The 144,179-nt window shown below is 31.6% G+C and overlaps 8 protein-coding genes, 4 long non-coding RNA genes and 2 pseudogenes across 18 annotated transcripts in view; 9 read left to right on the plus strand and 5 right to left on the minus strand.

Annotated features, from left to right (window-relative positions):
- The first annotated feature begins 10,940 nt into the window (after positions 1-10,940).
- On the plus strand, positions 10,941-14,266 carry LOC114758985 (putative disease resistance RPP13-like protein 1). Its single transcript, XM_028948080.1, has 2 exons — positions 10,941-14,146; positions 14,214-14,266. Exons 1-2 carry the CDS (start codon positions 11,104-11,106, stop codon positions 14,264-14,266), a joined length of 3,096 nt encoding a protein of 1,031 aa, XP_028803913.1. The 5' UTR covers positions 10,941-11,103.
- Positions 14,267-16,150: 1,884 nt separating this feature from the next.
- Positions 16,151-17,119, plus strand: LOC114759001 (uncharacterized). Its single transcript, XR_003741871.1, has 4 exons — positions 16,151-16,218; positions 16,361-16,481; positions 16,677-16,747; positions 16,933-17,119. It is a non-coding gene; the product is annotated as an uncharacterized LOC114759001 (long non-coding RNA).
- An 11,659-nt stretch (positions 17,120-28,778) lies between these two features.
- Positions 28,779-32,513, plus strand: LOC114758987 (putative disease resistance RPP13-like protein 1). The gene has a single exon (XM_028948081.1). The coding sequence runs from the start codon at positions 28,779-28,781 to the stop codon at positions 32,511-32,513; it is 3,735 nt and encodes a 1,244-aa protein (XP_028803914.1).
- A 15,968-nt stretch (positions 32,514-48,481) lies between these two features.
- Positions 48,482-53,957, minus strand: LOC114758995 (uncharacterized). Its single transcript, XR_003741868.1, has 3 exons — positions 53,944-53,957; positions 53,856-53,859; positions 48,482-48,553 (listed from the first exon to the last, which is right to left on the minus strand). It is a non-coding gene; the product is annotated as an uncharacterized LOC114758995 (long non-coding RNA).
- A 146-nt stretch (positions 53,958-54,103) lies between these two features.
- On the plus strand, positions 54,104-57,219 carry LOC114758988 (putative disease resistance RPP13-like protein 1). Its single transcript, XM_028948082.1, has one exon. It carries the CDS (start codon positions 54,106-54,108, stop codon positions 57,217-57,219), a length of 3,114 nt encoding a protein of 1,037 aa, XP_028803915.1. The 5' UTR covers positions 54,104-54,105.
- A 546-nt stretch (positions 57,220-57,765) lies between these two features.
- Positions 57,766-58,812, plus strand: LOC114758991 (uncharacterized). The gene is made up of 3 exons (XR_003741867.1): positions 57,766-57,846; positions 58,291-58,353; positions 58,742-58,812. It is a non-coding gene; the product is annotated as an uncharacterized LOC114758991 (long non-coding RNA).
- Positions 58,813-72,509: 13,697 nt separating this feature from the next.
- LOC114758971 (F-box protein At2g26850-like) lies at positions 72,510-77,281 on the plus strand. The gene is made up of 5 exons (XM_028948066.1): positions 72,510-73,332; positions 73,722-73,801; positions 73,936-74,114; positions 74,853-74,927; positions 76,748-77,281. Exons 1-5 carry the CDS (start codon positions 72,643-72,645, stop codon positions 76,933-76,935), a joined length of 1,212 nt encoding a protein of 403 aa, XP_028803899.1. The 5' UTR covers positions 72,510-72,642; the 3' UTR covers positions 76,936-77,281.
- Positions 77,282-81,682: 4,401 nt separating this feature from the next.
- Positions 81,683-85,395, plus strand: LOC114759002 (phosphoribosylformylglycinamidine cyclo-ligase, chloroplastic/mitochondrial-like). The gene is made up of 9 exons (XM_028948100.1): positions 81,683-81,891; positions 83,046-83,393; positions 83,473-83,567; positions 83,655-83,756; positions 83,896-83,955; positions 84,282-84,454; positions 84,549-84,651; positions 84,749-84,907; positions 84,996-85,395. Exons 2-9 carry the CDS (start codon positions 83,048-83,050, stop codon positions 85,164-85,166), a joined length of 1,209 nt encoding a protein of 402 aa, XP_028803933.1. The 5' UTR covers positions 81,683-81,891; positions 83,046-83,047; the 3' UTR covers positions 85,167-85,395.
- Positions 85,396-87,594: 2,199 nt separating this feature from the next.
- On the plus strand, positions 87,595-91,787 carry LOC114758990 (phosphopantothenate--cysteine ligase 2-like). Of its 3 annotated transcripts, none has more exons than XM_028948086.1 (10): positions 87,595-87,656; positions 88,074-88,228; positions 88,305-88,425; positions 88,521-88,565; positions 88,685-88,770; positions 89,697-89,749; positions 89,887-89,946; positions 90,218-90,319; positions 90,774-90,893; positions 91,424-91,787. In XM_028948086.1, the coding sequence occupies exons 2-10, from the start codon at positions 88,081-88,083 to the stop codon at positions 91,661-91,663; spliced, it is 975 nt and encodes a 324-aa protein (XP_028803919.1). In that variant the 5' UTR covers positions 87,595-87,656; positions 88,074-88,080; the 3' UTR covers positions 91,664-91,787. The 3 variants fall into 3 exon arrangements, with proteins under 3 accessions (XP_028803919.1, XP_028803917.1, XP_028803918.1); XM_028948084.1 differs by lacking the exon at positions 87,595-87,656 and adding an exon at positions 87,776-87,931; XM_028948085.1 differs by lacking the exon at positions 87,595-87,656 and having other exon boundaries at positions 88,037-88,228.
- A 5,747-nt stretch (positions 91,788-97,534) lies between these two features.
- LOC114758997 (hydroxymethylglutaryl-CoA lyase, mitochondrial) lies at positions 97,535-104,747 on the minus strand. Of its 2 annotated transcripts, none has more exons than XM_028948095.1 (9): positions 104,573-104,733; positions 103,155-103,346; positions 102,743-102,953; positions 102,438-102,617; positions 100,458-100,538; positions 100,225-100,388; positions 99,595-99,731; positions 99,058-99,173; positions 97,535-97,986 (listed from the first exon to the last, which is right to left on the minus strand). In XM_028948095.1, the coding sequence occupies exons 2-9, from the start codon at positions 103,319-103,321 to the stop codon at positions 97,738-97,740; spliced, it is 1,305 nt and encodes a 434-aa protein (XP_028803928.1). In that variant the 5' UTR covers positions 103,322-103,346; positions 104,573-104,733; the 3' UTR covers positions 97,535-97,737. The 2 variants fall into 2 exon arrangements, with proteins under 2 accessions (XP_028803928.1, XP_028803929.1); XM_028948096.1 differs by lacking the exon at positions 97,535-97,986 and adding an exon at positions 98,169-98,624 and having other exon boundaries at positions 104,573-104,747.
- A 12,148-nt stretch (positions 104,748-116,895) lies between these two features.
- On the plus strand, positions 116,896-121,940 carry LOC114758998 (phosphopantothenate--cysteine ligase 2-like; annotated as a pseudogene).
- Positions 121,941-125,120: 3,180 nt separating this feature from the next.
- LOC114759004 (serine carboxypeptidase-like 18) lies at positions 125,121-129,091 on the minus strand (annotated as a pseudogene).
- A 4-nt stretch (positions 129,092-129,095) lies between these two features.
- LOC114759005 (uncharacterized) lies at positions 129,096-130,676 on the minus strand. The gene is made up of 3 exons (XR_003741872.1): positions 130,366-130,676; positions 129,619-129,762; positions 129,096-129,110 (listed from the first exon to the last, which is right to left on the minus strand). It is a non-coding gene; the product is annotated as an uncharacterized LOC114759005 (long non-coding RNA).
- An 11,069-nt stretch (positions 130,677-141,745) lies between these two features.
- The window catches only part of LOC114758993 (uncharacterized), a 4,843-nt gene continuing 2,409 nt past the window's right edge, over positions 141,746-144,179 (minus strand). For all 4 annotated transcript variants that reach the window (XM_028948093.1, XM_028948091.1, XM_028948092.1 and 1 more), the window contains exons 4-6: positions 143,523-143,563; positions 142,638-142,697; positions 141,746-142,241 (exon numbers count right to left, since the gene is read on the minus strand). In XM_028948093.1, the coding sequence (XP_028803926.1) occupies positions 142,191-142,241; positions 142,638-142,697; positions 143,523-143,563 (152 nt within the window). In that variant the 3' untranslated portion in view covers positions 141,746-142,190. The remainder of the gene's footprint in view (positions 142,242-142,637; positions 142,698-143,522; positions 143,564-144,179) is intronic.

Consider the following 144,179-nt stretch of genomic DNA (forward strand, 5'->3'; position numbering starts at 1 on the left):
CAACAAAAGATTTTTTTTTTCTTTAAAAAAAAAAGAACAAAAGAAAAACCTTATAAAAGCATCTTTGGGAGATGATTCGTAAGTGGCTCCGAACTTATATCTTAATTGATTTTCTCTATTAGAGGCTAAGGCTTGAATTATTTCATAATCATCCCACTTTCTGTAATACTACCATGATTTGGATCCCCCAAAACCCAAAGTACCTTTTTTCTTTTTCCTAAAACGAAAGAAAAACATATATTCCACTTATGTAGACTCGTAACTTCGTATATGAAAACGTAGGATGCAATAGGATATGGATTAATTTGACATCTTAAACGATTATATATTACTCTTTTTAGTTTTAAAGGCAGGAGCTAATTAACTAAATTTAAATATTAAAAAATTTATTAAGATAGCTATTTATAAAAATAAATATATATTTATTTTTCTACTATGTTTATTCATTATACCATTGATATAGAAACACATTTTAACACATGTAATTAATGCGGATGATTTGAAAAAGAATTATAAATTTAAGAAGTAAATGTTAACTTTTGTATCATTGGACTTTGATTACCCTCCCACCTCTTGAACAAAAGGCAGAAGGTGACGAAAAAAGTAAGGCCGTCTAATCTCTGTTTTGACTAATGAATTTCAATTATCATTCAAAAAGTATATTAAAATCTCAGATGTAGGATCAAACCATACAATTTAAGTAGTTCTTGTATTTAATATTAGACTTGGGGGCGTCACAATGTATCGGCTCATATTGCATAAGTTCATATATAGGTCATGGGCCGGAGCCCAAATGCTTTTTGGTAAAGGGGCCGATAATGTGAATGGAGCTAGAAGCCCAGCCAATAAATAAGTGAAAGGAGCCCAGCCAAAGTGGCCCAATCACACTTTTCATTGCTTCCCAAACTGTTTTTTTTTTTTTTTTGGGCTAAAACATATGTATACTTTTATTAGAGATAATCATATTCAAGATACTGTCAGGCACTAAATATGAGCATCTCTTCTGGCATGGATTCGAACCTTGGTTCATCACATTACGAGGGATTAATCCCCTTCGTTAGACTCTATCACTATTGGTTCCCAAACTCTTTTTTAATCGCCTTGAAGGTTCACGGACCTCCCCAAAAAAAAAAAACCCAAAGTAAAACAAAAGTCATAGAAATTATTCTTTTTTTCACCAGACCTGAAAATATATTATTAATTAGTGTTTGGAAACATGGTAAAGGATAGAGTAGAATGAAGTGAAATGACTTCAAAAAAGAAAAATTGGGTCATTGAAAATTTTGCTGAGACTTCAATAGGACCACAAGGGTTTAAGATTTTTCCACCCACCTCACGCGTCTATGATCATATGACTTGCGATTTATATAAAATATAAAAATATTTATAATTCATGTTATCTAAATATCCCTTGTTGATGAATTCATTTTATAAGAGTAATTGGGAAATTTAATTGAGTCTTACTAGTCAGTAGTCCCATGCTACAATAAAAATATAGGAAACAAACAATGATTAATTTATTTTAGCATAATCATGGAACTTGAAAATGCGCAAGGATTTTTAAATAACAACTTTAATCTTTTTAATAAATATTGTTCTTTTAATATTAAAAACAAATTGCGATGAAAAATACTTTGTTCTCCTTTCGTTTTGCCGGGAAATCGTGGTAGATAATTAATACTACTTTAGGTTCTTAATATAAAAGCTAGCTGATTAGTTTGAGTAGATCAAAAAAGTTTGTTTAGTTAGTTATCTGTAATAAACATGTATTGTCTTTTCTAAAATATTCTTGCTAATCAAATGTATTGCTTAAAACTATTATTATTACAATGACTATCTTAGAAATAACTAAATAAATATGAGAGACAAAGCGAGTTAGGCTCTTATATTTAGAATCAAAATAAAAATTAAATAAGTTATTAAGCACCAAGGGTAGTAAAATGAATGGGTGTTTGGGTAGTCCCTTTCATGAAAGAACGAGGAAGTTATTGCGGGTGGCCTACCATATTGAAGAATGCATGTACTTTTTATCTTCTTCTGCATTGCGTTTATCCTCTTGCGCTTTTGATTGTTTGATCCCTCTCTTTCCACACCCCAAAACAGTTCAATATCAACCAAGCATCTCCTTGTCAAGATTATCGCTTGATATTTTATTTACAAATGCATTAAAGTATACTTGCTTCGTCGATCCAAATGTTGATCAAAACTATTAAAAACAGTAAATGTGTAAGCAGTGTAATTTTTTTACCCCAAATATACTATTGCTTATGAAGATGAGTGAGAGAAAAAAATGAATACACAGAGACCAGAGAAAATGAAGAGAAATAATGAAAGAAACATGCAATTAATTGGGGATAAAAACTTAAAAAAAGAAAGTGTGTTAAATTTTTAGGCAAAAACAAAGTATTGCTTAATGCTTATACAAAGGACTAACCATACAAGAGAGAATGTTATTTATGTATAGAACTGGACAGAGTGTTATATTATATAAGACCATTATCTAACATTTAGCCCAAAAAAAATAGAATTCTAATTTATAGGAAATTATTTTATAATTTTGAAATTAAATACTCATTTCAATGCTAAATATATAAATTAGTTGAGAAATTTGCTCTAATACTAAATGTAAAATTCCAAATCATTTTATGTTTGAAAATTTATAATTTTCTTTTAGAATCTTCCTATTGATTTTACGTACCAAATTTAAATAGCCCCCTCAGTTTGAATAAACTCAAAACTCAAACCAACAGCTAATGCCTTGAAAAGAATTAACCCAAATAGGTGGATGGATTGTTGTGAATGATTGGATGTGTCTTACAGCCGGTCCATGAAATTAACAAGAGCAGCTTTGCAGCTGATCAATACCCATGTCAAGATTATCGTCTTAATAATCAGATCAGGCAAATTCCCCCACTTCCTGCTATATGATTGGACTATTACTTTTAGTCTCATATCAAGAGAAACCAATTGTTGTGCCAATTCTTTAGCTAGTCCAAGTTATCATCATAATTGTTCCTCCTACGAAGCATAAAGATACTCCCTTAAAAAATTTCAATTATAAAACTTTTTTTAACTAGTTATTCTGTATGCATTTTCTTACGTTCTTTTATTTTTTTATTTAAAAAAAACACTAATCGAGGAGCCAAATTTGGTGGATAGACATTAAGATTTAAGAGAAGTGGAGAGAGATTGAACTGCTTAGTCAAAGGCATAATGAATAATTGAATGCATGTGAACGAACATGAGCACATGGGTGGGGACGATTCTGAAAAGTGACAATGAGACAAAGGCAGGGAAAAGTGAAAGGAGGAAAAGGCACGCTGCAATTATAAAGATGTTGCAGCGCATGAACCACCATATTTAAAAAGAAAAGAAGGGAGGAAAAAAATCCCAAAAAAAAGGACTGAAATTCAAAATTTTAAATTAAGAATTATTAAAAAATATGTTGTTATTTGTTTTTTGAGTATAATTATTTTCTTTACTAATATAGTGACCAATAGTGATTTAAAATTTTAAAATTTAACGGTTATTTTTTGGGAGATTTTTCCAAACAAAAATAAGCAGGGTAGAAAAGCTAAAAAGAAAATGAGAAATGAAATTCGCCCAATTCTCTCCCTAACCTTTTTCTTTCTATATGAAAAAAGGAAGAAGGACAAAACTCATTTTCTGTTGTATCCTTCATCTTTCATTTTTTTAATATTATAATTTTAATATTTATTAATAACAGTGAATAAATAAGAGGTAGGAGCCCAGCCAAAGTGACCCAGTCACATTTTTCATTGTTTCCCTGACTTTTTTTTTAAAGCATCGGTATCCTTTTACTAAAAATAATCCTATTCGAGACATTGTCAGGTACTAAATATAGACACTTTTCTCAGCATAGATTCAAATCTCAATTTGTCACATTATAAGAGACCCCCAAACTGTTTTTTAATCACCTTGAAAGTTCATGGACCTCCCAAAAAAAAAAAAACAAAAGTCATAGAAATTATTCTTTTTTCACCATACCTGAAAATATATTAGTAATTAGTGTTTGGAAAGATGGCAAAGGATGGAGTAGAATGAAGTGAAATGACTTCAGGAAAAAAAAAATTGGGTCATTGAAAATTTTGCCAAGACTTCAATAGGACCACAAGGGTTTAAGATTTTTCCACCAAACTCACGCGTCTATGATCATATGACTTACAATTTATGTCAAATATAAAAATATTTATAATTCATGTTATCTAAAGATCCCTTGTTGATGAATTCATTTTATAAGGGTAATTGGGAAATTTAATTGAGTCTTACTAGTTCCATGCTGTAATAACCCTAAATATTTGGAACGACAATGAAAATATATGAAGCAAAACAATGATTAATTTAGTTTACCATAATCATGAAACTTGAAAATGCGCAAGGATTTTTAACAACTTTAAGCTTTTAATAAATATTATTCTTTTAATATTAAAAACAAATTGCGATGAAAAATAGTAAAATACTTTGTTCTTCTTTTGTTATTTTCCGGTATAGCGCGGTAGGTCATTAATACTTAGTCCGATCTTTAATATAAAAGATAGTTAAATAATTTGAGTAGATCAAGGAAACTTGTTTAGTTAGTTATTTGTAATAAATAAGTGTTATTTTTCTTAAAATATTCTTACTAATTAAATGTATTGGCTAAAATTTTTTTCTATGAATTGTATTGGTTAGAATTATTATTATTAAGAGAATTATCTTAAAATATAAAATAAATTGAGATTTTATATTTAGGATCAAAATAAAAATAAAAAGTAAAATGAATGGCAAGTTGGGTAGTCTCTCCCATGACAGAACAAGAAAGTTATTGCGTGGCTAGCCATATTGAGGAATACATTACTTTTTATCTTCCTTTGCATTGCGTCTACCTTTTGTGCTTTCGACATATAAAATCCTTCTTCTGGATTTTTTATTTTAATTTTAGTACAATATTTTTCCAATTCAATCTTTTTGCATTTATCCTTTGTGCTTTTGATTGTTTGGTCTCTCTCTTTCCACAGCCCAAAACAGTTCAAGATCAACAAAGCATCTCCTTATCAAGATTATCACTTGATATTTTATTTACAAATGCATTAAAATATACTTGCTTCGTGGATCAAAACGTTGATCAAAACTAGTTAAAAAAAATGTGTAAGCAATGTAATTTTCCCCCAAAATATATTAGGAAAAATCATTAAAAAAACTGCTGAAATAGAAAAATTATACACAGGACTCGTTTATAAAATTTGTTATCAAAACTCATACTATTATTATCAAAATCCATAATAATATTGTTATAGGTCTCATTTTGTAATTTTTTTATTTCGGTGGTTTTTTAACTATTTTTCTAATATACTATTGCTTATTGTAATATCCTAAATTTTATTTTAGGATTTAGTAAAATAAATAAATAAAAAAATTTAAAAAATAAAATAATAATATTTTATTATTATAATAAGATAATAATATATTAATATTTAAAAATAAAAAAGAGGGCATAGCTTTCCACCGTTTTCGGTGGAAAGCTGATGCCTTAGAATGGGAAGAATTTTGGGGCGGGAGTATTTAATGAAGGAAGAAAATTGAGAAAAGTAGTTAGGAAAATAAAGGATAAAAAAGATAGTAGAAGGCAGGAGATGATGGTGCGTGAGAGAGAGTAAAAGAGAGAAAGAGTGCGGGAGAGAACAAGCAGAGCTACAGTCATTTTAAAAAAAGGACAAATTTTAAAGATAATTTAGATAAACAAATATATTTTCTTTTAACAAACTTTCTTTATGAATATTTCCTATATATTTTAAGCTTCCTATTGACATTATTACTGTAGTAATTAGAAAATTTTTTGAGACTTATATATGGGATAAGTTTTGAGTTTTGATAAAAGATAACTATAAGAATTTAGAGGTAAATAAGCTGTTAATTTTAATTGGTTTAGATTTGTCCATTTGTTAGTTTTAATATTTAAATTAATTTGTTTAGTTGGAAAATCTGTTATATATGACACATCATATTTTTACCGATTAAATCTAGGTTAAATAATTTATTTGAGTTGTTTGACATATTACTGAAATTTTAATCAGTTTAGTTTTATTTATTGCATGACTAAAGGTTTTAAAATAATTATTTTAGCTAAAAAAATTTATTATTTATGAGAAAATATATATCTCTATGGTAGTTATACTATTAAAATTTTGATTAGATTATTTATTCATAAATATTTGAGGTGCTATTAAATTTTTGATGGTTTGATTTTGAGGTTTAACTCTAAATGGGATTTTTAGAATTTAGAATATAATAATTTCGTATTTGAAAATTTTGAAAGATCCTTTTTACTAAAGTAAATAAATTGGAGGATGTAAATAAATAATTTGGCTTGTTAGAAAATTATAAGTTATTTCTAAAATACTTAATTTTGGGTTATGAGAGTTGTGAGAATTTAGAATAAAAATTAAATTAAATTAGGAATTTAACTAATATATAAGATTAATTAATAATTAATTAGCTTATATTAATTTGTGGTTATATTAATTGTATAGATTAATTATTGGTTGAGCAAAAGGTTGACCTTGTAGCAATCCTTTTTATTACTTTGGCGAGAGGTAACCACTTTCCAATTTTTATGTGTGCTAATATGTTGTTTGTGAGTATTTTGCTATTTTAAAATAATGATGTGTTATTTGAAACTCAAGTAGATATGTTATACCTTTTAAGTTATGAAAATTGTCTTATGGGATTTTTGGAATTGTGTTTGAGAAGTTTGAAAAAACATATGATTTATATCTTATGGATTATATTGAGAAAAGATTGAGACATTTTTTGTTATATTGTGAATAATTGGTTGTTATTTGGATTTTAGATTGGACTCTATCCTACCACGCGGTAAGGTTACCATTAGTGCATATTGATTGGCTTTCTTCGTCTCCCATAGTGAGGGATAGACTTTTATGGCTTCCTATTCGTTCCCTAGAGTTAGGAATAGGCTTATATGTCTGATTGGTCTCCCATAGTGAGGGATATACCTATGTGGCTTGTGTGTTAGTTCCCGTAGTGAGAGTTTGGATGATTAAAATTATATTTATATGAATATATCTATATTTCTCGAGAATTAATAACTGTTGTACTTAACACTTCACGAGCACATGTTAGTAGGTATGATGAGTTGGAAAGTTGGTTACTGAGGTGTTTGTTTCACCTCGTGGTTTCTACTATCTTCAAGTGATAGTTCAGGCAGTGGCCCATCAGGAAAGGCTTTGGAGGCATAGTGCGCTGCTATAACTTGCATAGCCTCCCGACTTTTGTTCTATGTACTGACTTGTTATATATTGTCACATAGGGCTCATCTACTCTAATGTTATAAATTAATACTTTTAATTACTACTATCTGATATGAGAGGGCTGTTAGAAGGCCAGATACTGTAAGACTCTGCATGTGACACTTTTTTAAAGTGTTGACTTTTGATTAATGGATTTCATAGCGTATATTAAAATGATTTATTAGTTGGTATGTTTGAAAATATGAGTTAGGTTTGGGCTAATGGTTGAATGATATTTCTGAACTTTAGAAGTCTAAGACTCAAGTTGATGATCGACATTGCTTGTGATATAAGTTTATTTCTTTTAACCATGATAGTGATTTTAAAATTTTAAGGTTTCTTCTTTTCTATCATGACTAATCTTTCAAATAAATTATTTGATTTAATTTAAATAGGTTTTGAAAGAACGGTGACACTTATGAAGACAAGTGAGAGACAAAATGAATAGACAAACAGACCAGAGAAAATGAGTAGAACGAATGAAACAAACATGCAATTAAGTGGGGATAAAAACTTAAAAAAAGAAAAGGGGTTAAATGTTTAGACAAACACAAAATATTGCTTAATGCTTAGACAGAGGACTAACCATACACGAGAGAATGTTATTTATGTATAGAACTGGACGGAGTGTTATATTATATAAGACCATTATCTAACATTTAGCCCCAAAAAAAAAAAAGAATTCTAATTTATAGGAAATTATTTTAGAATTATGAAATCCTCCATGATAAATAATTAAATACCCATTGCAACGCTCAATATATAAATTAGTCGAGAAGTTTGCTCTAATATTAAATGTAAAATTCCAAATCATTTTATTTTTCAAATCTATAATTTTCTTTTAAAATGTTCCTATTGGTTTCACGTGCCAAACTTAAATACGCCCTTAATAACTCAAAATTCAAACCAGTGGCTAATGCTTTGAAAAGAATTAACCCAGATTGGTGGATGGATTGTTGTGAATGATTGGATGTTCTTGTAGCTGGTCCATGGATTATCGTCTTAATCGTCAGATCAGGCAAATTCCCCTACTTCCTGATATATGATTGGACTATTACTTTTAATCTCATATCAAAAGAAACCAATCGTTGTGTCAATTCTTTAGCTCGTCAAGGTTATCATCATAATTGTTCCTCCTACGAAGTATAAAGGTACTCTCTTTAAAAAATTTTCAATTATAAAATTATTTTGAGTTAGTTATTCTGTATGCATTTTCTTACATTCTTTTTTTGGGGGGGGGGGGGGGACTCTAATCGAGTGGCCAAATTAGGTGTATAGGCATTAAGATTTAAGTAGGGAGAGGTTGGACTGCCTAGTCAAAGTCATAATGAAAAATTGAATAGATGTGAACGAACACGAGCACATGGGTGAGGGACAATTCTGAAAAGTGACAATGAGACACAGGCAGGGCAAAGTAAAAGGAGGAAAAGGTACACTGCAAATCTGCAATTATAGAGATGATGCGGCGCATTGCGTACTGTGTTTAAAAAGAAGGCGAGAGAGAATTTACTTGGGTTGCTGAGAGAAGATCTGGAAGGAATTGGCCTTAGAAGAATAGGCTAACTGTTTTATTTTGTTTTGGGTTTGGTTCCTTTTTTTCACAAAAAAAAAAAACAAGAAGAAGACGAGAGAGGAAACAAAAATCTCGAAAGAATAACTGAATTTTAAAATTTTAAATCAGAAAGTATTATAAAAATGAGGACAAAACTCATTTTTTCCAAACAAAAATGAACAGATGAGTGGAAAAGCTGGAAAGAGAATGAGAAATTCTCTCCCTATTCTTTTATATATATATATATATATATATATATATATATATAAAGAGAGGACAAAACTCATTTTCTGTCGGATCCGTCATCTTTAATTTTTTTTATATTACAATAAAATTATTCACTTTTTTATTTTATAATGAAAAGCAATATTTTTCTCTAAATTATCTGGTTTTAAAATAAAGTAATACGAAAATATATCTTTATAAAATAATGTGATTTTAAATTATTTGATGATACTAATGTTAATACTACATTCGTCCTTAATATAAGACCTAGTTAATTAATTTAATTTAATTAAGAAAATTATTTAAGTTAGCTATTTGTAATAAATAAGTGTTGTCGTTTCTAAATTATCCTTACCAATTAAGTGTATCCGTTAGAACTGCCATTACTACAAAAACTATTTTAGAAAAAAATAGATAAATATGAGAAATAAAGTGGATTAGGGTTTTATATTTAGGATCAAAATAAAAATCAAACTAGCTCTTACATTAAGAACCAGAAGTAGGATAATTTTTTCATTGTAGTATTTAAATTAATTTTAAACATGATATATTTTTACATAAAAAAGATATTTTGGTCATTCAAATATTTATTCATTTTCTTTTTTTTTGTCTTTCATCCAAATGTGATAACATTTTTTAAATTTTTTTCTTTTTCCATTATTTTTCCTCTCATTTTCTTTCCCATCGGAATGGAGCATAAAATTGCTCTAGCATTTTAAAATATTCTTTCAAGCGTGTCAATATTTTAAATTATTTTTTTCAATAGCATTCAGCACTTTAAAAATAATTTGTGATGCAATTATATTCTTAAAGTAATAATTTCTTAAGAAAAATTATACCTTTAAACTATTTTTCAGGAGTAATTTTAATACATAGATAAAATATTTTAGAATTTTTTTCAATATTTTTCAGGACATTAAAATTAAAAGCACATGAAAAATATTTTAGAGGGATCACTTTGGCATGGGGCACGGTGCAATGGCACATATTACATGGACGGTGGCGTTGGATGCCAGCTGTCACAGAAATGAGGCGTAGAAAGTTGTTCAACGGTCAATAGAAAAGCAAAGATGTATACGAATGACGATAAAAAGGATTTTTATTTTACCTTTACTCCCAGACATTTTAATATACATAGTTCACTTATTTATAATTTGTATATAGGATAGAAGGGAGTATCGACAAAAAATTCAATGAAATAACTACTATAATGTTAATATTAATTAGGTTATGCAAAGTCAGCTTTTTTATTTAGAAAAGAGTGAAACGTATTATAGTGGGTGTTGTGTTTTTATTTCTTCCTAATTTTAAGAGGAAAACTTTAAATATTTATTATATAATTTTTTAAATAAAAACAGCTAATAAATTATAATAAAATAAAGAGGTTTCTTGTATCTATTTAAAATTCATTTCATATATATATATTCATTATTTCATTTAAAACCATTAATATTAATGTAAAGTTTAAATATATTAATTTTTATTTAATCAGTGTGTGCTGTGTTCCTTTCTTCTTCTTCTTTTCCCTTTACCTTGTATTGCAAGTTTCCACATTCCCTGTACCAAAACAATCATGAAATTTGATATTTGAGACAATCTACGGCACATAAATAATTTAGGACATCAAAATTTGAAAATAACAACTGAAAATAAAGGTCACAGGAAAATGGGTGATTGTTTTGCGTAGACTCTTCCACGGAGGAACAGAGATGTTGTTGTGCATGGCCCACCAAATTGAGAATACGCGTCCTTCTTGTCTTCCTTGCAATTACCATCGTTTGTCGTTTTTCAAGGAATATATGGGATTCAAGGCATTAATCATATCTCTTCTTGCATACTTCCCAGAATCTTCCGAGGCACAGAGAAAGCAAATGTCAGCTAACTTCCTCTTTTAAGTGTTCCCTCGATCGATCTAAACTAGCTTCACTCTATTATCGCTTGCTATCAAACTCTTTTCTCTCTCAATCGTCTCGTCCATCATCTAAAGTAATACCTTTGAGTTACCAGACAAAGGAAGGCATGGAGTTCGCTGCCAAGGTGGGGGAAGCACTTCTCTCTGCTTCTGTGCAGACCTTACTCGACCTGATTTCCTCAAGGGAGTTTCGAGATTTCGTGAAAAATAGAAAGCTCAACGTCTCTCTCTTGGATGAGCTGAAGATTACTCTGCTGATGCTAGGTGCTGTCCTTAATGATGCAGAGGAGAAACAGATCACCCGTCCTGAGGTTAAGGAATGGCTTGAAGAGTTGAAAGATGCTATCTATGATGCAGAGGATTTGCTAGATGAGATCAACACTGAGTCTCTGAGATGCAAGGTGGAGCAAGATTCACAAAATGCGGCTAACAAGGTGCGATCCTTCCTTTCTTCTTCTTTTGGTCAATTTTACCGGGGGTTGAACTCCAAGCTAGAAGCAACATCTCGAAGGCTTGAACACTTTGTCAAACGAAAGGATATCCTTGGTTTGCAAAGTGTTAGCTTCAAAGCGCATAAAACACCCACAACATCATTGGTAAATGAATCTGTTGTGGTTGGTAGAGAGGATGATAAGGAGAAACTATTGAAAATGCTTCTGTGTGATGGAGATCCAAATCCAACTGATGTAGGAGTGGTCACTATCTGGGGTATGGGTGGCCTGGGTAAAACTACCCTCGCTCAACTCCTCTATAATGATAAGAAGGTCCAGGAGCATTTTGATTTGAAGGCTTGGGCTTGTGTTTCGGATGATTTTAATATTCTGGAGGTGACCAAGAATCTTTTTGAGTCCATCACTAAAAAAGTCTACAATGGTAAAAATCTAGACCTTCTTCGTGTTGAATTAAGAAATGGCCTGAGTAATAGAAGGTTTTTGATTGTGTTGGACGACTTATGGAATGAAAACTACAATGATTGGGTTGATCTCATATCTCCTTTTTGTAAAGGAAGAACGGGAAGCAAAATCATTGTGACAACTCGTGAACAAAGAGTTGCTCAAATGACACATACATTTCCCGTACTTGAATTGAGTCTTCTCTCAAATGATAATTGTTGGTTTTTACTCTCCAAGCATGCATTTGCAAATGAAGATCCAAACAAATATCCAGAGCTAGAAGCGATTGGAAGGAAAATTGCGAGAAAATGTGGTGGTCTCCCACTTGCTGCTAAAACAATAGGAGGTCTTTTGCGTTCAAAAGTGGACGCAAAGGAATGGAATAAAATTCTGAATAGCAAGCAGTGGGAGATATCAATTGCTAATGTTCTTCCTGCTTTGCGTTTGAGTTATCTCTATCTTCCATCACATTTGAAAAAATGTTTTGCTTATTGCTCCATTTTTCCAAAAGATCTTGTGTTGGAGAAAAAGAAATTGGTATTGTTATGGATGGCTGAAGGTGTTGTGCAACAATTCCATGGGGAGGAGACATTAGAGGCAGAAGTAGAAGATTACTTCAATGAATTACTATCACGGTCATTCTTTCAACAGTATGGTAGTAATCCAAAAAAGTTTGTCATGCACGATCTCATCAACGATTTAGCCAAATTTGTAGCTGGCAAGAATTATGTTCAATTTGAGGGAAATGATGTCCCACAATCTGCACGACATTTATTGTTTTCCCTAAAAGAATATAACAGGTATAGAGAATTTGAGAGCTTTTGCCGTCTAAACTATTTGAGGACTCTTTTGACACAAAATGAATTTAGAGACGGGCACATATTTTGTGTTTTGCCCAAAAAGTTGCTCCCTGATTTGTTGACAAAACTAAAATGCCTAAGAGCATTGTCCTTATCAGGGTACAGAAATGTCATTGAGGTACCAAATTCAATTGGCAATGTGCTACATCTACGATATCTCAACCTTTCCTATACTTCAATTAGAAGTTTGCCTGATGCAGTCTTTACCCTTTACAACCTGCAGACATTGCTTTTATCAAGTTGTGTGAATTTTAATGAAATTCCAGAAAAGATAGAAAACCTTGTCAATTTACGTCATCTGGACATTAGCGGAACTGCTTTGAATGAGATGCCCACTCAAATTACAAAACTACAGAATCTTCAAACCTTGAGTACCTTTTTGGTTGGAAAACAGCCAGGTGGATTGGGAATTAAAGAGTTGAAAAGGCTTCCTCATCTACAAGGTAAACTTTCTATTTTGAAGCTGCAAAATGTTGTTGATTCTATGGATGCTTTGGATTCAAACTTGCAGAGGAGAGAGAAGATTGAGGAGTTAGTGTTGGAATGGGATTGTGATGTTGAAGATTCACAAACTGTGAAAGATGTACTTAACATGTTGCGGCCTTCAACAAATTTAAAGAGATTGACCATCAAGCATTATGGAGGTACTAGCTTTCCTGTTTGGGTGGGGAATTCATTGTTTATAAATATTACCTATTTATCGGTGAGTGATTGCAGAAATTGTTTTTCACTCCCACCGTTTGGAGAACTACCTTCTCTCAAAGAGCTCTTGATTGGTGGAATGGGATTAGTGCATACTGTTGGACATGAATTCTATTGTAGCAAGCCCGGGTACTCTTCATTTCAGCCATTTCCATCTTTGGAGATTCTCATATTTGAATATATGTATAATTGGGAGGAATGGATGTTGTTTGATGGTGAAGGTGTCAAATTTCCTTTCCCTCGACTCAAAAGTTTGAGTTTGCATTATTGTCCCCTGCTGCGGGGAGACATGCCCCACAACCTTCCATCATTGACAAATATTTCTATATCATACTGCAAACAACTGAAGGCAAAATCAGCAACTTTGCAGTGGATTACATCTATTCAAGAATTAAACATTAAGCGAGGTGAACAGGGGTTATTGAGAGCACTTGATGATTTATCTGTGGACTCTTTGGAATCTCTAACAATTAAGGAGTGTGATAGCTTGCGGTCTTTGCCAAGAATGATAATGGGTGGTCGTTGTCTTCAAAAGTTGTCTCTCGTAAATATCCCATCCATCATGTCCTTCCCAGTTGATGGTTTGCCCACGTCTCTACAACAACTTCGAATTGACAGTTGTGAGAAATTAGAGTTCCTTCCTCAGGATTCTTGGCAAAACTACACATCACTTGAACGCTTGACAATTCGGAATGGTTGTCCTTCCTTGAAATCTTTTCCATTAGGTTGTTTTCCCAAGCTTAAACGGCTTGACATTTGCAGATGTCATAATTTGGAGACCTTTACACATGTTGGGGGATCTGCTCTTGCCTTAGAATCATTTTGGGTTCAAAATTGTGACAAACTTAGATCAATGTCAGAAGTACACGTTGATTCCCTTGCCAACCTTCGAGACTTTCTCCTAAATTGTGTTTCGAAGTTGGAATCATTGCCTGAAGGCGGTTTGCCTTCTAACTTGCGATCATTTACTATTGGGGGCTATAATGGACTATCTTCTATACCAATCCAAGACTGGGGGTTTCAACGCCTGACTTCTCTCTCGTCGTTTCATGTTTCGAATGATGGAAGTGAAAGTATTCTCCATAATTTACTAAAGAATCAATTACTACCCACTTCTCTTGTGTGGATTTTCATCGAGTATGTGTCCAATCTTAAATTGTTAGAAGGAAAAGGGCTTCAACACCTTACTTCTCTTAAAGAGCTCTACATCTGGAACTGTGAGAACCTTGAATTCTTGCCAGAAGATGCGCTGCCATCCTCTCTTTTGTTGTTGAAAATCGATGGCTGTCCAAAATTAGAAGAGAGATATGATTATGAGAGAGGGAAACACTTGTCCAAGATCGCTCATATTCCCACCATACAAATCAATGGAGAATACTACGATCCATGAGATGGTGCATTATATTGCTTCAAAAGGTGAGCTCTCAAATTTCACAACATTTCATCATTTTAGTATCTATTAATATGTATACTTTTTTTCCTTTTTCTTTTTCACAACCCACATATGATATATTCCCTTCGTGATCATCGAATAGATACCAACATTTTATGGGTACATCTTGCCTATGCCCCACGCGCGCGCGCACATTCAAAAATTTGCTTACACGGGAGCATCATATTAATGATGCTTCTGCAATATTTAGTTTGAAAGGGAGGGGGGGAGGGGACTGAGTCTTGTAAAACATTCTATTCAATTTTTCTTTTCTTACAAAGACACACTATTTTTTTTATAAAAAAAAAAAAGAAGAAGAAGAAGAGTTTGTTACTTCTCATGTTCGGCAAAATATTATTAATATCGCATCAAATTTTTAATAAATAAAATTGAAAACATATATTTTTCCATTACCACATATGAGCATATGTTCGGTTACGAATTGATTTCCATTTTCGTGTTACTTCTTCACATTGCAGATTCTGAAGCTTTGTGGCAGAATTGAAACTCCAAAGTTACCAAAAGCTTTTGAAGACCATCAAGGCAAAGTGCCTTCAAAATAATCCTCTGCTTCAAATTCTCTATTTTCCTGTCATCAAAAGCCATCATCTCTGGGAATTTTTTTCTGTTTTTGGCTCAAACTGGGAGTTGATTCATCACGAGAAGCTCATGTGAGTATCAACTTTTTTTTTTTTTTGCCTTAAACAATCGCCATTTTGAAATATAATGTAATTTTGTTAAGGTGATGGTTCTCCATTTTTTTGTGTTAAATATTTGTTAAGCCTTCTTGTAATTTGTCCTTGAGGGTTTTATGGCATCACCGTCTCAAGATTGGTATTCCAAGGTATAGGATTAGATAGCCTGGTCTGTATGAGGCTCATTGCTTGTTAGAGAAATTTGCTAACTTCAATGTTTTTAATTTAATATGGTCCTCATATGAAGCTTTGAGTGACAGAAAATATCTTATTTTTATATTCACAAATGACTCGAAAAGCACAAAACTAAAATTTGACTGACAATTTTTCCTTGGATGTTGCTTTTTCTTTTTCCTTTTCTTTTCAATGACTTGATCTACAATTGCATAAGCAGGAACTTATTGGCTTTCAATAAGCAGAGCAATGGCCAGATGTTTCTTGAAGATGGCAAATCTTAGGTAATGCATTTTGGTTAAACTAACTACTTTTTAATTATTGAGATTGAAAGCATATTCATATGCTGTAGAATTTAATCTAATAGTAGTATTTTGTTTTAATGAATCATGTCGAAATAGGTGAGGGAACTAGGTGAATTGCTCTGTTTTGAAGAAAACAGTTATATGAGAAGTAAGGAAGGCAGGTAATTCAAGAGTTAAGGGAAAAAATTATCAATGGTCCCGATTTCTATGTGTTACCAAAAAAGAGGGCATTGCTTTGTTTCTCATTTCAATCATTTTATAAGTTGGATGCAAAATTTGATTTCTGGCGTTGTGCTTCTCCAGGTTTCAACATTAACGGCATTGTGGGTATTACGCAATTGACAATTGGCATGGGGCAGAATTGAATTTCCTCCTCAATTCCTATTTTACTTCAGCAATAATAAGGACAATGCAACAACTCAAGGTGTGATATCTAGATTTGGTATTAGTAGATACTTAGCTCAATTTGTTGAGATTAGCGTCTTAATTCACACTCTTTGATTTACCTGGACATCACTTTTTGTTGAATAACTAGCCACTTGCAGTATTTTTTTTGCTCATTTTAGTATATTACGATAGTTTCTTAAAATTAATATGATATTTTGTTTGCATAAATCAGGTCAGAAAATGGATGTGCAGTGATTATGTTGAATATTTTTGACAAACACCTTCCAATTTTGGAATTTGAAGGTAAATGATCAGATTTGGACCACACGAGTCTCATTGTTTAGTTTACTAATTTCAATGTGTTAAGAATCAAATCTTTGACTGCTAGCCAATCAATTATTAGTTTTGATAATAATAAATACTCTTCAAATTATTTCAAATGGAATTGATAAAATGGATCCTGATTGATCCACATGTCTTTATTGCAGAATCAAGGAGCAAAGAATAACTGATAGTGGTCAAAGAGGAACTTAGTCATTGGACTAATAAATAAAAGAAATGCAGAAGAAGGAGCCTCATCAATGTCCATTGAAGATTGATTGTATACTTCTTGAATAGTATTGTTGAAATTTGAGTATTGGAGTGCAATTTATGCAATAAAATACTTTTTCCATATGTTTTATTAGTATGGGGTCTGGATACTAATTATGAGCAAGCTGTGTAAAAATTTTAGAGTTGTGACTTGTAAGAATTTTAGGTGAACTTGTTGTATAAGTTATTGGGACTGTAATTGGACTTTCATAGTGGGAAAATCTCTTGAGCGTTTCTCAAGAGGACTGGATGTAGGTCAGGGGACCGAACCAGGATAATTCTTATGGTGTCCAAATCTCTCTTCCTTTATCTCTAATTTATTAGCGACTTATGTTTAGTTACTTGTTCATCTCGCATATAAACACTATCATAGTGTTTTAAATTTAATCAAAATATTATGTGAAACTTCAAGTAAATAGAAATATTACTTACTAGCCAAAAAAGATAGAAATATTACTTATAAAGAAGTAAAGAACCTATGTTATTTCAACCAATAATTTTTTTGGTAGATTGCAGACTAAAAATTCATAAAAAATGAATTTAAATTTTATATTTAGATTCAAAGAGAGTATAAGGTATTTAGTCTTATTGCATAAGTTCATATGGGCTTGGGTCCAAATTTTTGAAAGGAGCTAGCAGAATGCCAGCCTACAAGAGGCACAAACCCAACCAAAGTGACCCAACCACATTTTTCAATGTCTCCCACACTGCTTTTTTCTTTTTTTTAATCACCCTGAAAGTTCAGGAAACTCAAGGAAATCTGCAGAACAAGAACTCCAAGGCCAAATTACACATTGCATTATCATCACCTCATATAAAGTACATGCACAATCCAAATAGTCAAATAACTATTTCCTAAAGTTGTATGATAAAGACAACTAAGTACTAAGGGTACAAATATCTAAATTTTTTATATTTAGATACTTTAAGAAAACATACAAGATTCGTAACCATAAAAAGGATAATGATAACCTTACCATTAACTACTTCATTTATGAATTTCATTGGAATAGAATAGTCCCTTATAAAGTAATGAATCAATGTTCAAGATTTCGTTGGAAGATGTGCTTATATTTAATACCTAATAGTATTTTGAACAAAATTTCCTTAGAAAAAAAAAAAGATATATGTACTCAGCAAAACAAATATTCACAAAGAGATTTTTTAAAAATTACTTTAAGAGTTCAAATAAGCCACACCAACACATCATATGTTATAACCTCCGAAGGAATAATTGTCTCATCCCCTAACATAAACAACAGAAAATAATCGTCCTAATTAGTATTATATATATCATAGACCAAAATAATTAATAGCATCTCACTTAATAACATTTACTATAATCCGCATAGACTAATCATCCCAGTGATATATATGATCATCCTGATCTCTATTTTCAATCAAATATCTACTCTGTTGCTTGTGATATTTTGATACGTGGTGTAAATGTACTATATACAGATATGTCCATATAGTACAGAGAGAGACAGAAATTCAGATAAAGAAAGGAAAAAAAAAAATAGATGAGAGGAAGGAAGGTGGGGGAGGAGAAAAAAAGAAAGGAATAAAGCGGTGGGGTAGGTGAATCAAAAGAATATGGATGAAATGTTGAATCTTTAGGGGACAAAGCACCAACACGTTATGTGCCTTAGTGGAACTCTCCCATACTTACCAAAGAGGATATGCCTTATTAAATCCTTTTGCCCTTTTTTCCCATTATCAACATGCACCAATCAATAAATGAATGAGCAAATCAACTTATTAAAATTTATAAAACTTAAAAAGAAGAAAATAATTTAAAAACTTTATACTTACCCATAGTATTAGAACTCAACCCAGGTCAAACGATCAAACCAATAAATTAATGAACTAGTCCTCTAATCAATTTGATCAAGAATTTTGACTAGGTCAACCGATTTAAATTTTATATTTTTTTCCATCTTTTTTAGACCTGAAACAACATTGTTATGATGAGTTAAAAAAATTGTCCATATAATTTATGCTTTGATAACTACTTTATTGGATTATATGTGATATATAAAATTATAAAATAAATAGTGCAAAGATTACTTAAATATAAAATAAATATTTAATAATGCTCAAATAAAAATAAAAATTAAATTTGACCGTTAAATAAATTACCCAGATAAGCACTTGCTTTCATAAAGATGGTGATTTTTTTTTAACCAAAAAAACTTGTTACATTTGTTTGTCAACTTTTCCACACGATGAAAACAAAAAAATTAAAGAAATCATCAGCGTCAATCACGGGCAATTAAGAAGCTGATTAATTTAATCATGGTCTTCAACTTAATATTTGTTTAATGAGCACTATCGGGTATTGGATGTCTCCATCGCATGATGGGGACAGTTCACAGTAGGACGAGACGATCAAGGAGGTAGCGTGACTTCAATAATAATAACAGGTTGAATACAATTGTTAATCCTTTTATTTTATTCTCATTTTAATTTTAGTCTTTTAGATTTTAAATTATAAGTTTTATTCTCTCAAATTTTTTTATTTAAAATATTAATCTATATAATTTAATAAAAATTTGGATATTTTATCTTTTGAGAGACCAAAACCTATTAATTTAAAACTTAAAGAACTAAAATAAAAACAAGCACAAACTTAAGGGATAAAAAATCATATTAATCCTAATAGAAATTATTAAAGTATGTGAACTTGATTAGAACGTGTCCCTTAAATTCTCATGAATAATCTTTAAAGTAAAATGCTCTAATCCCCATCGTATTCTGTCATAATTACACATTATCTATCTTAAAAACATGTAATTGAATCTAAATTTACAAGTCTTCTATTTTAAAAACATGCACTTAAATTTAAATAGTTAACTCTTATAGATATTCTAAAAATATGCATTCGAAATATGTATTTTGACCATTTAAAAAATTAATTTAATAAATTTCAATGAATGTAAGGAAAATTTACAATTAGAAAATTTTATGATATAATTAAAATTTGCAAATTTTACAACGTATTAAAAAATTTGAAAATATGTACAAATTTTTTGTTGCATAAAAAATTACTTTTAGCAAATATACATTTTTAAATAATTCTTATATTAAAGAAGGAATTTTAGTCAAAATGAAAATTTAAAAGTTGAAGTTAATAATCAATTAATAGTTGGGTAAATAGAAAAAAAATGTTAAATACATAAAGGATGATTATGTAACATGCATTTTCAGGTGTTCGGGTTTAGTGCTTTTCTACAAATCAAGATAAACTCCTCTACATATTTACTTTGTATATCATAAAACACTTTTAAAAACCATGGTTTTGATTTCATCCAATTACTCCTTTTAACACAAACCAAAGTTTATATGCATTTCCAAAATAAATTAAAAAATTTATAATTTAAATAAAATAGAAATTAGTGTATTTTACCCTAATTTTTATATGCATCCAACAAGGACTTCAGATATTTTTCCAAATTTGACCTTGTAATCTGGTTGCTCTTTTAATTTAAATTTAATCGTCTAAGAAAATGAGAGTTAACATTAATATCAACGGGCCAGTACCAGGAGCACATAATTGATGAAAATTCTCCCATAAAAGATTTTATATTTTTATTAGCAAGAAGCCAGGAAAGACCTAAATCAGACCAAAAATAAATTTGTTTGATCAAAATTGCTCATGTGCAGTCACATGGCATTCACAACCCTCCGCGCCATCGCGAATATTTTTTTTAAAAAAACTGCATTAAACATTAATTAATAGTGCATCTTATCTAAAAAACTTATAAAAGTTAAATTTTGACCGTTAAATAAATTTGTTTGATCAAAATTGCTCATGTGGAGTCACATGGCATTCACCATTTTCTGCCTAACCTCGTCGTCAATAAAAAACAATTGTGTTCTCGAATCAAGAAAATATTCTCGTCTCCTTTGCTAGTAGTATAACAGTATGCACATTCACTTTCGAAGAAAAGAGATAGAAACAAAATGAAGTATCATCTCCAAAAGACTAAAAGATAGTGGGACTTTGAATTTTGCTATAACACCGTAATTTATTTTGTCTTTTAAATTTATAATTTATTTACTAAAGTATTATTATTGATTACACGTATTAAGAAATTTTTATCTAATAATAATCATGATTAAAAAAGAAATTTTTTGAAAATCAACCTATATTTATTATAAATACCTAACTTAACTAATTTTTTTAATATATTTAAATTAGTTAAATAGTTCTTAGATTAAAGATCAGAAATAATATATTTATATATACACGCCCAGCTTCCTTGCAATTACCCGTTTTTGTATATGGGATTCATATAATTAATCATTTCTCTTCGGGGATAGTGTTTCCCACGTTATTATTCCGAGGGGCGCAAAGTAATCAAAAGTCAAGCTTTTTCTTTTAAGAAGGTGTTTGGATGAAACTAAATTATGGTTTAGAGAATAGCTTCTGAATAATAGATTATGGGAAGAATAGATTTTGTGAAGAATAAATTTTGTAAAAAAATGATTTTGAGAAGTGAGAGCATTTGGATAGTTGTTACCAGAAGTACTTTTTATATGTGCAAATTACTAAAAAAAGTATAAGTTAATATGATAACTATATAGGGGACAAATTTTATAATATATTTTGATTTGAATAAATAAAATTGTTAATAAAATAATTTTTACTAACATAATTAATGATATATAAGATGATATAATTAACAAATAATTAATAGAAAAATGATTTTTTTTTCGCTAGGTAATGGGTGAAATAATTGATATTTGTGACCGGTGGGTGATTGCGAGTTGGTGAAATAATGGGTGAAATAATTGGGTTGTTTTTGGTCAAATATGCGGTTGGCCCTCTTGTTCATTATCACTCTAATGATTCAAATTTCAGTCTTCAAAAAGGACAAATTTTCACTTCTAGGCAACCTATGGTTTTACGGCATCAAATCAAGGTTTCTGAACAAACCAAGGTTCTGAAAAAATTGATACTGTTTGGGTTATATCCCATCCAAATTATAGTTTTGTCTTTCAAACCATGATTTTGGAGGTATCCAAGCAGGCCCGAAGTGTTCTATCCTTGAATAATTGAATCCCTGTGAACACGAGCACAAAGGGCAAAGGGAATTAAATGCGCCAGAATTAAAGGCACCTTGATTACCCAAGTAAAATAAGACAGCATGAAAGGCCGGCAAGCCTTGACGTTTTGTGTTTGGTGAGCGAACCTATCAAAGCTTAATAATATACTCCTCCGGTCCTTAATATAGGACCTAATTTTTGAGTTGGTTTTGGTTTTAAATATAAGACCCATTTATTATATTTATCAATTTTCTTTAAATTACCTCTATAGATATTCCTTCAACCATAATCAAATAGAAGAGGGAGAAGAGGTATTAAAAAAGATGATTATAGTGTTTTAAGAAAAATGTGTTACTTTTCTTATAATTAACTAACTTACCTAACTTCCTTAATCTAATCAAATTAGTTAAATGGGTCTTATATTAAGGACCGAAGGAGTATTTTGTTAGGCTTGATATTATAATGGGTTAAGGTATATCCACCATTCCAAAATATTTTTTCAAGTATTTTCAACAGTCTAAAATATTTTTGTGATATATATAGCACTCTAAAATATTTTTTTCAAATACATCCAATATCTTAAAATATTTTTTATGCATCTAGTACCTTAAAATTTTTTTTTAGGTGCGTACCAAATATAGTGTAAAAGACTGAGGATTGAAGAAGCAAAGTTTACTCCATATGGCTGTTTATCCACATCCAAATTAATTAATTAAGTAGTCATTTGAAAAAATTACTGCAAGGTCTCATGAGAAGTATATAATTACTAAAATATCTCAATAACAAGTTAACAGTTAGAAATTAGAATGTGCTATTATTTTTTGCACCAAAACTTGTCATTACAACTTGATCAATTATTATGATATTTTTTAGTAAATATATTTATTAGTTAAGACCTTATAATCATTCTTCTTAATAATTTTAGGTGGTTGGTTGCATGGCAAAGTTGATTTATGAAAATGTTAAAATAGAAACCAAATCATAATTTTAAAAATAATTTTGACAGTAAACAAAGTAAGTATGAGGAGAGTTTTTTTTCAATTTATGTAAAAATATTTTTAGGTTGAACCAAACCCCTTATAATTCAGTATTGCTATTTTTTTAATACGACTAATTTTATTTGCTAAACAAATTGTTCATGTGCAGTCACACGGCATTCTCAATTTTCCACCTAACCGCCTCGTGAATAATAAACAATTGTGTCCTCCAATGAAGAAAATAATATTGTCTAGTCTACTATTGGAGTCTTCTCATTCAACTTTTGACGAAATGATGCTGAAACAACATGTGGGTTTTAATTAATTAAAAATGACTTATATTTAAAATCAAATGGAATAAGGTTTTTGGCTAATCGATCACTTAACAAGTTGATTTGAATCTAGCATTTCTTATTGTTCACGATATCTTCATCTTTAAATTTTTTTAGGGAGTAATAAGTATTCCAAATTAATAAATAGTGCAAATATTACTTAAATATAAAATAAATATTTAATAATGCTCAAATAAAAATAAAAATTAAATTTGACGTTTAAATAAATTACCCAGATAAGCACTTGCTTTCATAAAGACGGTGATTTTTTTTTTAACCAAAAAGACTTATTACATTTGTTTGTCAACTTTTCCACACGATGAAAACAAAAAATTAAAGAAATCATCAGCGTCAATCACGGGCAATTCAGAAGCTGATTAATTTAATCATGGTCGTCAACTTAATATTTGTTTAATGAGCACTATGATGGGGACAGTACACAGTAGGAATAAAGACGAGAGGATCCAGGAGGTAGTATGGCTTCAATAATAATAAAAGGTTTAATACAATTATTAACCCCTTAACTTTATTTATATTTTAATTTTAGTCTATTAAGTTTCAAATTATAAATTTTCTTCTCTCAAATTTTCTATTTAAAATATTGATCTATATAATTTAATAAAAACTAAGATCATTTTACTTCTTGAGAGATCAAAACTCCTTATTTGAAACTTAAAAAACTAAAATCAAAAGAAACACAAACTTAAGGGACAAAAAATCATATTAATCCTAATAGAAATTATTAAACTATGTGAACTTGATTAGTACGTGTTCCTTAAATTCTCATGGATAATCTTTAAAGTAAAATGCTCTAATCCCCATCGTATTCTGTCTTAATTACACATCATCTATCTTAAAAACATGTAATTAAATCTAAATTTACACGTCTTCGATTTTAAAAATATGTACTTAAATTTAAATAGTTAACTCTCATGAATATTCTAAAAATATGCATTCAAAATATGTATTTTAAACATTTAAAAATTTAATTTAATAAATTTCAGTAAATGTGAGGAAATTTTGCAATTAGAAAATTTTATGATATAATTAAACTTTTCAAATTTTACAACGTATTAAAAAATTTGAAAATATATGCAAATTTTTTGTTGCAAAAGAAAATACTTTTAGCAAATATAAATTTTTAAATAATTCTTATATCAAAGAGGGCATTTTAGTGGAAATAAAAATTTAAAAGTTGAACTTAATAATTAATTAATAGTTGGATAAACACAAAAAAATCTTAAATATATAAAAAATGATTATGTAACATGCATTTTGTGGGTGTTTAGGTTGAGTGAAATGTGTTTTTTAAAAGTACTTTTTCATAAATCAAGATAAATTCTTTTAAATATTTACTTCGTATACCGTAAAAACACTTTTAAAATCATGATTTTGATTCCAAACTTATTTGGATTGACTTATAAATAGCTTTTCAAACGTGATTTACAAAATATGAGGTAATTATATAAAAAGAGTTTTGTCTCGATTTACGTAAATTTGTTTAAAAATCTGTTTTGAGCAGAGCTCCAAACAAATCCTCCATCTAAATACTTTTAACAGGCACCAAAGTTTTATATGCATTTCCAAAATAAATAAAAAATCTCATAATTTAAATAAAATAGAGAGATAATTATTGTATTTTATCTAATTTTTATATGCATCCAACATGGACTTTCGATATTTTCTCCAAATCTGACCTTGTCATCTATGGCGCTCTTTTAATTTAAATTTAATCTTTCAAGAAAATGAGATTTAATATTAACATCCTTCAAGAAAACAGGCCGATGAAAATTCTGCCATAAAAGATTTTATATTTTTATTAGCAAGAAGCCAAGAAAGACCTAAATCAAACCTAAAATAAATTTGTTTGATCAAAATTGCTCATGTGCAGTCACATGGCATTCACAATTTTCCACCTAACCTCGTCGTCAATAAAAAACAATTGTGTTCTCGAATCAAGAAAATATTCTTGTCAACTTGGCAGGCATGCACATTCAACTTTTGAAGAAAAGAGAGAGAAACAAAATGAAGTATCATCTCCAAAAGACTAAAAGATAGTGGGAATTCGAATTTTGTTATAACGCCGTAATTTATTTTGTTTTTTAAATTTATAATTTATTTACTAAAGTATCATTATTGATTACACATATTAAAAAAAATTTATCTAATAATAATTATGATTAAAAAAGAAATTTTTTGAAAATCAACTCATATTTATTATAAATACCTAACTTAACTAATTTTTTTAATATACTCAAATTAGTTAAATAGTTTTTAGATTAAATATTTACATGCCTTGGCTTCCTTGCAATTACCCGTTTTTGTCCTTTTTTCGAGATATATATGGGATTCATATAATTAATCATTCTCTTCCGGGATAGTGTTTCCCCCCGTTATCCGAGGGGCACAAAGTAATCAAAAGTCACGCTTCCTCTTTTAAGTGTTCTATCCATGAATATTGAATCCCTGTGAACATGAGCACAAAGGGGAAAGAGAATTAAATGCGCCAGCCTTCCCCCCCTTCTCACTTAACATTTTAAAGTATTTTATAATACAATTTTATTTTTAAAATATGAATTTTTTTCAAAAGCACTTGTGCCTTTAAAGTGTCTTTTTAGGAGTTATTTTAAATTCATAGTCAAAAAGTTTGTTAAATTAATGTATATAAAACACTTAAAAAATATTTTTAACGATACTGGATGCATATGAATAATATTTTAAGATGTTAAATAAATTATAAAATAATTTAAAATGTTAGATAGCCTTAAAAAAATACTTCAAAATGCTTAAAATTTTATTGTCATTCATACACATCTTTGTTTTTGTATTGACCGTTGAGTGATTTTCTAGGCCTCGTTTATGTGATAGCTGGCATCTTTTTTACCGTCACCCTCTGCGCACGGATGCGAAAATGACACTCGTTTTTTTTAAGAGTTATTTTTCATACGCATCCTATTCTAAATATAAGATTCTTATACTGTATATAAATGTATAAAAATCTTATATTTAAGACCAGATGAGTATTTATTAATTTTTTTCAATAATAATCAAATGAAAGAAGGAGGAAAGAAATTAGAAAGATACTTAAAGGGTTTTAAAAAAAAACATAAATTTAATTAATATTTTTAATCTACTCAAATTAATTAATTAGATCTTACACTCAGGACGGGATGAGTATAAGCTATGAATTGATACTTTTTATAATACATATTTTGGACAAAACTCATATAATTTTAATATTTATTAATAACATTTAATAATGTATAATTTATTTATTTTCTTCTGTTATATCTAACTTTAAAATGTTATTCACTTTTTTATTTTACAATTAAAAGCAATATTTTTCTCCAAATTATCTGGTTTTAAAATAAAGTAATATGAAAATATACCTTTATAAAATAATTTGATTTTAAATTATTTGATAATACTAATGTTAACACTACCTTCAGTCATTAATATAAGATTTAGTTGATTGATTTGAATAAATTAAAAAAAACTAGTTAAGTTAGTTATTTGTAATAAATAGATATTATTTTTTCTAAATTATCCTTGCTAATCAAGTCTATTAGTTAGAACCATTATTATGACAAAGACTACCTTAAAAAAAATATATATAAAAGACAAAACAGATTGGAGTGTAATATTTATAATCAAAATAAAAGTCAACTAGTTCTTATATTAAGGACAGAAATAGTATAATTTTTTCATTGTAATATTTAAATTAATTTTAAACATGATATATTTTTGCATAAAAAAATATTTTGGTCATTCAAATATTTATCATTTTCTTTTTTTCTATTTTTTCTTGTTCATCCAACGTGATAACATTTTTTAATTTTTTCTTTTTTCATTATTGTGCTGTCATTTTCTTTCCCATCCAAATCGAGCATAAAACTGATCTAGCATTTTAAAATATTCTTTGAAGCGTGTCCATATCTTAGATTATTTTTTTTCAATAGCATTCAACAGTTTAAAAAAAATTGTGATGCAATTATATTCTTAAAGTATTAATCTTTTAAGAACAATTATACCTTTAAACTATTTTTCAGGAGTAATTTTAATTTCCTCATCTTCTCATAAAGTCCATTAAATAAATATAAATAAAATATCTGAAAATATTTTTTAACATTTTTCAGGACAAAAAGTACTTTCCAGTGGTCACTTTCGCGTCCGTGCATCGTGCATATTGCATAGACGGTGGCGGTGGACGCCAGCTATAACAGAAATGAGGCCTGGAAAGCTGTTCAACGGTCAATAGGAAAACAAAGATGCATATGAATGACAATTAAAAAAAGATTTTTATTTCACCATGACTCCCTCTGATCTCTTCCATAAGTTATGAATTGGTCCTTTTTATAATATATATATATATATATATTTGGTACTTGTTTAAAAATTTAATTCACTTTTTTTCTTCATTTTTTTTTTGGCCAATTCTTCATTTGTACTCTCAAATACTGATCTGTTTCTCCGGTCCTTTTTTTTTTCTCCAATCATTTTCTTTATTTGGGGGAAAAAGAACGTTTCTTGCAAATTTATTATTCTTAACAAACATTTTAATCTACATAGTTCACTTATTTATAATTTGTATATAGTATAGAAGGGAGTATTGACAAAAAATTCAATGAAATAATTACTATAATGTTAATATTAATTAGGCTATGCAAAGTTAGCTTTTTGATTTAGAAAAGAGTGAAACGTATTATATGGGATTTTGAGTTTTTATTTCTTCCTAACTTTAAGAGGAAAATTTTAAATATTTATTATATAATTTTTTCTAAATAAAAACATAGCTAATAAATTATAATAAAATAAAAAGGTTTCTTGTATCTATTTAAAATTCATTTCATATATGTATTCATTATTTCATTTAAAACTATTAATATTAATGTAAAATATATTAATTTTATTAATTTTACCAAAACAACTAGGAAATTTGATATTTAGGACAATCTAAGGCACGTAAACAATGTTAAGACATCAAAATGTGAAAATAATGAAAAATGAAGATTATAGGAAAACGAGTGATTGTTTTGGGCAGACTCTTCCACGAAAGAACAGGGATGTTGCTGTGCATGGCCTACCATATGGACAATAGTACAATACGCGTTCTTCTTGTCTTCCTAGCAATTACCCTCGTTTGTCTTTTTTGGAGAAATATATGGGATTCAAATTATTAATCATATCTCTTCCTGCATATTTCTCAGAATCTTCCGAGGCACAAAGAAACCAAATGTCAACCAACTTCCTCTTTTAAGTGTTATCTCAAATCAATCTAAACCAGCTCCACTCTATTATCGCTTCCTATCAGACTCTTTTCATTCTCAATCGTCTCGTCCATCATCTAAAGTAATACCTTTGAGTTACTAGACAGAACAAGGCATGGAGTTCGCTGCCAAGGTGGGAGAAGCACTGATCTCTGCTTCTGTGCAGACCTTACTCGACCGGATCTCCTCAAGCGAGTTTCGAGATTTCATGAAAAGTAGAAAGCTCGATGTATCTCTCTTGGATCAGCTGGAGACAACTCTGTTGATGCTTGGTGCTGTGCTCAATGATGCGGAAGAGAAGCAGATCACGAACGATGCAGTCAAGAAATGGCTCGAAAAGTTGAAAGATGCTGTCTATGATGCAGAGGATTTACTCGATGAAATCAACACCGAGTCTCTCAGATGCAAGGCGGATAAAGATTCTCAAAGTTTTGTTAACAAGGTGCACTCTTTCCTTTCTTCTTCTTTTGGCCAATTTAACCGAGAGATGAACTCCAAGCTAGAAACAACATCCCGAAGGCTTGAACACTTTGCCAAACAAAAGGATATTCTTGATTTGCAAAGTGTTAGCTTGAAAGCGCATAAAACAGCTTCGACATCATTGGTAAATGAATCTGTTGTGGTTGGTAGAGAGGATGATAAGGAGAAACTATTGAAAATGCTTCTGTGTGATGAAGATCCAAAAGGTAACGCTATAGGAGTGATCACTATCTGGGGTATGGGTGGCCTGGGCAAAACCACCCTTGCCCAACTCCTTTACAATGACAAGAAGGTGCAAGAGCATTTTGATTTGAAGGCTTGGGCATGCGTTTCAGATGATTTTAATGTTTTTGAGGTGACTAAGAATCTAGTTGAGTCTGTCACTAAAAAAGTCTACGATGGTAAAAATCTAGATTTCCTTCGTGTTGAATTAAGAAACAATTTGAGTAATAAGAAGTTTTTGATTGTGTTAGACGACTTATGGAATGAAAACTACAGTGATTGGGATGATCTCATAACTCCTTTTCATAGCGGAAGAACAGGAAGCAAAATCATTGTGACAACTCGTGAACCAAGAGTTGTTCAAATCACACATACATTTCCCGTACATGAATTGAGTTGTCTCTCAGATGATAATTGTTGGTTTTTGCTCTCCAAACATGCATTTGCAAATGAAGATCCAAACAAACATCCAGAGCTAGAAGCAATTGGAAGGCAAATTGCAAGAAGATGTGGTGGTCTCCCAATTGCTGCTAAAACAGTAGGAGGTCTTTTGCGTTCAAAAGTGGATGCAAAGGAATGGAATAAAATTCTGAATAACAAGCAGTGGGAGATACTAAATGCTAATGTTCTTCCTGCTTTGCGTTTGAGTTATCTTTATCTTCCATCACATTTGAAGAAATGTTTTGCTTATTGCTCAATTTTTCCAAAAGATCTTGTGTTGGAGAAAAAGAAATTGGTATTGTTATGGATGGCTGAAGGTGTTGTGCAGCAATTCCATGGGGAGGAGACATTAGAGGCAGAAGTAGAAGATTATTTCAATGAATTACTGTCACGGTCATTCTTTCAACAATATGGTAGTAATCCAAAAAAGTTTGTCATGCATGATCTCATCAATGATTTGGCCAAATTTGTAGCTGGCAAGAATTATGTTCAATTTGAGGGAAATGATGTCCCAAAATCTGCACGACATTTATTGTTTTCCCAAAAAATATATACCACCTATAAAGAATGTGAGAGCTTTTGCCATCTAAACTATTTGAGGACTCTTTTGACACAAAATGAATTTAGAAATGGGAAAACATTTTGTATTTTGTCCAAAAAGTTGCTCCATGATTTGTTGACAAAACTAAAATGCCTAAGAGCATTGTCCTTATCAGGGTACAGAAATGTCATTGAGGTACCAAATTCAATTGGCAATGTGCTACATCTACGATATCTCAACCTTTCCTATACTTTAATTAGAAGTTTGCCTGATGCAGTCTTTACCCTTTACAACCTGCAGACATTGCTTTTATCAAATTGTGTGAATTTTAATGAAATTCCAGAAAAGATAGAAAACCTTGTCAATTTACGTCATCTGGACATTAGCGGAACTGCTTTGAATGAGATGCCCACTCAAATTACAAAACTACAGAATCTTCAAACCTTGAGTACCTTTTTGGTTGGAAAACAGCCAGGTGGATTGGGAATTAAAGAGTTGAAAAGGCTTCCTCATCTGCAAGGTAAACTTTCCATTTCAAATCTACAAAATGTTGTTGATTCTACGGATGCTTTGGAGGCAAACTTGAAGAATAGAGAAAAGATTGCGGAGTTAGTGTTGGAATGGGATTGCGATGCTTTAGATTCACAAACTGTGAAAAATGTACTTAACATGTTGCAACCTTCTACAAATTTAAAAAAATTGACCATCAACCATTATGGAGGCACCAGCTTCCCTGGTTGGATGGGAGATTCATCGTTTATAAATATCACCAATTTATATGTGAGTGATTGCAGTAATTGTGTTTTGCTCCCACAATTTGGAGAACTACCTTCTCTCAAAGAGCTCTCGATTCATGGAATGGGATCAGTGCATACTGTTGGACATGAATTCTATTGTAGCAAGCCCGAGTATTCTTCATTTCAGCCATTTCCATCCTTGGAGATTCTCATATTTGAAAATATGCCTATTTGGGAGGAATGGATGTTGTTTGATGGTGAAGGTGTCAAATTTCCTTTCCCTCGGCTCAAAAGTTTGAGTTTGCATGATTGTCCTATGCTGAGGGGAGACATGCCCGACAACCTTCCATCATTGACAAATGTTTCTATATCAAACTGCAAACAATTGAAGGCAAAATCAGCAACTTTGCAGTGGATTACATCTATTCAAGAATTAAACATTAAGCGAGGTGAACAGGGGTTATTGAGAGTACTTGATGATTTATCTGCGAACTTTTTGGAATCTCTAAGAATTAATAAGTGTGATAGCTTGCGGTCTTTGCCAAGAATGATAATGGGTAGTCGTTGTCTTCAAATGCTGTCTCTTGCAGATATCCCATCCATCACGTCCTTCCCAATTGATGGTTTGCCCACTTCTTTGCGAGGTCTTAACATTAGCAATTGTGAGAAATTAGAGTTCCTTCCCCAGGATTCTTGGCAAAACTACACATCACTTCAAGACTTGAGCATTGGTAATAGTTGTCATTCCTTGAAATCTTTTCCATTAGGTTGTTTTCCCAAGCTTAGGAACCTTTGCATTGACAGATGTCATAATTTGGAGACCTTTACACATGTTGGGGGATCTGCTCTTGCCTTAACATCATTTTGGGTTCGAAATTGTGACAAACTTAGATCAATGTCAGAAGTACACGTTGATTCCCTTGCCAACCTTCAAGACTTTCTCCTAAGTTGTGTTTCGAAGTTGGAATCACTGCCTGAAGGTGGTTTGCCTTCTAAGTTGCAATCATTTACTATTGGGGGCTATAATGAACTATCTTCTATACCAATCCAAGACTGGGGGTTTCAACGCCTGACTTCTCTCTCGTGGTTTGATGTTTCGAATGATGGAAGTGAAAGTATTCTCCATAATTTGCTAAAGAATCAATTACTACCCACTTCTCTTGTGCGTATTTACATCAAATCTGTGTCCAATCTTAAATTGTTAGAAGGAAAAGGGCTTCAACACCTTACTTCTCTTGAACGGCTCGTCATCAGAGACTGCAAGAATCTTGAATCCTTGCCAGAAGATGCGCTGCCATCCTCTCTTTCACTGCTGGAGATCTGGCGGTGTCCAAAATTAGAAGAGAGATATGATTATGAGAGAGGGAAACACTTGTCCAAGATCACCCATATTCCCACCATACGAATCAATGGAGAATTCTATGATTAAGGTGAGCTCTCAAATTTCACAACATTTCATCATTTTAGTATCTATTAATATACACACTTTTTTTCCTTTTTCTTTTTCACAACCCACATATGATATATTCCCTTCGTGATCATCAAATAGATGCCAACATTTTATGGGTACATCTTGCCTATGCCCCACACGCGCGCGCACATTCAATTTTTCTTTTCCTACAAAGACATACTGTTTTTCTTATTAAAAAAAAAGAGTTTGTTACTTCTCATGTTCGGCAAAATATTATTAATATCGCATCAGATTTTTAATAAATAAAATTGAAAACATATATTTTTCCATTACCACATATGAGCATATGTTCGGTTACGAATTGATTTCCATTTTCGTGTTACTTCTTCACACTGCGGATTCTGAAGCTTTGTGGTAGAATTGAAACTCCAAAGTTACCAAAAGATTTTGAAGACCATCAAGGCAAAGTGCCTTCAAAATAATCCTCTGCTTCAAATTCTCTATTTTCCTGTCATCAAAAGCCATCATCTCTGGGAATTTTTTTTCTTTTTTTGGCTCAAACTGGGAGTTGATTCATCATGAGAAGCTCATGTGAGTATCAACTTTTTTTTTTTTTTGCCTTAAACAATTGCCATTTTGAAATATGATGTAATTTTGTTAAGGTGATGGTTCTCCATTTTTTTGTGTGTTAAATATTCGTTAAGCCTTCTTGTAATTTGTCCTTGAGGGTTTTATGGCATCACCGTCTCAAGATTGGTATTCCAAGGTATAGGATTAGATAGCCTGGTTGTATGAGGCTCATTGCTTGTTAGAGAAATTTGCTAACTTCAATGTTTTTAATTTAATATGGTCCTCATATGAAGCTTTGAGTGACAGAAAATATCTTATTTTTATATTCACAAATGACTCGAAAAGCACAAAACTAAATTTGACTGACAGTTTTTTCCTTGGATGTTGCTTTTTCTTTTTCCTTTTCTTTTCTTTTCAGTGACTTGATCTACAATTGCATAAGCAGAAACTTATTGGCTTTCAATAAGCAGAGCAATGGCCAGATGTTTGTTGAAGATGGCAAATCTTAGGTAATGCATTTTGGTTAAACTAACTACTTTTTAATTATTGAGATAGAAAGCATATTCATGTGCTGTAGAATTTAATCTAATAGTAGTATTTTGTTTTAATGAATCATGTCGAAATAGGTGAGGGAACTCTGTTTTGAAGAAAACAGTTATATGAGAAGTAAGGAAGGCAGGTAATTCAAGAGTTAAAGGAAAAAATTATCAATGGTCCTGATTTCTATGTGTTACCAAAAAAGAGGGCATTGCTTTGTTTCTCATTTCAATCATTTTATAAGTTGGGTGCAAAATTTGATTTCTGGGTTGTGCTTCTCCAGGTTTCAACATTAAGGGCATTGTGGGTATTATGCAATTGACAATTGGCATGGGGCGAATTGAATTTCCTCCTCAATTCCTATTTTACTTCAGCAATAATAAGGACAACAAATCAAGGTGTGATATCTAGATTTGGTATTACATGCTTAGCTCAATTTGTTGAGATTAGCGTTTTAATTCACGCTCTTTGATTTACCTGGACATCACTTTTTGTTGAATAACTAGCCACTTGCAATTTTTTTTTATACTCATTTTAGTATATTACGATAGTTTCTTAAAATTAATATGATATTTTTTTTGCATAAATCAGGTCAGAAAATGGATGTGCAGTGATTATGTTGAATATTTTTGACAAACACCTTCCAATTTTGGAATTTGAAGGTAAATGATCAGATTTGGACTACATGAGTCTCATTGTTTAGTTTACTAATTTCAATGTGTTAAGAATCAAATCTTTGACTGCTAGCCAATCAATTATTAGTTTTGATAATAACAAATACTCTTCAAATTATTTCAAATGGAATTGATAAAATGGATCCTGATTGATCCATATGTCTTTATTGCAGAATCAAGGAGCAAAGAATAACTGATAGTGGTCAAAGAGGAACTTAGTCATTGGACTAATAAATAAAAGAAATGCAGAAGAAGGGGCCTCATCAATGTCCATTGAAGATTGATTGTATACTTCTTGAATACTTATTGTTGAAATTTGAGTATTTGAGTGCAATTTATGCAATAAAACGCTTTTTCCATATGTTTGATTAGTTTGGGGTCTAGATACTAATTATGAGCAAGCTATGTAAAAATTTTAGAATTGTGACTTGTAAGAATCGTAGGTGAGCTTGTTGTATAAGTTATTGGGACTGTAATTGACTTTTATAATGGGAAAATCTTTTGAGTGTTTCTCAAGAGGACTAGATTAGTGTCTAAATATCTCTTTCTTTATCTCTAATTTATTAGCTGCCTATGTTTAGTTATTTGTTCATCTCGCACCAAACACTGTCACAGTGTTTTAATTTAATCAAAATATGATGTGAAACTTTAAGTAAATAGAAATGTTACTTACTAGCCAAAAAAAAAGAGAAGAATTACTTACAAAGAACCTATGTTATTTTAACCAATAATTTTTTTGGTAGATTGCAGACTAAAAATTCATAAAAAATGAATTTAAATTTTATATTTAGATTCAAAGGGAGTATAAGGTATTTGGTCTTATTGTATAAGTTCATATCAAGATGGGTTGGGCCAAATTCTTGAAAGGAGCTAGCAGAATGCCAGCCTACAAGAGGCACAAACCCAACCAACCTTACCCCATTTTTTAAATGTTTTCCAAACTTCTCTTGTTTTTTTTTTTTTCTCCTTTTAATCACCGTGAAAGTTCAGGACGCGCTCAATCCAAATAGCTCATAACTGTTTTCTAAAATTGTATGACAAAGACAACTAACGGGATTGGTCCAGGAACTAGTCCTTTATAAATGATAAATCAATATTCAAGATCTCATTGAGGGAGCGCCTACATTTAATACTTAATAGTATTTTGAATAGAATTATCTTAAAAAAAGATACATGTACCTAGCAAAACAAATATTCACAAAGAAATTTTAAAAAAAAAATATTTTAAGAGTTCAAATAAGCCATATCAACACATCATATATTATAACTTCCGAAAGAATAATTGTCTCATCCCCTAACATAAACAACAAAAAATAATCGTCTTAATTAGTATCATATATATATAATATAGACCAGGATAATTAATAGCATCTCACTTAATAACATTTACTAAATCCGCATAGAAGACTAATCATCCCAGTGATATATATGATCATCCTGATCTCTATTTTCAATCAAATATCCACTCTGTTGCTTGTGATATTTTGATACGTGGTGTAAATGTACTATATACAGATATGTCCATATAGTACAGAGAGAGACAGAAATTCAGATAAAGAAAGGAAAAAAAAAATAGATGAGAGGAAGGAAGGTGGGGGAGGAGAAAAAATGAAAGGAATAAAGCGGTGGGGTAGGTGAATCAAAAGAATATGGATGAAATGTTGAATCTTTAGGGGACAAAGCGCCAACACGTTATGTGCCTTAGTGGAACTCTCCCATACTTACCAAAGAGGATATGCCTTATTAAATCCTTTTGCCTTTTTTTTCCCATTATCAACATGCACCAATCAATAAATGAATGAGCAAATCAACTTATTAAAATTTATAAACCTTGAAAAGAAGAAAATAATTTAAAAACTTTATACTTACCCATAGTATTAGAACTCAACCCAGGTCAAACAATCAAACCAATAAATTAATGAACTAGTCCTTTAATCAATTTGATCAAGAATTTTGACTAGGTCAACCGATTTAAATTTTATATTTTTTTCCATCTTTTTTAGACCTGAAACAACATTGTTATGATGAGTTTAAAAAATTGTCCATATAATTTATGCTTTGATAACTACTTTATTGGATTATATGGGGTATATAAAATTATATTTTATTTACCTATAAATTAATACGTTTTTAATTAAACAATACTCTTACAATTATGTAGATGGATGTTTTTATATATTTGAATCAAAGTTATATTATTTTAATCTTACTTAGGCTGATTCAGACTTCAACCACAATTAAATCGCCAATCCCTCAATTACTATCTTTTAATGATCGAATGACTTTGTGTCAATTTGAAGTTTTGTGCAACACTTTGTTTAACATTTGGCTATAAAAGATTCCCTTGTTGCTTCATTTATATAATCAATCTCATTAATTATGATGCTCAAATGGCAACACCGCCAACCCCAAATCTTATCCTTGTCTGACAAAAAAACAAAAGCTTGTTGTGATCCATTATTGTTGTGTTTTTTTAACCATCATCATCCATTTTGTGCATTTAATGTTAAATTATAATAACTATAAAAGTTCATATCATAATCATACTTTTTGGGGTTTTTGGTTGAATCATATTGGAAATATTTCAATCGTTTATCTCCATCTGTTGATCTTGTTGAAGTGATGTGATGGATCAAAGTAGATAGCACAAATATTTTTTGTAGGATTAAGCATAGATGTCATGGCGTGCATTGGATTATATATAAATAAATTTTCACTTCTAACAAGAAATTACGAGTATAATATTTATTTTTTCCCTTAACTTCCCATTAAAAAATATCATCCAATATATTTTACGCATAGATTTTTATACCAAGATATCATACACTGAGAGTCCGTATTAAGGTACTTCAAACAAATTATTAAACTAATCAAGATAATAGTTTAAAAGTCAATAATCTAACTACAATTGAACCGGCATCAATTCAATCATAATTAAAATGTTCTACTTTAATTGAAATATACGCAAATATTAACATATAATCCTGGGGGCCAAACTGAAAAGAGGAGTATTTAAATGAGAAGACATTGATCTATAAGTAAATGAAACATTCATATATAAACCACATAATCCAACAAAACAAAGTTGTTGAAGTATGAATGTGATGAGTTATTATTTTTTTAATTCAAGATGGCATTGTTTTAGACATTGCAATGACAAAAAAAATCCTTTATAATCTTATTTATAAATCACTTCTAATATGTTTCACACAAACCAAGAAAAACTTTAAATTTCATTAACTTTCATGTAAAACTAAACAAATTTTCAACTTTATCCCTATTTAATATACTTTATGTAAATAAAATCAACATAATAATACATGAAGGGTAAAATTATATATCCATATGAAAAATTTCTCTCAGTATCCTATAAATAAGATCAAAAAATTTTTTCTCTCTCTCCTCTATGAATAAGACTAGAGGAGGATTAAGTTTAACCCACTTGACTCGTTTAATACTCTTAATCAGATTGGTCAAAGGACGAAAGCAACTTGGATTTTTCTCACCAAGATATGCTAGTCAATATTGGATGCTTTGTTACCAATACACGCATATGTAATTTAATTATTCTATTTGTTATGTTTTTAGTTATTTATGGATTGATCCCTGAAAGGATTATCATATCATTAACCATTAATCTTGTGTGTCACTGGCATATAATGGAACCCAAAATGGTGGGTAGGGCGGTGAGAGAGTGATTTGATGGCCCATTTGGGGGGACTACTTTTTCATCCTCTCACTATGAGCCACGTCGCCCACTTTGATGCAAAAGAAAATCGATTACTTTCTCAATTTGAAAGCTTTTTTCGCGTTTGATATTGACAGTGTAATAAAATTATTAAATATTTTTAAAAAAATAAATGACAATAATCACCGCATGTCTTATATCACAAGTCATAATTGGTTACATGAACAATAACCAAATTTTTGAATAAATTTTTAATCAAAATATTTCCCTCAATAATTTTAATAAACGATTTTTTTTTTAAATTTCCTTCATCAACGAGTGAGTTTAAGAAAAAAAGTTTATAAATATAAGAGGTAAAACATATTAAAGTTTTATATTTATGATGAAACAAATCTCTATATTAATTCTTATATGCAATATTGGAGTGAATATTAGTCTAGTTCGATTGATTACTAAGTTAATCTAGTTCTTAAGTGATGGGCCAAACAAAAAAAACCGACTCAAGATCAAGCCATGGTCTAATTGATCGGTTCATTGGTTGAGTTGAACAAATTAAGTTGTTAAACTAATTATCTAAATCATGTAAATACTTTTAAATTGTCAAAAACTAGTATTATCTTTAGACAACACGCCATCTTACTCTATTATTTGCCTTTTGAGATCTGGCAATGAACAAATTGTTTGACTATTTGGGCATGCACTAATAGAGCCACCAAAAATTTTTAATTTTAAAAAGCAATTTAATCTTGTCAATTTCATTTTGGTAAACCATAAACATCATATATACGAATAACATTGTCAAAGACTCTTGGACTTGGTGGCACAACTGTGTTACCCATATCAATACATGCAACAATATTTTTTTTTTGGTTGGAATACATGCAACAATATTTATATCAAGTTACTTATATTATTTATGTTAACTTCTCCAATCATATATGTGTATGTATATACATACATAACACTTCAAGCTTTCAAATAAAAAACGTATTTATTATTCACCAAAAAAACTTCATTTATTTAGTGGTTAAAACTATCACATATTCATTTTGGTGAGCTTATGGACATTGTGAAGAAAAAGATAAATGGAGAAACAGATAGGGAGATAGGTTTTTGCTTCTATACATCCACTGTGTTGCTTTGAATTTTGACATTGGGCCAATTGAAATAGCATTTAAAAGTATTTATAAGCACATTATACGTAAATTAAGACAAAACTCTTCCGATGTACTTGCCTCGTATTTTATAAATCATAATTAAAAAGTTACTTACAATTTATCCAAAATAGGCTATTATAATGTTGGAGATTAAAAAAAGATCTTACTATGTTTATATTAAGGTGATGCTTTTTTCAGTATGACAAATTTTTGCATTTGTGAAGAAAGAATAAATCTTTTATTTTTTGTTTATGTTTGGCCAAAGAAAAATTTGTAATTTATGAATTTTTATGCATTTAATTTTTTAATATCTCTGCCATATAATTTTTAGAGTATTTAATGCTCATAATTTTCAATGGATTACTGGTAATTACTCTCTCTCTCTCTCTCTCACACACACATATAACTATGTGTGTATCTTCTATACATACTCTGAAATTCTAAAAACCATTAACCTAATTTTTCTTAGAAAAGTTGGTAAAAAAATTCCTATTTAAAAATTTAATTGACTAAAAGGATTTGAATGTAAGCAGGTGCATAATGCAACATATCTTTTACTGTATGCAAATAACTTCCGTATTGATGATTGTTGCACATGATTGATGATATGTTGCACACGATAGAAGATATGTTACACTCACGGATCATAGTTGTACTCACTCAAATTTATGTCCTTTTAGCCAAGTAAATTTTTAAACAAGGATTTTTTTTAATCAATTTTTTCATTTTTCTTTATATTTAAAAAAATCAATATATCATAAAAGTAAAACTTAAAGGGTAATTTTATTTTCAAACAATATTTCCATAAGAACCAAGTCTTCTAAATCAATCATTAAGTGGTATAATGTTTTCCTCAACCTGTCAAAATATTATACCAATATATTGGTCTGGTATTTAATGTAGGAACTAATTTAATAATTAGTATTGGTCCTATATATAAGACTTATTTCATATGTTTATAGTTTTTTTAAAATTGACCCTATTGATATTCTCTCAACAATAATCAAGCAGGAAAGAGAGGAAAAAAATTAAGGAAGATAATAAGGTGTTTTAGAAAAATAATATCATATTAACTAATTTAACTAACATCCTTAATCTATTTAGATTTAATTAATTAGGTTTTATATTGAGGTTAGAAAAAGTACTTTTGAACAAATGAGTGATACTTAACTACCCTCCTAAAAAAATAGTTTAAAGGTTCAAATATTCTTTAACCTAAAAGCTATACTACTAGTATTTTAAATGTCCTGGTCAAAAAAACAAAAAAAAAGTATTTTAAATGTACAAGATTAATATATCCTCTATAGTTGACTCTTGCTTTTTTTTGTTAAGATGCTATTATATCGATACTTTTCTATTGTACAATAAACTACATAATTTGGTCATTTTTTTTCTAATTATTGAATACGAATCCTGTGATATGTAGGGGACATATCTGCTTTTCGTTAAAAGTGAACATTCCTTCTAAATCACTAGTAATATCTTTCTTTCTTTTTTGCCTTCTCTTTTGGTGAAAGCAACATCTAATAATTATTCAAAGACAGAATTACCTTTGTGTGTTGTTCCTGTGATGGGAAAAAAACATATCCCTCCAAAAGTAAGCACTTTGAGCAGCTTTATGAATAATAAAAATAATCTTTTATTTACTATTATTACTATTTTTTAGATCATATAGTAAGGCTGTAGCTAACTTGCTGTCAATTCCTCAATGGAGATGTAAATATTATATGAAGAAGAAATTTTATATGTTATCCTATGACCACAAATAAAATATTAATGATCATTTAAAAAACTATGAAAATATTGAATTATATATTTCTCTTCATCGTTTATTCCCTCTACTTCTAAGCACTTACATATAGGAATATTATGACAAAAGAGTCCATTTGATTAAGAAGTCAGGTTATAATGGGATTAACCAATTTATGAATAATTAGGCGAGGTATGAGGAGAGACAAATATGGATAATCTTTGGGCCTTTTTGCACCTGTTTCTAATAAATGCTTATATATATTTGGGCAAAATAAATAGTTTGGTCTTTATAGTTTTAATACATTTGTAACTCAGTAACTTAGTTGTAATTCAGTTCCCAAAATTTGACTCGCTGCAACTCGACCCCTATATTTTTAACCATTTTATAATCTAGTTTTTCATTGCAACTCGATCCTTATATGTTACAGTGAGTCAAACTTTAGGGACCGAGCTACAACCGAGTCAAAGCTATAAAGACTAATTTATATCGGGTCAAAATATAAAGACTGAGTTACAAATGAGTAAAACATATAAAGACCAAAAGATTAATTTTTTCTAAATATTTTTACATAAATTAAGATAAAACTTTCATCATATATTTACATTGTATTTTGTAAATCATGCCTTTGTCCTTGTAAGATGCTGTTTCTTGCGATAAGGTGACTATATTATTATTTTTATTTTTTTCAAAGGTTGAATTGCAAAAAATAAGGAATATCCTAGGATCCAAATCCAAGAGATCCAATAGAGGCCTTGATATAATAACGTGGGGGGAGCCATTGGAGAATTAAACGAGGGGGTGATGCTAAAATCATAGCCATGCCTATACCTATGCATTAGGCATTAATAAATATGCCTCTTGCATTAAACTATTCTTCTTTTCTCTTTCACATATTTATATTTATTTTTTTTGACCAGATATTTATATTTATTTTCTTGTCCCCATCATCTCATCCCATTCATGATGAATATTTTCATTTGGCTTATTCCAATTTTTTATTTTATAAACACGTTATTTTGTAGCAGCAGAAATTATATTTATATTAAATTAATACTACATTCAGTCCTCAAAATAACATCTAATATAAATTATACTATAAACTAAATATTATAGTTTGGATCGGATGGAATATTAAAGTGGTTATTGCGTGGCTAGGCTTTACCGGATGAAGGTCCGCTATTTCAGTCTATTCCCTGTTCTAAAAATAAATATTACTCATTTGATCCTTAATATAAGAACTATTTAATTAATTTGGTTATATTGAGAAAGTTGGGTAAGTTAGTTAATTATAAGAAATATGACATGTTTTTTCTAAAATACTATAATCATCTTTCTTAATATCCTCCCTCCCTCTTCTACTTGATTATAGTTGAGAGAGTATCCATAAGGATAATTTAGAAAAAATTAATAAATATGAGAAATATGTCTTATATTTAGAATAAAAATTAATTTAATAATTAGATCCTGTATTAAGAATCTGAAGAATACTACATACTTATGATTTAGATTTAGTCTAAAAGATGCAATTCACTCTAGAGAGAGAGAGGGGAGGGCGAATATGCATGCACCCCTTCCCATTCGTCTTATAAGACAATTCCTAGTAAAAAATTTCCTAGTCTAAATTTAAAAGGTGGCTTATACTTGCTTGTCAAATTTATTCTTATAATTAGTATTTAAATGTAGCCATTCACTTTTCCCCCCTCCCCTTTAAAACCTATTAATCGAGATAATGCTTGTCAAATTTAGGAAAGACAACATTTATTTATTACAAATAACTAACTTAACTTCCTTCTTTAATTTCCTTAAATTAGTTAACTAGTTTTTATAAATAGAATTAGAGGTAGTAATTCACAATATACTCACCATTCAGATTCCCACAATCCCACCCATTCCTCCTCCATTATTAGTTTCTCTGTCGGTTATTAATATAAAAACTAATTAATTAATTTGAGCAGATTAATTATCTTAGTTAAATTAGTTAATAAAATACACACACACATATATATATTTAAAACACCCTAAGCTCCTATTTGGTACGAGGCATTGAAAATGAAGAATAGGAGCTATGATTACAATCAAGAAAAATTATTAAAAAAAAGTATTTAGCATGAGTAATTATATGTTATATGGGATTAGACAAACATATAGAGGTGAGATTGGAGGGTACTATCTCCTCCCATGGTATTTCCCAATCCTACGTACATAGGTTTGTCTCTAATCCCATGTAATAAGCAATCTCTCATGCTAAACACTTTTTTAATAGATTTTGTTAATCCCAATCCTAATTCTTATACTCATTTTCAATGCTTTATATTAAATAGGATTTAAACATCTTTCTTAATTCCCTCCCTCCCTCTCCTACCTGATTATTATTGAGGTGATATCAATACAATTAATTTGAAAAAGGATTAATAAATATGTAAAATAGGTTTTACATATAAGACTAATATTAATTTCCCAATTAAGTCATATATTAAAAATTGGAAGTGTTACTACTGTATTACAATTACTAACTACAAATGCTGATTAAGGAAATTGTTTCATTTTTTTGTCGAACAATGTTAATGACGAGTATTTAAGGGAAAATGAAATTAATGATTTAAAAAATTAAAAAAATTACTTATATCTTGAATCAATAAAACTAAGAAAGAAATCCAGGGAGATCAAGTCACTAAAATACGTATATGATTAAAGACAAATTATGCCATCAAATAACAATATAATAAACATATGACAAAATTCAATCAAACAAAGGATCAAGTAATGATAATGAAAGCATGGACTTAGGAATTCTTTCTTGAATAGGTTCAGTTAGAACATCTAGAACAATGTTGAACAAGTACAGACTCAGAGAGGATTCCTGATGTAGGCCAATCTTAATAGGGAAGTCCTTTGTCTCCTCCCAGGCGTCCTTACACTGGTAGTTACTGCCTCATACATATCTTATATGGCTTTGGTATAAGCAACCCGTGTTAGATACGATTAGTTTTGATGATGTCAAATAATAGAGCAAAAATTTTACATAAATTATTTATCTCATATTTTGACTAACTATCATACTTACTATCTTGTGTAGTTTCCTCAAGAAAAGAAAGGAATTTTATGTTGCACTTTGAGTTATGGAGAATGATGAAGAGGAGGAAGAAGAAGAGAAATTGAGAAAAGAAGAACTTGCAAGATCAAATGAAAATATCAAGATTCAAGTTCATAGATTTGATGTTAAATATTGCTATACTCAATCAGAAGTTTGAATGGGTCAGTCGGAAGCTAAAATATACAACCGGGAAGTTATACCATCATATATTGAGTCACCCTTCATATAAACATAGAAAATAAGCTTCAGAGGTGATTTTCATGGGCAATTATCGATCACTTGATCGATCATCCATTTATCGATCAAGTTATCGATAAAATATATCCTCTGTTATGCTCTGTTCTTCGTTCAGCTCTAACATAGGTTCGGTATTTCTTCAATATCTCTCAAATCACAAATCCGTTTGAGGTGAAACTTGATTCCTATGAAACTAGACTCAGAACATGGTTCATGGACACCGAATTCACCTTCAAAGAGTTTCATATGAGGGAGATATGTTGTTCGAAAGATTGCAGTAAGGATTAACGCCTTTATTCCAACCTTTAGTCATTGTGATGAATATAACTTTGCAACCACGACGAATTTTGGGTTGATTCTTGTTGCATTAGAAAGTAGACTCAAAGAGCTTTCTGGGGATAGGTCATTTGCAAAATTTGGAGCTGAATTGAAAGATTTATGATCACTCAAAATTGACCTTCGTTTTGCTGGAATCAGACTTCGAATTTATTGAGGCAAAGACCAGAAATTCTACACTTAACAATTAACTTCTCAAGCAACATGCTACTCAAACATGTTATTGAGTAAAAGCTCTAGAAGAGATGAAGAAATGAAAAGCCATTATCATATGTTACTCGAGCCTGATCAAGCGACTACAAACTCATCGAGTTACTGGTACTATCTCCTCAATTCTTCTCTTTTATCTTCATACATATTATTAAGGTTTTATCAGTAACATGTTGGATAAATGATTTTTGGATAACGTTATAGATGAATATCTTTATCGATCACTTGATCGATAACTATCAAGTCTTATCGATCACGTGATAGATAATTTAGTCTGCTCAATAACTTGCTAGATTGATCGATCAACTAATCGATCATTGGTATAGCTGCTTAATATAAGATGTTGCAGGAAATAATCGATCACTTAATCAATCAGACCTTTATCGATAACTTGTTTGAATATTATATGTCTTCTTACTCGATATAGTGCTCTGTCAAAACCATTCGTTCAAAATCTTTTATCGATCAATTGATCGATCAAACATTTATCGATCAAATGATCGATTATTATCTTCACTGCATTAACTTATGTTGAATCATTTTTTCGATCACTTAATCGATCATTGATTTATCGATAAAATGATCGATCATTCAATTTCCTGAAACTCCTGTTTTCACATAACGTGATCGATAATCAGTTTCTTTACCTTACAGGATTAAATCTCTGTTTTTCATTTTATCGATCACTTGATCGAATATTCATTGATCGATCACCTGTTCGATTAATCCACATAGTCTGTGTTTTTCGCTAAATATATTGTTACTCATTGTTTATCGATAACCTTATCCATCATCCATTTATCGATAATGCGTTCGATCATCAATGACTGAAGTTTCATTTCTGTAACACTTGGATTATCGATAATCTGTTCGATCAACAAGTGTTCGATCACTTGTTCGATCATGGAACGTTTTCCGTTTAAACATCAGTCGACTATGATGATTCTTAAAATCAATGATCTATTTTCTTTCAAGCTTTTCTTTTTTACACATAACTCTCTATTAAAAGGATACGAAGGCAAACGTAACTTGAAAAGGTTCATTCTTGCATAAATCATTTTTGGGTCACTGTATTCATGCTTCATCATTTATCGATCATTTGTTCGATCATCATATGATCCATAATCTATTCGATAATTGCATCTATCTGCTATATCTTTTCTTCATGTAATTAATCGATAATATAATCGATCAAAGCTTTATCGATCAAGACATCAATCAAATACTTATCACTTGATCTGAAGAAGATTATTTCAGATAAAGAGCCACAACGAATTAATGATGTGAAGAATCAACGTTCGTCAGAAGCTTCCAACGGCTAGTTTCAACGGTCATATTCTTCAAGCCAAACGGGAAGAAAAAGCTCAACGGTCAACTACCCAACATCATCTATAAATAGAAGAGCATTCAAAACAAGAAAAAAAATAGAAGAGCCTGAGCTTACAACATCAAATGCTAAAATGCTAAATCAACATATTCTCATTTAGAGGTCCGAGAGAAAACTCCCTGTCTCTGTACTTCATAGACTAAAACATATGTATTCGTGAGATAGAGAGGAGAGTTTCCCAAACGTGCTTAAGATTCATCTATCACTTCTTTGAGAGAAGAAATATTCAATCTTCATTATCCTTATCAGATTGTATCCTTACGGTGAGTAAAGGGGAGTATTTACCTCGGTGTGAGGTTACTGCTGAATAGACTGGTTAGTGTAAGAATTGTAAGTGGTGTCACAAGTGCCCGGATCAAACTTGTGATTGTAGTGGTTCTCAAGTACCCGTGTTAAACTTGAGGGAGATAGTCGATTGAAAATCTCAAGGGGAGCCTAGGGACTGGACGTAGGTCAGTGAGGACCGAACCAGGATAAATCTCTGTTTGCATCTTCTCTTCCCTTACCTCTTTATATTTCCAGCTAAACTATTTTACTACTGTGATTATGCTTATCTCGATTCATTGTTTTTTATACTCAGAATTTCTTATGAATTTCATTACATTGCGAAAAGATTTTTAATTTTAATCAACACCCAATTCACCCCCTCTTGGGTGTTCAGCCATTCCAACAACCCGTACACCTTTCTTTTCCAAAGCCTTCCATAACACTTCTCTTGACACACGATCATAAGCCTTTTCCAGGTCAATAAAAACCATATGTAAATATCTTCTTTTACTTCTATATCTTTCCATTAACCCCCTTAGTAAATAGATTGCTTCCGATGTGAATCTCCCTGGCATAAATCCAAATTGGTTTTCCGAAATAGAAGTCTCCAACCTTAACCTATATTCCATCACTTTTTCCCACAACTTCATTGTATGACTCATAAGTTTTTTCCCTCTGTAGCTTGCACAGTTTTGAATGTGTCATTTATTCTTGTAAATAGGAACTAAAATGCTTCTCTTCCAATCATCCGGCATATTCTTAAAGTGTAGAATTTCATTAAAAAGCTTGGTTAGCCACACCTCACCCTCATCGCCCAAACATTTCCAAACTTTAATAGGGATACCATCAGGCCCAACGGCTTTTTCATTGTCCATTTTCTTGAGAGCTGCCTTAACCTCTCCGATACATATCCTGCAGTAGAAAGCCAAATTTCAATCATCTTTGTTAATTAGCAAGTCCTGCAAGTCCTGAGTCGCATGATTGCTTCCCTCATTAAACAACTTGTAAAAGTAAGCCTCCCATCTGTCTTTAATATCACCATCAGTAACTAACACTTTACCATCTTCGTCCTTTATACACTTTACTTGGTCCAGATCTCTCTTTTTCCTCTCCCTTTGTTTTGCAATCTTGTAGATATTTCTTTCTCCCGTCTTTGTTCCTAACTCCTAATAAAACCCTTTATAAGCTTTAGTACGTGCTTTGCTCACTGCTCTCTTTGTCTCTTTTTTAGCCAATTGATACTTTTTCCGGTTTTCTACACTATTGCACAAGTGTATGGCCTTAAAACAATCTTTTTTCTGTTTGACTTTCTCTTGCACACTCTTATTCCACCACCAAGTCTCCTTATCTCTTTGACCAGGACCTTTGGATTCTCCCAAAATTGCTTTAACTACCAAACGAACCCTTGTAGCTATCTCTTCCCACATCATGTTTGCATTTCCCTGCAACTCCCAAATCCCTTCCTTCAAAAGAGTCCTTTTGAATAACTCCCGCTTTTCACCTTTTAACTGTCACCACTTAATCCTGGGTTTTATCACTTGATGGTACTTTTGCCTGGTACTCTTAAAACGTACATCAAGGATAAGTACTCTAAGTTGGGCAGTCACCCCGTCTCCTGGAATCACGTTGCAATTAGTACACAATCTTCTGTCCAGATTCTTAACTAAAAAGAAATCAATCTGTGATTTTGATACCCCATTTTTGTACGTGATTAAATGCTCCTCTCACTTCTTAAAACAAGTGTTGACAATCTTAAGATCGTATGCAAGAGAGAAATCAAGAATAGATTGTCCTCCACTATTAAGCTTCCCAAAACCAAAACCACCATAGGCCTCGCTGAATTGTCTTGCTTCCTTACCAACATGTCCATTAAGGTCCCCACTGATAAAAAATTTTTTTTCGAGTGGTATGCTTTGAACCAACCCCTCCATATCTTCCCAAATCTTATTTTTAAGGTGTGTCTCTGCTCCAACCTGAGGTGCATAGGCACTAATGATATTGATAGTATCCTTTCCAACAATTACTCTTAACGATATTATTTTATCCTCAAACCTTTTAACCTCTACCATGTTTTTTTTTCCATGTTCCATCAATGATGATACCAACCCCATTCCTTGCGCTCACCTTTCCTGTGTACCAAAGTTTATACTCTCCAAGTTCCTTGGAAGCTTCTCCAGTCCATTTGGTTTCTTGGAGGCATAAAATATTAATCCTTTTGTCCCTCATAACCCTTGCTACTTCCATAGATTTCTCATTTAACGTCCTAATATTCCAAGTGCCAAATCTAATCTCAGTCTCATGAACTAACTTCTTTAGCCGCCTCCGTCCAAGAGAGTGCGGTAACCCTCGCTCATTTAACACTACATCCGGACAACGATGCAGCGGCTCTAGCTCATTTCTCACTGTACTCGAGCCATACAGCGCGTCACTTCTGGGCAACAACCTAACATTAGCATAAATACTTCGTTAATCCATGTTCATGAGATTCGACAGTTTTTTACGTTGACTGTTGAGGGCCTAACACAACCCTCATCCTTTATCCGGGCTTGGGACTAGCTATACAATATAGGTGGAGTTGATCATATGACTTGTACAATTTATATAAAATATAAAAGTCTTTATAATTCATGTTATCTAAAGATCCCTTTTTGATGAATTCATTTTATAAGAGTAACTGGGAAATTCAATTGAGTCTTAATAGTCCCATGTCGTAATAACCCAAAACATTTAGAGCGACAATAAAAATATAGGGAACAAACAATGATTAACTGGGAAATTAGGAGGCGTTTGAATGAAAGCTTTTGGAGAATAGATTTTGTGAAGAGGTGATTATGATAAAATAAGAGTGTTTGAATAGTTATTATCAGAAACACTTTTTATATATACAAATTATTAAAAAGAGCATAAATTAACATGATAAGATAGATTTTATAATATATTTTAATTTAAAGGAATAAAATTGTTAATAATATATTTTTTATGAATATAATTGATAATATATAAGATAATGTAATTAATAAATAATTAATATGCATATATATATTTATAAAATATAAGATTAAATATGTTTATAAAAAAATAATTGAGGGGTGTTAAAGTTATATTACCGTTGGGATTTATTTTGACAGGCACAACGATACTTTCCAATTTGAACTAGAAGCATAATGGATTCACTTCTTCTAAAACCATGATTTTAAGCCCAAAATCATGATTTTAACTCAAAACTGTAGTTTGTCTATTTGTCCTCCTATTTAGCAAATTTCTAACCCAAATCATGGTTTGGGCATTTTGCCAAACAGGCCCTAATTTATTTTAGCATAACCATGGAACTTGAAAATGCGCAACGATTTTTAAATAACAACTTTAAGTTTTTAATAAATATTGCTCCTTTAATATTAAAAACAAATTGCGATGAAAAAATACTTTGTTCTGCTTTCGTTATTTTCCGGGAAAGCATGGTAGATAATTAATACTATTTTTAATTCTTAATACTTTTTCCAATTTTAAATATAAAACTTTTTTGTAGTGTAATTTACATTAAAAAAGAGTACTATATTCAGGACTGGAGGAGTATAACAATTAGTTGAATAATTTAAGTAGATTAAGAAAGTTTATTTAGTTAGTTATTTATAATAAATATATATCATCTTTCCTAAAATATCTTTACTAATCAAATATATTAGTTAGAAATATTATTATTATAAAAATTATTTTAAAAAATAAATAAATATATAAATTAAAATCTTATATTTAAAATAAAAATAAAAATCACACGAACATAAAATTATTGGTTGGTTGGTTAGTCTCTTTCGTGAAAGGACGAGGAAGTTAGTGCGAGTGGCCCACCATATTGAAGAATACATCTACTTTTTATCTTCCTTTGCGTTGTGTTTATCCTTTTGTGCTTTTAATTGTTTGGTCTCTCTCTTTCCACACCCCAAAACACTTCCAGATACCAAACATCTCCTTATCAAGGTTATGACTTGATATTTTGTTTACGAATGCATTAAAGTATACTTGCTCCATCGACCAAAACGTTGATTAAAACTAGTTAAAAACAATAAATATTTAAGCAATGTAAAATGAGTAGAAAGAATAAAAGAAACATTCCATTAATTGGGGATAAAAACTTTTTTTTTAAAAAAAAGTGTGTTAAATTTTTAGACAAACACGAAATATTACTTAATGCTTGTACATAGGACTATCCATACAAAGAATTGAAATGAGTATTGCATTATATAAGACCATTATCTAACATTTTGCCCCAAAAAAACATAGAATTCTAATTTATAGGAAATTAGTTTAGAATTTTGAAATCCTCCATGATAAATACTCATTTCAATGCTAAATATATGAATTAGTTGAGAAGTTTGCTCTAATATTTTTTTTATGAAAAGAAGTTTGCTCTAATATTAAATGTAAAACTCCAAATCATTTTACTTTTCAAAATTTATAATTCTTCCTATTGATTTTACGTACCAAATTGCAGCTGATCAATGCCCATGTCAAGATGATCCTCTTAATAGTCAGATCAGGCAAATTCCCCCACTTCTTGGCATATGATTCGACTATTACTTTTAGGGTATTTGGGTAACATTAAAAAGAATTTAAAAAATATTTTTTTATAAATCGAGATAAATTCTTTCACATATTTACGTCATATGTTATAAAAATATTTTTAAAATTATCCTTCTGAACACCCTTTTAATCTCATATCAAAAGAAACCAATCGTTGTGCCAATTCTTTAGCTTCGTCCTACGAAGTATAAAGGCACGTCCTTAAAAAATTTCAATTATAAAACTTTTTTCAGTTAGTTCTGTGTACATTTTCTTACTTTTTTTTTTAATAAAAAAGAATACACTACTCGAGTGGCCAAATTAGGTGGATAGATATTAAAGGTGTTTGCCTAACTCTAAAAATATTTTTGAAAATCACTTTTTCACAAATCAAAATAAATTTCTCTACAGATTTATTTTATATATTATAAAAATATTTTTAAACTTATAATTTTATATTTACCCAAACACTTTTAAGATTTGAAAAAAAAGAGGGAGAGATTGGACTGCCTAGTTAAAGGCACAATGAATAATTGAATACATGTGAACGAACAGGTGCACATGGGTGAGGGACAATTCTGAGAAGTGACAATGAGACAGGGCAAAGTAAAAGCAGGAAAAGGTGCACTGCAATTATAAAGATGCTGCAGTGCATGAACCACCATATTCAAAAAGAAAACGAATAGAGGAAAAAAAAATCTAAAAAAATGACTGAATTTTAAAATTTTAAATAAAAAAATTATTATAAAAATATATTTTCTAATGTAGTGATCAATATTTAAAATTTTAAAATTCAACGCTTATTTTTTTAAGGATTTTCCCAAACAAAAATAAGCATCGGAGTAGAAATGGTGGAAGGAGAATGAGAATGAAATTCGCCGAATTCTCACGCTAACTTTTATCTTTATATATGGGAAAAAAAAAGAGAAAACAAAACTCATTTTCCTTCATCTTTCATTTTTTTATATTATAATTTTAATATTTATTGATAACATTGAATAATATATAATTTATTTATTTTCTTCTGTTATATCTACCTTTAAAAAATTATTCACTTTTTTATTTTACAATGAAAAGTAATATTTTTCTCTAAATTATCTGGTAATAGGAAAATATATCTTTATAAAATAATTTGATTTTAAATTATTTAATGATACTAATATTAATATAAGATTTAGTTGACTAATTTGAATAAATTAAAAAAATTAGTTAAGTTACTTATTTGTAATAAATAACTGTTGTGTTATTTTTGCTAAATTATCCTTACCGATTAAGTGTATTAATTAGAACTATAATTACTACAAGGACTACCTTAAAAAAATAGATAAATATAAAAAATAAAATAGATTGAGACTTTATATTTAAATCAAAATTAAAATTAAAAAAACTCTTATATTAAGGATTGGAGGTAATATAATTTTTCCATTGTGGTATTTAAATTAATTTTAAACATGATATATTTTTACATAAAAAAATTATTTTGATCATTCAAATATTTATTCATTTCTTTTTTCCTATATTTTCTTGTCCATCCAAATATGATAACATTTTTTTAAAATTTTTTCTTCATTCCATTATCTGTCCTCTTATTTTCTTTTTCATCCAAATGGAACATAAAATTGATCTAGCATTTTAAAATATTCTTTCAAGTGTGTCAATGTCTTAAATTATTTTTTCAATAGCATTCAACACTTTAAAAATAATTTGTGATGTAATTATATTCTTAAAGTACTAATTTTTTAAGAACAATTATACCTTTAAACTATTTTTTAGGAGTAATTTTAATGTCCTCATCTTCTCATAAAGTCCATTAAATAAATATAAATAAAATATCTGAAAATATTTTTAAATATTTTTCAGGACAAAAAGGTACTCTCGAGCGGTCGCTTTCGGGTACGTGCATGGTGCATTTTACATAGACCGGGCGGTGGATGCCAGCTATCACAGAAATGAGGCCTGGAAAGTTGTTCAACGGTCAATAGAAAACCAAAGATGTACATGAATGACAATAAAAAAATATTTTTATTTTACCTTTATTCCCTCTGATCTCTTATACAAGTTATGAATTGGTCCTTTTTATAATATAAATATATATATTTGGTACTTGTTTAAAAAATTAATTCACTATTTTTCTTCATTTGTACTCTCAAATACTGGTATGTTTCTCCGGTGCTTTTTTTTCCCAATCATTTTCTTTATTTGGGGGAAAAAGAACATTTCTTGCAAATTTATTATTCTTAACAAACATTTTAATCTACATAGTTCGCTTATTTATAATTTGTATATGGTATAGAAGGGAGTATTGACAAAAAATTCAATGAAATAATTACTATAATGGTAATATTGATTAGGTTATGCAAAGTTAGCTTTTTGGCTTAGAAAAAAGTTAAACGTATTATATTGGCTTTTGTGCTTTTATTTCTTCCTAATTTTAAGAGGAAAACTTTAAATACTTATTATATAATTTTTTTTAAAATAAAAAAACAGCTAATAAATTATAATAAAATAAAAAGGTTTCTTGTATCTATTTAAAATTCATTTCATATATATTCATTATTTCATTTAAAACTATTAATATTAATGTAAAATATAAATATATTAATTTTTATTTAATCAGTTTGTGCTGTGTTCCTCCCCCCCGGGGGGGCGGGTATTTCAAGTTTTCACATTCCCTGTACCAAAACAACTGGGAAATTTGATATTTAGGACAATCTAAGGCACGTAAACAATGTTAAGACATCAAAATGTGAAAATAATGAAAAATGAAGATTATAGGAAAACGAGTGATTGTTTTGGGCAGACTCTTCCACGAAAGAACAGAGATGTTGCTGTGCATGGCCTACCATATTGGCAATAGTACAATACGCGTTCTTCTTGTCTTCCTAGCAATTACCCTCCTTTATCTTTTTTCAAGAAATATATGGGATTCAAATTATTAATCATATCTCTTCCTGCATATTTCTCTGAATCTTCCGAGGCACAAAGAAACCAAATGTCAACCAGCTTCCTCTTTTAAGTGTTATCTCGAATCAATCTAAACCAGCTCCACTCTGTATTATCGCTTCCTATCAAACTCTTTTCATTCTCAATCGTCTCGTCCATCATCTACAGTAATACCTTTGAGTTACCAGACAGAACAAGACATGGAGTTCGCCGCCAAGGTGGGAGAAGCACTGATCTCTGCTTCTGTGCAGACCTTACTCGACCGGATCTCCTCAAGCGAGTTTCGAGAGTTCATGAAAAGTAGAAAGCTCGATGTCTCTCTCTTGGATCAGCTGGAGACAACTCTGTTGATGCTTGGTGCTGTGCTCAATGATGCGGAAGAGAAGCAGATCACGAATGATGCAGTCAAGAAATGGCTCGAAAAGTTGAAAGATGCTGTCTATGATGCAGAGGATTTACTCGATGAAATCAACACCGAGTCTCTCAGATGCAAGGTGGAGAAAGATTCTCAAAATTTTGTTAACAAGGTGCACTCTTTCCTTTCTTCTTCTTTTGGTCAATTTAACCGAGAGATGAACTCCAAGCTAGAAACAACATCCCGAAGGCTTGAACACTTTGCCAAACAAAAGGATATCCTTGATTTGCAAAGTGTTAGCTTGAAAGCGCATAAAACAGCTTCGACATCATTGGTAAATGAATCTGTTGTGGTTGGTAGAGAGGATGATAAGGAGAAACTATTGAAAATGCTTCTGTGTGATGAAGATCCAAAAGGTAACGCTATAGGAGTGATCACTATCTGGGGTATGGGTGGCCTCGGTAAAACCACCCTTGCTCAACTCCTTTACAATGACAAGAAGGTGCAAGAGCATTTTGATTTGAAAGCTTGGGCATGTGTTTCAGATGATTTTAATGCTGTCGCGGTGACTAAGAATCTCGTTGAGTCCGTCACTAAAAAAGTCTACGATGGTAAAAATCTAGATGTCCTTCGTGTTGAATTAAGAAACAGTTTGAGCAATAACAAGTTTTTGATTGTGTTGGACGACTTATGGAATGAAAAATACAGTGATTGGGATGATCTCATAACTCCTTTTCATAGCGGAAGAACAGGAAGCAAAATCATTGTGACAACTCGTGAACCAAGAGTTGTTCAAATCACACATACATTTCCCGTACATGAATTGAGTCGTCTTTCAGATGATAACTGTTGGTTTTTACTCTCCAAGCATGCATTTGGAAATGAAGATCCAAACAAACATCCAGAGCTAGAAACAATTGGAAGGCAAATTGCGAGAAAATGTGGTGGTCTCCCAATTGCTGCTAAAACAATAGGAGGTCTTTTGCGTTCAAAAGTGGATGCAAAGGAATGGAATAAAATTCTGAATAGCAAGCAGTGGGAGATACTAAATGCTAATGTTCTTCCTGCTCTGCGGTTGAGTTATCTCTATCTTCCATCACATTTGAAAAAATGTTTTGCTTATTGCTCCATTTTTCCAAAAGATCTTGTGTTGGAGAAAAAGAAATTGGTATTGTTATGGATGGCTGAAGGTGTTGTGCAACAATTCCATGGGGAGGAGACATTAGAGGCAGAAGTAGAAGATTATTTCAATGAATTACTATCACGGTCATTCTTTCAACAGTATGGTAGTAATCCAAAAAAGTTTGTCATGCACGATCTCATCAATGATTTAGCCAAATTTGTAGCTGGCAAGAATTATGTTCAATTTGAGGAAAATGATGTCCCAAAATCTGCACGACATCTATTGTTTTCCCAAAAAACATATAACAGCTATAAAGAATGTGAGAGCTTTTGCCATCTAAACTATTTGAGGACTCTTTTGACACAAGATGAATTTAGAGATTGGCATCTATCATGTGTTTTGTCCAAAAAGTTGCTCAATGGTTTGTTGACAAAACTAAAATGCCTAAGAGCATTGTCCTTATCAGGGTACGTAAATGTCGTTGAGGTACCAATTTCAATTGGTAATTTGCAACTTCTGAGGTATCTCAACCTTTCCTATACTTCAATCAAAAGGTTGCCTGATGCAGTCTTTACCCTTTACAATTTGCAGACGTTGCTTTTATCAAATTGTCAGTATTTTAATGAATTACCAGAGAAGGTAGAAAAGCTTGTTAATTTACGTCATCTAGACATTAGTGCAACTGCTTTAAAAGAGATGCCCACACAAGTTGCAAAACTACAAAATCTTCAAAATTTGAGTACCTTTATCGTGGGCAAGCAGCCGGATGGATTGACAATTAAAGAGTTGAAAAGGCTACCTCATCTGCAAGGTAAACTTTCCATTTCAAATCTACAAAATGTTGTTGATTCTACGGATGCTTTGGAGGCAAACTTGAAGAATAGAGAAAAGATTGCGGAGTTAGTGTTGGAATGGGATTGCGATGCTTCAGATTCACAAACTGTGAAAAATGTACTCAACATGTTGCAACCTTCTACAAATTTAAAGATATTGACCATCAACCATTATGGAGGCACTAGCTTCCCTGGTTGGATGGGAGATTCATCATTTATAAATATCACCAATTTATGTGTGAGTGATTGCAGTAATTGTGTTTTGCTCCCACAATTTGGAGAACTACCTTCTCTCAAAGAGCTCTCGATTGGTGGAATGGGATCAGTGCATACTGTTGGACATGAATTCTATTGTAGCAAGCCCGAGTACTCTTCATTTCAGCCATTTCCATCCTTGGATATTCTCATATTTGAAAATATGCCTATTTGGGAGGAATGGATGTTGTTTGACGGTGAAGGTGCCAAATTTCCTTTCCCTCGACTCAAAAGTTTGAGTTTGCATGATTGTCCCATGCTACGAGGAGACATGCCCCACAACCTTCCATCATTGACAAATATTTATATATCAAACTGCAAACAATTGAAGGCAAAATCAGCAACTTTGCAGTGGATTACATCTATTCAAAAATTAAACATTGTGCGAGGTGAACGGGGGTTATTGAGAGCACTTGATGATTTATCTGCGGACTCTTTGGAATCTCTAACAATTGAGAAGTGTGATAGCTTGCGGTCTTTGCCAAGAATGATAATGGGTGGTCGTTGTCTTCAAAAGTTGTTTCTCGTAAATATCCCATCGACATGTCCTTCCCAGTTGATGGTTTGCCCACATCTCTACGACATCTTGAAATTGAATTGTGAGAAATTAGAGTTCCTTCCTCAGGATTCTTGGCAAAACTACACATCACTTGAAGACTTGAGAATTGATAATAGTTGTCCTTCCTTGAAATCTTTTCCATTAGGTTGTTTTCCCAAGCTTAAAGGCTTGACATTGCAGATGTCATAATTTGGAGACCTTTACACATGTTGGGGGGTCTGCTCTTGCCTTAGAATCATTTGGGTCCTAACTGTGACAAACTTATATCAATGTCAGAAGTACACGTTGATTCCCTTGCCAACCTTCAATACTTTGTCTAAGTTGGTTCCAAGTTGGAATCATTGCCTGAAGGTGGTTTGCCTTCTAACTTGCGATCATTTACTATTGGGGGCTATAATGAACTATCTTCTATACCAATCCAAGACTGGGGGTTTCAACGCCTGACTTCTCTCTCATGTTTCAGTTTCGGGTGATGGAAGTGAAAGTATTCTCCATAATTTACTAAAGAATCAATTACTACCACTTCTCTTGTGAGTATCACATCAACTCTTTCCAATCTTAAATTGTTAGAAGGAAAGGGCTTCAACACCTTACTTCTCTTGAAGAGCTCTCCATCTATGGCTGTGAGAACCTTGAATCATTGCCAGAAGATGCGCTACCATCCTCTCTTTTGTTGCGGAATCTGACTGTCCAAAATTAGAAGAAGATATGATTATGAGAGAGGGAACACTTGTCCAAGATCGCTCATATTCCCACCATACGAATCAATGGAGAATACTATGATCCATGAGATGGTGCATTATATTGCTTCAAAAGGTGAGCTCTCAAATTTCACAACATTTCATCATTTTAGTATCTATTAATATGTATACTTTTTTTCCTTTTTCTTTTCACAACCCACATATGATATATTCCCTTCGTGATCATCGAATAGATACCAACATTTTATGGGTACATCTTGCCTATGCCCCACGTGCGCGCGCACATTCAATTTTTCTTTTCTGAAATATTTGTTTGAAAGGGGGGAGGGGACTGAGTCTTGTAAAACATTCTATTCAATTTTTCTTTTTCGTACAAAGAACATAATATTTTTATAACCAAAAAAAAGAGTTTGTTACTCTCAATTTCGGCAAAATATATTAATATCGCATCAGATTTTTAATAAATAAAATTGAAACAATATTTTTCCATTACCACATATGAGCATATGTTCGGTTACGAATTGATTTCCATTTCGTGTTACTTCTTCACATTTGCCAGATTCTGAAGCTTTTGGCAGAGTTGAAACTCCAACTGGGAGTTGATTCATCATGAGAAGTTCATGTGAGTATCAACTTTTTTTTTTTTGCCTTAAACAATCGCCATTTTGAAATATAATGTAATTTTGTTAAGGTGATGGTTCTCATTTTTTTGTGTTAAATATTCGTTAAGCCTTCTTGTAATTTGTCCTTGAGGGTTTTATGGCATCACCGTCTCAAGATTGGTATTCCAAGGTATAGGATTAGATAGCCTGGTCTGTATGAGGCTCATTGCCTGTTAGAGAAATTTGCTAACTTCAATGATTTTAATTTAATATGGTCCTCATATGAAGCTTTGAGTGACAGAAAATATCTTATTTTTATATTCACAAATGACTCGAAAAGCACAAAACTAAAATTTGACTGACATTTTTTCCTTGGATGTTGCTTTTTCTTTTTCCTTTTCTTTCCAGTGACTTGATCTACAATTGCATAAGCAGAAACTTATTGGCTTTCAATAAGCAGAGCAATGGCCAGATGTTTCTTGAAGATGGCAAATCTTAGGTAATGCATTTTGTTAAACTAACTACTTTTTAATTATTGAGATTGAAAGCATATTCATATGCTGTAGAATTTAATCTAATAGTAGTATTTTGTTTTAATGAATCATGTCGAAATAGGTGAGGGAACTAGGTGAATTGCTCTGTTTTGAAGAAAACAGTTATATGAGAAGTAAGGAAGGCAGGTAATTCAAGAGTTAAAGGAAAAAATTATCAATGGTCCCGATTTCTATGTGTTACCCAAAAAAAAAAAAAAAAAGCATTTCTTTGTTTCTCATTTCAATCATTTTATAAGTTGGACACAAATTTGATTTCTGGTGCAGTGCTTCTCCAGGTTTCAACATTAGGGGAAGAATTGAATTTCCTCCTCAATTGCTATTTTACTTCAGCAATAATAGGACAACAAATCAAGGTGTGATATCTAGATTTGGTATTAGTAGATACTTAGCTCAATTTGTTGAGATTAGCGTCTTAATTCACACTCTTTGATTTACCTGGACATCACTTTTGTTGAATAACTAGCCACTTGCAGTTTTTTTTTTGCTCATTTTAGTATATTACGATAGTTTCTTAAAATTAATATGATATTTTGTTTGCATAAATCAGGTCAGAAAATGGATGTGCAGTGATTATGTTGAATATTTTTGACAAACACCTTCCAATTTTGGAATTTGAAGGTAAATGATCAGATTTGGACTACATGAGTCTCATTGTTTAGTTTACTAATTTCAATGTGTTAAGAATCAAATCTTTGACTGCTAGCCAATCAATTATTAGTTTTGATAATAAAAAATACTCTTCAAATTATTTCAAATGGAATTGATAAAATGGATCCTGATTGATCCATATGTCTTTATTGCATAATCAAGGAGCAAAGAATAACTGATAGTGGTCAAAGAGGAACTTAGTCATTGGACTAATAAATAAAAGAAATGCAGAAGAAGGAGCCTCATCAATGTCCATTGAAGATTGATTGTATACTTCTTGAATATTATTGTTGAAATTTGAGTATTTGAGTGCAGTTTATGCAATAAAATACTTTTTCCATATGTTTTATTAGTCTGGGGTCTGGATACTAATTATGAGCAAGCTATGTAAAAATTTTAGAGTTGTGACTTGTAAGAATTTTAGGTGAGCTTGTTGTATAAGTTATTGGGACTGTAATTGGACTTTCATAGTGGGAAAATCTCTTGAGCGTTTCTCAAGAGGACTGGACGTAGGTCAGGGGACCGAACCAGGATAATTTTTATGGTGTCCAAATCTCTCTTCCTTTGTCTCTAATTTATTAGCGACCTATGTTTAGTTACTTGTTCATCTCGCATATAAACACTATCATAGTGTTTTAAATTTAATCAAAATATTATGTGAAACTTCAAGTAAATAGAAATATTACTTACTAGCCAAAAAAGATAGAAATATTACTTATAAAGAACCTATGTTATTTCAACCAATAATTTTTTTGGTAGATTGCAGACTAAAAATTCATAAAAAATGAATTTAAATTTTATATTTAGATTCAAAGAGAGTATAAGGTATTTAGTCTTATTGCATAAGTTCATATGGGCTTGGGTCCAAATTTTTGAAAGGAGCTAGCAGAATGCCAGCCTACAAGAGGCACAAACCCAACCAAAGTGACCCAACCACATTTTTCAATGTTTCCCACACTGCTTTTTTTTTTTTTTTTTAATCACCCTGAAAGTTCAGGAAATTCAAGGAAATCTGCAGAACAAGAACTCCAAGGCCTAATTACACATTGCATTATCATCACCTCATATAAAGTACATGCCCAATCCAAATAGTCAAATAACTATTTCCTAAAGTTGTATGATAAAGACAACTAAGTACTAAGGGTACAAATATCTAAATTTTTTATATTTAGATACTTTAGGAACACATACAAGATTCGTAACCATAAAAAGGATAATGATAACCTTACCATTAACTACTTCATTTATGAATTTCATAGGAATAGAATAGTCCCTTATAAAGTAATGAATCAATGTTCAAGATTTCGTTGAAAGATATGCTTATATTTAATACCTAATAGTATTTTGAACAAAATTTCCTTAGGAAAAAAAGATATATGTACTTAGCAAAACAAATATTCACAAAGAGATTAAGAGTTCAAATAAGCCACACCAACACATCATATGTTATAACTTCCGAAGGAATAAGTGTCTCATCCCCTAACATAAACAACAGAAAATAATCGTCCTAATTAGTATAATATATATATATATATCATAGACCAAAATAATTAATAGCATCTCACTTAATAACATTTACTATAATCCGCATAGACTAATCATCCCAGTGATATATATGATCATCCTGATCTCTATTTTCAATCAAATATCTACTCTGTTGCTTGTGATATTTTGATACGTGGTGTAAATGTACTATATACAGATATGTCCATACAGTACAGAGAGAGACAGAAATTCAGATAAAGAAAGGAAAAAAAAAAAATAGATGAGAGGAAGGAAGGTGGGGGAGGAGAAAAAAAGAAAGGAATAAAGCGGTGGGGTAGGTGAATCAAAAGAATATGGATGAAATGTTGAATCTTTAGGGGACAAAGCACCAACACGTTATGTGCCTTAGTGGAACTCTCCCATACTTACCAAAGAGGATATGCCTTATTAAATCCTTTTGCCTTTTTTCTCATTATCAACATGCACCAATCAATAAATGAATGAGCAAATCAACTTATTAAAATTTATAAACCTTAAAAAGAAGAAAATAATTTAAAAACTTTATACTTACCCATAGTATTAGAACTCAACCCAGGTCAAACAATCAAACCACTAAATTAATGAACTAGTCCTCTAATCAATTTGATCAAGAATTTTGACTAGGTCAACCGATTTAAATTTTATATTTTTTTCCATCTTTTTTAGACCTGAAACAACATTGTTATGATGAGTTAAAAAAATTGTCCATATAATTTATGCTTTGATAACTACTTTATTGGATTATATGGGGTATATAAAATTATATTTTATTTACCTATAAATTAATACGTTTTTAATTAAATAATACTCTTACAATTATGTAGATGGAGTTTTTATATATTTGAATCAAATTTATATTATTTTAATCTTAATTAGGCTGATTCAGACTTCAACCACAATTAAATCGCCAATCCCTCAATTACTATCTTTTAATGATCGAATGACTTTGTGTCAATTTGAACTTTTGTGCAACACTTTGTTTAACATTTGGCTATAAAAGATTCCCTTGTTGCTTCATTTATATAATCAATCTCATTAATTATGATGCTCAAATGGCAACACCGCCAACCCCAAATCTTATCCTTGTCTCACCAAAAAAAAAAACTTCTTGTGATCCATTATTGTTGTGTTTTTTTAACCATCACCACCCATTTTGTGCATTTAATGTTAAATTATAATAACTATAAAAGTTCATATCATAATCATACTTTTTGGGGTTTTTGGTTGAATCATATTGGAAATATTTCAATCGTTTATCTCCATCTGTTGATCCTGTTGAAGTGATGTGATGGATCAAAGTAGATAGTACAAATATTTTTTGTAGGATTAAGCATAGATGTCATGGCGTGCATTGGATTATATATAAATAAATTTTCACTTCTAACAAGAAATTACAAGTATATTTTATTTTTTCCCTTAACTTCCCATTAAAAAATATCATCCAATATATTTTACGCATAGATTTTTATACCAAGATATCATACACTGAGAGTCCGTATTAAGGTACTTCAAACAAATTATTAAACTAATCAAGATAATAGTTTAAAAGTCAATAATCTAACTACAATTGAACCGGCATCAATTCAATCATAATTAAAATGTTCTACTTTAATTGAAATATACGCAAATATTAACATATAATCCTGGGGGCCAAACTGGAAAGAGGAGTATTTAAATGAGAAGACATTGATCTATAAGTAAATGAAACATTCATATATAAACCACATAATCCAACAAAACAAAGTTGTTGAAGTATGAATGTGATGAGTTATTATTTTTTTAATTCAAGATGGCATTGTTTTAGACATTGCAATGACAAAAAAAATCCTCTATAATCTTATTTATAAATCACTTCTAACATGTTTTACACAAACCAAGAAAAATCTTAAATTTCATTAACTTTCATATAAAACTAAACAAATTTTCAACTTTATCCCTATTTAATATATTTTATGTAAATAAAATTAACATAATAATACATGAAGGGTAAAATTATATATCCATATAAAAAATTTCTCTCAGTATCCTATAAATAAGATCAAAAAAAATTTTCTCTCCTCCATAAATAGGACTAGAGGAGGATTAAGTTTAACCCACTTGACTCGTTTAATACTCTTAATCAGATTGGTCAAAGGACTAAAGCAACTTGGATTTTTCTCACCAAGATATGCTAGTCAATATTGGATGCTTTGTTACCAATACACACATATATAATTTAATTATTCTATTTGTTATGTTTTTAGTTATTTATGGATTGATCCCTGAAAGGATTATCATATCATTAACCATTAATTTTGTGTGTCACTAGCATATAATGGAACCCAAAATGGTGGGTAGGGCGGTGAGAGAGTGATTTGATGGCCCATTTGGGGGGACTACTTTTTCATCCTCTCACTATGAGCCACGTCGCCCACTTTGATGAAAAAGAAAATCGATTGCTTTCTCAATTTGAAAGCTTTTTTCGCGTTGGATATTGTCAGTGTAATAAAGTATTAAATATTTAAAAAAAATAAATGACAATAATCACCGCATGTCTTATATCACAAGTCATAATTGGTTGCATGAACAATAACCAAATTTTTGAATAAATTTTTAACCAAAATATTTCCCTGAATAATTTTAATAAACGATTTTTTTTTAAATTTCCTTCATCAACGAGTGAGTTTAAGAAAAAAGTTTATAAATATAAGAGGTAAAACATATTAAAGTTTTATATTTATGATGAAACAAATCTCTATATTAATTCCTATATGTAATATTAGAGTGAATATTAGTCTAGTTCGATTGATTACCAAGTTAATCTAGTTCTTAAGTGATGGCCCCAAAAAAAAAACCGACTCAAGATCAAGCCATGGTCTAATTGATCGGTTCATTGGTTGAGTTGAACAAATTAAGTTGTTAAACTAATTATCTAAATCATGTAAATACTTTTAAATTGTCAAAAACTAGTATTATCTTTAGACAACACGCCATCTTACTCTATTATTTGCCTTTTGAGATCTGGCAATGAACAAATTGTTTGACTATTTGGGCATGCACTAATAGAGCCACCAAAAATTTTTAATTTTAAAAAGCAATTTAATCTTGTCAATTTCATTTTGGTAAACCATAAACATCATATATACGAATAACATTGTCAAAAACTCTTGGACTTGGTGGCACAACTGTGTTACCCATATCAATACATGCAACAATATTTACATCAAGTTAGTTATATTATTTATGTTAACTTCTCCAATCATATATGTGTATGTGTAACATACATAACACTTCAAGCTTTCTAATAAAAAACGTATTTATTATTCACCAAAAAAACTACATTTATTTAGTGGTTTAAACTATCACATATTCATTTTGATGAGCTTATGGACATTGTGAAGAAAAAGATAAATGGAGAAAAAGATAAATGGAGAAACAGATAGGGAGATAGGTTTTTGCTTCTATGCATGCCACTGTGTTGCTTTGAATTTTGACATTGGGCTAATTGAAATAGCATTTAAAAGTACTTATAAGCACGTCCTACGTAAGTTAAGACAAAATTCTTCATATATATTTGCCTCGTATTTTATAAATCATGATTAAAGAATTACTTATAAATTATCCAAAATAGGCTATTATAATGTTGGAGATTAAAAAAAGATCTTACTATGTTTATATTAAGGTGATGCTTTTTTCAGTATAACAAATTTTTGCATTTGTGAAGAAAGAATAAATCTTTATTTGTTGTTTATGTTTGGCCAAAGAAAAAATTGTAATTTATGAATTTTTATGCATTTAATTTTTTAATATCTCTGCCATATAATTTTTAGAGTATTTAATGCTCATAATTTTAACGGATTACTGGTAATTACTCTCTCTCTCTCTCTCTCGCACACACACACATATGTGTGTATCCTCTATACATACTCTGAAATTCTAAAAACCATTATTGTACCTAATTTTTCTTAGAAAAATTGGTAAAAAAATCCCTATTTAAAAATTTAATTGGCTAAAAGGACTTGAATTTAAGCAGGTGCATAATGCAACATATCTTTTACTGTATGTAAATAACTTCCGCATTGATGATTGTTGCACATGATTGATGATATGTTACACACGATGGAAGATATGTTACACTCACGAATCATAGTTACACTTACTCAAATTTATGTCCTTTTACCCAATTAAATTTTTAAACAGGGATTTTTTTAATCAATTTTTCCATTTTTCTTTATATTTGAAAAATCAATATATCATAGAAGTAAAAATTAAAGGGTAATTTTATTTTCAAACAATATTTCCATAAGAACCAAGTCTTCTAAATCAATCATTAAGTGGTATAATGTTTTCCTCAACCTGTCAAAATATTGTACCAATATATTGGTCTGATATTTAATGTAGGAACTAATTTAATAATTAGTATTGGTACTATATATATAAGACCTATTTTATATGTTTATAATTTTTTTAAAATTGACCCTATTGATATTCTCTCAACAATAATCAAGCAGGAAAGAGAGGAAAAAAATTAAGGAAGATAATAGGGTGTTTTAAAAAAAATCATATTAACTAATTTAACTAACATTCTTAATCTACTTAGATTTAATTAATTAGGTTTATATTGAGGTTAGAAAGAGTACTTCTGAAAAAATAAGTGATACTTAACTACCCTCCTAAAAAAATAGTTTAAACGTTCAAATATTCTTTAACCTAAAAGCTATACTACAAGTATTTTAATGTCCTGGTAAAAAAAAAAAGTATTTTAAATGTACAAGATTAATATATCCTCAATAGTTGACTCTTGCTTTTTTTTTTTTAAGATGCTATTATATCGATTCTTTTATATTGTACAATAAACTACATAATTTGGTCATTTTTTTTTCTAATTATTGAATACGAATCCTGTGATATGTAGGGGACATATCTGCTTTTCGTTAAAAGTGAACATTCCTTCTAAATCACTAGTAATATCTTTCTTTCTTTTTTGCCTTCTCTTTTGGTGAAAGCAACATCTAATAATTATTCAAAGACAGAATTACCTTTGTATGTTGTTCCTGTGATGGGAAAAAAACATATCCCTCCAAAAGTAAGCACTTTGAGCAGCTTTATGAATAATAAAAATAATCTTTTATTTACTATTATTACTATTTTTTAGACTTAATTGCTGTCGATTCCTCAATGGAGATGTAAATATTATATGAAGAAGAAATTTTATATGTTATCCTATGACCACAAATAAAATATTAATGATCATTTAAAAAACTGTGAAAATATTCAATTATATATTTCTCTTCATCGTTTATTCCCTCTACTTCTAAGCACTTACATATAGGAATATTATGACAAAAGAGTCCATTTGATTAAGAAGTCAGGTTATAATGGGATTAACCAATTTATGAATAATTAGGCGAGGTATGAGGAGAGACAAATATGGATAATCTTTAGGCCTTTTTGCACCTATTTCTAATAAATGCTTCTATATATTTGGGAAAATTAATAGTTTGGTCTTTATAGTTTTAATACATTTGTAACTCAGTAACTTAGTTGTAATTCAGTTTCCAAAATTTGACTCGCTGCAACTTGGCCCCTATATTTTTAACCATTTTATAATTTAGTTTTTCATTGCAACTCGATCCTTATATGTTACAGCGAGTCAAACTTTAAGGACCAAGCTACAACCGAGTCAAAGCTATAAAGACTGATTTGTATTGAGTCAAAATATAAAGACTGAGTTACAAATGAGTAAAAAATATAAAGACCAAAAGATTAATTTTTTTTAAATATTTTTATATAAATTAAGATAAAACTTTCATCATATATTTACATTGTATTTTGTAAATCATGCTTTTGTCCTTGTAAGATGCTGTTTCTTGCGATAAGGTGACTATATTATTATTTTTATTTTTTTCAAAGGTTGAATTGCAAAAAATAAGGAATATCGTAGGATCCAAATCCAAGAGATCCAATAGAGGCCTTGATATAATAACGTGGGGGGAGCCATTGGAGAATTAAACGAGGGGGTGATGCTAAAATCATAGCCATGCCCTATACCTATGCATTAGGCATTAATAAATATGCCTCTTGCATTAAACTATTCTTCTTTTCTCTTTCACATATTCATATTTATTTTCTTGTCCCCATCATCCATCCCATTCATGATGAATATTTTATTTGGCTTATTACAATTTTTTATTTTATAACACGTTATTTTGTAGCAGCAGAAATTATATTTATATTAAATTAATACTACATTCAGTCCTAAAAATAACATCTAATTTACAATAAAATTATACTATAAACTAAATATTATAGTTTGGATCGGATGGAATATTAAAGTGATAATTGCGTGGCTAGGCTTTACCTGATGAAGGTCCACTATTTCAGTCTATTCCCTGTTCTAAGAATAAATATTACTCTTTTGATCTTTAATATAAGACATATTTAACTAATTTGGTTAGATTAAGAAAGTTAGGTAAATTAGTTAATTATAAGAAATATGACATGTTTTTCTTAAAACACAATAATCATCTTTCTAATATCTTCCCTCCCTCTTCTACTTGATTATAGTTGAGAGAGTATTCATAAGAGTAATTTAGACAAAATTGATAAATATGAGAAATAAGTCTTATATTTAAAATCAAAATTAACTTAACAATTAAATCCTGTATTAAAGACAAAGGGAGTACTATATACTTATGATTTAGATTTAGTCTTAAAGAAGCAATTCACTCCAGAGAGAGAGAGAGGGGAGGGCGAATATGCATGCACCCCTTCCCATTCGTCTTATAAGACAACTCCTAGTAAAAAATTTCCTAGTCTAAATTTAAAAGGTGGCTTATACTTACTTGTCAAACTTATTCTTATAATTAGTATTTAAATGCAACTATTGGCTTTTTTTTTACTCCCCTTTAAAACCTACTACCTCCGATCCTAATTATAAGAACCAATTGACTAATTTAAGGAGATTAAGAAAGTAAGTTGAGTTAGTTATTTGTCCTAAATAAGTGTTGTCTTTCTTAAAGTATTCTTGCTAATCAAGTGTATTGACTAGAACTCTTATTATTAGAAGGGTTACTTTGAAAAAAAATATATTAATATAATAGACAAAGTAGATTGAGATTTTATATTTAGGATTAAAATAAAAATCAAACAGAATCTTATATTAAGAACCGGAGGTAGTATTAATCAAGATAAAGCCAAAAAATTTTATAGACTTTACAAGGTACTCTAATTATCATTCTTTAGTTCACGTGGGTTAGTCAAAAATCCCCTGTAATAAGGACCGGGTTAATATATGTGTATATGCATGAGGGAGAGAGGGACGAACAAGCGGAGGAAGCGGTCCATTCTGGTTGCTTCTTGCGCGATACTTTGTGTAAGGGATGGACCACCCTATCCCTTAAATACTGTTTTGGTCTTTAATATAAAATCTTATTTGATTTTTATTTTGGTTCTAAATATAAGATCCCAATCCATTTTATCTTTTATATTTATATATATTTTTCAAGATAATCTTCTAATAATAACAGTTTTAAAAAACCAATACACTTGATTAGTAAGGATATTTTAGAAAAAAGCATTTATTTATTACAAATAACTAACTTAACTTATTTTCTTAATCTCTTTAAATTAGTCAATTAGTTCTTATAAATAGGATCGGAGGTAGTAATTCACAATATACTCACCATTCATATTCCCACAACCCCACCCATTCCTCCTCCATTATTAGTTTTCCTTTCGGTTATTAATATAAAAACTAATTAACTAATTTGAGTAGATTAATGATCTTAGCTAAATTAGTTAATATGATATTTTTTTTAAAACACCCTTAGGTCCTATTTGGTACGAGGTATTGAAAATGAGGAATAGGGACTATGATTGCAATCAAGAAAAGTCATTAAAAAGTATTTAGTATGAGTAATTGTATATTACTCCTTCGGTCCTTAATATAAGACACATTTGACTAATTTGATTAGATTAAGGAAGTTAGGTAAGTTAGTTAATTATAAGAAATGTGATATGTTTTTCCTAAAACACCATGATCATCTTTCTTAATACCTTTCTCCTCTTCTATTGATTATGGTTTAGGGAATATCTATAGGGTAATTTAGAGAAAATTGATAAATATGAAAAATGGTCTTATATTTAGGACCAAAACAACTCAACAATTGAGTCTTATATTAAGGACCGGAGGAGTATATGGGATTAGACAAACATATAGCGGTGAGATTGGGGGTACTATCTCCTCTTATGGTATTTTCCAATCCCATACATAGGTTTGTCTTCAATTCCATGTAACATCAATCTCTCATGCTAAACACTTTTTTAATAGATTTTGTCATCCCAATCCTAATTCTTATCCTCATTTTCAATGCTTCATATTAAACGGACTTAAACATCTTTCTTAATTTCCTCTCTTCTTCTCTACTTGATTGTTTTGAGGTGATATCAATACAATTAATTTGAAAAAAGATTAATAAATATGTAAAATAGGTTTTACATATAAAACCAATATTAATTTCCCAATTAAGTCCTATATTAAAAATTAGAAGAGTGTTACTACTGTATTACAGTTACTAACTACAAATACTGATTAAGGAAATTGTTTCATTTTTTTGTTGAACAATGTTAATGACGAGTATTTAAGGGAAAATGAAATTAATGATTTAAAAAATTAAAAAATTACTTATATCTTGAATCAATAAAACTAAGAAAGAAATCCAGGGAGATCAAGTCACTAAATTACATATATGATTACAGACAAATTATGCCATCAAAGAATAATATAATGAACATATGACAAAATTCAATCAAACAAAGGATCAAATAATGATAATGAAAGCTCTATCTCAATGGTCAAATTAGGACACACAATGTAAAACTATAAAATAAGATCAAACCAACCAAGCACAACTCTTCAAACTCGTTTTCTACATGAATATTCGTTAAATACCATTCATCATTAATCATTGAAAAGGATGTTTTAAATGTATGGTTAAAATCATGCTAGAAAGTAAACCATTTGTTAGAAGCAATTCTGAAACATTACTGCGATGGCCAAAAAAAAAAAAGATACACTCTGAAAAATTATTGCGATTAAGGACAAATTTCTTATTATAAGTGATTTCCAGTATGTTTGGTCAAAATTAAAGAAAAAATTTCTCTATATATAAATTTAATAAGTTTTTAATTTTGCCCTTGTTAAATATTCCTACTTTAAAAATTACCAAGGGCCTCTTTGTGACAGCGTCTAGACATTATAAATATGTGATTGGTGACAAAACATGCAATCCATAAAATTATGGTGTTTGAGTTGGCGGTGGAGCAACCTGACATTGATATAAAAAAAATATAATAAGCTATAAGTAAAAATCAGTTGCTTACGGCTTATGGTTTTTGGCTTTTGAAATATGAAAGGTAAAAAAGTTAAATTTTTTTTAATTTTATCTAGTTGTTATTATAAATTTCAAATAACTAATTTGAAGATAATAAAAAATCACTTAAAATTTGTTGAAGATAATAAATAAATTAGAAAACTACTTTTATTTTTAAATATATCCTTATCATAAATGATAAAAAAGATAAAAGAGACTCTATGAGATCAACAGAAACTTATTAATCCAAATTGAAATTAATAAAATAGATGACACCTCCTCCCAAATTTGGAGCTTATAAATAAAATCAGCAAGAGCTTATAAATAATTTAAAATGATTATACTATGTAAATTGATACTTTTTTATTTTTTATTATTTAATAAGTCATACCCATTTTTATAATTTATTAATTTTACAAGCTAAAATTACTTATTTTATTATAGTCTAAACAATTTACTTTTACAAAATAATTTATTTATAAAAGTCAATCTAAACATAAATCATATTACTCAATTTAATTTTTATCTGATTAACTTTTTTAACAATCAAATTAAAAATAAATTAATTTTTTCACTGCTAATTTAAACAAGCCTTAAATAGCATATACTAACATTCAATGTGGAATAAAAGGAGAGTGATGTAAAAGGTTATGACAGGTCTTTTGATTAGGACACAAGATTTTTTTTATTTTCTGATCCCTTATAAATGGAACTAATCAAATCTTCTTTTTTTTTTTGCCATCAGAACTAATCAAATCTTTAATAACTTAGTATTTGTAAAAGACTTTAGTTTTGGGGAAAAAAATTTAACTAGTGAGATGAAAATTGCAAAAATTTTGAGATTGAACTTGAAAATTAGCGTAAACTATCCGGATGAAATTATTCATTTACTGGAAACATAATGGTAGGCCAGAGTTTCTCATAAAGCATAAGGGTCGTTTAGAACAATATCCACTTTCGAAAAGCCACGTGTCCTAAATTAATTGGATTTATTTTCCTGTTACTGCGGACCCATCTGCAAGAGATCATAACCCGTAACTCCGAGCTTCATTGATATCGTCAACGGCTGCTTTATCCATTATCCGCCCTGGTTAGTTACCTTTTCTGGGTAGACGGCTTTCCCTCCCAACTTGTTAGAGAGAGAAAGAGAGAGCGAGTATGGCACGGATCTAGAGAGAGATTCTTTTTTTTTTTTGGGGGGGTTATATATTTGATTATTTGGTCTCCAATTTTTTGGTTATTTCTGAAATCCACAAAAATTCTTGTTTAATGTTAGCCGGCCATCTGTTGCACAATTTACCGTTGTTTCTCGTTTGTTTGACCACAAACTGTTCGTTATATTGCCCCAGAGAGAACAAACAGGAGGAGGAGATGACGAAGCAATAAGGGGAGTTCTGTGAATATCGAAGGGATTATTGAGGGGCGGTGAAGAATCTGTTGGAGTGGAGGGGAGGAGGACCCACCTCTTCACATTCATCATCTTCTTCATCAAATCTCTTTTATCTTTTTCTGTATATGCACTGAACCTCCTGAAATTTTGTCCTTTGGATAATTCATTCAATTTCCCATTTTTTTAATTGTAAAGCTTGTTTTGGATTGCACCTGATAATAGTGCCTTCAATTCTAAGATACCCAGATCTGTTTTATTTTACCCATACTGTTCTTAAAAATAATTGATTCCATTAACCTATAGATTCAGAGATTTTATAGATATGGGTCTTTGTATCTAGACTTATCTTCATCCATCTCATGCCATTTCCATTTTACAGGTGTCAGAAAACCTGACAACAGATCCTGCGACCCCACCCCCATTAGCTTCCTACTTGGTTCACCTTCTCTTCCTTTTTGAGGACTCATTTCTACATATGAATGACAGCTGTTGAAGGTGTCTGTACGGTTTTTCTTGTTACGCACAAAAATAGTGGTTCAACGAAATTTCCATAGCATTTCGTTGCTGTGAAATTCTGCCAAAACTTTATTTTTTTCGGTCTGATAATATATTGTAGAGAGGCCCACCATTGGGTTTTGGTGGGCTCTCGTTCAACCAATAGAAAATATTGCTTCATTTTTTCTCTAAAGGGGGGGGCCTCAATCTCAAACGGTGACCGACGCCATTGGGGTTTCCTCTTAACTCCTCTTAGCCATCGCTTTTCCTTCCCCCTAAGCTGCTTCTATTATTATCGCCTATGCCAAACTCAAATTTGACCCGCAAGAGATTTCCTCTTTCCTAATGCTACTTTTCTTCGTCACTTCAATCACCTTCTTCTTGTTCCTGAAGTCTCTTTCCCTCAAACGTCAACAACTTTGGACAAGTAATTTGAGATTGATATCCCTTGTGTTTTGCAAACAGTTACTGTCTGTAAAATCAATCTCTAAGTTGATCGCCTATCGTCTGTTTCTGGGTTTTCCTTCTCAAATTCCTTCAAGAATGTCCCTAATGAAGAAGATGGCATTCACTTCAAGAGTAGAGAATGTGGAGGATTCCCAGGATTCCTCACTTTTGGACTTGCCAGAGCTGGTCTTAGAATGCATTCTTGAGAGGCTACCTCCTTCAGCTCTTTGTCAAATGGCAGGTGTGTGCCGTTCCTTGAGGGAGAGAAGTATCAGTGATTACTTCTGGGAGAGGCACATGAAGCAGAAATGGGGTAGGATTATTGGTAAAGCTGCTTATAGGGAGTGGCAATGGCATGTTGCTTCAAAACAAGACATGGGCAGTCTAAAACAGGGAAAGCATAGGGGATTGAGGAGGTTTCTATCTCTGAATTGGTCTTTTTCATGGATGAGATTGAAGGGTGATGCAAATAATAATAATAATGGCAGCGACCAGCCAAGTTCCTTGCCAGTTGATTCTGTCATGACTTGGTATCTTGCTCTCGAGTCTGGCAATTTCTGGTTCCCTGCTCAGGTTTATAATCGTGAGGTATGTGTAGGGCGAGTCTCTCTGTGGCTTTTCTGTTAAAAAGTTTAAATCTTCTGTGAGACCTGAGAAAATACAGAGAAAGCTTCTTGGAATTTAATTGGATTATGAGGATTTGTTTTCTCACACGTTACGTTTGTGCTCTTTTATTATTTTTCTGTTAAAAATTTGTATTTACGATGGTACCCACAAACATATAAAGAAATTTCTTGGATTTTAACTGTACTCAGAAGATTTTGTTTGCTCTCAATTTACATTAGTGAATTTTCTGTTAACAATATATAACTTACCCATTATGCCCACAAAAATGAAAGAGAAAGTTTCTTGGATTCTTACTCAATTTAGAGGATTCTGTTTTCTCACGAGTTACATTTGTGATGTTGGTGGTGTAGAATGGTCATGTTGGATTCGTGTTATCTTGCTATGATGCTGAGCTGAGCTATGATCGGCACACGGACACCTTCCAAGCCAGGTAATTAGACATTTTTTTCTTCGGTGATCATACATTTACTAGTTTCATAGTATACACTGATGTGTGTGATAAGCTTGCTGAAAACATGAATTTGGATCTGGTGGGGTAATTTAATTATTGATATTGTCTTACAGGTATCCGCCACATGGAAGAAGGGCAATTGCAATAGAGAATGGCATCGCATGGCAAAGGCTAAGAGCTCCACCAACTGACACTCTCCCTCATGATCTTCATATTTCTGACTGTTTGAACGATCTGCGTCCTGGTGATCACATAGAGATTCAGTGGAGGAGAAACAAAGAATTCCCTTATGGTTTGTTCCTCTCTCGATCTTGGTCTTCTATTTCTCCTGTTAATTACTTTGGTTGGTAAAAGCTGCGAACAATTTAACCATATCAAATAAACATTATCGCCGCCGGAAAATACAAAAAGAGAAGGGATACAGAATGCGGGACCGTAGTCAATTAGTTTTTATCTTCTGGAAATGTAAAAAGAAAGGGAAAGGGGGTGGTTGTATCTAATATTTAGCCTAGAACAAAATTGATTTCTACATTCAATATTATTTAAGCATTTTGATCTTCTAGGGGGAAGCGAGAAATGGTTTTAGATTGTTAGCTAGGAAGCTCATGCATTTCTTCTCGTTGATTTATATACAGGGTCAAAATGATACTTGCACTTCCGTTTATTCATCGTTTTAGATTTTGATAATATAGAAACAGCCTTGTGTCAGATTTTCAGAGCATAACTTTCTTGTACCTTTGTTTGAGGGGCCTGTTTGGCAGTGCTATTATTCTTTTCATATATCTTACTTAACAAATAAATTAATTTAGGGTCTGGTTCAGTTATCCAAACGCTTTTAACAGCATTATTAGTGTGGGTCAAACACACAAAAATTAAAAAGGAAAAGTGTATCGTTTCATTTGAAAAGTTGTTTTTGCACAGCTGATTTGCTTCTTATAAAAAACATATTGTGGTATATATTTTGCAGAAATGGAATTATATCATTGGCCTTAAATTAATTTAACCATGACGAAATATACCTTTCTTGCAGGCTGGTGGTATGGTGTTGTTGGTCACTTAGAATCATGTGATGGGAATACTCATTACTGCCGATGTCATAATAGCGGTAAATTTATCTCATTTCCCTGTTAGATGATTGTTATGATCATTCTTTAATTGAAGTTCTTTTCCACCTTCAAAATAGAACCATATCGTGTCTATGATTATCCAGCGTATCACAAACAATTATAATATACTTTTTAGAAGCAACTGGGTATACTTTGTGCAAAAGCAGAATATTTCTGCCTTTATGGTGATGAGAAAGAAAGGAATTCAGTGAAGGTTGAAATTTCATACATGCGTATTAAGCACTATAATCTTTTTTATTATGGAGGACATAAAGGGAAGAAGTGACATTAAAGTTCACTTTGATGGAAGAGACCCGAAGTTAGGCTATTTTATTTTCATGGTTTTAATATATTAAACGTGGACCACCTGTTATGCTATTGGAATGGTCCCCTGGACATATCATGGTCAGTGTGTCATCATTGCCACCAACACATTGATAACTTATGTCTCAGTGGATCCTTTAATGGCCAACTATTCTGAAAGAACTCAATTTCCCTTATAAGTTTCTGTTTCAAATCTAGTAGGAATCTTTATGTTATGTGGGGCACTGGGGCAACCCTAATTATTATAAACCTCCAACTTCTGTTTCCATTTTTCTGATCTTTTTGTAAGGTGGCCATGATTGCCCACAACTCTTTTTTGAGGTAACTATCAAACACTTCCTTCCCTACAGATAACAATAACATCATAAGTAAGGTTAACATTGGAAAGTAGTCATTGTTCATCTGCAAGGAAAGTAATAGAGAAAAATTCTGTAAAGTTCTTGAGCTGTTTATTTTCAGATGACAGATGTCCTAATAAAAGTATAACACCTTGGAAGCATTTCTAGCAGTCATCAACACGGCTTTTCCAGAAAGCTCTTCCATATATTACAATTCTAAACAGTTAGTAAATACTCAAGTTTTGTGCCTTTGCAAAGAATATGTGTCAGGCACTAGGCCTTTCTCAATGAGATTGTTCTTATCTCTCTGCTCTCAGAACTCTTATTTCATTGGAAAAGCTCCCTTTGTCATTTTCCTGTGTCAATTGGTGGAATTTTGTCTATTGGTTGCTTGGATAGGCCTGAAAATGGTGACTTTTTCCCATTTTCATTGGGGGGGGGGGGTCCTCTAGCAATTTTGTGTTTCCTAAATGGTTTCATTCATGACTTAAGTGGAATTTTATGTTTCTCAAAACGAACGGTGATGCTTGCGTGATTTTGTATTAAAGTGCTATGGAAATGGATGCCGTCTGGCTAGGCTCCACCCTCACTGATGATACGGTTCAATCCCCACATGGTGAGAAGTGCGAGTCTTCGAGTGTAGATAAATAGGATATTCTACCATTTGGGTACCCCGCATTAGATGGTTTTCCCATTCGGCGTTGATCCAAGAAAAATACATGACTTGAGTGGAATGTCCTCTTCTCTTAAACTTATTTCTCCCTTTTTTTTTTTTTTCTGGGTTGAGATTGTTTCTCTCTGATGTTTTTTCAAGTGGCACAAATGATTTTTCCGTTATAGTGTGGGCAAACTCTCTAACCACCAAAACCTTTAGCTCTACAATATCATCTCATCTGTCATGACTTGAATGAGCAATCTGTCTGCAGCGAACTTGTTAGGAATGAAATTTAAGGAGCTTTTCCTGTTATATATAATTGAGCATCTCATCAAATGAAACAATTTCATTGAAAAAAATGCTGGAAATAGGAGATAGCTATCATTTTTCACTTGTGCATGAGTCATGACTTAGGCCTGGTAGTTGTTATAACTTTATCACTGATAAGGATTTCTGAGGATTTGAAACATAACGTGATTAATGCTGATTGAATTTGCTGCAGACATGGTTGTGCTAGAGTTCAACCAGTACATGCCTGGCTCGCGATGGAGACAAACAAACATCAGTAGGAAGAACCATAGGGAGGAGGGAAATGAGGCTGATGGATTCTATGGAGGAATCAGAAAGATTTACAGTGAGACTGAGATTGCCACCTGGAAACGCCTTTGGCCTACTCAAGTCTTGGACTAGTAGAAACTGCATCAGATCGGTTTTTTTTCACTGTTAACTTAGATTCAAGCTAGAAACTTACTCGTGTTCTGAAGCAACGCGGTGGTAGAACACGAAGTGAGCAGCTTTCTCTCATTCTGCAAAACGCACAATGGAGAGCATGCAGTTTTCTTCTTTGACAACCCCCCCCCCTTGTATTATTCTGGTCAATTTTTTCATGGGGAGAATATATTCATATGATTTCCAATCAATGTAGATTACTTTCATTGATGCTTTAAATGATGTAGAAACATTCATTCCACTATATACATAGAATCTAGCTTCTGATCTCAAGTTTGCACCTCTGAGAGATTACACTGAGCTCCAAGATAGTTCCGTCTAACAATAATTATGTGAAAATGAATCATTAGCGATATGCTTATAGAATGCTTTCTGTGTCTCACCAGCAATTAAACTTTGTTTAAGACTATAAATAATACTTGTAAGCGTATATCCTCTGTGATCTGCAATAAAGCTGAAGATGTAAGCATCTAGTGCTTCTTCATCCATGAAGATTACATTGCAGGATTCTATGTTATTTGCATAACGATTTGATCAAGATGTTTGTTCTTAATTTAAATTCTATTATTCACGTTTAACTGAAATGACTTCTGTCATGACCTTAGGTTGACGAGTTGATAAACATTGATAAGCTAGCATATATTGAAAATTTTCTATATACCTAGGAGTTTTGGACTCAGTAAGTTGGATGTTTTGTATAAAAATATTAAAAGAATCATATAGGTTAAGTGTCACATCATCCTTTTGCAATGGTTAAACCATGCCATTACATGCATTAACAACCTCAATTCCATCAATAGGAATAATGTGCAGGTGATGGATATCATTTTAAATAACTACAATGGAAAATCCAAAATTCAAGAATTGCATTGAAAGAAAATTGTTTCATACCAATTAAGCCTCTGTTATAACTGTTGTTCAAACAAAAACAAGAAAAACTATGTCATAATTTATACAAAAATGAAATCAACCAAAAGGAACATATATACTCATAGCTGAAATGAGACTTACACTGCCAACATTTAACTTAGACAGATTATATTTAAAGATTCTAATTTTGAATATTTAAATGATAAACTCATTTTTCAAAAGTAGAATTTACAAAATTATCTTTAATTCATTCTGTAAAAGAATATTGTCCAACAAAACCTTTTCCCAATTAGTAATCCTATAGTAACACCAAAGAATCTATCTACAATTTGCATAATTGAACCAATTCCTCCATTTCCCAATAATGTTGTGTTTCTGAATCACTTAACATACCTTCCTCCGTAACCCAAACAAAGAAGAAGCCTAGGCTTGTAAAATGTCATTGTCATTTTCTTTACGTCACTAACTGTTTCATCCTTTTGGTCTCTCAACTTGTAATGACCACTTACTTTCCCATATAGAAACTTCATTATCTTCTCTCTCTTTTTTTTTCCAAGCCCCACCACTTTCAGTCTCTCCTTTGCTTCTGTTGGGCCCATTAAGCCCATAAGGCCCATTATTGTCCAACCCAATTAGTCTGGCTTTCCTTGCAAACTCCAATCCTTTGGGATCACTTAACACCATTTTGTGTCTTCTTGATCCTGACATCAATGGCTCATTTGGGCCTCCACATACCAGCTCACATGGGCCACAATTTGGGCCTTTGCTTCTGAATAGTAATTCTGACTTAGTCCTTCTAATACCATCTCCAGCCTTTGGGTTCCCTCTCTTCTCTTCTTCCCTCACCACCTTTAAAGCCATCATGAATGGATCAAAATCATCATTCCACAAACTTTGCCCTGAAAATGTTCGCCTCACCGATGCCCCCAGTGACCTTGGTGACAAAGACGCCATCGAGCTCGGTGTGCTTGTTTTCCTACCACTTCCATTTTGAAGCCTTGGAGGAAGCTTAAGAGGCAGTGGCAAGACCTTACCATCAGAAAAAAGTTCATCAGCAAATGCCATGGTAGGCAATGAAGTCCCACTTTTCCTTTCTTCCTCTTCTTCTTCATCTTCTTTCCTTTGATTAGTTTCGAAATCACGAGGATCAAGAAAGCGACAACTAGTTTCGAATTCAAATTTATCTTCACCAAGATCAGAACCATAAAGTGATCTTGTCTTGAGTTTGAAGCTAGGACTAGTTGGCACGCTGTAGAAAAACATGGTGTCTTCTTGGTTGCTGTTAGCTCCTGCACTCAACAAGGAAAATTTATCTGAGAAAGAGAATTCCATTTGGGATGGGACAGAGATTTATGAACTATGAAGAAGGCAAGAACATGAGGAGATTGATGGAAGATTTTTAATTTGTAAAGTAAGTGGCAATGAAAGATTGCTGAAATTAAGAAATCTGTTCCCTGAAATAAGGGAGAGACTTGTATTGTTTATATCATGAGATTTCTTGTCATACTCCAAATTAGTCTTCAAAGTTCAACCGAAGCTACGTGTGTCGCATACTATATTATAATGGATTCATTTAATTGCTCATTTTGTTTTCTTAAATTCAAATTAAGTTTTATCATAAACCATATAAATAATGTCTTAAAAACCTTTAGAATTAATATGCACCTAACACCCTAAATTATTTTTTCGAGATACATCTTTAGGATTTTCACATATATAGCTAAAGATTTAATGATAAAATTTCTACAGTACATTTGTTTAAGTCATAATTATTATGTATATTAACTGGTTAACCCATTTTTTCCCACCCGCTCAAAGATAAGTGATTGATGTTAAAATTAAATTACCCTAACATGTGAAAATGCATTTACCCAAATGCCACAATTGAATATCAGGTTTGGAAAAAGAAAACAACTTTGAATTAAAAAAACAAAACTCTTTAACTTTGTCTCCCAACAATTCTGGGCATTATTAAATGAAGCAGTTTATATATTGTAAAGCACGTTAATTATTTGTTTATATCCTAATTAATTAATCCAGTCAATCAAGGACGTTTTGTTGCGAAGCATGACCATAATTCTGTCTTTATATGAATAATTAATCACAATTATTTATCACTGATTAATTAATTATGTGGGAGAGGACTGGGATTTATAAACCAGTTTTTTCATTTTTACCTGATTAAATACATGCAACTTATTATTTTTTAGCTGTAAATTTTTATTTATTATCCTTCATATACTTTCTTTATAGATAAGAGTATAATTAAATATATATTACATATTTATTATTATTAATTAAATTTAACTAATACTTTGAATCGATTCGCTTGATTGTGATGGTTATTTCTTGTAAAAAAGAGAAAGGAGAAGCATTTGCTAAAAAAGGGAGAGAGATGAAAATATAGGTTACTTTCTTGCGAGGGTCGCATCCTACTGTGTTTTTAAAGGACGCTTAAAGTTTTTCTAAAGATTATGGACATTTCTATATGTTAGAAATATTACAGATCATCCAAACATAAAAGAAAGAAACCATATTGGGTCTGGATTTTTTTTCCGAAGACTTCATATTATTAGAGACTAAACTTCAATGGCATAGCAGAGTACCACATAAAAAAAAAATGTAAAAGAGAAAGAAGAGATGGTTGGAAAACTAAAATTTTGTGAAGGCAAAATATCTACTGTATTGTATTAGTTTGAATTTAAATTTGAATATTTAATTAGTCAAGATTATGAATCTGAATTTTAAATTCAGAATTAATTTCAGATATAACAAAATATATATTTCTCTAATATATATTTAATTTGGATAGTATGAATTAAGTTATTTTTTTAGTAATTTTTAGGATATTTTATTGTTTTTTCCTCTCTATTGTTTATAGGGAGAATTGGAACCAAGAACCGAGAAAAAATAATATTTATTTAAGAGGATCTTAAAAATCATAATTATATTAAAAACCAAAAATTAAAATATAGTTTTAAAAAGACTAAATTGCCCATAACAACTAGACCTCTTATATTCTCCCTTTTACCACATCTCAAGTTTTTTAACCTCTTAAATTCTCCCTCTTACTGCATTTCAGGTTTTTTTTTTTTGGGTGAAATTTTAATTATTTTTCTTTTTCATCAACCGTCGCATCCCGCTCTACATAAAATTAAAAAACCATTGAATGCAGGACCTTGGACTGTGAGTAACAATGGTTTTGAATGTTATCATTTGTCACAAGTAAACTTGATCTTCTTGAAATAATGTTATTAACAATTGCGAATTCTGAGCATAGAATAACAAAAAGACTTGTACATATGTAGCTTAGAAACTCATGGGAAAAATGTAATTCCTTTATTTTGAAATAAATACCTAACAACATAAATAATAGAGAAGGAAAGCAACAACCACTCCTCCGGTTCTAAATATAAGACCCTTTTTGCAGTGTAAGTGGAAAAATGTAATTCCTTTATTTTGAAATAAATACCTAACAACATAAATAATAGAGAAGGAAAGCAACAACTGCTCCTCCAGTTTTATATATAAGACTATTTTTGCAGTGTAAGTTTACACTGCAAAAATAATCTTATATTTAGGATTGGAGGAGTACTTTTTTTCCCCCAACGGAAAGCAACAACTACTACTGTATTAAGGGAGGACAAATCACGGAAATAGGGATAATTCGATCTTTTAGAATCAAAAGCTTAAATTTTGATCCCTTTAAATAATTCTAATTTTTATGGTTGATACATTTTAGCTTATATCTTTTTTTGGCCAAAATTTTAGCTTATAAATCACGCACGGTTGATGCATTGCTTTGTATTCCCCAAGCCCACCTATTCTTCCAGCAACAAGCGGGGCTGAACCGTAAACCCGACAACCCGGCCTCCTAATTCCGCCTTTGTTCCGTTATTGGAGCTCGTCGGCGTGGCAGTCGCACTTGGTGTTGGAGCTCGAATTCGGCCTCCATTTTTGTTCCCTTCGGTCTGTCCTTCGAGCTCGTCACTGTCGCAGTCGCACTTTGACTTGTGTTGAAGAGCTGAACAGTGAAGAACACTTTTGGTAAGTGTTTTTCTTTCATGGCGGGAATTAGAGTTATTGTTGCCTTGGATGATTAGAAACTATCTGTATAAGCAGACTTAGTAAGAGAACGAGAAAGAAGAGAGGTGGGAGAGGGGGAATCAGTATGTGCTTTCTGAAACTTGCACAAACGCGCGCTTATGAAAAATTTGATGGATATATATAGATATATTTTATCTTACTTACTATGAATCAACATTATAGAGGATCTTATTCATTTGGTTTCTTTTTCCTTCAACCCCTGACAAGTACCAAGTTTATGTTACTGTCAAAAATGAATGATGGTATGTGACAATTTTTTTTTTGGGGGGGGGGGGATGTATGTTGGGGAATTATTTTCTGTGAAGTGATGAATAAACTCGTGGAGTTCAATTAGAGATGGGAGAGTGAGAAATTTTATATTAACGTCATTGGCATTTTATTATACGTTCTAGATGATAGAAGATCATATGGTGTAGAAACTAGAAAGTTATAATCTTCTTGACTTGGATAAGTCTGGTAAGTTAAATATTGATGATTGTGAATATGTTCACTTAGCACATGATTTAGTTTCTAGAGATCTGATGCTAGTTTTGGTTCAGTTGGGCTTTAGTGTTTCTATGTCAAAAACATCTACAATTGGATGAGTGGAGGTTGAAGATTTGGGTGATCTCATTATATTAGAGGGGTGGAGGATAAGTTAACAATTTTCTATCTTACCTTCCCCTGAAGGAATTGAATTTGAACAGCAAATTAAATACAGATTTTGGAAGAGTGTATGTAAGCAAATTAAGTACAGAATTTGAACAAGAAGCAACCGTGTCTGTTTGCCATCTTGACTGTCCCTTTCCTCTACTGGTTTAGGTTTTTGAATCCTTCAGTCTCTTTCACCATTTACACTGGTTATTGTACTTCAATCCTGATAGCTTCTATACAGTTTTACTTTGGCAACAACCAAATACAATGCGATGTTTTTTTCATACTGTTTGTCTCTACTCTTATGCTTTCTCTTTCACTTTCGTCTTTCTCCATTTATCAGTTTGCAGTGAATTTTTTCCCTTTAAAAATTTTACTTTCCTTCCGTCAGTAATCCCCTTCGTCTTTTCCTTACCTTTTCTTATGCTATTTGTAATAACCACAGAAATTTCTTATAACAGCTATGAGTATCGGAGCTTGTGCTGAGCTATCGCGTTGCGTTCCTGGTGTTTCCATCAGACCAAGGTCTAACAAGTACAGTGAGAGCTGTCATTGCACAAGCAGCTGCAATGTTGGCAGATTTGCATCCGCATGTGGAGCAGTTGAAGAATTGAGAATTGGATCAATTGCTTGGTGCAACACCGTAAAACCTATGTCGAGGGATGGTGTCATAGCGGGTGCTTCAAACAACAACCAAGGTCTTACCTACAAGGATGCTGGTGTTGATATTGATGCTGGCTCAGAACTTGTACGAAGGATAGCAAAAATGGCACCTGGAATAGGAGGCTTTGGTGGTCTTTTCCCTCTTGGTATTTTTCTTTTTCAACCATGGATTAATTCTTCTAATAGCTTTCGATAAAATAAGACTAACCAACTTCTTCTGGATAGGTGATTCATATCTTGTTGCTGGCACTGATGGTGTGGGTACTAAAGTGATGCTGGCTTTTGAAACTGGAATCCATGAGACTATTGGGATTGATTTGGTTGGCCACTGGATTTTTTTTCCCCACAATAAAAAGTTATCATTTATTGGTTAAATACTCATCTTTTGACTATGCTCTTTACTTTAGGTCGCAATGAGCGTCAATGATATTGTTACTTCTGGGGCAAAGCCACTATTTTTCCTTGATTACTTTGCCACAGGCCACCTTGATGTTGATGTTGCTGAAAAGGTAGTAATCAATGTGCATAGAGTCAAGTCTCATGAAATTAGCCATAAAGTTTCTTCATGTGCAAGCAACAGCGACTAATGATTGATTTATCAACTGAATAGAAGTTTATCATATTAATGACTGATTTTGTATAATGCAGGTTATAAAAGGAATCGTTGATGGTTGCCAGCAATCTGATTGTGTGCTCTTAGGAGGAGAGGTATGGAAAATTTTTATTCTTTATTATTTGTAGCGGGCGTTTAATTTATTGTACATTCATCTTCTAAAGCCATCATCTGATGAAGAGAAATTTAGGTCTCACCAGATAACTAAAGCATTTATTGTTAATCTCCCCCCCCCCCCCCCCCGGGGCAGAGTATAAGTCCCCATTATGTGTCTAAAAGATGAGCAATCACAAGTTCTGGGATTAGATGTAGTTCTGAGTCTTTCATATGCTCACCAACTCACTCTTGTATCTGACATTATATATGCTAAGATTTTTAACCCTTCTACTGAGGCGAAAAAGTTGATTTTATATCTTTTCAGACTGCAGAGATGCCTGGTCTCTATAAAAAAGGTGAGTACGATCTTAGTGGCTGTGCAGTTGGCATCGTAAAGAAGGACTCCGTCATCAATGGGAAGAACATAGTTGCTGGTGATATTCTTATTGGTCTCCCATCTAGTGGAGTTCATTCTAATGGCTTCTCTCTTGTACGAAGGTTAGATTTGGGTGAAGAATCCGTTAGATTTTGCAAATTTGTTTTTGCTAGTTGTTTTATTCTTGACTCATATTAATAATACATATCTTTACAGAGTGCTTGCTCAAAGCGGTCTTTCATTGCAAGATCAACTTCCTGGTGGGGATGTTTCAATAGCAGAAGCTCTGATGGCCCCGACTGTTATTTATGTTAAAAAGGTCATTTGTCTTTGTGGCCTGTGGTTATGCTTGATTTATTTTTCAAGTTCCTGAAGATATTTTTACTGACAAGACGAGTGTTCTTTCTTAATTTCAGGTTCTTGACTTAATTAGCAAGGGAGGGGTTAAGGGAATTGCTCACATCACTGGTGGTGGTTTTACAGATAACATACCCAGAGTGTTTCCTGAAGGCCTTGGCGCCAATATATACAAGGACTCATGGGAAGTTCCTCCTGTGTTCAAATGGCTTCAGGAGGTAAAACTGCTGCCATTATATTTCCATTGAAAATGATTTGGAGATAATATATATATATTTATATATTGATGATTTCTTACGTCATTAGGCTGGAAATATAGAAGACAGCGAGATGAGGCGAACATTCAATATGGGCATAGGGATGGTACTTGTAGTGAGCCCTGAAGCATCAATTAAAATACTTGAGAATAGGGACGAACTGGACAAAGTCTACAAAATTGGTGAGGTTGTAAGGGGCAATGGAGTGAGCTATAGTTAACTGAGGTGTTTTGCCTGTGATCATATGTTACTTTTTAAGCACATTCCCCTGACACAAATTTCACGTTTTAGATCCAGGTAACTGGTTTTTTTGGAGCCTTGTTTCCTCTACATAGAAGTTCCTGAGTTTGCAACATTTTATGATGCACTAATAATTTAATTGCTCGTAAAGATGTTCAATTTTACTTTTTGTATTGCAAGTCATTTAGTTTCAATGATCCTGTCATGTATTCCAAAAACCTAATGCCATGGATTCCCATCTAAATCTAATAAAAGCCCCTGTTCAAATGGAAGTGTATAAAGTTTTCAATTTAATACCTAAATTTTTTAACCTTGCTCTATTGGCTTTGTTAGCCTAACAGAGCAAAGTTATAAGGCTAAAGCTAACAATACTGATGGAGGAAAATTTAAAGATTTAATAAAGTGAAAAAAAGTATCAAATTAAAAATTGAGGAAAAGTATATGCACTTATAAAATGGTTCTCCCAAGTTTTTAGTTACATTGAAAGAAGCAGATAAAGAGAGTAAAGATGAAAAAAAGAGAGTGAATTATTTTTTTGCTAGGCATATTTATTATTTTATTAGAGATAATTATATTCAAAATATTATCAAGCATTAAATGTGAATATCTCTCAATGGGATTTGAATATTAGTTTAACACATTTTGAGAGACTAGTCTTTTTTATTAGATGTATCCCTCTTGGTTATGAGAAAGAATGAATTATATCCCTCAAGTGAGTTTGTATAATATATTTACGTAGGCCTAGTTACAACTGAAGTAACAGAACACATGGCCTCTGATATTCTTGACGGTCTTTGTATTTGTGCTCGGGCTCGCAAATGGGGAGGAGGCTTTGTCATAGTTTCCACAATTTGACCTAATCAGGAAACATGGCAATAATTCTTCTTTAAGTATTGAAAATAGTTCTGATTTTAAGAGTATATTTTAATTTTAAGTTTCTCAAGTATTAAACAAAATTTACTTCATAATGCTGTAATTTTGAAATGATTTCGTGAGCGAATACTTTATGTTGTTTCAAAATTAGAAAGTACTCCTCCGATCTTAAATATAATATCTATTTTATAGTGTAATTTATATTAGGGCCGAAGGAGTATAATATTTTTCTTTTAAGTATTGCGTGGAACGACATCATTAACCCGTGTTTGATTAAAATATTATAACGAAGTTAATAATCAAACAAAACATTCCCATATTCTTGGACTTTTATATATAGTAACATTAATTTAAGTAAAATACACTGATCACTCTTTTTTTTTTTTAACTCTCAATTATAAAACCTTCCATTTATTTTGAAAATATACATAAATCTCCTTTAAAATTAAAACGTATGTTACACAAACCTCTTTCTTATATTTAAAATTCCATTTTCATCCACCAAAATTATTAGTTGAATGTTAAATTTGACTTTAAATTATTTTTTTTAACCAAAATACACCTTTTTAACTTAATAATTATTTAGACTTTTATATTTTCCAAAAAAATATTTGTATAAAATCCAAAAACTAACTCTAATACATATATTTTTAAAATTTCTAATATGTTATAAAATTTATAAATTTCAATCCAAATCATAAAATTTTATAATTTTAATATTTTATCATATTTATTGGAAATTATTTATTTTGATTTCTTTTAAATTATAAAAATTTAAATGATATAAATTTAAAATATTTTATAAATTATTTAAATTTATAATTCAAAACTTTTAAACACATCTTTATTGTAAAAATTTATAAATATATTTAGTTAAGTGTGTGTATATATATTTATTGTAAAATTATTTAAATTTTTAATTAAGTTTTTTTATGTATGCCTTAACTAAATAAAATTCGTGTAACTGCAAAAGTAGAATTAGGAATTTATTAGAATAGGATAAAATAGAAAATAAAATTTATTTTAATATAAATTTCAGTTAAAAATAATATTTTTAGAATATCTTTAGAATATTCCCAACGATGTTAACTAATTGGACTAAATTCTATATTTTATTGATACAAAGTAAAAGAATAATTAGAATATTTTACTTTTAAAATAATTGTTGATGACGTGCTTTATGATCATAATACCAACATTGTTAATGTAATTAAAATATATTTTTAACTCTTTAATTTTACACAAAATTTCAATTTGATTATTTAATTTTAAAAAATATATTTTTGGTTTTTAACCTTAAAACTGCAAAAAAAATAAGGATATTGTGATCATAAATGTTAATAATCTAGGTTGGTAATTAATTCAGGTCCCCTTCGGTAAAAAAAAATAATAATAATTATATATGTGTAGGAAAATGTTTCCAAATTCCAACTCCCGTTTCCCACCTTGGAAAAAAAAAAAAATCTGTATTCCAATTTCCAACTACCGTTTGCCACCTTCCACCTAAAACATGTATCGCATAAACCGTCAGTATCCTCACTTCTTCCCCCTTCTCCTCTCCCGTCGCATCACGCCAGACTACTGCGCTTCTTTGGTGGTGAGCTCTCCGAATCTGCCCTTTTCTTCTGTTTATGTCTTCAGTTTCCTCAAAATAAAGTTAAGGAAGAAAACGAATCTTGCTTTGAATTCGAATGTTTGAATTTGCTGCGCATTTGATCACTTATGATTGGGTGCATTCGCCCCCTTTTAGATGCTTCACCTCGCAATCTATTGTCATCTGAATTTTCCGTTCAAATTTGGGTTATCTTGCTATTGCCTTACTGATTTTGAATATTGGTTTGCTTCATTGGGATATTGCGGTGGAATTATTAGGTGGTAGTTTGTGAGGGCCTTTTTGTATGGGATGCTGATTTTCGTTTTTCTCCCTAATTTATTGACATTAATTTTCAAGTCTTATTTTGGTTCATGAGCTTGCAGTCAAGTTATGAATGTCTGACAAAGGATATGGCTGCAGGCAATTCATGGATTCAGTCAAGGGATTGCAAACTCCGCAGCTAACTTTTGAACAGGAAGTGAAAGCATTTTTTGATTCAGCTCCTCCTTTGCAAAACAGTAATGAAATAAGTGAAAAATTGAACGAATTTATTGCACGCAACTCTTTGCCTTCTGGTAGGTTCATTCTCACAACAATTAATTATGCATTTTGCAATGATTACATTACTTCTAAGTGAAAATTCTGGTTCAGATGGGAATGCCAGAAGAGTAGTTTGTGTGACATCTGGCGGCACCACTGCTCCATTAGAGCAACGGTGTGTTCGATATGTTGACAATTTCAGTTCAGGTCATAGAGGAGCCACATCTACAGAGTATGTTGAATCTCCTTTGAGTTATTAAAGAATTGATGTCAACTTCTTATCAGAGTTTTCTTAAAAAGATGATGATCTTGCTGGTTTCGTTTTAGGTATTTTCTGCAGGCTGGATATGCTGTCATCTTTCTTTATCGAAGGTGAATTTCTATTTTTCTGTTCCAGTTGTGGTGCTTTCTTTTATGATGAGTTGTAGAGTATTTCTATCTCTGGTTTGGTTTCTTTTGATTTAGTTCATTGCGCATGTATATATTTGCAGGGGAAGTTTCCAGCCGTTTTGCAGATCCCTGCCTGATGATCCTTTACTTGAATGCTTTGAGGCTACCAGTGATTGCAATATTCGAGGTTTATAGTTTCTGCTGAATACTTCGTGAGACTGTGCGTGTGACACAGAAAGTAATCAGTTTATTTCCTTACCCAAAGCAGGATCAATAACCCAACAATCCTATCTTTATCATTATGACATGATTTTGTTGAAGTATTTGAATATGCATGATTTGATTGTTTGAAAACAATGATGCCAGATATCTAATGACCCGACTTTATTTAAATAATTCTCGCTTTACAGCATTATATCTATATAATATAAAAAATGTTATGTTATGATAGAACCCTCAACTTGAATTAAGTTAATGACAGACAAAAGCGCAAAATAGACAAGAACGAATTTAAATAACTTGGAATGAATTATTCTTTTTCCTGAAGAACTAAAACAGATTAAAAGGGAACTCAAGCCAAACACATGAGCCTTTTACACCCGGATAAAAAAATTACAGACAAACTAACACAAGATAACAAGGAGTAAAAGATGCAAAGCACACACCAGCTGCCACAAACTCAACAGAAAAAACGGAATCACAAAACACAATAGATTTGCCAAACTTTCAAGAGGTTGGCACTCTCCACCCAGGGCTAAAGCCACACTAACCAGTTCTTCTCTGCTCTCCTGTTTTACATATCCCACTGACAACCATCCATTCATCATGACTTCCTTATTTAGCTCCTCTATTTTCAGCTTTATCCGACTTCTACCCATTATGTTTTCCTTTGAGCCAATGGATCCTCAATGTCTGCCTTTTTACCACTCCCTGATGTCCCTCTCTTTATGTTCTAGCAGCAGTAGGAGGTTCGGTCATGTCATATTATTAGCTTATTCTTGTCCCATGAAGAAGGCTAATTGGAAAACCTATCGGCTAAAGTGAATTTTGCCTGCCTCATCTTGGTTTTTAACTTTTATATGAAAGTGGCTGAATTTTTTTTCTATAATTCAGTTCGCGAGGCTCATGCTGAAGCAGTGAAGAGGGCTATCATTGATCATCATGCTGTATGAACCATAGCTTTGATTTTTCATACTATTCTTATTTTTAAGTGTTGTTTTTCCCCCCCTTCTTTTCACTAGCAGTTCATGTTTAGATTAGCTGGGTACGATTAGAGCTAAATATGTTTTCCATTCTTCTGCAGGCAGTAGCAGACGGTCTCCTATTAAAACTTCCATACAGTACAATATTTGAGTATCTTCAGGTAAGCCTTGTTTATGTTTTTATCTGTTTATTTCATGCTGCAAACAAATCAATCTAGATTATTGTATATCCTCTGCTGCTTTGTCTGCCTGGATATTAACTGACAGTCAACTTTGGAGGTGGACTTATGCGTCTTTCACCTCCATAATTTAGTCATATATACTCATATTTTAAGATTTTGCCACTTCTTTACTTGTGATGATTTTTAACTTAAGTGCCAAATCAGTAGTTTTGTTGTGCAAAATAGCCATGTAATTTTTTTGTTAGTGCAGATGCTGCAAATGACTGCAGTGTCAATGAGGTGCCTTGGGCCACGTGCAATGTTCTATCTTTCAGCTGCAGTATCTGATTTTTACGTTCCTTGGAAGGACATGGTAATAATTTGAAAATTAGTTCTTCAATATTGTTGTCTTGTTCTTTATCTCTGGATCCCGTTATTCAAAAGTGTAGATATATGTTAATTACTAGATTGTTACCAATGCAGTTTTTAGTTTTTACACTTAAATATTGTTCTAAATGATATAATTTCTTATAGTTGAAGAAATTTTGGAACTGCAATATTAATCAAAGATGAAATTTTGTCTTGGATAACAGATTTTGAACATAACGGACGACAAATTCTATAAAATATAGACCTCAAGATGAGGATGCCTGGGGAAAAACCTAATCAGATTAGTATGGTTGGTTATTACTTTAAAAGGTGTACCATAAAGCTAGAAATTTGCAATTTTGACATATATATATATATGTCAGGTTTTTCTTTTTTGGTAAGATACATATATTAGATTTACTAGCTATTGATGATGTCAACTTGTTTTAATCTTGTAGGTGGAGCACAAAATTCAGTCAGGATCTCACATTTTGGACGTGAAACTCGTTCAAGTGCCAAAAATGTTGTCGGTGCTAAGGGAAGATTGGGCTCCATCTGCCTTCTGCATATCTTTCAAGGTACAAAAGCCTGTCCCCACCACAGCAGCCAGTTGAATGTTGCTATCTTTGACGTTATAGCATGGTTAGTTTTGATCACCCACCTGTTTGGCCATTATATGCTTGTGGGAAAAACTTTTTCATTGGCCTATATTGCTATATTAAATGCATGATTAACTTGTAGTTACCAGTCACTATCATGAAAAAAGATGTCTCGAGTTTTGCTCAAAGTTTGAAGCTGAGCTCAGTTTCGTATACCTTTCCATGTGATGTTATGTTATTTTTCATGTGACATCGTCAATGATATTGTTTTCCAAAAATTCTGTGCCTATGTTGCCCGATAAGGAATTCAATAAAAATTTGCATTCTTTTTTTAATCTTCTTTATAAAGAACAGTTGGAATATGTAAATGAAAATGTTCAGATTCAAACTATATTGTTTTCCAAGGATCTCCTGTTTTCTGGCAACCCTAAAAAGCATTGAAAAGAAAATGACATACCATGATACTAATATTCTTTTATCTAAGATTTATTGTTTTTCATTGCTGACAGTTAGAGACAGATACAAACATTCTTCTGAAGAAGGCTGATAAGGCTCTTGAAAAGTACAAGATGCATGCTGTTGTTGCAAACGAACTCTCCACTCGCAAGGAGGAAGTGGTGGTCGTCACTAGTTCTGAGAAGACTACTGTTCGGCGGAATAAGAGTCAACCTGGTGATGTTGTAGAGAATCCCCTAATTAAGCTCCTTTCTGGGAAACATTTAGCTTACATTGAAGAATCTAGCAGATGAGTCAAAACAACGAGATCCTGATCAGCTGTGTTTTTGGGTCACCAAAACTTTCGTTTGCATTTGATAACTTCATCATCCCTAAGAAGGATGAGAAGAAATAGACGCACTATAAGTTATAAAAACAAAGAGAAGAAATGTTGAGGGCCCTTGTCTGAATTTCACTTTTTTTTTTTTTTTTTTCTAAGATTAGCCTTATAAGTTATAAAAAAACTTTGTATCATATTTTTGAGTTTTATCTCATAATAAAACGGGTATACGCCATTTTCTTTCATGATTAATAAATTGTATATATTTTGAATGTTTGGGGCTTCAGTGTTTGTTGTTAATGGTATTGGCAGTGCAAGACAAAGTTAATACGATGAGCAAAAGAAATAGGTTTCTTATGAGGAACAATAGAACCAGATTTCAGTATGCGTTTTCAATTCTACGACCCTCTCGTTAGAATTGAAACTGCAAGCGATCATATCAATGTGATGAATTGAGCCTTTTCATGTTTTATTTTAGTGTATAGATTCAATCAATTCTTAAATTACTGAGTGATTATAGAGAGAGAATAGAACTTGTACTAACAGAGGGGCCCCGCCATTGCACATGCCTTCTTCCTCACATGAACAAATTTTATTCTATTCATTGGAGTTTGCAAGTCTAAAAACTGAATTTTTTTTAATCTTGAACATTCAAGAGACCATTTGCGAATAAGCAGAGCTTTCAACCTAGTGTTTTTCCAAGTTGAACCACGCATATTACAATGCCTTTTGCTAACTCTCTGAATTGATCAAACTTGAGAGCCAGTACGCCATGGATCTTCTCTTGAATCAGTGAGGATTTATTGACTTTTTTCGGTTTTATATATCTATCTATATATATAGATATAGAAGGTTAAGTTGCAAATTTATCCTGAAAATTTCCACTTGATAGCACGAAAACTGAAATTTTTTTTGAGTTCAATATTATCCCCAAAGTTTAAAATCATGACAATTTTATTTTTTATTGTTAAAAATACTAACGGTTAATATCAATATTTTAACTTTCAACGTTAGTTTTTTAATAGTAGAAAGCAAAATTATTATGATTTTAAACTTTTACGATAATGTTGAACCTAAAAAACCTTTCAGGTACTCAGTGCTTTTAAGTGGCAACCTGTGGAAAAAAATTTGCATCTTAACCCTATATTTATATATATATTGAGAATTTCAATTCTTAATCTTTAATCTCTTTTTTTTTTTGGCCAACTAAATCTTTAATCAACGTGTTACCGAATTGGGAATTCTTATATATGAGTTAGACTAAAGTGGGTTTTGCACATTTAAGTGAAACTCCAAAACAAATTAATAACCATTTATGATTTATTAGTCTATGATTGCAGATTAAATAATAGAATAATTTTGTAAGGATAGATGAATTAAAGGAACGATATGCCCAAGATAAATGAGTAGTTATATATAAATATTTGAAGCCTTGAAATAATAATATGCGAATAAATTAAAAAACAAAAGCATGTAAATGAACTTTCAACTAATTCGATTAAGTTTTTTTCATCACTTTGATCAAATATTTATCCATCCAACTATTATTTAATTGAGGTTAATTTGATTAAATTATTAAGCCAATGGAGGAGAGGCTGATTCGTCATTTTTTTCCCCTATTCATCTGGATTGAACCATCCAAATCGTTACTAATATATTCAATTTATTCAAATTTTTATAATCTTTTTTTTTTTTTAAATCAAGAGAGGATTATGCAGACCATAAATCTGTAGTATGTACTAAAATTAGAACCAAAAAGCAGAGCGAAAATCTGATGCAGCTTTATGCAGAAATCCAAAATTACAAGAATGTACGGAAATCAAAGTAGGAAGAAACAAATGACCTAATCATAACAAACACTGTCAAATAGTCATTACTCCACCAAACTCCATTAATGGCAGAGCCATCTCATAATTAACACTCTGCTCTTTTGTACCATTTCATTTCCATTTACTGCATCACAATTTATATGCAAAACGTGATCCTAATTGCATGGCATTACCTCATTCTCAAGCATTTGTTTTATTTTATTTTTAAAAGCAGTTGTTATATTAAAATAAAAATTGTACTATGAAGCTCCAACGTTAAATAATCCTATACACAACCAACCATCTGGTCTAGTCAAGTAGAAGGAAATTATTGCTGGTAAAAAAAAAAAAAAGTAGAAGGAAATTAGGAATTTGACATCTTTTTAAATAAGATTTTGAATTCAAGGTTTTAAAAATTAAAATGCAATGATACATAATATTGAAATAAAGGACTAGACATCAGCCATATGGTGGTGAATGAAAAATAACATAATCCTATACACAACAATATTAATAATAATAATACACCAGAAACATACTGATACTTTGGGAGAAAAATAATCACAAATTCTGGGTGGGGAAACATACAAAGAAATGAGAGGGAAAAAAAAGAAAAAAGAAAAATCTATTATCTATAGAGCGAGCTTGAAGTAAAGAAGAAAAATCAAGCTCTGAATAGAAGAATTATACATATAAACATACACTACTTATCTGTTATGTAAAGGATTAGGACCAGTGTAGATTTTTCTTTTTTCATCACCAAAAGCGGGAGCTTCTGAGCCATGATCTTCATCATCACTTTTATGAGTCTTCTTGTTTGCTAAACCTGGCTTGGCTTGAAGAGGAATAGACCCAGATTTAACGCTCTGAAATTTTGCAGACCCATCAGAAGAAGCAGGAGAGGTTTTGAGCAGAAACAGAAGCAGAAGCAGAAGGAGAGAGAGACAAGAAGCCACACCTATAAGCTTCATAATATATACTTAAAAACTTAAAATAGTGCACATAGGAAACAATAACTTTTACAATTGGTTCAAAACCCCATAAAGGAAATGAAAAAAAGGAAGCAACTTTTGGGATCTGAATCTAAAAGGGTGTCGCAAATCAAACCCAGAAGAAGAAGGAGGTGGTGCCTGGAAGATGGTGAAAGAAGAGAAAAGAAAATGATAATAAAAGCAACAGTATGCAAAGGATCTGAATTCTGAATATCTGATGGCCTGATGCTGCTGATCTGAGTCTGCCTTTTTTTTTTTAAATCTCTGCCCTTTTTGGTTTTTGGAGAGTGAGCTCTGAAAATGAGGAGAGGGGTCAATATAGTGCATAGGGGAGGGTGCCATGAATGCAAATAAATATGGTGCAGACTGAGAGAGAAAGAGAGAGAGTCTGTAAGAGTGCCATTTTCTGAGCCTTTTTTACATGGGAAACAACCATATGGACTAGAGAAAGAAATGAAAGAGGCCTTTCTTTGTTTTACTTTGTTCTCGTTTGCTCCTGTTGAAGCCCACTGTGATTCATATATTTATTGTCTGCACAGAGAGAGAGAGAGAGAGATTTGTGTGTATCTGCCTCACGTCAGATGATCAAATATGTCATAATCTGCCCTCTCTCTCTCTCTCTCTCTCTCTCTCTAGTGAATATGCCATTTACTATTATTATTTACTCCTCTCTTTCAAACTAGCGTCTTTGAATTCCCTTTGAATATGGTTGGTATTGAACTCTTCTCTTAATGCATGTTAGACTCCAGGAGCTTAGTTAAACAGATACAAAAGAATGAGAAAAGTAGATGTAGGGATTCATATTATAAACTTAGGTTTAATTTGTTATAAGGTCTATAACCACACTTATTAATAGATCTTTCAAAAAAAATTATTATGTCGTCTGAAAAAATTATAACTCAAATTAATTTTATACTATGTAAGTACGTATTATTTTTAAAATTCAATAGGAGAATTTGTAAACTTTTTAATTAAATTTTATTAAATAATTAACCCTTAGAATTATAGTCAACTTTGACTGAGATCTTAAAGATAATATGTAACAAACAGGTATTGAAGTTAATGGAAGGAGTTAGTCTTTCACAATGTGATAATCTAAAGCTTAAATTTCCAGTGGGAAAAATGGCACATTTATCGTCTTATAGTGTTTCGAATATGATTATTTTCAATAAAAAGATATACATACCTAACTAGCAAAAAAATAAAATAAAGATTACGTGTCATTAATATGCATGCAATAACATATCTCTTATATGTGAACGATTTTGAGAACTGATTCCTTAGTTCAAGAAATAAAAATCACAAAGTGCTAGACCCCAAGTTGATTAAAACTTTAGGCATTGAACACTTTCTTTTTTCCATAAAAAATAAAGAATTAAAATCTATTCAAAATAATGATTATTTTTTACGTGGAATCCAGTAGTGAATTATTTTGAGAAAACATTGAAGTTGGTCAAACGTGTGGGGGAGTTTGACAAAAGGGTTATGAACAAATGTGTGTATCTTTTTTCTTACACAGAATGATGTTGTCTTCATTTGCTTTACACGTCCGATTAAAAAGCATTGAAACCTTTTTAACCTTTTTCTTTAAAAAAAAATATTTTATAGCCTTAAAATCTTCAGAATATTTTGAAAAATCTACCTTATAGATTGCATCCTTTTCCCGTTTCTCTTATTAGAATTAGATGCCATGATTTCTATAATAGGTATGTTCATCCCCTTAATTAGAAGAACTATGCCCATCAATATTTGGAAGCAAGGTGATTTTGACAATTTCAACTAAAAATGTTTTCCATGGTTTAGTTTTTTTTATATTTAAAATACTATCTATTAATTTATGTTTATATTTTCTCCACTACATTTTTCTCCTTCAATTAAAAAATTGTTAAATTTAATAAACAAAATATACTTGAAAATTATATATGTTTGGGCTCACATAACGAAAGTTATATATTTGAAAGCCTGCCAAAAACATTTTAGAGATTAGAGAGGGAGCATATCCTCCAAAATTTAATTTAAAAGAAAATACCTCTACCATATTGATCATCATAATTAAAGGCCTAAATAAAATCATACCCTTTTGATCCTTCAAACTGAAACATTCTCTTTTCCCTTTTCATGTCAATACAAAAAATTAAGAATAAAAGCTAACCCTTTTCACTACGAAGTCCTCACCAACAAACAAGCCTAAAAGTCATTATGCACTTGTTTGCTCCTTATATAACTTTCTTCTTTTCTCAATACAATTAATTGAATTTGAAACTTCTGCTCACATCTAGGCTCTTACCATAAACCATCGTTCCTGATTTTTAACACTAAGTTTTTTTTAATAACTGTATTTTTACTCAAGAATTAAAAATAATGAAACTTGAGAGTTGATGATAAAAAAATTATACCAGATTAAAGAGACCTAAAACTTAATGATGACATTATCAAAGAAAAGACTCCATCATAATGGCAAACACCCACCACACCCAAAGTTGAGGTTGAGAAAAGGATCTGAGTGATGATTATTTCAGGGTGTTAAAATGGCTTTGCACCTTTGACTGCCACAACCACATTCAAAAAGAGACAAGAGAAGACATGAGGCTATTATGAAGGTTGGGAAATAAATTGGAGCACAAGCAAGTGCAAATGATGAAAGGAGGTCACTTTCTTACCTTGCTCTTTGCCTTTTAGTTTCCCTTTTTGTGATGGTCAAAGTCATGGCTCCCTTTGCCATCATTGGAATCTCAAATGCATCCGCAATTCTACAACTCCACACTTGTGAAGGTGACATGGTTTTGACCTCAAACTCATGGCTCCAAGTAATATGATTACCTGAAGGTATATTTGGATTGAAGAAAACGGGGAAAAAGGAATACTTTTAAAGACCCTTTGCATGACATGGACAGCAGCATGTGCATGCGTGTGTGAGCATGTATTTAATGGCTTAAACTTCAATTTTTTCCAGCCGAAAAAATGGGTGGGAATTGAACTATAGTCAATATGAGCTAAATTCTCTGGACAGAATAAGAAAGGAGAATTAAGGAGAGAAGCTAGTGATAACAATGGCAAACATGAGGTGTTTGCATTAAGATTGGTAGATATTTAGATACATATACTTATTCCTTCTCACCTCATAATACGAGGGGGTATTGTGGTTACATTCTACAAGTATGTAAAAACAGAAACATGACGTGGATGGAGATGTTTGTCATTGCTTGAAGCATATGAATAAATATTGATATCAATAGCAATGTATAATCTCATATCTTAGAGGCATCAGCTGTGACTCGGCTCAAGGCAATAGCAGTCTTTGAGCCAGAGGGGCGACCTAGATGCTTGCCGATGAAGTCCCCAGCCGACATGAGCTTTCCAAGATCAACATTAGTTTTCACTCCCAGCCCATTCAGCATGTACACAACATCTTCGGTAGCAACGTTTCCTGAAGCTCCCTTAGCATATGGACACCCACCAAGACCAGCAACAGAGGAGTCCACTGTACAGATCCCCATCTGTTTAATGCAAATCAAAATTCATTACTGATTCTTAGACTACCAAAACATAAATTGAGGTCCCACATTCTGCTTTGTCAACAAAAACATGAATCCCATTAACTTGCATTACCATGATAAAGAACAGACTTTGCGGAGACAAGACTCAGCATATCAAGGTTTTAGTTTTAGTTTTTTTTTTTCCCCTAAGGAAAAAAATCTATTTGTGCTTTTTTAATTCCTGCCAGGATATCACATTCGATGATTTAAAAATGAGCAAGAGAAACGGACGGGACAGGTAATAGAAAAATGATAGGTATCATGAATTTATTGTAATCAGTTCCCCTTTGTAATTTGACATATCGCATTCAATGTTTTTAATATGAATGAGTAAAATGGCAGGAAGAATTAATGGAAAATTGATCAGTTATTATGAATTATTTTAAATAATTGTAATTAGTGTGGTTTGAAATATCACATTTAATGTTTTAAAAAGGAGAGTGATAGGTAATATGATTTTTTTAGATAAATGCAATGAGTTCCCATCTAGGGACTTTGTTTTAGATTTTTAATTACCCCTTTAACGAGAAGGCAACATAGGAAGAGAGGCAAATGGTATCAACAACACTGAAATGTAGGGCCTGCTTGATCCCATCATTCTGCAAGTGGCAGGAGAAAAGAAATCAAACCCTGCTTTTCTCCCCATCATCATTAACTCATCCTAACCCTTTAAACCTAAATTAACAACTAAAGCCAACCTAGCTCTAGTTACAAATGGTGTAGGTAAGGTTCGTTCTCCATACACCATATGCCAGTGAAACCTGCAAGGCCAATATTTAACAGTTCTACTCATGTGGCATATGATAGTCTTCTCTATTTTGTACAGTTATATGTTATCATCATAGAAATTTAAAAAAATACAGATTTTATTTTAAGATGAAATCTAGGATTATAGATTATGTCCATGGATTGGTACATCAATAAAAACTTTAAAGGTATAACGTGAAAGAGGAGAACTCAGTAAGTTCTATACATTAAAAGACAAGTATAACAAAAGCGGCAGATGCTATTTTTGATATTTTGATAGCTTACTTGAAGGGACGCCAGAATATTTGGAAGGGATTGGCCATAAGTGTCATGGAAGTGGACAGCAATTGCCTCGATTGGAATGACAGCCATCACAGCCAAAAGCATGGGAATCACAGTTCCTGGGCACAAAAAAGTGAATGGAGAACAATACAAGTACAAGATCATCAGGGAGTTATCATCGGAGTCCAATTAATTAGCAGATGGCACAAAAAGGAGAAATCAAACAATCTTCTTTATAGGCACATACTTTGGCCATATGTTTATTAAAATCATGGGGGGAAAAAAATCAGCAGAATAATGGGTATTTGACCAAACATAGAATCCTATTGATCTGCATGAAGAATCTAAGCACACGTAACTTAAAAAGCAGATGCATGTATATTATTATTAATAAACGTTTGAGGCCATGCCCAAAGAAAAATTTAATTTGACAAAACACCTAGTCTACTGGAAGAACGAGAGGAGTTCACCACTACTAATGAATCAACTATCAAGCATGGATGCCTGGAATTAAAAAAACCAGGTTATCAAAATCACCACCTGGCGTGCCAACTCCAATTGTATCACCAAGGGAGATCTCAAAGCAACCCATATCATATAGTTCTTTAGCTACATATGCCACTTTTGAGGGAGAGATTGGTCCTTCCACTGGACATCCAAGAACACATGATACATACCTATAAAATTTAAATAGAACATACTAATTGAAATAAGCATAATGGAAATAGAATTTCTATGCTGATAAAATTCATTTTAGGATTAGAATCTCGTGTTCAACCATTAGGTCTTGACTTAATTGCCTCTTAAACATATTAGGAAGGATCTAGTCCACCATGATAGCAAGTCAAGAATGCATCAAAATATAGCCATAGTCTGATTGAGGCATATTCAGTCAAAACATACAAAAAGCAAATACAGAGAAGTTTAGATGTCCCAAAACAAGAGTAAATCCCAGCAGTCTAAGATATTTTATACAGTTAAGCCAAGGCACTGTCCAAAATCAAAAGGAAAATGGTGGAGTAACAACTACAACTCTTCCTGGAGAAGATCAATCTAAATATAAAAAGAAAATAAGAATTGTTGTCCAACAAAACTAAATACATATGCAGAGAAGAAGACAGTGATATAACAGAATCTTAAAGTCGTGGTAAAAGTAAATAGAAGGGATACCCTCGAACAGGAATTGAGAGCTCTTTAGCTGCACTTGTAACAGCACGATAACGGACAAGACTCTCCTCAATACTACAGTTGATGTTTGATTTTGAAAATGATTCAGAAGCTGATGCAAAAACAGCTACTTCTCTAGCACCAGCTGCTATAGCAGCCTCAAAGCCCTGTAATTGTAGCAGGTCAGAGGTCTACAAATAAATATTCTTCTTCATGGTTATTCTACATGTACGTACCTTTAAATTAGGAGTCAAAACTGGCAATCTGATACCTTCCAACTTATGAACTGCTTGCATTACGTCCTTTGCATCAGCTAACTGAAAGATAGAAATTAAATGATGTCCATGAGGGTATGAGCCAAAATAAAAGGCCAAATTTGTTTAAGAAAAAAAATTTATAATCAAAACACCGCTAATTTAGAATAGCCTATGCATACGAAAGGATAATGGCCAGAACTGTTGGCATCCCTGAAAATTATAGGAAAGACTGAAGTTGTACCAAAACATCAAAAAGCAGCATCCTATTGTGACTCAGAACCACAGAGTAAGATCCTTAAATCATTTTATCCTTGTATACAATGCATGACATATCTCAAGCATGCACAGTACTCTATCTATCCAAAAGATTCCTTAAACTTTGTGTGGTTGGGCAGGTTGTTTATTTCTCTTCTTTCTTCCTTCAAAAGAAAGTCAGAATTCTATCTTGCTACAATTTGATCCTGCGTTTTGAATATTAGGTAGTCAATTCTGTTTAATATATGCTTTTGACAAGCAAATTCTCCTCAGGTGCTGACACAGAATTCTTAACATCTATGATTGAGTCAGCTGTATACATCACAATGAAGTAGTGACAAGAAACCTATAAGTCAAAGTACAATTATCTATTAAAAAGTCACATTTTCCCTTTTGATTCAAGTTTTCATTGACAAATAAGTAAAAGATTATTGTTCCAACATATTGTTAGACATCTTGCGTAATGTTAAGTCAGATTTAAGCATTTTTGTAATATTAAAATTATGGGAAACCAATCTAACAATCCTTATAGTATTACCAAGTTGTGAATCAGGTCCTTCTAGTTATTTTTCTTTTTATTGAATCCTCTTGGTCTACTCAGTTAAAAGTTTCAGTCCTTTCCGTTAAATGCTACAAATTTCCGTTAGGATCATATTGAGTAGGCCGCACACTAACTTTCTCTCTCTTGGAATACAAGCTAATCTCTCTGTCCATGCTTCTATCTCTCTTTCCTAGAATAAAAGCCCATGTCTGCGATCTTTCTTCATCATCTTCTCCATCTTGCAATTCCTAATAGCATCTGTGCAGTAAACTAAGAGAATGAGAACTAGCAATTATGTTATATGGTATCGTAGTGCCTTATTCCCTAGCTTTTCACCCTTGGATGCTCACAGCCTTCAAGTTTCGGGTTTTCAAATCAAATGATGTACTCCTAATATGTTATGTTACAAGCACTTAGATATTAATAAGAAAGTCGCCTATATCAGAGGGAGCAAAAGAGAGAGTAAAATGGAGAATATGGGGGAGAGAAAGCAATCAAGTTGCGGGTTTTCATATCAAATATCTATTCCTAACATGTTATGTTACAAGCAATTATATATTAATATGAAAGTTGCTTATATCAGAGGGAGCAAAAGAGAGAGTAAAATGGAGAATATGGGGAAAATAAAGCAAAGAGGAGTTTTAATGGCTGGTGAGAAGCATGCGAAAGGGTAGGAAGCAAATGGAGGAGTTCCAGAAAAAGCAAACCCACACCAATGCGGAAACAATCCAGAGGCAATTGACGTGAAGAAGGGAGCAAAATATGGAAAAGAATGAAAGAGACGAGCATGGAGAGAGAGAGAGAGAGTCCGATCCACATCTACAACCTCTTCAATATGATTCTAACAGAAGTCTGGAGCATTTAACCAAAAGGACTGTAACTTTTAACTGAGTAAACCATGAGGATTCAATAAAAAGAACAATAACTAGAAGGACCTGATTCAAAATTTGGTAATACTGTAAGGACCGTCAGATTAGTTTTCCCTAAGACTATTTAAGGGGTCCAAGCTAAGCAATAAACACATCCATGCAATTTGGAACTGATGTAGGATGTATGAACCTCAGACATATATGAACCTCGTATAAATTTTAATAGAAAAATCACTCCCTAAGACTTTCAATATCAAGAAGCATTAAACAAGGTAAAATTTTGAGCCGTCATACCTGTGGGACCCATTTGGGAGATACAAAACTCGTAGCTTCAATAACAGACAACCCACAAGATGCCAGTCTATGTATCAATTCAACCTTTACAGCCGTAGGTACAATATTCTTCTCATTTTGCAATCCATCCCTCGGACCAACTTCTACTATCTTTACAAACTTTGGTATACCTTTCAGAAACTGCATTATCCAATGAAATTAACAGAAAGTTTAAAGGTTATAAAAAGAGGCACAGACCACAGATTTAAAAACTTATTTATTAACTACCAGAGACTTGAACAGAAATTACTGCATCCATAGATCACCTTATATGTCATTTCAGGTATGTCTTTGTTATTAATACACCTGGGATTATATTGGCTATCTGAAAAGAAAAATGAATCATCATTTTTCCCAAATTTGATTGAGTTCCTTCCTGAGCTCATTGCCCTTTGACAGAAGGAGTCCCCTCGGGACATGTCCCTAGTATGTCTCTTCCATGGAAATGTCTCTGCCGTATAATCTTCATCATCTTCACTGAAACAGAGAGACATAAGGTTATGTCATGAATGTATTGAGCAGAAAAGGGCAAATCATGCATAAAATTCTTTCACGCATGCATCAGCAAATAGAATGTAAAATGTTTGTATGAAAGGAAAAAATCACCAAAAGAGATTTAATAATCTCGCAACAAATTACAATCAAGTTTCTGACTTGTGAGAAATTATAATAACTCACTTGCAGCTGGTAGATGTACTGCAACTTCGTCCTTCAATAAAGCAGTTTCCCATGCCCAAATTATCTATTCTGGGACGGCAAGCTCCAGATGAGAACCTCTGTATCCTATCTATGGTACTCATGCTTGGCAATTTGTCAAGACCAAGCGGCTCCTCCAAACTTGACATGATGATGCAGATGAATGAAAGGAAACTGGCAAAAAGATGTGAGAACATGAGTACTGTGAACAATGAACTTTTGCTTGCAACCATTATCAAGGATATTCATGTTTTCCTCAGTTAAACCAAAATTCAAGTGATTCACTTTTGGATAGACAAACATAAAAGAAGAATACAAGTAGACCAACACCAAGATGACAAAAACTAATCCTAAATCAATTAAAATAAATAAATCTACTATACACGGAAAAGCCAGTATGGAAAAAAATTCCAAAATCATATCTCTATGATTATCAGTTTACCTACTTGAAAGCTGCACCTATCTGTAAATGTACCTGGTGAATGACACAACTGCAACACTCCTCTCATTCTATGATTATTTTGTCAGATCTCACCCTCTATACAGGTTAGTTCAAAGCCTTGGTCGAGTGTAATTATAGTCTAACGTGTGCATAAGTCCAACTGAAATTATCTAGCCTATGATAACAGTTTTTACTTTTTAATAACGTGCAAAAGCATTCATTCAATATAACTGTTGTTTGTAGTAACACATGTTAAAAGCAGTTTCTAAATTGGACAACATTTCAGAGAGATTTTAGGACCAAATTTTCAATAGCAACATATCATGTGGATATTTAAATCAGCTCAACGCCATATTATTCCACATTATATTTTGATTTTACAATGTAATAGCAAACACAACAATCTTCCAAACTTTTGTCATTATAAATCCTAGCCTTATTGAACACTTCAGCATTCAAATTTCCAACAAGAGGCGCCACATTTCCAATTCCAACTGTAAATATGCAAATGCCAGAGTTGAACAGAGTCCAATGTTGTGCTTTCTGGAAGAAGCAAACCTCTTATCAACAAAGAGCATTGTGAATTTCAAACCTCCAACATCAGTGATCACTTAGCTACTAATGGCCTCATTTCATTTCTTAATCCCTCACGTGTGTCAAACAAAAGCACTGCGCCAATCCATTTGACTACTACTGATTCCAGGTGGAATAGCGAGCCTTGCTCAGCTCAGAAAAAATGAACCAAAATAAAAACTAGAGGCAGGAAGACCCCCCCCCCAAGGGCCCCAAAAAAAATTGAAAAGGTAAGGCAAAGACAACGTAATAATCAGCCAATACCCAATTGAAAACACGGCAATTAACCCTTTTTAATCCTTTATAATGTAAGTAGCTTCATTCAGCGACCCAAACAGAGAATCCTAAGAAGAAGAGCGGTGAATAGCAAGAGAGGCAAACCCACCTGAAACAACACGAAAAAGAGAAGTTGGAAGGAGGCTGGAGACCGGAGAAGGCAGCTAAGGTTTCTGATTAGGAAAAAAAATCAGAAACCCTAGAAATTTGGGGGAAATTCGGAGGTAGCTTGTTATGTGAGGAAGAAACGAGGAAGAAGACGAAGCAGAAACGTGACGGGCGGAGTCGTTGTATCTAATAAATATATTATTAAATTATGACAAAAAGAACCGATCTTTGTGTGTATCGCATTTTTTTGACGTTATATTGCGAAACGAAACCTCTCTCTCTCTCTCTCGTGGGAGTTAAAAATGGGTGGTAGGTAGTTTTCAGTTGGAAGCTGGTCAAAGTCCTTCTTAGGGCTCTCACTGCAATTTCTCTCCTGTATCCTGCTCTACAGTGCAATCTATTACTTTGCCCCCACTCAAATTTTGTGGCTGAAGGTTTAAACTTTTCCGACATAACAAAAAAATATTACTACCTCCAGTTCTTAATATAAGACCCCGTTTGACTTTTAGTTTGGTCCTAATTATAAGACCCCAATTCATTTTGTCTCTCATATTTATGCATTTTTTTCCAAGATAGTCCTTCTAATAATAATAGTTTTAACCAACACACTTAATTAGCAAGGATATTTTAGGAATGACAACACTTATTTGTTACAAATAACGAACTTAACTTACTTCCTTAATCTTCTCAAATTAGTCAACTGGGTCTTATAATTAGGACTGGAGGTAATACTTCTTTCCCCTCTAGTATAAAAACTATTTAATTAGCTTAAATATATTAAAGGAATTAGATAAATTATTTAATTATAGAAAGTGTGATGGAATATCTCTAAAATAATCTCGTATAACATTATATTATATATCAACTTATAAGTTAAATAAATTATTTAAGAAATAATAAATATGAGAAATAAAAAAAATTAAACTTCTACATTTAAGGCCAAATCTATCAGCTTAATTCCTTCATTTACCGTTGGGGGAGCATAGTTAATATTATACTCCATTGGTTATGAGTTATCACTATTGCAAATTTTTGTAAATTTTATTATATGTCTTAATATATCAATATATTTAATTAAAAAAAGTGCATAATATATTTTTATCATCCTTTATCATTGGACATATTGTTAAAAAAAATTTCTAAAATTTTATAATGCAAATTATTTTACAAACTAGATCTTATATTTAGGACTAAATGTACTAATTGAAAGTTTAAGTACAGTTAGGTGATAAAAAAATTAATTTTAAAAAGATTCTAGGTTAAATTTTAAGTTCATTGATATAGTTAAAATTTTCAGATGTTAGGCTTCAAAATTCAATAGATATCATACTGTTTATATATACACACGTATGTACGCATGTGTATATATATATATATTTGAAACTTCTTTTGAAAAATGAAAAATGACAAGAATTGATTGCAAACAATTTAATGAGAATTAAAAAAAAAATTACTACTATGAGCTAATATAAACTCATGCACAAAATTTTATCTAAAATAGTGATAAGTTATAATTTTCTTAAAATAACATGATAAATATAGAATTTAATGGAACAACCTAATAATCATTTGTAAAAAAAGATGCATTTTTTGGTTAAAAAATCACAGTTGACATGTAATGATTGAAAAATCATATATTTGTTGTGTTTTAATTTTTTTTTTTTAATGAGTAGACAAACTTTGTTCAAACAAAGATAAAAAAGTGCATATATTAGGCTTCCTTATATCATTAAATAAATTTTGAAGCTCCACAAGGCCTAAACCTCATATGGCATAAATAATAGTATATAACTTAAAAAAAAATTAACACATATAATATAAATAATTATCTGAAATCGAAATTAACTTATTTTTTAAAATTTAAATACGTCGACCATTATTTAAAAATAAACAAACAAAACAATTCAATTATAGAAAAGGACAATAACAAATATTTGCAGTCGCATCAATAATTTTCAAAGGAAAAGCAGTTATATGGGAGCAACGAGACCCATCGATCTAGATCCTTCACTCATAAGAATTAGACTTTATAAGCTTGATTGTTATTTGAACATCTAAATCTCATTCTCATGCTCCACCCTAACAATTCTCAAACACAAACGGAGTTTCGGTCCTGACCCAATGTATTTTCGTAATTCTGTCCCCCCCCCCCCCAAAAAAAAATCCAGAGAGGAAGTTAGGTCGGCTTGGTACCAAGTTTTAAATTAAAAAAAAAAAAAGAATTAGTATTGAGATTGAAAAAATCTATTATATGGGTTTTAAAAAATAAATTTAGTATAAAAAATTGCTTATTATATGAGATTAAATAAATGTTCGGATGAAAATCAAACCATAGTTTTAAAAGTGTTTTTACAGAATTATAATATACGAAATAAATATGTAAAACAGTTTGTTTCATTTTGCAAAAAAGCTCTTTTCAAAAGAACTTTCCCATGTTACCAAACACGGCCTAAACATATGGAGGTAGAAGGCCATGTAACAAGCAATTATTCATATTATATACCACTTCTAGTTCTTAATATAAAAGTTGATTAACTAATTTGAGTAGATTAAGAAAACTAGTTAAGTTAGTTATTTGTAATAAATAGGTATTGTCTTTCCTAAAATACCCTTGCAATCAAGTGCACTGGCTAAAACTACTAGTATTATGAGGATTACTTGAAAAAAAATATATAAGAGACAAAGTGAATTAGAATTTTATATTTAAAATTAAAATAAAAATCAAATAAGTTTTTATATTAAAAACAAAAAGTAATATTTTTTTAATGATTTTTCTCAATATCAATCCTAATCTCTATTCGTCGTTTTCAAGTACCAAACGGCCTCTTGTGTTTCCATCCATCTTGTTAAGCTGGAAACTTCCGAATAACCCTGAATTGAAAGCCTATTAAAAGCCTCTGGCTACTTTTCAAGTTAGGATTGAAGTGTAAATTTTGGAAAGTATTATGGGTAAAGAAGTCATAACAGTTGGCAGGGCCCACCTTGTTTCTGGACGGACGGTGCCAACTCATTGTGTGGTAGGTGCTCCTCCATTCCCTACCTTTGCCACCAAGCATTCAATTCACATGGCGTCTATCTACCGCTTCATTTTTTTTCTTCCCTTTTTTTTTTTCCTTCTCATTTTTTTAATAGACGGTGCTTTTTATAATACTAAAAATATTAGAGAAATTAAAAGATTAATTATTTTTTACTTGTTTAGATTTTGTGTGTATTTGTTAAATTCCATTTATATAAATAATTATATATCATATAAAAATAAAATACGTATAATCAAATAAAATAAATTCATACATATGATACACTAATAAAGAAATATAGTGTCAAATAATTAAATTTGAAATTATTTAAATTTTGAAGATTTTAGTAAAAAAATTTTAACAACAAGAATGAAATATAAAATCAAATAAATTTATAAGAACTCTAAATAGTATTAAATGCAATGGGCCTCCTCTTTATTAATGTAATTTGCAAAATGAACGAATGAAAAAAAAAACTAATTGGACCAATTCGGTTGTATTTAATGGAAAGAAATTGTCTCTCATAAGGTGACGAATCAACATCTCAATTGTCATTGAAAAAAATACTTATATTTAGTGCTAATATTATCTCAAATATGATTTTATTTCAAGAGTGCCATGTGGGTGTCTTTTTGTATGGTAAAATATCCACAATTCTAGGCTCTAAATAGCATTAAATGCAATGGGCCTCCTTTTTATTAATGTGATTTTCAAAATGAATGAATGAAAAAATCAATTGTACTATCTGGGTTGTATTTAATAGCAAGAAATAGTCTTTCTCAACATTTCAATTTTCATTAAAACAAAATACTTATATTTAGTGTTAACAGTATCTCAAATATAATTTTATTTCAACAGTGCCTTATGAGCATCTTTTCGAATAGATATTCAAATTTTAATTTGCTATGTTATGAGAAATTAATATCTTTGACAAGACCTAATCCCAACATTCATTGGTAAATTCACACCGACCATGACATGAACAGACAATTTCGGCCACAGCATGGGCCGCTAATACGCCAAGGAGGAAAAATATGCTGAAATGAATCACATCAAAAAGGTTGTCAAATGTGTTGGCAAACATGACATGTAAAAACAAAATGTGAAAATGTGAGGCATTAGATTTGCCAAATGCAAGGTCTCTTTTGCACTAACGTGGTGTGGTTTCCCTGCAAATAGACACTTTCTCTGATGTTAAATGTAGGATCTTTGTATGAGGTAGTGTAAGATGTGATTTCTGTACAAACTAACTCTTATATTTATGATCAGAAGTCGAGATCAGCCTTATCTTTATTTAAAGCGCTCACAAGTACTTCTTCAACACTGATCCAGTTTGAGGAATAATTCCGTCTGCTAAAAGCAACAAGTAATTTTCATACTTAAAGCATATGATATGACACTTAAAATAATATGTATGACATTTTAGAGCCATCTCTTTCTTTCCTTTTTTTTTTGAATGAAATGGGGATTTCATAAAAGAGCAAATATGTACAAGAAATTACAAGCTGGCATTACAAAAGAAAAAAGGACTAGCCTAAACGTATTGCATTACAGATATCCTTCGCTCTAGCAGTATGATCACTAAGAGCAATCACTACATTCACCAGGCGATGAGCTTGAGTATCTTCGTTGCAGAATAACTTACGGTTTCTTGCCTCCCAAAGTTTCCAACATAAGATCCCAAAAAAGACGCACCACAAAGGATTTGTGCTTTTGGATTTCAGATTCGTTTTTAGCCAAATATCAAAGGGACAGCTGTAAAAGCAACTTTGAATATGGGCTGGTATTATAAGATTCCAGCAGGAGGTGGCAAGAGAGCAGCATCTTAGAACATGGTTGATATCTTCCGCGCCTTTGTTACGGATTTCACACATATCCCCGTTAGTCATATGCCTTCTAAATCTTACACTATTAGTGAGCAATTTATTACTCATTGCAAGCCATAAGAAACTTGGTCATATGTACCTTTATTTTGAATTAGTCATATGTACCTTTATTTCAAGTATGATTTCTTCAACATTCTATGATCAGAAACTTGGTGGGAATAAATTATCGCAAAATCTGGAATCCATATTACTAAGATAATATTTCACTACCATTAAAAAAAAAATCCAACTAATTAATCATATACTGACACACAATAGTAGTGAGATCTAGAGGTTTAATATTCAATATTTTATTAAAAACTATTATTTAATAATTTTATAAGATATTAAATCTCAATCGAGTTCATTTTTTGATCTAATAATAGAAATGAGACGAAGGGAAAGACGTGAGAAACAATGAGGAGAGAATCCAAATCCACCCATCACATAAATATCCCTTGTAACGGAAGAAAAAGTGAATATAAATGGTGCTACCTCTTATTCTTAATGTAAGAGTTAGTTAACTTATTTGAGTAAATTAAAAAAATTAGTTAAGTTAGTTATTTGTGATCAATATGTGTTTTTTCCCTAAAATATCCTTATTAATCAAATATATTGGTTATAACTATCATTATTATAAAGACTATCTCGAAAAAATAGATAAATATAAGAGATAAAATAAATTGGAGTCTTATATTTAAAACTAAAATAAAAGTTAAATGAGTTTTTATATTAAGAATCAGAGCTAGTAAAACTTATCCTAATAGATGGGATCTTTTTTTCTGTCAGGAAAAAAAATCTTCAAAATGTATCCGGAATCCTCCCTATTCAATATTCAAATCATGTTGGGGAAAAAGAAACGAAGCATTCACATTATTGACGCAATAATTTTAGTATTTGTACCCATCAAAGCTCATTAGATATGTGTATAGGTCAAATCAAACTAAGAATTAGCCTTACTTAAAGCCTAATTCAACTTAATTACCACTTACATTGACATTTCGACCTCGAGCCATGAAGGACCTGATCGACCCTTCCTTAAGGACAAGTCAATTAGCATATATGGATGGACTTGAAAAGGAATGGAGAGAATAAAAATCAACTAAACGAAGCCAAGTGTTGAAGGTTTTGCTTACTTTCACAGCAACATATGTCAAGAAAGTAGTTATATATGGTTCTTGTTGATAAGTATAGTTTAAATGCATTCTGTTGCAATTAAAGAACAAAAAAAGGACCAGACACTAAACCGGTTGAGATAGTGGTTTAAGGGTCAGCTGGTCAAATTGAGATTAACCCAGAGTCCAGCCGGTCATATTAAAATAATATAATTTAATTAAAAATAATAAAATATAACCATATTAATAATCATTAATAACAAAATACAAGGCAAAATAACAATAGTTTGATTAAAACAATAACAAAGCATAACAACATTGAGAATTTTGATCTTTATAGTTCATTATTAACTAAAATTAATAATCATTGATACCAAAATCATTATTAAAATTCATTTAAATATATAAGAGCTAAGATATTAGGAATTGAATGAGAAAAAATAGGGCTAATAACAACATAATCATCTAAACCGGTTTATTACCAGTTCACACCAGTTTTTACCTGTTTACACCAGTTTGATTGGTTTGTTACCGGTTCAACTCCTCCCGGTTTAATATCAAAACCGAACTGGACTACTAGCCAGTTCACTGACTGATCCAGCCGATTCAGTCCGGTTTTTTGTTCCCTAGTTGCAATATCAAGGGGGGAAATTAGTGGATTTCAAAGTTAGTTTAATCAAAATATTTAGACTCACACACACACAGAGGGTAATCCCATTATGCTAATAGATTCTATTAACACTAATTTTATAATTTAAATAAGAGTAAAATATATTGATTACTCTTCTATTTTACTTAAATTACAGATGCCTCCTTTTTATTTTGAAAGAGCATATAAACCTTGTATCATATTAAAATGTATATTACACAAACCTCTGATATTTTTAAGGTTTTATTTCCATCAATCCAACCATTAGTTGACCGTCAAGTTTGACTTTCAAATTTTTATTTTGACCAAATTTATATCTATAAACAAATAATTTTTGATACGACAAAAGTTAATTATAATATGAAACAACCTTCCTAAATAAACAGATAAACTTAACTTTTTCATAGTAACTTTAAGAAATAACTTTTTATAACCAAACCATGCTAAATACAAACTCAAATTATATCACAATCATCTACACTAACTAATTATGTAATATTGTTATCCGTGATAGAAAATAGCAGAACCCAATCATACATCCTATCATGGATAAAAGAACTTTTCTTAACTCATTCAAATACAAACTATATAAGAAAAGATCAATCTTATCTAATATGGTTACAAAACAACATATAGTATAGCTTATAAATCAAAATATTAAGAATTAAATATTAATTCATACTTTATAATAAATTCATAAACAAATCACATGCGAATATGCGATCCTAGGCCTCTGGCCACCTATAAAAAATAATAATGCATGAATCAATTAAAAACAATTTATCCTAAGGTGGCAATATACAGGATACAACATAGCTTATAAATCGAGAAGACGCTATAAGTTGCTAATGTAGCTTTACTCATCCTGAGCCTTCCCTGACATCCCTCCTTTAAAGCTTTCACCTGAAAAATGTTAAATAATAGGGATGTGACAACGTCTCAGTAACTAAATCCCTATTTATCACACACACTAGTATGGGCTAGCGAGGTGTTAGGTGGGATACACAGAGTTAATAATAGTCAATAGACACTTATCTAACAATTGAACTCACAATAACCATATAGGTAAATTATATCTGCCGATCTCATGCAACTGATGATTTCAAAAGAGATAACATACTTTTCATTTATTCAAAAGATATAAACATCAATGAAGATACCAAGTCATATGAAATCCATGAACCCAAATTCATCTTTATATCCTCTTTATTTCCGCCGATTGGACCCATGGGCTAAGTTCTTTCCATTTGACTAGCTACTCTAACAAGCTCACCACTTGAGTGATATGGACCGGCCAAAGACCACAGAGCACTCAGTGGACCATGGGTCCCCCCTCGAAGAACTAGTGGGACAATAATAATAGCCAACCATCGAGTTTCGTATGGAGGCTGATACCACGTGGTAAGTATATAAATCTCAATAACTCTAATCATCTCCTTTCCCCACCCAAACTAGATGCACAGGGTTTAAAATAACACATTTATATGCATAATCAATCGAATTCTATAATAACACCTCATAGTCATAATCATTAATTTCTACCAATACAAACGATTTCAATTCTTTTCAAAACAGTATTCCACAAGACCGTTCATACAAAACATAATATATGTATACGAAACTTGGTTATAAAATCACTCACCAACCTCATACCAATGCATGTAACAGATAGAAATTTAGTTACCTGGTCTCCTAGCTAACAATCAAGCACAAACAAGGCCCGTACTCGAAAATGCCATAATAGGATTTATATCTACAATTGAAGTTAAAACATTATTTATACAATATTAGAGTAAACTACTCACAAATTTCTAACATTTAACGCTCCCTCTGATACATTCAGCTGTTACTCGAAATTCTAGCTCGAAAGGCTTTTTCTAAGGTTTGGGGTAAGAACATATATATGATGTTTTATATTCAATTCCTAGGCTCCCTTAACTTATGTTATCTTTAATTATTAAATTATATCATTTGAAGCACCAAATTCACAACCTAGATAGAGAACCCTCAATTTATAACTTATGTTCTATCTTCAAAGAATTTAGACGGATAACCTCAATATGAGTTAATTTATTCTTACTGTAGAAGTCTAATTATTAATCTAACCGTTGAATTTAATATCTTACATGTCACAAGACTCCTCTCTAAATTTCGGGTTAATCCAACGGTGGACAAATTTAGCAACACTAACTTACTATTTAGTAGTCTATCTACCAAATCTAAAAAAATAAATGAAAAAAACATACTTAATAACTTATAACTCAGACATTGAATTGACAATCCAACCGTTGAAACTAACAATTTTGAAATCTAGGATCAGCTGACCAAATTGCAGCCCGATCCAACGGTTTACAGAACCATAAATAGCACTTTACTGAGACTATCTCAGTTTTGTGCGAAAATTATTTGGTTCATCTTTAACTCTTCACTACTACCACCTATACATAGGTTTCTAGAGCTTCCTCTTCCTATCATTTAGTCGATGTGGGACTTCTTAACATTGCTATTTTATCCATCTTCCTATCATTTAATCAATATGAGACTTCTTAACATCGCTATTTTATTCATTTTCTCATACACACACAAAAATCAAAATTATTTTAATTACATATAGTATATTTAACCTCTGTCTATTCTATAAAAATTTGTTTAAATATTAGATATATGAAAATTAGGATGTTACATAATACATGTATTTTCAAAATTTTTAATATGTTATAAAATTTTAATTTTGATTATATTATAGAATTATAGAATTTTAATTCTTCATAAAATATTGAAACTTAAGGTTTCTTTTAAATGGCTAGAAAATATTTTGAATGCTTATTTTCTTATCATATAATATAATTATGTGAGTTTGGAAATTTATATAAATCATTTAAATTTATAATTTAAATTTCTAAAAAAAATTGTTGCAAACATTTATAACTTATTTAATTTGATCGTCTATATATTTATTTAAAGGATTAATCAAACTTCTATTTAATATTTTTTTATTTACGTTGACTAAATTACTTAATGTTTTGGCTGAATACGATAAAAACATTAAACAAACAAAAAATTTTTAAAAAGAAATTAAGGTAAAGGAGAAAATCTTAAATTTTTCAAAATAGTTTTAACCAAAATATAGGAATTTAATATTATGAAGGATAAATTAGTAAATAAAAAGTATTTCAATATAAATTTTAACTAAAAAAAATATCTTTTTGAAATATTCTTAACGAAGTTAACAGTTTGGATTTAAGTATATATTTTCAAAATAGAAGGGAGGTTCGTATAATTAAAACAAAATGTAAGGAAAGGTAGAGTATTTTACTTTTTAAATAATAATTGAAATTGGCTGGCAAAAAAAAAACTACTTCTAGTCCTAAATATAAGAGCTAGTTGACTAATTTGAGAAGATTAGAAAAATAAACTAAGTTAGTTATTAATAACAAATAAGTATTATTTTTTCTAAAATATGATTATTAATTAAGTGTATTGGTTGGAATTATCGTTATGAGGACCGTCTTGGGAAAAAATATACAAATATAAGAGACAAAGTATATTAATATCTTACATTTAGAATCAAAATAAAAGTTAAATAAAATCTTATATTAAAGACTGGATGTAGTAATTGAAATTGATTCGTTACCTGGCAACTTGACCATTGGCAAACCACGCAAACCATGCACGCCAAGGATCCTCGATTTTCATCCTGCGTGGCACAAATTGCTTCCAACTCAGTAACATTAGAATTATTAAATTAATATTTACTCAATATTCAAAATTTTGTTAGTTTGTTTAGTCGGAGGGAAATGGCTGAAATAAAAGTAAAATAAAATTTAACGAGGTTAATTTGAGAAAAATAGAAAAAAATGAGTAAAAATTTTTAAGAAAAACTTTAATTAAATCTAACTAAAATACTAAAATCTATATTTATAACTTACAATTTTCGAGAAATTCCTAATCAAGCCCCTAAGGCTAATTTAGAATTTCTAAATCCTATAAATTTACCTCGATGCCCCTTATGTTTACTCGCCCATTTCCTCTCTTTTCAATCATCAATCCCCCAATGAAATCTACACAAGAAAAACAAGTTTTCAGAGCTTGCTCAGCAACATGATGCCGAACATACTTGAAGCTTAATAAGACCATCTCGTCCAAAAATTAAATCTAAGACGTTTAACTTGTTCATACATTATGGTTATACGCTTCTGATCCTAAATATAAGATCTTTATATACACTTGTATAGGGGTTTTATATTTAGGACCGAGTAATACGGCTATAATGTGAGTTCCTCTCCAAGCACACCATATTGAGATTTCTTTCTAAAGTTCAACAATGATGACTTCAAGGGATAGGCATTTCGCTTCGATGCCCAAGACATGATGAGGCACAAAAGGGAGAAGAGGATCGAGATGAAGAAGATTAACATGTACCTAGAAGGATGATCTCTATGTAGTGGCATCTAGCTAGTATTTATGAAGGGGAATATTATATTTATATTACAAAATTTCAAATTTTCATTAAATTTATGACTTCATCAGAACAACCACCATTATAATATCTGAAGGTCTTGCATACTTTTTTATTATTTTGAATGGTAGGGGGGCTGTTCCCTGGTTGGAGAGGGAGTGATAAGGATGGGAGAGAAATAGGAATTCCTAATTGAGGAAACTGAGGAAATAGCTAGGTTTGTAAACATTTTGGGATATCAAGGTAAATTTACAAGATTCAGAAATCCTTAAATAGTCCTACTGGCCTGATTAGGAATTTTGCAAGTCTAAATCTGAATTTTGATATTTTAACTGGATTTAATTAGGATTTTTGGAGGTTTTTAATTGATTTTTTGCCTAAATTTTAGTTGATTTTTTTTTAACATCTTTCCCTTATTAAAATTTTATAATTTCAATTATGTATTTTTTAATTAAACTGATCAATTTTTTGGGGGGAACTAATGTACTCACCCCTCTCTTTTTCTAAGAAATCTTTGATCAAATCATATGAATCAAAATGTTAGTTAAAATTTGTTAAAGACAATAAATATAAAAAAATTATAAGTTCTCTTGTCAAAAATATCCTTATTTATATGGAGGAAAGAGCATGAGGGAGAATAAAGAGATGAGTGAAAGATGCATTAAATGAGGTAATACATATATTAATTATTAAAATAAGTAATTAATAGGGACAAAATAAAAAATTAGCCAAAAATTTGAAACATGTTGGAAATGTTTACTTATAAATAGGAATAAGATAAAAATGATAGTTGTTTCTTATAAGAGGGGATCAGAGAGTACTACCTCGTGTCCTTGACATAAGACCTAATCAACTAATTTGAAAAAATTAAGAAAATTAAAAAATTACTTTAAAATATTTATATTTATTTTTTTCAAATTAATTTACCTAACTTATAGACTAATGTATAATATAATGATATACATAATTAATTTAAAAAGATCATATAACATATATTATAATTATTTTTTTTATTTTTTCAAATTAATGAACTAAGTTTATGGCAGTAGTTGCTGACTAATTAGATCCCTGGCCAAATAAAATAAAATAACTGTCTATGTGTGCCCATGAATGTTTCCAACTACCCGTTTCCTGCCTCCCGCCAAAATCTGTTATGCATAAATCATCAGGTTTCTCACTTCTTCTTCCCCATTCTCCTCTCCCAACGCATCAGGCCAGAGTACTGCGCTCCTCCGGTGGTGAGCTCTTCGAATATGTTTTTCTCTTCGGTTTATGTCCTCAATTTCCTCTGAATAAAATTAAGGGAAACTTTGAATTCGAATGGTTGAATTTGCTGCGCATTTGATCAACTATGATTGGGTGCATTCGCCCCTTTTTAGATGCTTCACCTCGCAATCTACTTTTATCTGAATTTCCGTTCAAATTTGGGTTATCTTGCTATTGCCTTACTGATTTTTAATATTGGTTTGCTTCATTTGGACATTGCGGTGGAATTATTAGGTCGTAGTTTGCGAGGGCCTTTTCCTATGGGATGCTGGTCCTTTTTTCTCCCTAATTTATTTAAATTTACACTAATTTCCAAGTCCTATTTTGGTGTATGAAACCAACTTATGAATGTCTGACAAAGGATGTGGCTGTAGGCAACTGATGGATTCAGCTAAGGGATTGCAAGCTCCGGAGCTAACTTTTGAACAGGAAGTGAAAGCGTTTTTTGATTCAGCTCCACCTTTGCAGAACAGTAATGAAATAAGTGAAAAATTGAAGGAATTTATTGCACGCAATTCTTTGCCTGCTGGTAAGTACATTCTCACAACAATTAATTATGCATTTTGCAATTATCGCATCACTTCTAAGTGAAGAGTCTGGTTCAGATGGGAATGCCAGAAGAGTCGTTTGCGTGACATCTGGCGGCACCACTGCTCCATTAGAGCAACGGTGTGTTCGATATGTTGACAATTTCAGTTCAGGTCATAGAGGAGCCACATCTACAGAGTATGTTGAATCTCTTTTGAGCTATTAGAGAATTGATTTCAACTTCTTGTCCGAATTTTCTTAAAATGCTGAACTTGCTGGTTTCGTTTCAGGTATTTTCTGCAGGCTGGATATGCTGTCATCTTTCTTTATCGAAGGTCATTTCTATTTTCTGTTCCTGTTATGGTGCTTTCTTTCATGATGTATGAGTTGTAGAGTATTTCTATCTCTGGTTTGGTTTCTTTTGAATTAGTTGATTGTGAATGGATATGTTTGCAGGGGAAGTTTCCAGCCGTTTTGCAGATCCCTGCCTGATGATCCTTTACTTGAATGCTTTGAGGCTACCAGTGATTCCACTATTCGAGGTTTTTAGTTTCTGCTGAATGCTTCATAAGAGTGTGTATGTGTGTGCCAGAAAGTAATCAGTTTATTTCCTCACACAAAGCAGGATCAATAACCCAACAATCCTATCTTTATCATTATAACGTGATTTTTGTTGAAGTATTTGAATATGCATGACTTGATTGTTTGAAAATAATGGCGCCAGGCATCTCATGAACCAACTTTATCTAATAATTCTTGCTCTTTATTGTGACTTGTTACGGCATTATGTAATATAAACAATGTTCTATTATGGTAGAACCCTCAAGTCGAACTAAGCTAATGACAGACAAAAGCGCAAAATAGACAAGAAGAAATGGAAATGACTTGGAATGAATAATACTTTTTTCTGAAGAACTAAAACAGATTACAAGGGAACTCAAGCCAAACACATGACCCTTTTACAACCCAGATACAAAAATTACAAAACAAACTAACACAGGATAACAAGGAGCAAAAGACACAAAGCACACACCAGATGCCACAAACTCAACAGCAAATACAGAATCACCAAACACAACAGATGTGCAAACTTTCAAGAGGTTGCCACTTCCACCCCAGGGCGAAAACCACACTTCCAAGTTCTTCTCTGCTCTTCTTTTTATTATCCCACTGACATGTTTGCAGGGGAAGTTTCCAGCCGTTTTGCAGATCCCTGCCTGATGATCCTTTACTTGAATGCTTTGAGGCTACCAGTGATTCCCCATTCGAGGTTTTTAGTTTCTGCTGAATGCTTCATAAGAGTGTGTATGTGTGTGCCAGAAAGTAATCAGTTTATTTCCTCACACAAAGCAGGATCAATAACCCAACAATCCTATCTTTATCATTATAACGTGATTTTGTTGAAGTATTTGAATATGCATGACTTGATTGTTTGAAAATAATGGCGCCAGGCATCTCATGAACCAACTTTATCTAATAATTCTTGCTCTTTATTGTGACTTGTTACGGCATTATGTAATATAAACAATGTTCTATTGTGATAGAACCCTCAAGTCGAACTAAGCTACTGACAGACAAAAGCGCAAAATAGACAAGAAGAAATGGAAATGACTTGGAATGAATAATACTTTTTTCTGAAGAAATAAAACAGATTACAAGGGAACTCAAGCCAAACACATGACCCTTTTACACCCAGATACAAAAATTACAAACAAACACTAACACAGGATAACAAGGAGCAAAAGACACAAAGCACACACCAGATGCCACAAACTCAACAGCAAATACAGAATCACCAAACACAACAGATGTGCAAACTTTCAAGAGGTTGCCACTCTCCACCCAGGGCGAAAACCACACTTCCAAGTTCTTCTCTGCTCTTCTTTTTTATTATCCCACTGACATCCATCCATTCATCATGACATCATTATTTTGCTCCTCTATTTTCAGCTTTATCCGACTTCTACCCCCTATGTTTTCCTTTGGACCAATAGATCCTCTATTTCTGCCCTTTTACCACTCCCTTATGTCCCTCTCTATATGCTTTAGCAGCAGTAGTAGGTTGGGTCATGTCATATTATTATCTTATTCATGTCCCAAGAAGAGGGCTAATTGGAAAACCTACTTTACCAGCTGAAGTAAATTTTGCCTGCCTCATCTTTATTTTTAACTTTTGTATGAATAGCTGAGTTTTTTTGTCTAATTCAGTTCGCGAGGCTCATGCTGAAGCAATGAAGAGGGCCATCATTGATCATCGTGCTGTATGAACCATAGTTTTGACTTTACATATTATGTTATTCTTATTTTTAAGTGTTTTTTATTAGGTTCTTCTTACTAGCAGTTCACGTTTAGATTAGCTGGGTATGATTAGGATTTCCATTTCCTGCAGGCAGTAGCAGATGGTCTTCTATTAAAACTTCCTTACGGAACAATATTTGAGTATCTTCAGGTACGCCTTGTTTATGTTTTTACAACGTTTATTTGACGCAGCAAACCAATCAATCTAGAATATTTGCATATCCTCTGTTGCTTTGTTTGCCTGGCTATTAACTGACAGTCAACTTTGGAGGTGGACTTATTGGTCGTTTTTTTTTTTTTTTTTAGTCTTTCACGTCCATAATTTAGTCATATACTCCTCAGATCTTATTTATAAGACACTTTTAACATATTTCATATAAAACTAAGAAAAACTCTAAACTACATTAATTTTTCATTAAAATAACAAATTTCCAATTTTACCCCTCATTTATTATATACATCTTTGAAAAAAAACTATCTATACTACAAAAAATGAAGGACAAAATAATGTATTCATGCTAAATATTTAATGAAGTGACTTATAAATAGGATTAACAAAAACGTTCTTTCTTTGCCTTGTAAATAGAACCAGATGAGTATACTTATATTTTAAGATTTAGCCAGTTCTTTACTTGTGGTAATTTTTAACCAAAGTGCTAAATCAGTTGTTTTTTCGTGCAAAATAGCCATGTAATTTTTTTGTTAGTGCAGATGTTGCAAATCACTGCAATGTCAATGAGGCGTCTCGGGCCACGTGCAATGTTCTATCTTTCAGCTGCAGTATCTGATTATTATGTTCCTTGGAAGGACATGGTAATAATTTGAAAATTAGTTCTTCTTCAATATAGTAGTCTTGTTCTTTATTTCTGGATCCTGTTATTCAGTAGTGTAGATATATGTTAGTCACTAGATTGTTTCCAATGCAGAGTTTATACTTTAATATTGTTGCAAATGACATAATTTCTTATAGTTGAAGAAATTTATAATTCTATAAAAGATTTTGGAACTGCTATATGCATCAAAGATGAAATTTTGGTCTTGGTTAGAGATTTTGAACATAATGGATAGCAAATTCTATACACTATAGACCTCAAGACGGGGATACCTGGGGAAAAACTTCATCAGATTAGTATGGCTGGTTATTACTTTAAAAGGTGGACCGTAAAGCTAGAAATTCGCAACTTCTACTTATATCAGATTTTTTTGGTTGGCCAGATACATGTATTAGATTTACTTGCTATTGGTGATGTCAGCTTGTATTATTCCTCTAGGTGGAGCACAAAATTCAGTCAGGATCTTACCTTTTGGACGTCAAACTCGTTCAAGTGCCAAAAATGTTGTCGGTGCTAAGGGAAGAATGGGCTCCATCTGCCTTCTGCATATCTTTCAAGGTACAGAACTCTGTCCCCTCCTGTTTGGCTATTTTACACTTGTGGAGTCTTTTCATTGCTCTATACTGTTATGTTAAATGCATGATTAATTTATAATCACCATTCGCTAGTTTTAAAAAAAGTCTGGAGTTTGGCTCAGAGTTTGAAGCTGAGTTCAGTTTTGGATGCCTTTCCATATGATGTTATGTTATTTTTCGTGCGAGCTCGTCAATGATATTGTTTTTCAAAAACAATGTGCCTAGGTTGCCTGATATGGGGTTCGATAAAAATTTGCATTCAATTTTTGAATCTTCATCATGAATAACAATTGGAATACGTTCAGATTCAAACTATATTGTTTTCCAAGGATCTCTTGTTTTCTCGCAACCCTAAAGCATTGAAAAGGAAATGAGACTTTTTGATACTAATACCTTTTGATGTTGCAACCTTTTCATCTAAGATTTATTATTTTTCATTGCTGGCAGTTAGAGACAGATTCAAACATTCTTCTGAAGAAAGCTGATAAGGCTCTTGAAAAGTACAAGATGCATGCTGTTGTTGCAAACGAACTCTCCACTCGCAAGGAGGAAGTGGTGGTTGTCACCAGTTCTGAGAACCACTGTTCGGCGCAATAAGAGTCAACCTGGTGATGTTGTAGAGAATCCCCTAATTAAGCTTCTTTCCGGGAAACATTTAGCTTTCATTGAAGAATCTAGCAGATGAGTCAAAATAATGAGATCCTGATCAGCTGTCTTTTTGGGACACTAAAACTTTCGTTTTTATTGGACAAATTCATCGTCCATAAGAAGGATGAGAAGAATTGGACGCACCATGGAAATAAGGCCTACAAGAGAAGAAATGTAGAGCCCTTGTCTGAATTTTATTTTATTTTATTTTATTTTGTTCTAAGATTAGCCAAGTTATAAATGAACTTTGCATCATATTTTTGAGTTTATCTCATAATAAAAACGGGTTTGCCCCATTTCCTTTCATGATTGAGAAATTGTATATGTTGTGAATGTTTGGGGTTCTGTGTTTGTTGTTAATGGTATTGACAGTGGAAGATGAAGTTAATACGATGAGCAAAAGAAATAGGTTTCTTATGAGAAACATTAGCACCAGATTTCAGTATGTAGTTTCAATTCTACGACCCTCTCGTTAGAATTGAAACTGCAAACGATCATATCAAAGTCATGAATTGAGCCTTTTCATGTTATATTTTAGTGTATAGATTCAATCAATTGTTAAATTACCGAGTGATTATAGAGAGGCAATGGAACTTGTACTAACAGATGGGCCAAGCCACTGTTTATGTGTCTTCTTCCTCACATCAACAATATTTAATTTGATTTTGAATATAAAACTTAATCTATTTTGTCTTTAATATTTATGTATTTTGCTTCAAGTATTCTATGGTGATTGTATTTGTTAAGGGTTTCTTTCAAAATATCATTTTCGATATGCACGATTAATAATGATATTTTAGGAAAGATAATATCTATTTATTACAAATAATTAACTTGTCTAATTTTTTTTAGTATTCACTAACAAACTCTTGGTTGAGATGGTAAGTGATGTCATCCCTGTAAGGAAGAGAATACAAATTTAAATCTTAGAAGTATATTTATCAGAGGATCTTAACCTTAACGATTTTTTGTTTGACAAAGTATTGTTCACCTTCAAATTAATTAATAATAGGAGTTTACCCAAAAATAATAATTTTTTTAATATTCTTAATTAGTTTCTAACTCTTATATTAATTAGGGTGGAGTATATTAGAGTTTGCAAGTTTAAAAGCTCTATTTGATTTTGAACATTAAAACCGTTTGCGATTGCGCAAAGGATCAAATAAGTGTTTTTCTAGCCGAACCACGCATATTACATTGCCTTTTGTAACTCTCTGAATTGATCAAACTCGAGAGCCAGTGCGCCGTCGATCCTCTCTTGTGCCAGAAAGGATCTATTAACCTTTTTTGTTTTGTTATACACACACTCCCTTCTCTTCTAATTTTTAATATAAAAGTTATTTCATATTTAATTTGATCTTAAATATAAAATTTTAATCTATTTTATCTTTTATACTTATCTATTTTTGTTAAAATAGTCATGGTAATTATTTACACGTGTTAATATTTCATTAAATAGTAGTTGTAGCTAATACATATAATTAGCAAGAGTATTTTAGAGAAGGCAATATTTATTTATTACAAATAATCAACTTAGCTAATTTTCTTAATCTACTCAAATTAGTCAACTAATTCTTTATTAATGAATGACTCGAGATAATATATATATAAGGGAATTTGAATTCTAAATCATTATTCACATTTACCGAATTCTTATATTTGAGTTAGACTAGTGGGTTTTGCACATTTAAGTGGAACTCGAAAACAAATGAATAAGCATATTAATTTATGCATTGTCAGTCACCAATTGTAGATTGAATAATAGAATAATTTTGTATGGATAGATGCAAGAAATGGTAGATGCCTATGATAACGAGTAACCAAAAAGATATAAATCTTTCAAGTCTTTAACCGATTTCATTAATTTTTCATCACTTAATTGAAGTTTATTGATTAAATTTCTAAGCCATAGGAGCAAAGGGTGATTGGCCAATTTTTTCCATTCATTTGAATTGAACCATCCACTTCTTTTTAGAGGAATCATTACTAATATCCAATTTATTTAAATTTTTATAATTTTTTTAAATATCAAGAGAGCATTATGCAGATCGTAAATCCATCTCCCCTCTCCTCCCCTCCAATCTCAACAAGATAGAAAGTTAATGTTCCCATCCATCTAGTTAAGCTGGAAAATTACGAACTACCCTGAATTACACAAGCCTAAAGCTTAGGCTACTTTTCAAGTTGGGATTGAAATGTAATCTTTCCAAACTATTATGGGTAAAGAAGTCATAACAGTTGGTATATGTATCTTTTTATTAAAGTAATCATATTCGAGACGCTATCCACATTATGAAAAACTAACTTCTTCTATTAGACTCAATTTTATTGACAACGGTTTTTTAATGTATGGTGCCAAGTCCATTATGTGTTAGGTGCTCCTCATTCCTTTCCTTCATTTGCCACCAAGCATTCAACCCAAATGGCGTCTATCTACCAATTCATTCCAACCCCCCCACCCCACTTTCATGGACGGTGCCTTTTTATAATACGCAAATATTAGAGAGATTAAAAATTAGTAAATGATGACAGGGAACAATAATTATGGGACTTAACAGGTTTAATACAGACAGCTTCCTGGTGAAGTTTTTAGGTCATCTATATCTCCTACGAGATGGTCTGAAAATGATTATCAAAGCCTCATTCAAAATTTGAAACATTCGAAAAGGGGTAGCTATTTTACTTTTAACTGGTAACTAGCTGCCTCCCGAACTCTCTCAAGCTTTGAGCTTGTCATTGTATAATAATTATTTTAAAAAAAAGCCTCATTCGAAAAATTTCTATTCGTGTTAGAGCTTAGTCGTCAAGACATCTTAGTCTGGTCAATGCCAACCGATAAATTTACTTCTCTCTTATGCACATTTATTCGTCTTAATTGTTTTCCTTCCTCAAAGTATGGTTAAAGGAGTCGAGAAAATTTACAATAGGCCAATGATAGTCATGTTGTGGCATCAAAGCTCCCCCGTAAATAAAACGTCATATCTTATGAAGAAAGCTGAAGACAGTAGAAAAAATTACTCCTCCGATCCTCAATCTAAAATTTAATGAAGAATTGATATTAGTCGTATATGTAAAACTTATTTCACATATTTATCAATTTCTTTTATCAAATTTATCTTATTGATATCTCCCAACAATAATCAAATAAGAGAGGGAGCGAGAGAATTAAGAAAGATACTTAAGATATTATTTTAAAAAAATATCATATTAACTAATTTAACTAACATTCTTAATCCACTCAAATTAGCTAATTAGATCATATGTTAAGGATCAGAGACGAATATTTAAGATTTTGCAATATTGCAGATCCCAGCTTTTATTTATTTTGCATATGCTGTAAATGTTTTTCCACAATAGAAGCTTTGGAACAGAAATTTGGAACCCTTCTTGAAGGGTCTCCAAATTAAAAGAAATTAGTTGGATCAGCCAATAATAAAAACAACGTCCCTCCGATCTAAATATAAAAATTGGTTGCCGGATGTACATGGGCCAAACCAAACTAAGATTTATATTTGGGCGTTTGAGCAGCAACCAAACGTGGGATTCACTTAACTTGAAGCGACATTTCGGGCCTATGTCACGACAACAACCCGAGTGACTCTTCCTTAAATAAGAGCATATGAGAACCACCTGTCTATCATTTGGAAAGCTTCTTTAGGTTTAAATGATTGGGCTACATGACCCGCACCCTAATGTAAGAAAGACAGAAAGAGGAGGGTTAGAAGTCAATTTGAATTTGCCCATTTGAATAGATTTGAGAACCAATAAAGAAAAGAAATTAACTAAATGAAACTATGTGGTGAAGATTTTACTTACTTTCACAGCAACATATGTCAAGAAGTACCCATCGTTCTCGTAGATTTGTGTGTATCTGCATTCAGTAATGGAAGGATGATATATGGGACAATATAATATATACAAATATCACAAAGGTTAGGATAATAATAATGGCCATTGATCAATTACCCGGCAACTTGACCATCAACAAACCATGCACGCCAAGGATCAGCTATTTTTAGTTTAAAGATATAATCAATAAACAAAGTAAATTCTTACCTCTCTAATCTGAAGAGCCTTCCTAACATCCTCATTATTTGCCCATTGGTTAACAAGCATGTGGTCATATCCCTACAAGTAAACTCCAAATTAAAAGGAATGTGTCTGTGCCTGTGCAAGCGTACGTATACAGCATTCTGAAGTTTACTTACACGACACCAGAATGCTGAAAGGTTCTGCAACGACTGGAGGATCCCTTCTGATGGATCTTCCAAGAGAATTCTTTCATTGTCATTGGGAGTCGTAATGCAAACAGGTTCCAAAATTTGATTTAGGTATATGTAGCGAATCAGCTGCAAATGAATAGCTTATACACTTAGTTTTTCATATCTATCTAATACTTCTAATGATGGTTGATTAGAAAGAAACTGAGACAAGTGTGAAGGAGATTTATACGAACACGAGAGTATTCCTCATAATCTGAGACACACTTTGTGTTGTTTGGATTTATGTTGAGATAATCACCATTACAACTTGCCTTCATTGACTGCAGAAAAAATATCAAATTTTAGACAAGTAATTCCATGAGACTGATCACTCGACATTGAGTTTTCCAGTGTTAGATGTATCTCATGATTTTCATTATTCCAATTCAATAATTCATTAGTCGAGCTATAATTATAAGCTAATAAAACTAAAAGGATAGAATTATGTTATGCATCTAAAGGTGAAACTCTCTAAAATAGTTCACTTTAACGAAATGTGAAAAACATGCTCATCCTAATCAGTCATATAAGTCCGTGAAGAGAGCTATGATTAATTACTATCACAATTATGGCAAACAAATTTGATCAGATTTGAATGAATGCATGAATAGAATAAAATAACTAAAATAACCTCATAGAGCTCATCCGATATAAGACTCATCTGGTGTGCATAAACAACTTGTGAGTTGGAAGTCAAGAAACGCATCAGTTGCTGGGCTGGCAAGCACAAAACCCTGGGGCCAACTGAGAATCAGTGGAACTTATTTTCATATGCAATATGCCAAAGGAAAGTACTCTATATTAATGGTGCCCAAAAGCAGAAAATTCCCCCCTAGTACCTATGAGACATCGTATTCACCTCTTGTATCATCAATGATTTTAGAGCTGTCTTACAAGAGAATATAGTAACTTTATAAGGCACTAGTCTGGAATATGATGCCTCACAAGGAACCAGAGAGTTTTTTACGGGGTCGGGGGGGGAGGGTAACTCTACACAGAACATTGTGTGCGTTATTTTACTTTGATATTTATGAGCGGATTGCTTCCTTCTCTGTAACCTGCAACTCAAACAAAGCAGAGAAGAAACTTAAAATGGAAAAAAGAATGGCTATAGCTGACCAACTACAGATACAAGTTAAAATATACACTGCCTAACCTTCATATATTTTTTTAACAAGAGGAACAGTTGGCATAGTTGAATACGATCCACCACCGATGTAAAATGGATTTGAGCCAAACTCAGGATGATTAATGAACCACTGCGTTAATTGCAAATCATCAGAAGATAAAGTGCATCATATACATGTATATACGTCATTTATTATGTACTTTCTGATTTGAAAATTAGATACAAGAACCTGGTTAATGAGCAAATCCAATTGTGATAGAGGTTAGAAAGTCTGGCAACAATTCTATGCCAAATGGAAACTTTCGGTGCCAGTCAAGTGTTTGTGAAATTGTAAATGATTTCATATCTAATATTTTTTACCTTCTGTAGAAAATCATATGTATTCTCAATCCACAGCATATCACTGCTATGGTAGCCTTCTTGTGTTTTCGAATAAGAAAATCCTGTGCCAACCGGTAAATCTATGTACATGACATTGAGTACCTGGTAATATAAATCCATATGTGGTCAGTTATGCTTATCTATCAAATGCATGTGCATAATACAATATCTCAAAAGAGAAGTAGCTCTACTAAATGAAAAAGCGAGATAAGTAGTAGTTGCTGTTTCAAAGATCATATCAGTAAGAAATAGAACCAACAAAGTAACTACTAACCACTTAACCAATGATGGCATTAGCGCCCGTGTCAAAGATTGTTTTCCATTGTTTCAATCCAGAAAAAGTTTCAATTAAATATTACTAATTTTGATGTATCAGTAGCAGAAGAATGGCTCTAATATACCTCCTAACAGAAAGAGTCTTTCCAATCTGAGAAAAATTGCTGAAAAAGTTGAGAGATTACAGTTTGCCCTGATATAATTTGTCTTAGAATCATAAAATAGCAACATAATGTCATGATTGTAGCATGAAGAGAAACAAAATAAACAGGGAAAGGAAAAAGAATGGCATTGATGGGAATGGATTATAAAATTGATCCGCAAGACAACACAAATATGGCAAGTTAAATTTAGAAACATCAGGACCTGCGTCCAAGCGTAGGGGTTTAATACAAGTGTTGGAAGAACCCCACTGGAACTGCGGTCAACTGTTACCGGTCCTGCAAGTTGTTAACTAAAAAGTGAGATTCTGATTACAGTATGGAAGGGGAAAGAGTAATAATTGTCCAAATATTTGTCTAGGTTTCCTCTTTTGCGACCCTTAAGGCAATTAATGAAGACATGGAATTACTTGGACGAGCACACGAGATGCAGGAACACCACATATCAGGCAATTTCAAGGGAAAATGCAATTTGGACCTTGAAAAGCCCAATGTAAGAGAGAAATTTGTTCAAGTTTGCATATTGCTTATTTCTCCAAACTTGAAATTCATTATTCAGAGTAAAATTATACTTGACGTCTTGCAGAATGGCAAAAAAAAATCCCAATCAATGTGCAGAGTAAATCACAGCTGATGATGTTTAATCTAATAACTACTTGAATTTATGAAAAATTAACTCTGTTTTCTATTTTCCATTCAACGATTATCTTCTTGTATTTTCACTTTTGAAGCGCAAAAGGTCCGAATCCCACAAAATGTATGTCCCTATTTCATGTGGATCAACATATATATGACTCATTAGCCACAAGGGTAAACAAGACAACCCAGTCAGATTAAGGGATAAAGTTGAATTAATGCATCAAGAAGGGCATTACATTTGGACTCATAATTTAGGGGTATACTTTTGAAATTAAAAATTAAAATGCGTACCATTTTCAAAAAGAAATGCAGAAAGCGCAGAGCAACCAGGGCCTCCAACAAACCAAAGTAAGATTGGATCTTTCGAGGGATTTCTTTGAGACTCCACAAATAAGTAAAATAATTGCACTTCCTCTTCTTCTCCCCACTCCTATGTATCTGCACAATACAGTTAACACGAACATACTCACAATTATATCCTATTTGTGAAATTCTTGTTTGTTCCAATACTAAAAGTTAACAGCCAAGAGAAAAACAACACAAACAAATAAATAAATTAGTGTATGAAACAGTCTCATTCCATTCATGTTATTTTTTTTTTTTTAAAAAAAAAAGATCCTATGTTTCTCCCCAAGCTTGAATTATTTTCATTGTTTTCAATGCAGCTTATTTGGGGAAAAATATTGTCATATTATTCTTTTCATTGAAGCTTTCCATTTTCCAATATTCAAAGGTGCGGATGCATAACATACAGTTACAAGTATAGGCTTAATCTGAAGGGGAGAAAATATCTAGAATTAAAAAAAAAAAAAAGGTAATTTGGGAGGTTTGCCATAATTCAGGAGGGGAATAAAGAATATCATTTTCTTTTAAAGAATTCATAAATGAATAAATGAAAAGGAGCAAATATTCATTTCACAAAAGATGAGGGGGGAAAAAAGCTCACCCAGTTTCAAGTTTGAATGGGAGGTCACCAGAAAAGCCAGGTAAATTCCTGATAACTGAACGTGAAGAAGCCACGAACGGAGCAAGCAGTAGAATGACTAGGATGACATAGCACCATCTCCAACCCGTGGCCATAGTTAGAACACTACCTTTTGTGTGAATTATATAAATTTCATTAAATAATTTGGTGCCCTTATTACGTGATTCGTGTAAAAACAAATTCTCAAGTCTAGTTAACCCAAGGCGTATCTTCAGAGCCTAGGCCTTTTCAAGATTTTGATTCCAAACATAAAACAAATTAATGTTGATGTATGACTTTTAATCCTCAGCAATATTTCAAAAAAGACTGACTATGTTAATTATAACCACATCACTTATTTTGAATTCTATATGAATTAAATATAAATGATGAGTTAAACATCAAGAAAAATAGTTTTAAAAAAAAAATATTTTAAGCGAGGACCCGGTTTTGTGAAAACATAATCATTAAATTATTCAAGTTAAATAACGTCAGCACAACTTTTGCTTTTAAAATTATTTTTAACAAATTTGTTGCGAAATGTCAATATCGAAATATATTCAGGGAACTAAAGATAAAAACATGTAGCAAGGAATTCGAACTAAATAATTTCGCATGAATAGAACTACAACAAAATAGCACTGATCAAAGCAAGAAAAGACGCCGGCGAAAGAGTTCATTCGGACACAAAATCAACTCTATTAGAGATCTGAGTGTGAAGTATCTAACCTTCTCCGTTAGCGCCGCGATTCCGATTATTCCAATGAGTTCTTAATGCAGAGAATCGCCGGTGGTGATAGTGTAGCGGCTGAACAAGCGAGAGCTCAAGCGATGGTTCGCTGATTAGGATGAGGATTCAATGAATGAAATCACTGTTCGTAGAGGAAGAGAAACTGCAGGGTAACGGTGGAGATCTCTAGCCGGAGGCGGAGACGGCAACGAGGAATACCATAAGCCCGAAGCAGAGGGAGAGCTTCAACAGTTAAGCACCTGTGTACGGAAGTCCAAAAAGTGTAAGGCAGAAATTAATCAATGATTCATCCAAGCGTCCTCACGGGCGGCATGCACCACTTATCTCAGCAGCAACCACTGTTTAAGATAAAACTTTCTAATTCATTGTATTTTTTATATTTATTTATTTTTTAAGTAGGTTCTTTTAGTAATAGTAATTACTCAAATTAACCTACTAGTTGTTATATTAACAATTGAAAATAGTATTTTCTTAATATACTCATTCAGTCCTTAATATAAGACCCAATTATTGAGTTAGTTTTAGTTCTAGATATATGATTTATTTCTAATATTTATCAATTTTCTCTAAATTACTCTCGTGGATACTCTCTCGTTCATAATTAAGTAGAAGAGGGAGATGGGGTACTAAAAAAGATGATTATGATGTTTTAAGAAAAACATGTCATCTTTTTTTATAATAAACTAACTTACCTAACTTTCTTAATCTAATCAAATTAGTTAAATAAGTCTTATATTAAAGATTGGAGGAGTATATTCTTATTCTTTTTGATAAGGTCTCACTGGTGACCTATCGGTCACTTACTAATAAGTTTTTCCCATTTCGAACTTGGGATCTTTTGCAGGTGATGAACTAACTTTTTAGCAACTAAAACTAATCTTTTGTTGGCAGCATATTTCTGTTCTACTCTTATTTCTATTCCTATCTCTTTCCTAAAATAAATAACTACTCAAAAATTTCACCAATTTTACACCATTTCTTTTTTATTTAGTACTCCTTTAATTTTAAATATAAGATTTATTTTGTAATATAATTTATACTATAAAATAGATATGATATTTGATATTTAAGACCAGAGGGAGTAATTATTTTTGTAAGGTGAGCGTCGAATTATTATGGTTTTTACTAGTATTGATTCAATTCGTATTTTTATTTTAGTAGTAACATCGATTGGGCCATGATTCAGCTTTGATGAGTTCAAAATTGAATGGTTATCCTGAAATGATTGCATTGGAATTTTGGCCGCTGGGTGCACTCTTTTCTGTGGGCTGCGGTGTGGTGAAAGGTCCAAAATTAATATGTTCATATAGATCTTAAAATTAAAATTATTTTAATAATTATATTTTATAAATGTTTTTATATGTATAGAAATTAATATTTATAATTAAAAATCGTAAACATCCAATATAAAAATACAGTAACATCATCAATATTTTTTCCCACATATAACTTTTTTTTAATTAGAAACAATCCTATTTAAAGTATTGAATTAAATATGGGTGTATTTTTCAGCAAAAATTTAAACTTTAAATTCATACAAGAGACTAACTTTTTTATTAGACTCACCCAGTTGTTGGTCAACCTTTCCTTTTTTCATCTAAAAGATAGAGAAAATCTCTAGGGAAGAGGCCCCCCGGGGGGCAATAATGCAAGAAATCAAAGAAGCTGAATCCTGCGTGACATCGTACGAGGTATCTCTATCTGGTTTCATAATAAGACAAATGGCCAAAGCACGTGAAAAAACGTGAAATTGTGACTTATTGTAACTCAAAAGAGTGTTTGGACGGGGTTTCTTTTCTAACTGACTTATGAAGAAAAAAATTTCTAACTGACTTATCCAACGCAATCTGGATGAACTTTTTTAACTGACTTATAGGAAAATTGTGTAAAGCTTACGATCTAATTAGTTATGTAATTCCATTTACTTTAATTTGAGACCAAATAAATTTTAATTCTTATTCATGTCTGTCCATTATGTATATTTAATTAATTATCTACAATGTATTTTCAAATTTTTCTCGGTAACAAATATTTTTATTCTATAATTTCACAAATAAACATTTATATTTTATTATAATAATTTTATGTGTTTTTTTAAACTATTCTCACATTAAAAATATAAAATTTTAAATACCACTCCATGCCCTTTTCAGTCATTTTACAACTAAACTAATTTTTCTATTACTCATCCAAATAACTTTTAACTTTTTTAACTGACTTTTTAAAAGCACTTATCCAAACATAAATTGTATTACATTAATTGACTTTTATTCTAACTTCAGTTACAAAAGTCAGTTGGGTTATAAGTTAGACTTTTTAAAAGCACTTATCCAAATATAAATTGTATTACATTAGTCTGCATCCTTTGAATATAGGATACCGGAGGGAAAAATCCAAAAACTGACTTTTACTCTAACTTCAGTTACAAAAGTTAGTTGGATTATAAGTTAATTTTACCCAATGCCAATCCAAACATACCCAAAGGCTGCGAGAAGAAGATAATCACCAAACGCAAGAAAGTAAACTTTTTTTTTTTTGAAAAAATGACAAAAAACCATCAAAATAAAAAAAACATTACATATAGAGACCGGTTTGTAAAAATTATTATCAAAACCCATATTAATATTATCATATGTCCTTATTTGCAATTTTTCTATTTCAAAGGTCTTTTTCTCCATTTTTTTCCCTTTTCTTTTAATATGAAAACCATGGATATGCATTATATTAGAAATATAATTTTACAAATAATGAAAACGTATTATGCCTTATCTTTTACGATCTTTGCTTTGGACTCGACCTGCTGGTTTAATGACATTATACTTTGATCAATTTTTTTTTAAAAAAAATATGAGGTTATAAGTTCACGACAAAAAAAGAATCTTTATTTTGTGTGCACAATTTCTTTTGAAAGAAGTGGTGTACATATGATATTTTTTTAAAATTAAATATCAATGTACATGTGTGTATAGGATTGATGGTCATTTTTGTTCCGAATGTCTTTTTTTTTTTTTGAGCACTGGTTCCGAATGTCTTGATGAAGGAATTATATGCATTTAAATTTTTTTGTTCAATTTTATTCCGAAATATAATCATATATTTTCTTCTTTTATGGTTTTCTTCCGAAAAGCTTTTGCTGTAAAAATTACCGTAAGGTGTTAAAAAAAAAATACTCCTCCAATCCTTAATATAGGACTCATTTAACTAATTTGATTAGATTAAGGAAGTTAGATAAGTTAGTTAATTATAAGAACTATGACACATTTTTCCTAAAACACCATAATTATCTTTCTTAATACCCTCTTTCCATTTTCTACTTGATTATGGTTGAGGGAGTATCTATAGGAGTAATTTAGAGAAAATTGATAAATATGAGAAATGGGTCTTATATTTAGAATTAAAACCAACTCAACAATTAGGTTCTATATTAAGGACTGGAGGAGTAATATTGTTAAAATTTAACATTGATCTTTATATAATTTGTTCCATTTCGCTTATCAACTGTATCATTTAATTAGTTCTTTTAATTAAAAGGTGAGGTAACAATGATTTGTAGTTACAAGCAAAATTAAACTTATAAATTTAAGAGAGAATTACAATAAGATCCTAAGTAAGAAAAATAATTAAAAAACAAGTTCCAAAAGTTATTATTCTCACTATAAAATTTGTTATTATAGGTTTTTATTGAGATTTTTTAGTAATTACTACCTCCGGTCCTAATTATAAGACCCAGTTGACTAATTTGAAGAGATTAAGGAAAGAAGTTAAGTTAGTTATTTGTAATAAATAAGTGTTGTCTTTTCTAAAATATCCTTATTAATTAACTATATTGGTTAGGACTATAACTATTAGAGGGATTATTTTGAAAAAAAAAATGCATAAATATGAGAGACAAAGTGGATTAGGGTCTTATAATTAGGACTAAAATAAAAGTCAAACAAAATCTTATATTAAAGAGCGGAGGTAGTATTTTTTTCTGTGCAACTTGATTGTAATTCCTTCTAAATTTAACTAGGCAAAGGGACGCCGCATATGACCGGGGAAAGCCAGGTTGACCAATCTTATCCTTGAACATTTTTTTTGAAAACACATTACAAAATAGGGAAAATTAATTTGTCTTATCCTTATACTTTTACCAAATTTTGAATCAGCTACTTACAGTTTTATTTAATTTTGTTCCATCCTTATTGTTTACCCTGTTATCCGCGCCTGTTTGCAAAACGTGTATACGCCAAGTGTATGAAATAGGATAAAGTCAGATGTATACATAAGGCGTGCCCCGCCAAAAGTTCCATGAAATAGGATTCTTTCGCCAAGTGTATGAAATAATTTAATTAAAATGTCTCTCTTCTTTCTTATTATAAACTTTAAATAACTAATTTACAAATGACAAAAAAAACCAGTTAAAATTAATTAGAAATAATAAATATGTTAGAAATATATTTTGTTTTCAAATATTTCTCTGGTCATATTTATGAGGTAGAGAGGAAAGACAATTTTTAGTCCTGTACTAAGAAATTTTTTTTGTATAGATACATAATTTTATCTTTCATTTATTATTGTGTTGATTTTGACTACATGAAATATAACATATATTAAACAAAGATAAAATTAAAAAAGTTATCAAATTTTAAATAAAAGTTAATAAAATTTAAATTTTTTTTTAGTCGTGTGAAACATGTTGTAAATAACTTATAAATACAACTAGAAAAATATGCCCTTATAACAAATAAGAAAAAAGATAAAAGATAATGTGTGGGAAAATGTGATAAGAGAGAAATAATTAAAAGCAACATTAAAAAAATGCATTAAATGTTAAAGCATACCCAAATCGAAACTTATAAAATGGACCAAAATCCTTTTCAAATTTAGAGTTTATAAATAAGACCAGATGGAGTAGTTATCTTAATTAAGATTAGTATTACTTGTGGTTATTAATATAAGACTCTATTGATTAATTTAAACAAACTAAGAAAATTAGTAAATTAATTTAAAGTATTTATACTTATCATTTTTTTAAATTAATTTGCCTTACTTATAAGTTGATATAATCTAATACTATCTCCAGTTTTTAATAGAAGAATTTGTTTGACTTTTATTTTGGTCCTAAATATAATACTCTAATCCACTTTTTTTTTTTTATATTTATCCATTTTTTCTAAGTCAGTTTTTATAACAATGATAATTTTAGCCAATATACTTCATTAATAAGAATATTTTAGGAAAGACAATACCTATCTATTATAAATAACTAACTTAACTAATTTTCTTAATTTATTCAAATTAACCCATTAACTCTTATACTAAGTACGGAGTAGTAATATACATAAATATTTTAAAGATATTATATATGTTATAATAAAGTAATTTAATAATTTTTTTTAATTTCTACATTATTACCTCTTATTGTGATTATAAGATGGGAAAATGACAATAAAATACTACTTGAATTCCAAAAAGACAAATAAGGCACCTGAATAAGCAAAGTGACAAATAGGGCACTGGGTACCAATCTGGAATTCATATTTTCGGCCAAAAGACCAAAATGCCCTGATGAAATGTGGGAAGACCGACGCTGAAAGTGAGAGAAAGGAGAGAGGAAGACCAACGCTGATGAAATGCGGGAAGAACAAAAGAAGAATGTTGGAAATGCTATTATCTTACTTCTTCGCATCACCATTCTGTAGAGATTGTTGATTTTGGTTGTGGGAAAGAGGATTTGTAGTGAGAGAGGGAGTGAACCGAAGCGGAAATCAGAAAACAATGGCAAGCAATTAACGTAACTGCTGTCATATGCCTGCTGGTTTTTGGTAAATCCCATTATGTGAATAGTAAATTTCACTATACATGTAGTTAATTATGAATTTTACAAAATACATATTGTGATTTACAACTTTTGTAGTGAAAGTGACTACTTTGTTAATGGGTTTTGCAATCTGTTTTCAGGAGATAAACAACTTGTTTGTAAAAACTAATAAAAGTGACAACTTTTGTAGTCACATTGAATTAACTGGTTGCAAAAGCCATTTAAGAAGTGGTCATTTTTACTATAAAAGTTGTAAATATCACTGTGTGTTTTGTAAAATTCAGCGTCAAATTTTATTGATTTTTTAGAAACAAGTTACTCATCCCCTGAAAAGAGATTGCAAAACTCATTTAAGAAGTGATAATTTTCACTACAAAAGTTGTAAATATCACTCTATGTTTTGTAAAATTCAGCATGGAATTTTATTGGTTTTTAGAAACAAGTTGCCAATCCCCTGAAAAGAGATTGCAAAACTCATTTAAGAAGTGGTAATTTTCACTACAAAAGTTGTAAATATCATTCTATGTTTTGTAAAATTCAGCATGGAATTTTATTGGTTTTTAGAAACAAGTTGCCAATCCCTTGAAAACATGTTACAAAACTCATTGAAGAAGTGATCATTTTCACTACGAAAGTTGTAAATCTCACTATGTGTTTTGTCAAATTTAGTAGGAAATTTTATTAGTTTTTAGAAACAAGCTGCCCATCCCTTGAAAACAAGTTATAAATCCATTCAATAAGTGGTCATTTTTACTACGGAAGTTGTAAATCCCACTATACATTTTGTCAAATTTAACGTGAAATTTTATTAGTTTTTACAAACAAGTTGTTTATCTCCTGAAAACAGGTTGCAAAACCCATTAACAAAGTAGTTACTTTCACTACAAAAGTTGTAAATCACAATATGTATTTTGTAAAATTCATAATTAACTACATGTATAGTGAAATTTACCACGTAATGGGATTCACCAAAAACCAGCAAGCATATGACAGCAGTTACATTACGTAATTGCTTGCTATTGTTTTCTGATTTCCGCTTCGTCTTTCCCACAGGTTCACTCCCTCTTTCACTACAAATCCTCTTTCCCACAACCAAAACCCACCAAATCAACAATCTCTACAGAATGGTGATGCGAAGGATTTAGTTTCGTCAACTGGAGGGGGTTCGGTTTCGTGGAGTGGAGGGATTGGTTTCATCGAGTAGAGGGATTCGGTTTCACTGAGGGGAGGGATTAGTTTCACCGAGTAGATGGATTGGTTTCGCCAAGTGGGGGCAGTTTCTCTTTCGCCGAGTGGGGGGAATTGCTTTTACTGGGAGGAGGCGATTTCTACCTTTCTCTATCTCCTCAGTTTTCAAACACAATAAGGGCAATTCAGTCTTTAGGCCAAAAATCAAAATTCCAGATTGGTACCTGATGCCTTTTTTGTCATTTTGTTTATTCAGGTGCCTTATTTGTCTTTTTAGAATTCAAGTGGTATTTTAGTGTCATTTTCCCTTATAAGATCTTATTTATAATTTATAACTAAGCTTTTACAAATAATATTGGAGGCAGTAGCTAACTTAGGGCCTGTTTGGATATCCCAAAACCGTGGTTTCAGAAGCACTTTTCCGCAAAACGAGATAATCTCCTCCACATATTTACTTCGTAATCCGTAAAAGCACTTCTGAAACCATGGTTTGGTTTCTATCCAAACACACCCTTAATTGGATTTGATGTTAAGTGTTAACGACTCCATATCTTGGGGAAAAGGACAGACGGCGATCATGCCCCGGAACACGCACCTCGACCCCCAAGATGCCGCGCATAACGGAAAGCAGAGAGGAAGCGGAATCCCACACGACAGCATGTACCGACAACTGGTGATACGGGCCCACCATGTCAATCCATACGTAGAGACAGCCGAACCGAATAATATTATTGTTTCAAAAGACATTTTACTGTTCCTCCGCATTTTATTTTATTTTCTTCTTTTTATTAAATTTTAAAAAAGATTTAAAAAAACATTACGCAATACTCTATTTTAGTAATGCTGTTTTGTTAGAGTATACTACCTCTCATTTTAAATATAAGAACTAGTTAACGATCCTAAATATAATATTCAAATTCATTTTATCTCTTAAGTTTATAATGTATTCTTAAAAATACTCTTATTGATTGTAAAATATTTTCACTCCAACATAATTCCAACGTACATAATTAAATAATGATAATTTAAGAAAATCAATATGTATTTTTTACAAACAATAACCGAGTTAACTAATTTTTTTTAAATTTATTTTAAGTAGTTATCTAGTTTTTATATTAAGAATTAGAGGTAGTATACGATTTATGAATTAAATTTTTATTTACCTGTGGATCAATTTTTTTGGTTAACATCCTGAAATATTTTATGATGTGCATATAGTATTTTAAAATATTTTATGATACATTCACATTTTGAAGGACTTTTTTTTATGTGTATTTAGCGCTAAAGTATTTACTTTTTTATGTGTATTTAACACTAAAGTATTTTTTAGTATAATTTTATATTTAATAATTTAAGGTACCACCAAAATATTTTTTAGGATATTAGATGTAACTGAAAAAAATAATTCAAGAGTGACGCAGTCCAGAATATTTCAAAATGTTAGTATAAGAGTTTTATATGCAGCTTAACCCAATTCTTCAACCTTCCTCCTCCATTGCCGATTTCTTCCCCGTACGAACAATCAGAGGTAAAAAGTGGAAGGGGAAACATAATTAATATGGGGACGACGAGCGGGAAACAAATTAAAAGTCCAGAACCATGAGGAGGAATCATTATGATAGACAAACCGAGCAAGCGGGCAGCAACAATTTCAAACTACGGGCAAGCAACAAATCCAGTAAGATATTGCCGTCCTCGCCGATCCTCCATTACGAGACTTCCCTATTCCGTTGTCCGGCCCCGCGTCTCTAATAGTTTGTGCGTGACGGAAGATGACAATGGATTCAAAGAGGAAGGAGAATTTGCAAAGAGATACAGAAGTTTGAAGAAGATGACAGGGGAGTTGTCAGCTGAGAGAAGTGAGCTCTGGGTGAGACATTTTTTTTTTTTTTAAATAAAAAAAAGAGGTCAGATGCTCTTGCTCAGCTTCTCCTTTGCTCAATTTCCAGCTAGGACGTTTTAGTCACCACGTCAGCCTCCATGTCATCATTTTTTGTTAATGTGGATATTAACGTTTAACATCGAGAAAAGGGGTGTTTGGGTAATCTCAAAAGCATTTCTCAGAAGTATTTTTTTACAAATCAAGACAAATTCCTTTACATATTTACTTCGTATACAGTAAAAATATTTTTAAAATTATGGTTTTATTTTGACCCAAACATCCCAAAAGTCCACGATTATTGGTCACCAAGTTTGGTCAGCCGGTATTTATTAGAGCCGGTAATATGGGTTGGACCGGCGGGTTGAACCCGCCAACCTGCCAAAAGAGGCGGGTTTGGGTTGGCATTTGGTCAACCCGCCATCACCTGAAAAATATGAACCCGCACTGCCACAACCCGAGCCTGTCATGGGTCAACCCGCGGGTTGGCGGGTTGAACCCACCAACCCGCCTAATTTTTTTTAAATTTTTATATATATTAAAATATTATGAGGTGGACAGGAAAGGTAGGAAAAATTTATGTTTGAACTTGTGTTTTATCATGTTTGGAGTTTGAACTTTGGACAATTGTATATTTTGTGTTTTAATGTGTTGTAATTTTGTGTGAATGCTTGGAATACTTTAAATCATTTCTGATTTTTTTTAAATTTTTGATTATTTATAAGAAAATTTATTTTTAAAAAAATCTGACGGGTTGGTGGGTTAGGGTTGGCAGAATACCAACCCGCTACAAAACGGGCCTTTTGAGCCCGACCTAAATAACCTGCAACCCGTCATGGGCCAACCCGCAACCCGCGGGTTAGCCCGTTTTACTAGCTCTCTTTTGACAACTTATTTTGGCTCTCTTCCATCACCCTTTCTTGTTCCTCCTATTCCTTTTTTTCCTTTCTGGTGCAAGGTTCATCATCATCATCCTTGCAGCAGGGTCCATTATATATCATCCCAAGAGCCCAAAATCTTAATAAGTACTTATTAACACTAGTTTCTTTAAACTGCTTTGTATTGTAATGTTAAGCCTTGTTATGGTGGGGGAAGGTTGAGCAGTACTGCTTTTACCCCCGTGAGAAATGAGGGTAGTGCAAATCCTTTGTAATGTCAAGTCAATATCCTTTGGCCTGGAACTCCCATAATTTTCATTTTTAATACTAACTGTGGCTCTTAGTATAATAATTACTTAAATAATTTGCATAAATCAAAAAAATTAATTAAGTTAATTATTTGTCATAAATATGAATTGATTTTCTAAAGTTTCCCCCCTAAAGTGTCTTTTTAATCATGACTATCCTTGAATGAAAATTTCTTAACATGTACAATTAATAAGAATATTTTTGAGAGTAACTTATAAATTTTGGAGACAAAATAAATTAAAATCTTATATTTAACACTAAATTTTAAAAACAAAATGAATTAAGATTTTATATCAGGACTAAATTAAATCCCCCAGTGGCTGTTATATTAGGAAGTGGAGGAGGTATAATTTTTGTGTGTAAATCGATTAATTGTTGAAACTTGTTTTTTTAAGTCGAATTCCTTAAATAGGTTGCGTATCATTTACCTCATTGATCTACCAAGAGGATCGATATACCATGCCTCCTTTCAATTTTCCAGTACTCCAAGACATTTTTTCAGAATAAATAGATGATTCTGATAATAAGTTACTCTCAGGTATTCAGTATCACTCATTTAAAGTTATCAATCATGAAAGGTGATATAATATAAATATGAAAATTTTTTACTCAAATATTGATACAATAAAAAAATTTATTTTATTTTTAAATAAAATTAATGATTTACCCTACTTTCTTTGATTTTGGTAAAGTGATTAAATTAAAGGTGCCATATGATAGCAGCCAGATAAAATATTTTAGTAGTTTAGTGTTAGTATTTAATACATGGTTTCTTGTTAGAAAATAAATAGACAAATTATTTTGGTAAATTACTTATATTTTTCTTTTAAAATAGGAGTGAACTATTACTTATCAGAATAAGAGGCATTGAATACAATACTACATTTGCTTTTTTGCATTTTTCATATAACTACTTGATAATAAATAGGGACAATTAATCTTTTGGTCCCTATAGTTTTTACTCATTTGTAACTCAGTCTCTATACTTTGACTCGGTGCAACTCAGTCCCTACAGTTTTGATTTGGTTGTAACTCAGTCTCTGAAGTTTGACTCGCTGCAACTCGGTCCCTATAGTTTTAACTAGTTTATAATTTAGTCCCTCCTTTTATTACAACCGAGTTGCAGCGAGTCAAATTTCAGGGACTGAGTTACAATCGAGTCAAAACTATAGGGATTGAGTTGTGCCAAGTCAAAGTATAGATACTGAGTTACAAATAAGTGAAAACTATAGGGACCAAAAGATCAATTTTCCCTAATAAATATCTGCTCTATATGCTAGATTCTGGACACTCCAAATCCCTTTTCACACAAGGGAACTCTCCAATGAGATCATTAACAGATGCGAATTCAATTAACGAAACACCCAAATAAAACCACTTGTAACATATATCTATATCCTGTAAAACCCTAAACAAGCAATATTTACCCCAACGAAAAAAAAACCCACAAGTAAATGGAATATTCATATATGACTCACAGTAACAAAATTACTAAAGCACAAGTTTAATAGACTACTACTTTTTTCTTAAACTCAATGACGTTGTTTAAGGCTCTGTAAAGGGAGAAAAAATATAAAACCTAACCCAATCGACCTATCCAAAACTCTTGATAGGATCAGCTAGAGAACTAGTTCACCAATTTACTCGTTGGCTGGTTGGGATTTAGTACCACGATGAAGTTACAATCCTTGGCAAATGATGGTTCAATCACAATAAAACATGGTTTGTCGTCTTCGTTTCCAAACTCTACGAGCTCATAAACTTTCGTGCAGCATCTTCAGTCAATTCTTCATAGACCTGGGTGTGACAAACATCAATGAATAAACAAACAAATAAAATTTTTCATGAAAGCTTGAGTTCAGAAGCTTGAGTGCTTCACTGTCTAGTCATACTAAATGATGCGAGATTTAAGCATCCTATATTACCGGGATTCCTATTAATTAGCAGCCCTTGGATAACTCATATCCTGACTAATATAGTATTGACACTATGGTCACTCTTTTATTGGTCAAAATACTCTACAGGTAACCCTATCTAGTAAATTAGTAGCCTAAATTATTGACTTTTTTTTTTTCCCTTTCCCCTTTGATTCAAAACCCTTCTCAGTAAACTATCCCCAAACAGATCTCCACAATTCTGGTGAATCAGTTTCTAGAGAATCACTAGCCCAAATGATTTGACTAAAGTACATACCAGTTTCCTATGGATTTTCTGGAAAGCCTTGCAAAATCTCTCTGCTTCTTCTGCACCCACCTGTTGAAACATTAAAATCAAAGAACAAAAGTAAACTCTTTTTCTTCATGTTGTTTTCACTAGTATGCTACATTTGCCGACAACATTTGTTAAACTACTGAATATTCGAATGACTACAATGGCCAATATGTATTGCCGAAGGAAAAAAGACGAGACAAGGCATCAGAAGTTAGTTTATTTCATGTGGGTAAGACAGAATCTGGGTTAGCATCAACAAATGAAATTGTGAAAGGAAAAATGATATATGTAGTTCCTTGTATTTTTGCTCTCAATTCTTCAACAGCAAGTCCATGGCTCTTAATAATAATATAACAACTGTAGGACTTTTGCATACAATTACATAGTTTCCTAATTAAACCATACGCTTGTCATGTTTTAACTGGGGAACCAAATAGAAAAGATACGGGAAGCTGCATTGAAGTCTATTTCATCATGACAAGCAAAATGCATGTATCTCATGCTTCTTTGCCCATCCTTTTCTGCCAATTTTCAATTCTCTCAATGTCAAAATGGGTCGCATTCTTTAAGGGTTTTTTTTTTCCCCCTCTCTTTTTTGGGTTGTTGTTTCGGGGGTGGGGTATTGATTGTGAAAGAGAATATACAAGTTTCCAAATATTGATATGATCAGATCCGACATTTGAGATTATAGTGATTCTTTTATTAAGTTTAAAATCAGAGGTAAGACTTAAACAAGGGTGTCATGGAACAAACTACGATATTTCCGACAAACACAGCAATACATGTCCCCTTTTATGGAACTTAAAAAGTGTCATTCAGATGCCCAATCAAATTCAAAATGTCCATTACAGGTGAAGTGAAGTTTACCTTCCTCTCAGCAACGGACTTTAGCTTGCTCCAAAATTCATCTGTTGACATGAATTCACATCAACACAACATGATTTAAGTTCTAAGTTCAATGAACCATGACAGCACAAGTTGAAAAACACAAATCCGGATATCTTATAAGATGCTAGTTTAAATGACAAAGAAAAAGGACAGCATTACAGCCAGTATCTTCAAATAGAGTATTTGGACCCCATCTAAGGCTGTCCTTCCTTGTCAAAACAGTACTCAACAATATTGACACAAAGAAGACATTGCAAATCTGCAAACCTCACAAAGCTCTTATTCTTTGCCTTTACATGAAAATATAGTTCAGAAATAGTTCCCCATTAATTTTTGCATTTACTTGCAGCTATTTTCCTATGATATGACTTATTTTGGGTTGCTTCCTCAAGTATAATAGTAAATGTTGGCTCGCTTTCTAATTATACATTTCAACGGTCTTGGTAAGAATAAGGATGCCAAAGTTTAGTGAGTGTGTCCAATGTTTCAGCTCTAGGTTGTAATTAGCTGGTTCAGAATACCTGAACTTTTGAGATGTTCCTTTCCTTTAACATGTCCTAAAGGGGAGGGTCACAGTTATAGGTTGCCTGTAACGCTATGTCAATAGCTGTTCCATGGGAATATCTGTCTTACAGA

The sequence above is a fragment of the Neltuma alba genome, unplaced genomic scaffold (genome assembly GCF_004799145.2).
Source record: "Neltuma alba isolate B1F8T4 unplaced genomic scaffold, ASM479914v2 tig00010779_pilon, whole genome shotgun sequence".
Taxonomy (NCBI): Eukaryota; Viridiplantae; Streptophyta; class Magnoliopsida; order Fabales; family Fabaceae; genus Neltuma; species Neltuma alba.

Coding starts and splice junctions, on each gene's coding strand:
- LOC114758985 (XM_028948080.1), top strand. CDS start 11,104: ATGGAGTTCGCTGCCAAGGTGGGGGAAGCACTTCTCTCTGCTTCTGTG. Junction 14,147..14,213: donor ACGCTTGACAATTCGGAATG/GTTGTCCTTCCT, acceptor TGACATTTGCAG/ATGTCATAATTTGGAGACCT.
- LOC114758987 (XM_028948081.1), top strand. CDS start 28,779: ATGGAGTTCGCTGCCAAGGTGGGAGAAGCACTGATCTCTGCTTCTGTG.
- LOC114758988 (XM_028948082.1), top strand. CDS start 54,106: ATGGAGTTCGCCGCCAAGGTGGGAGAAGCACTGATCTCTGCTTCTGTG.
- LOC114758971 (XM_028948066.1), top strand. CDS start 72,643: ATGCTACTTTTCTTCGTCACTTCAATCACCTTCTTCTTGTTCCTGAAG. Junction 73,802..73,935: donor ACGGACACCTTCCAAGCCAG/GTAATTAGACAT, acceptor ATTGTCTTACAG/GTATCCGCCACATGGAAGAA. Junction 74,115..74,852: donor AAACAAAGAATTCCCTTATG/GTTTGTTCCTCT, acceptor CCTTTCTTGCAG/GCTGGTGGTATGGTGTTGTT.
- LOC114759002 (XM_028948100.1), top strand. CDS start 83,048: ATGAGTATCGGAGCTTGTGCTGAGCTATCGCGTTGCGTTCCTGGTGTT. Junction 83,568..83,654: donor AGACTATTGGGATTGATTTG/GTTGGCCACTGG, acceptor TCTTTACTTTAG/GTCGCAATGAGCGTCAATGA. Junction 83,757..83,895: donor ATGTTGATGTTGCTGAAAAG/GTAGTAATCAAT, acceptor TGTATAATGCAG/GTTATAAAAGGAATCGTTGA.
- LOC114758990 (XM_028948084.1), top strand. CDS start 87,810: ATGCTTCACCTCGCAATCTATTGTCATCTGAATTTTCCGTTCAAATTT. Junction 87,932..88,073: donor TATTGCGGTGGAATTATTAG/GTGGTAGTTTGT, acceptor ATATGGCTGCAG/GCAATTCATGGATTCAGTCA. Junction 89,947..90,217: donor CAATATTTGAGTATCTTCAG/GTAAGCCTTGTT, acceptor TTGTTAGTGCAG/ATGCTGCAAATGACTGCAGT.
- LOC114758997 (XM_028948095.1), bottom strand. CDS start 103,321: ATGTCAAGTTTGGAGGAGCCGCTTGGTCTTGACAAATTGCCAAGCATG. Junction 100,539..102,437: donor CTCCCAAATGGGTCCCACAG/GTATGACGGCTC, acceptor TCTATCTTTCAG/TTAGCTGATGCAAAGGACGT. Junction 100,389..100,457: donor TTTTGACTCCTAATTTAAAG/GTACGTACATGT, acceptor CTACAATTACAG/GGCTTTGAGGCTGCTATAGC.